The sequence below is a fragment of the Rhinatrema bivittatum genome, chromosome 7, assembly GCF_901001135.1.
Source record: "Rhinatrema bivittatum chromosome 7, aRhiBiv1.1, whole genome shotgun sequence".
NCBI classification, from domain to species: domain Eukaryota; kingdom Metazoa; phylum Chordata; class Amphibia; order Gymnophiona; family Rhinatrematidae; genus Rhinatrema; species Rhinatrema bivittatum.
Window position 1 is genome coordinate 177,217,286 of NC_042621.1, and position 110,609 is coordinate 177,327,894.

At 43.8% G+C, this 110,609-nt stretch overlaps 1 protein-coding gene across 4 annotated transcripts; it reads right to left on the reverse strand.

The window, feature by feature from the left end:
• Positions 1-21,893: 21,893 nt before the first annotated feature.
• VDAC2 (voltage dependent anion channel 2) lies at positions 21,894-110,163 on the reverse strand. 4 transcript variants are annotated; one of them, XM_029609521.1, is made up of 11 exons: positions 110,014-110,163; positions 82,699-82,815; positions 81,473-81,544; positions 74,843-74,892; positions 65,827-65,979; positions 65,365-65,417; positions 58,965-59,192; positions 57,232-57,300; positions 56,225-56,375; positions 36,515-36,572; positions 21,894-22,465 (listed from the first exon to the last, which is right to left on the reverse strand). In XM_029609521.1, exons 2-11 carry the CDS (start codon positions 82,766-82,768, stop codon positions 22,374-22,376), a joined length of 996 nt encoding a protein of 331 aa, XP_029465381.1. In that variant the 5' UTR covers positions 82,769-82,815; positions 110,014-110,163; the 3' UTR covers positions 21,894-22,373. The 4 variants fall into 4 exon arrangements, with proteins under 4 accessions (XP_029465381.1, XP_029465382.1, XP_029465383.1 ...); XM_029609522.1 differs by having other exon boundaries at positions 82,699-82,850; positions 110,014-110,135; XM_029609523.1 differs by lacking the exon at positions 57,232-57,300 and having other exon boundaries at positions 110,014-110,162.
• Between the last annotated feature and the right edge of the window lie 446 nt (positions 110,164-110,609).

Sequence of the window (110,609 nt, forward strand, 5' to 3'; positions counted from 1 at the left end):
AGTGGGGAGGGCTGCTTTGGGCTGTTAGTGGGGGTTCTCAATATGGCTAGGGTTGAGAATCATTGTATTGTAGGATAAAGTTGTGAAACCTGGAGAGATGTACAGTAACCATATGTTCTCTTAATTGCTGATTTTTCTTCTGAATATTCTCTCTATACTTTTAATGTTCCATTCCGCATTCTTCTCCATCCCTATGCAGTGTACTGGCATAAGCAATTGCTGATTTCTCTCCACAGTGACTGCACTTGTGATCTGAGTTTTGTTAATACACTTTGAGTTGTATTTTGTACAAAAGACACTTAGGGGTAGATTTTCAAAGGGTTATGCATGTAGGTTACGCGTGCAACCCCCTAAAACCTACCCCAAACCCCCCCTGCGCGCGCCGAGCCTATCTTGCATAGGCTGCCGGTGCGTAAGTCCCGGGGCTTTCCTGGGGGGGGGGGCGTGTTGCGGCCAGCGCATCATCAGGGGCGTGTCGGGGGCATGCCGCAGCATCATTGGGGGCATTCTGGGGGCGTGGCTGCGGCCTCCGGACTGGACCGCGGCCGGCCCAGCAGGCGTAACTTGTGCAACAAAGGTGGGGGGGGGGAGGTGTTTATATAGGGCTGGAGGGGTGGGTTATGTAGGGGAAGTTGCGGGGGCGGGGGGGGGTGGTGGAAGGGAACGGAGGCAGGCTGCGCAGCTCGGCACACGCAGGCTGGTGATTTTGGGCAGCCTTGCGCGCGCCGACCCCGGATTTTAATGGCTACGCACGTATCTATTGAAATCCGGCGTACTTTTGTTTGCGCCTGGTGCGCGAACAAAAGTACGTGCGCGTGTAGTTTTATAAAATCTGCCCCTTAGAGAAACCAAGTGCTTTCGCTTTCTATAGCAAATTTAATGAAAATGTTCATAAGCCCAAGCATTCAGAGACATGAACACTTCAGATCTGCTATATTTTCTACCTTTATTAGAAATACTTAGCTATGTGAGTTTGGAAAGGCTTACAACATGCAAAGAACTGTAGAAATATACAGTATTTGCTAGCTTAGCTGATGAAACAATTTAAAAAAACTGTATCCAGAATGTTGCTAAAAGACTAAAAAAAAATCTTTATGATAAAATGCATTTAATGTATTACTCAAAACTGAGTCTTGATCAGGAATAAGAGTTTTATAAATCTGAAATATTACCTATAGCAGTATTCTATCCTTTGAAGTAGAATAAGGCCCTATCAAGCTCCTCTCCAGGAGAGCACCTTACTCTGTTTTGAAGGAAAGGGTAGCATTGTAGGTAATAAAATTATTTTTAAAATTCCTAATTTTCCATATGGAGACGAGTGGCTGTCTTTTTTATGTGGATATTGTCTGATGTACTCTTGTTAATAATTTTCCTTGATATTAAAGAATTTTAGTCATTTTATGAACACTTTTAGCAGAGATACTTGTTTTCTGAAACTCTCAGGGGAAAATCAAGAATAGCAAATAATGTAACACATGCAGGTAAGAAGCAATTTCCACATTTACAGCAATTTTCACGTTCCTGGTATTCATTCACGTGACCAGCTACAGGTATCTCCCATTATGTACTCTTTACCTCTTTTTCTAGATGTACAAGGGTATCCTAAAACAATATTACAAAAATGTCCATTTTAGATTTAATGAAAAATATTCAAGCACTGTAGAATTATTAGGTTTTTTTTCTGTTTTTCAACACAGATTACATTCCAGTACAGTAAGTATTTCCCTATCCCCAGAGGGCTTACAACATAAGTTTGTACCGGATACAACAGAAGGTAAAGTGACCTACCCAAGAACACAAGGAGCAGCAGTGGGATTTAAATGCTTCATAGCCCACTGTTCTAACTACTAGGCTACTCCTCCATGCCTGTACACATTCAGCTAAGGGTTGGGTAAATAGGATGTTTTAGGATGCACAGACATATTTGGTGGAATAATGATTATCACTATGGCATATCAAAAATAATTTGCAAGGTATGAAAATGTTCATTAAATTTATTGATTTGGCCCTAAGACTCTACCTATTTTTGGTTTTGAATTAGATCCTTTTCTCTCCTTTCTTCTGAAAAATCTAGATCCACTACTGGCAGAAGCTGTTTGAAACAGGCAGTGATTTCATAAGCAGAGTATACGGTAATACTCAGAAGTACTCAGGCTGCTATGAAAATACCGTATCTGCTACATCGAGGCTGCTGCTGCACCTTCAGTGATTAACATTTAGAGTAATTTTTCACATGCCTTCAAGATTATGCTTTTCTGACAATAAAATGTTAAATCATGCTGTGACCTCAGCAGATACAATATATGCATAAATATGTTCACCTGGAGGTTAGTTACCTCTGTAATATGACTCTCCTCCGGGTCACTCAATTATTTTTCAAGGTCTTCTCATGTTATCAAGAAAATTGCTCACCCTGTAAAAATGTTCTAGCAGTCATTTTGTTATGGGTTTGACAGTTGCTTGGTTTTAATTGTAAATATTACTACTCTTAATATAAAGCTTGGAAATAACCAGCATAGAGCAACATTACTGTTTTTAACATAAGGCTTGGAGGTAAGGGTAGTATCTGCCACTCTGTGCAGTTTAACAGAAACACAGGGGTAACCTGCCTGGAATAGCAGTTATAAGAAACTTGCTGGGCCGACTGGATGGATCCTTTGTTCTTTTTCTGCCATCATTACAAGATTATTAAGTCCCTTTGGCTCTTTCCAGCTCCATATTCTTGAACCAAAGTCATTTATGCACTTATTGATTTCTTGCGTAGTGGTATGAAGAATTCTAGGACTGATTTAATCAGTTTCAGCAAACATCTCTGCCCTAGGTTTGAAATATTTCTCAGTCTGATTTTGCAGCTGTGTTCTGATCTCTTCTCTCCTTTTCCACAATGATCCAAGCATTCTTTAAATAAAATAAATATTTTAAAAATCTGACAAAGTCTTTTCTATACCGTCGCTAAGTTATATACCATCGCAATGGTTTACATGTAGGCACATAAGTAAGTTTGGAGTAAGCATACTATAGTACATTCTAACAGGTGCCATTAAGTTTCGGTTACATTAAATCATAAAACTACGTACAAATGTTTAGTGATGTAGGTTCTGGCCAGGTGTACCTAGAAGGTACTTTTACAGGTTAAAAAAAAAAAAAAAAAAATCACATTTACTGTGTTATATTATTACATTCATTGTGTACTCAATTTGTTAAAATATTGTAATGCACATTTATGAGAATAGTGCTGTGTGCCGGTGCTCTTCTGTTTATTCCAGTGTATTTTCTATTCTCCGGTCTCTTTATAAAAGGCTTGTTTAAAAAGCCATGTCTTTAGACTTCTCTTGAATGTTTTGGGGTCTCTCTGTAATCTGGTCGCCAAAGGCATTATGTTCCAGAGTGTGGGTCCTGCTAAAGACAATGCCCTTTCTCTTACCTGGGTTAGTCTCGCTGTCTTGACTAAGGGAATGGTTGAGAGCTTTGTTTGCTGAACGAAGGTTCCTGTGTGGTACGTGTACCCATAGTGCAGTGTTTAGCCAGTCCGCTTTTTCATCATGTATTAGTTTATGTATGGTGCATAGTGCTTTGTATTTTATTCTTTGTTCTATGGGTAGCCAGTGAAGTTCGGCCAGATTTGTTATATAGTCTCTTTTTCCAGTTAGTATTCTTGCTGCTATGTTTTGTAGAATTTGAAGCGGTCTTATTGTTGTATTTGGGAGTCCTAGAAAAAGTGTATTACAATAATCGGTACTGGCAAAAACTAGTGCCTGAAGCACTGTTCTGAAATCTGCAGGAGTTAGTAATGGTTTAAGTTTTCTGAGGATCAAGAGTTTAGCATAGCCTTCTTTTACTTTTAGCGATATGTGTTTTAGATTAATTTCAGGGTCCATTATTATTCTAAGGTTCCTTACTTTTTCCGCTAGTTCTATTTTCTGGTTGTTTTTGAGTATAATTGGGGTTTGAATGATTTCAATATTTTTTCTAAGTGTAGAAATTCCATTTTTTCAATATTGATCACTAGTTCCATTCAGTTTAATAGTTGTTTTATGATGTCTAGGTACATGTTAGCTAGGTTTAATGTTGTTTCTATTGTGTTGTCGATTGGTAGAATTAATTGAATATCATCTGCATAGATGTAATGTATGATTCCTAATCCTGCTAGTAGATGGCATAATGGAAGCATGTATATGTTAAAGAGGGTTGCGGACAAAGCTGATCCCTGCGGTACACCTGTTTCAAGATTGAATTTGTCTGATAGTGTGTTGTTGATCTGAACTTGAAAGAACCTATTTTTTAAGATATGAGCTGAACCAGTTTATTGTTTCATTGTGTAGTCTAATCTCTTCTAGTCTTTTTAGTAGAATTTTATGGTTTATTGTGTCAAAGGCTGCTGATAAGTCTAACAATATTAGAATGTATTGTTTTCCACTATCAAAACCTCTTATGTTGTCTGTGAGAGGAGTGTCTTGGTACTGTAGTGTTTGCGAAATCCATGTTATGACAGATATAGTAAGTTATTGTTATCAAGGTGTTCCGCTAGTTATTTCTGTATCATTTTTACTATTAATTTGGCTAATAAGGGTAGATTTGAGACTGGACGGTAGTTGTTTAGGATCAGGGGGTTACTGTTTTTTTTCTTTGATTGGTTTTATAATTGCTCCTTTTAGTATATCTGGAATTGTTCCTTCTTTTAGGGATGTTTATAAGCTTAGCTAAGGTTGGGGAGACTGTGTTGGCTGCTTTTTTTTTAATGTCAAATGTTGGTATTGTGTCGATTTTGTGTGGAGCCGGGTTTAGATTTTTTAGTATGGATTCTACTTCTAGCTCTGATATTTCAGTGAATGAGGACCATTGAGTAATGTCTCTTTTTTGCAATTTAATTTCTTGTTTGGAAGTTTGGATCTTATGTTTGTAATTTTGTTGCTGAAGAATTTAGCTATTTCGTTGCATTTTGATTCTGGTAGACTTAGGGGTGATTCTTGTTTGTCATTGGTGAGATTTGCTACTATGGAGAATAAGGTTCTTGGGTTGTTAGCGAACTTCTCAATTTTGTTAGTATAGTATTCTTTTTTTAATGGTCAGGATTAAATTTTTGTAAAAGGCAAGCTGTTTTCTGAATTTGGTTAGGGTTTCGGTTGTTTTGAGCTTTCTCCATTTTTTCTCTATTTTCCTGAGAGTTCTTTTTGTATCTTTTACTTTTTCGTTGTGCCAGGGATTAACTTGCTTTGCTTCTTTTTTACACATTACTTTGATGGGGTTTATTTCATCTGCTATCCTTTTGGTTGAGTTCCGTTGTGGAGCTGCAGTTATTCTAGTCAATATTTGTGAGTTTTTCCTCTAGTTTGACTTTTAGTTTTTCATTATTATAGGGTGGACGGTACTTGAATTCTATCGGTTTATGATTTAGTTTCGTTTGTGGTTTAAGGAATTTAACATTGGCATGAATCCGGAAATGGTCTGATCAAGGTATTTGAGTGTAGTCAGTTTTAACATGTTCTAAACATTTGTGGTTGATGAAGGTGAGATCGAGAGAGTGTCCCACTTTGTGTGTTGAGTTTCTGTTATTAATGAGAAACCTAATGCTGTCATAGTGTCTACAGTGTCCAGCATGTATCAGTTAACGGGTGGACATCCATGTGAAGATTAAAGTCGCCTAGCACTATGGAGGGTTTAGATATGTTTAAGTGTGTTGTAAGAAACTCGATTAGTGGTGAGATATTTAAGTCAAGGAGGGTGGGTGGACAGTAAATGAGGCATATTTGTATGTTGCTAGTATCAAAGATGGCGATTTCTTGATTTGTAGGGGGAGTTATTGGGATTTACATTTAAAGGTTTTTTCACTAATTAATAAGAGCCCACCTCCTCGCTTATTTATTCTGGGTACTGAGAAAACTTCATAATTTCTATGTGCTATTTGATTTTTTAGAACTACATCTGATTTTTTTTTAGCCATGATTCTTTATGGGTCGTCTTCATTTCTATTTCATCTAAAAATGACCCTTTTTGAAGATCTACTAATGTTAGCATGATTGATTTCTTTCTCTAAATCTCTTATAGTCAGCTTGGTGTCCTATCTCATTTGTGTTTTGCTCATATTGGGGTCAAGGCGAAACAGGCATTTTATCAGAGAAACGCCAAACTGTGATTCTGAAGGCTGGAGAAGTCCTTCTGTCTTAGGAGCAACCTCTCCAAATGGGTTTATTTTGTGCCTTCTTTGGCAGGCATGAACCTTATTTGCAAGCCAGAGTATGTTGGGAATGATCTCAATTTACTGCTACTGCCATTAACATGTGCATTGTGCCATGAGAGTTTCTATCTTCTGGCTGAAGCCTATAATAATTGCCTAAACTCTTACAGAAACATCATCAATATAACCAAGAAAGAATTCTTCTCAAAAAAGATCCACCACTTTATCTTCGACTCTAGAGCTCTGTTTTCCTATGTGTCAGCCCTCACTAAACCAACTACCCCTCTTATACCAGACACACAAGCATCCAACAAAGCCAACGAACTGGCGGTCTACTTTGAGAAAAAAATAGACACCCTCCTCGCTCCTCTCAAGGTGCCCTCTCCTCAACCGAACTACCCTCCCACTACCAGCACACAACACTCTCACCCAACCCACATGCAATATAAAGCAACTACAGCTTCGATGGCTTCCCTTGAGCAGACGTCTGCCTTAGAAATTGAAAACATCCTTAGGAAGATTAAGCCCTCATCCCACCCACTTGACCACATCCCATCCAATCTACTGTTCTCCATTCCTAACATCATCGCTAAACCGATAGCAGACATCATTAACTGCTCGCTCTCCCAAGGTCAAGTCCCTGACCAACTCAAGCTTGCTATTCTCAAGCCTCTCCTTAAAAAACCTAACCTTCCACCCACTGACCCAGCTAACTTCAGACCAATTGCCAACCTCCCAATGATTGCAAACATCATGGAGAAGGTAGTAAACAGACAACTATCCGAATTCCTAGAAGAGAATGTCATTCTAACCTCCAATCAATTCTGATTTCGAAAGTCACTGAACACTGAATCTCTACTAGCCTCGCTTTCTGATAACATCCTCATCAACCTGGAAAATGGTCAACCTTTCCTTCTCGTCTTACTGGACCTCTCCTCAGCGTTCGACACTGTGAACCATACCTGCCTCATTCAGCGTCTAGCAGATATTGGTATAACAGGTTCAGCGCTCAACTGGTTCAAATCTTTCCTTGAAAACAGACAATACAAGGTCAGGATTAACAACAAAGAATCACTCCCTATCAGATCAAAGCTGGGGGTACCTCAAGGATCATCCCTTTCACCAACACTATTCAATATTTATCTCCTTCCACTCTGCCATCTACTATCTAACCTCAAGCTAACACACTTCCTATACGCGGATGACATTCAGATCCTCATCCCGATAATGGAATCCCTCCACAAAACGTGGTCTTACTGGAACAGCTGCCTTTCGGAAATCAAAAACATGCTAACAAGCCTCAACCTCATGCTAAATACTAGCAAAACTGAAATCCTCATAATAGCTCCACACAAGTGCTCTCTATTCAACCCAACTAGTTCCACCCAACTCTCCTTCACATCAATCGACCACACACCACAAGTAAGAGATCTTGGTGTACTTCTGGACAACCAACTCAACTTCACCAAGTTCATAAACAATACTACCAAAGACTGCTTCTTCAAATTGCAAGTCTTAAAAAAATTAAAACCTCTTCTACACTTCCAAGACTTCCGCTTGGTACTACAATCTATCATCCTCCCTAAACTGGACTATTGCAACTCACTCCTCCTGGGCCTGCCAGCCAACACCATCAAACCACTTCAGATGGTCCAGAACACGACAGCCAGAATTCTCACTAACACCAAAAAATGGGATCACATCACCCCTATCCTCCAAAATCTTCACTGGCTGCCCATAAAATTTAGGATACAATTTAAATCCCTCATGATGATTCACAAGGCTCTTCACAACATCTCCCCCCTCAACCTATCCTTCCAACTACAGCAACACGTCTCCAATAGACCGATCAGAAGTGCATACCAGAACATGCTTCACACCCAGCCAACAAAAACCTCATTGAGGAAACGAGCTCTGTCCACTGCAGGTCCCCATCTTTGGAACCTGCTCCCACCGGACCTCCGCCAAGAACCATGCCTTCCGACATTCAAAAAGAAGCTAAAGACTTGGCTATTCACTCAAGCTTTCCCTGAGAGCTAAAATCTGGTGAAGCGACAGACGATATACCTACCTCTGTACATATGTTCCTGATTTATGGTTCCTGATTTATGGTTCACAGTTACATTTAATTGAGTTTATGAAAGTTCTCTTTTAATAGTTTTCCTGTATACTTGTGTTAATGTATTCTGCCTTGAGGCGACTGTTTTAATGTATTTCCGCCCTGGAGGCGACTGTTCAGTTCCTTGTAAACCGGTGCGATATGTATTCTTTACAGGAATATCGGTATATAAAAATTAAAAAATAAATAAATAAATAATTAAGTTTGGTTTCAGAGCCATCACGAGTCTCCAAGATGCTCTGAAGCTAGGTTTGATAGCTATTTTATGCCACATTATATTTAATTTATTTATTTTTGTTTTTTATATACCGATCTTCTTGCATTAGATACAAATCAAACCGGTTTACAAAGAACGTAAACTTGCCTATAGGCTATACATAGAACCATGAACAATAACCTAGAAGAACTAGGAAAAGCAATTTGAATTATATAACAAAAAGTGATTGAATCCATTAAATTGGGCTTAGATTTAAATTAGGTAGAAGTAAATGAGATGAAGTGTAGAGTGATAGGAAAAAAGAGAAGAAAAAGGTAGAGTGAGACCAAAGGTAACTGTAGGTCTCTTCAAGAGAAATGAGTTAGAGAAAATGAAAAGTGAAATATGAAAGCAGAAATAAAACAATCAAATTTGAGGTGAGGAATTAGCAGAGGTATGATGCGAAAAGAGGAGAAAATGTGTTAACTAAGATGCTGTTTCCCTTGTTGAAATCCCTTGTTGAAAATGCTGAATTTAGAATTCAGTAATTATTTTGCTAATGGGTCAAACACAAGCTGCTGCTGCCATGCCACTCAATTATATCTAGAGCTGAGCTATTTTCTTTAAAATCACTTTTTCTGTGTACTTTTATTTTTCTTAGACTGACCACACAGCCATGTCAACCACAGTAATATCTGCATAATGAAGTGGTTTAAAAGCTGAGCTTTTTGAATATGCCTATACATGACTGCTGTAGCCTTTGGCTCACATTCATTCATTTATTTAAATTCATAATACTTCATTTCCTTTAATATGCTCAGAGTAGAACATAATTAAACTTCAAATTACAAATCAGTAATATCACAATTAAATTGACATCACAGATCACTGTTGATGCCTTTTATTTTCATACATTCACTCACAACATGTTCTATATCGAGACTATTATTACTCTATCAATCTTATCTCCATATATTTCTAAAAAGATAATGCATCCTTTAATGCTTCTATGATTTTGTACATAATCTATAATTAACCTACTGTGATCTGGAGTGAGATTTAAGATGAGTAGCAGAGTGGTAGTCTGTTATCAGTTAGGAGATGTAGGGAGTAGTAGCTGTGTAGGCCAGTCACTCTGTGAGAGATGATTGGTGGATATATTTTATATAATTAGATGTATTGTATTTTTTTTTAGCAATATTACTTTAGATGTTATGTTGATTTATAGTGGTTATAGTCATTGCTTTATTATGTATTATAGCCTTGGGAAAATACACATGCCTAGCTTTCTTCGTTGGTACAGAAAATTTGAAGATTATGATTACTAACCACTGCCAGGCCAGCTTTCACAACACTCAATCCCATCACATTATGCTCTAAACTGACATTTTAACTGAACTAAAAGGACCATTTTCGCTATAGAAACTAAGAAGATATTCCAAGAGGCAGGGGGCATTACAGATACATGAAATGCATAGGGCCAGACACAGAAGTTGCTCTTTTAGGAGATAGAAAGTTGAAAGAACAGTTCAAAATTTGAGATGGGAGAGGTTAGTGAGAAGCAGGACAGTTAAGTTCAACATGATTTCCTAAGGCCATTTTCATTATAGGAAACAAACGGGCAGATTCAGTAAAGTCCGCGGGAGAGCGGGCGAACACCCATTCTCCTGTGCGCGCGATTCTGTACTTAAATGAGGCCCAGCGGTAAAAACGGGCAAAAGGAGGCGCTAGGAACACTAGCACATCCCTAGCGCCTCCTTTTGGACTAGAGCGGCGGCTGTCAGCAGGTCTGACAGCCGACGCTCAATTTTGCCGGCGTCTGTTCACAAGCCCGCTGACAGCCATGGGCTCGGAAACCGGACGCCGTCAAAATTGAGGGTCTGGTTTTCAACCCTACAGCCGCCGGCCGACTTCAAATTTTTTTATTTTATTTTTTCTACTTTTGGAAAGTTTTGGGACCTCCAACTTAATATCGCCATGATATTAAGTCGGAGGGTGCACAGAAAAGCAGTTTTTACTGCTTTTCTGTGCACTTTCCCGGTGCCCGAAGAAATTAGCGCCTACCTTTAGGTAGGCGCTAATTTCTGAAAGTAAAATGTGCGGCTTGGCTGCACATTTTACTTTCTGTATCACGCGGGAATACCTAATAGGGCCATCAACATGCATTTGCATGTTGCGGTTGCTATTAGGTTCGGCAGATTGGACGCCCGTTTTCGGCCCCTTACTGAATAAGGGGTAAGGGAAAACTCGCGTCCAGTGGCGGATTAACAGTGCGCTCCGGAGCACACTGTACTATAAGTGAATATGGTTGCCAAAGTAATACATGAATGCCATCATATTTCTCAGCGGTGCATTTAATAGAATATAGCAAAAGGAAAGGTATGAAGAATGTGCTTTAGGAACAGCTCTGACTATTTTGCAGCAGCCACTGAGTAGGTTCCGGAGAAAATACAGGATGACTGTGGTCTTCATATGACATTTAAAACAGATCTATCCACTTTAACCAAAGTTATTATAGCTCCAGCCAGAAGACCACTCCAGCAGTACTTTACAAACATTAAAAAAAAAAATAATCCACAGGACAGGGAGCCCTACAAAAAGTAAGGTCTGAGAAAAGAAATAAAAAACTGACAAGATCTAAAACAAACACCACATATGAAGGAGCAGGAGAGAAAAGAACAAGAAAGCAGGAGCCAAAAGGTATTAGAGGGCATAGAAATAGAAGATAAAAGACCAAGATGACTGTTTCAAAATGGATTTTACTAAAAGTTGCTATTGATTTGCTATCCTATCAACCAGTGGAAACTATTCATATTGGGGTAGGATTTTAAAACCCCTGCGCGCGTAAATCCTCCCAGATTTGCGTGTGCAAAGCCCCGGGACGCGCGCAAGTCCCGGGGCAGGCTGGGAGGGCGGTCCCGAGTCCCCTGGCACTGCGGCCTGTGCCGGGGGGCGCCGGGGCAGCAGGCGTAACTTGCCCAACAAAGGTAGGGGGGAGGATTTAGGTAGGGCTGGGGGGACGCGGAGGGAACGGAGGCCGGCTGCGCGGCTCAGCGCACCCAGGCTGCCGATTTTGCGCAGCCGTGCGCCGACCCCGGATTTTATAAGATACATGCGGCTACGCGCATCTCTTATAAAATCTGGTGTACTTTTGTTCGCGCCGGTGGCGTGAATAAAAGTGCACGTGCGCGTATATTTTGAAGATCTACCTCATTGAGTGGGGGGTCACAAAACCTAGTGTAAATATAAAGACTTAATAAATAGTATCTGATAGAAAGGGGGGCAATTTGGGTGTATCACTTTCCTCTTTACTGCAACCCCATTTCTAGATCTTTATCATTTTAATGTTCCCATTGCAGGCTGCTTGATTTCTTCTCCATCATCCTTTCCAATAGCAGAGTAGCAAGTTCACCATCAGAACATTTCCACTCATGACCAACAAACCTCATTTCCCTTTAAACAAAACTCATGTCACCTTTTGGCTCATGCACCTTTTATTTGAACTTACATCCTTTCAGATAAGGCTTCAGAATTCTCCTATCGCAAATTTCAAATGCATATATTCTCTCTTTCCTCTAAGTTCCCATTGCCCTTTTGTATTCTACCATAGAGAGGTGCATGCTTAAAACATTCTAATAATTTTTCCCTGGTTATGAGACATTTTCAAAATAATTTTTAACCATGTTGTGAAGTTAAGAAACATTCGCGTAATGTATCCCATTAGACAGCACAGAGCTCTAAATAATCGCCAGGTGCAGAGTTTGAAAAGGAAGAAACACTATGTACTTATTCACCTGTCACCCCTGATGAAGACTCAAAATGCAAGCTTTGCTGGGTGGCTTTTCAGGTTCCTAAATAAACATTTCTTCATGCTCCCACCTATTACAGAAATCGTAAACCTCAGTTAAAGCTCTTTAAAAATAAGTGCACACTTAAATTTCAATGAATGTTTAAACTTCACAACAGTTTAAAAAGAAACATTTTCAAAAAATATTTCCCTGGTTATGAGACCAATGATTAAAACAAGAGAGACATTCTAATAAACGCTAAGCATGCCACAAAACAAACTGGAACAGTTTTTTAGCTAACACTTAAGTCTCTGGAACTGTTACTTATTCAGTGCAACACTGGTTATATTCCTACATAGAAATGATGGCAGAAGACCAACAGGCCCATCCAGTCTGCTCAGTAAGCTCTCACACCTTTTTTTCCCATACCTTTCTGTTACCTCGACCACTCAGTTCAGGGCCCTTGTTTGTAACTTTTTGATTCTAATTTCCTTCCACCCCCCACCATTGATGCAGAGCAGTGTTGGAGCTGCAAAGTGAAGTATAAGGCTTAATGTTTGAGGGTAGTAACCTTCGTAACGAGAAGTTACCCCGATGTTTGTATACTCATACTGCTCAGATCAATGCCTTGTTAGATGTTGTCTGGATGTAAAACCTCTTTTCCTCATTCCCCTCCTGGCGCTAAAGCAGAGAGCCACACTGGATATGCATTCAAGGTGGAGTATCAGGCTTGATTGGTTTAGGGTAGTAACTGCCTCAACAAGCAAGCTACGCCCACATTTGTTTGCCCAGACTGTGCAGCCTTGTTGGTTGTTGCCTGAATGCAAATCCTCTTTTCCACATTTCCTCTTGCCATTGAAGCATAGAGCAATGTTGGAGTCTCATTAACCGTGTGAACGTTTATTGAATAAGGGTATCAATCACCAGGTTGTAGCCGTCATTCCTGCAAGCCACCCCCATGCCTCTTCTCTTCATTCCCAACCTCTAGACGTTACGGATCCACAGTATTTATCCCACACCCCTTTGGAATCCTTCAGTTTTGGTCTTCACCGCTTCTTCCGGAAGGGCATTCCAGGCATTCACCACCCTCTCCTTGAAGAAATACTTCCTGACATTGGTTCTTCCTCGCTGGAGTTTTAAATTGTGACCCCCTGGTTCTGCTGATTTTTTTCTTGTCGTTGACTTTGGATCATTAAAACCTTTCAAGTATCTGAACATCCATATCATATCACTTTTGCTCCTCCTTTCCTCCAGGGTATACATATTTAGATTCTTCAATCTCTACTTTTGCCTTATCATCCATTAAAATACAAACAAACATTCATATAAAGTAGGGAAGCTAATGCCATAACCAATAAGCTATGCAGCATGGACATAATTGTTAAAATATTTCTGAATGCTATGAAGAAATGGGCTGAAAATCAAATGATGTATTTACAGATCTATTAATAAACACCAAGTTCTGAAGCAAGAGGACTAAAGGAATTCCTAATAAATCTTGTTTGAGATGCATTGTAATACAGAAAACTACTCAATGAGAAATGGCAGAAAAGGAACAATCTTAAATTTTGTAACTAAGCACAAGATACAGCCATCATGATTCTTCAATCAACTGGACTGCTCTGTGTCCTGAAGCCATCTTATGAAACCGGACACCATATGCAGTAATAGTTTACAGTGTTCTAAATCTGTAATGGCCCACAGACAAATATGCCACAAGTAAACAAACCTTTATAAAATGTTTCATAAAGGCTTTTGCTGCAAAGCAGTATAAAAAGACTTTACTCATAATCTGGCAAAATTTCACTAAGTTAATATCCAAAACACCTATGTTTAAAAACTTAGCTATGGTCTTCCTGCCTCTGGCTTACCACAAAGACAGCAGGGCAATTAGTTTGTACACTGGACACACCTTCTTTCAGCTTTTGTTTAAGCAATTTCAATCCTTCTTGAAAGACCATTTTATCAGAATTCTAGTATGGACACTAATTAGAAAAACCTCAGCAATAAATCTATGTGAAAACTGTTACACAAAATGTTATCCATTTTAATTCAGAAAATTACTGCTCAAATATCCATAGGCAAGACATTCAGAAAATCACTAACCCAATGTAGTCATATACATTGTGGAAGGCAATTTAAAAAGCATGTAGCGTAGCTTTTTCCACACTTCCTGTCTGAAGAATGACAAAATTCTCTTTAGTCCAAGCCCAAATCCTGCACAAAATATAGAAACCAGGAGCAGGTGCTGAACCTCCAACAGCATTTCCATATAAGATGGTACATTCCCAACAGGATTGCCAACATGAAAATGTATTTTTTATTTATTTATTTTTTTAAACAGACATTTTCTGCCAAGCTGGATTTATTCAGCTAAGATTCCCTTTATGCACCCAGAAGAACAATCTTAATTTTGGCAAACAGCTAGACAAGGCAACTGTAAAAGTAAGGAAAATGCTTGTGTACAGTAAGAAGAATACCCAGCAGGAAAGAGGCAGTAATATCTCTAAACAAGAACTCATTTGGAAAAATGTGTACAATTCTGGAGACCAACCTTTAAAAGGATACAAACATAATAGTCTGTTCATTTGGCAGCTACTAAAATGGTCAATGGTCATCATAAAGCATATGGGGGCAGACTTAAGTATCTAAACATGTATACCATGGAGGAAAGGAGACACACTATCAAGACATTTTAATACCGCCAAGGAATAAATGCACATGAGGTGGGCCTCTTTCAAAGGAAAGGAGGCTCTGGGTAAAGCAGAGTTGCTTACCTGTAACGGGTGTTATCCCAGGACAGCAGGATGTAGTCCTTGCATATGGGTGACATCATCAATGGAGCCCTATCACGGAAAACTTGTCAAAGTTTCTAGAAACTTTTGACTGGCACACTGAGCCCACTGAGCATGCCCAGTATTCAATGATCCCTGTAGCCATAGGGGTCTCCCTTCAGTCTTGTTTGTAGCAATAAGTGCGAGTGAAAAAATAAAAACAGCAACAGACCCAACTCCACGGGGTGGCGGGTGGGTTTCGTGAGGACTATATCCTGCTGTCCTGGGATAACACCTGTTACAGGTAAGCAACTCTGCTTTATCCCAGGACAAGCAGGATGATAGCCCTCACATATGGGTGATTAGCAAGCTACAGGCTGACTCATCTTGTAATAGGTCAATGGCACGTAACTAGTGCAACAGGTACAACTGAGGTGCCATTGACTAAGATGAGGCAGCCTGAATCACAGCAGGCGGTTGTGGAAGGAGTTGGGGATTACACTGGAAATAGGTTTTTCAAGACAGATTGTCCAAAGGCAGAGTCTTGTCTTTCTTCTTTATCCAAGCAGTAAGGAGCTGCAAATGTATGCAGAGAACTCCAAGTCGCAGATTTGCAGATGTCTGCGATAGATACTGAACGGTAGTGTGCTATGGATGTTGACATAGCCCTGAGTACACCTTTACTCACCCCTGGAGAGGAAGGCCTGCTTTTTCATAGCAGAATGCGATACAGTCTGCCAGGCAGTTGGAGAGAGGGTTTGCCCACTGCAACTCCTGGTTTGTTCTTGTTAAAAGAAACAGAGTTGAGCGGATTTCCAATGCACTGGGGTCTAGGTAAAAAGCGAGTGCACGTTTACAGTCCAAGGTGTGCAAAGTTCTCTCGCTGTGGTGAGAATGAGGCCTTGGAAAGAAAGTGGGCAAGACTATGGCTTGGTTAAGGTGAAAATCCATTACCAGCTTAGGCAGAGGTTTGGGGTGAGTGTGGAGAACCACTCTGTCATGCAGGAACCTTGTGTAGGGTGAGCATGTGACAAGGGCTTGTAACTCACTGATTCTCCTAGCAAATGTAATGGCTACAAGAAAAAGGACTATCCATGTAAGAAATTTTACATCACAGGAATGCAAAGGCTCAAACGGAGATTGCATGAACCTTGCAAGAACTACATTAAGGTCCCATTCTGTAACAGGTGGTCTAATGGGAGGCTTAAGTTGAAGTAAGCCCCTCATAAATAGACTCACTAGGGGTTGCGCTGTTATTAGGGCATCCCCTATACCTTGGTGGTAAGCCGCAATGGCATTCAGATGTACACGCACAGAAGAAGTCTGGAGACCAGAATCTGAGAGGTGACACATAGTCTAATAGAGATGGAGTGGGACAGGAGAAAGGGTTGATACCTTTTTGCGTGCACTACTTGGTAAATCTAGTCCACCTGGAACGGTAAGATTTACATGTGGAGGGCTTTCATGAAGCTACGAAAACCTGAGAGACTTGAGTTGAAAGATTGAGTGGTCGTAGGATCAAGCTTTCAAAATCCAAGCTGTCAAGGCAAGGGTTTATAGGTTCAGATGGCATAACCTGGCTTGGTTCTGAGTTATGAGGGTGGGCGCTGTGCCCACGCGATTTGGTTCTCTGATCGAGAGATCTAGAAGTATGGGGAATCATACTTGTTGAGGCCAATACGGGGCTATGAGTATCATGAACCCACTGCCCTGTTGCATCTTCACGAGAGTCTTTGCTATGAGCGGAATCGGGGGATATGCGTATAGAAGCCCTGTGTTCGAGGGGCGAGCAAAAGCACCCCTGGCAAACATTTGTCGACGGCTGTGGAGGGAGCAGAACCTTTCCACTTTGTGGTTCACTTTGGACGCAAAGAGGTCGATGGTTGGGCAACCCCAGCGTTGAAAGATTTTGCTTACTACACAGGGATCCAGAGACCATTCGTGGGGATGGAAAAGTCGACAGATTGTCTGCTAGGACATTTTGTATGCCTGCTAGATAAGTGGCCCTGAGCTGCATGGAGTGTGCTAGGGCCCAGGCCCAAATCTACACTGCTTCTTGACACAGCAGATAGGAGCCTGTGCCTCCCTGTTTATGTACCACATTGCTACTGTATTGTCCATCTATCAGCACAGTCTTGTGTGAAAGGCAGTTTGAAGACAAAGGGCATATCTTATCGCTCAAAGTTCTAGAAAGTTGATTTGACATTTTCTTTCAAGCGGAGTCCACGTACCTTGAGTCTGAAGGTTGTTGACGTGAGGTCCCTATCCCAAGTTGGATGCATCTGTGGTTAAAGTTATTTGAGGAGTCGGGTGTTGGAACGGTTGGCTTGTCCACCATTGAAGTGAGACGTAACTGGTTGGTGACCCATATCAGGGACGACAGTGGCTGAAGAGCTTGAAGCCACTGAGAGTTTAAGGTCCATTGAGTCCTTCACATGGCTAACTTTGCCATAGGGGTAACATGGACTGTAGACGCCATGTGACCCAGAAGGAATTGATGGGCAGAGGCAAAGTTGCAATTGCTCGGGGAGTTTGCAAGATTTGCTAGGATGTTCGCACAGTCGCTTGGAAGAAAAGCTTTTGCAACTGTGGTGTCTAGGTCTGCTCTGATGAAGGTGAGGAGTTGAGATGGGTTCAAATGTGATTTCTGATATTTGATTAGAAATCCCAGGCAATGCAACAGGGATATGGTGCTTCTCAAGGCAGCGAGAACTCCTTGTTTGGATGGATTCCTGATGAGCCAGTCGTCGAGGTAGGGAAAAACATGAATGCTGTTTTTTCTGAGATGTGCAGCCACAACTGCCACGCATTTGTGAACACTTGGGGTGCTGAGGCCAGTCCAAATGGAAGGACTCTGTACTGAAAATGTCTTTTTCCCATTACGAATCATAGATACTTTCGATGCTGTGGGGAAATGGGAATGTGAGTTTAGACTTCTTGAAGGTCCAGAGAACAGAGTCAATCTCCTTGTTGCAATAAGGGAAGAATGGTCCCTAGGGAAACCATCTGGAATTTTTCTTTTTGAAGAAATATGTTGAGATTGCAGAGGTCTAGGATGGGCAGAGACCGCCTGTTTTCTTTGGAATTAGGAAATAGCGGGAGTAGAACCCTCTGCTATGTTGAGACTGGTAGTCAGCAGGGTGGAGAGTTCTGACTGCAGCTGAGACCACAGAGAAATGGGTGGGGAATCCAGAGGTAACATTTGGAATTTTAGACAGTATCCCCTCTTCAAGATGGCTAACACCGACTGATCTGTGGTGATGAGACTCCATTGGTGTTTGAAGTAATGGATCCGACCTCCTACAGGCAAGTTGGGTTCGGAGTTGTTGAAGAGGCTGCTGCTCTCTGGTAGTCCTTTCAAAACCTAGATGCTGGTCCTGTTTGTGGGGGTAGCTGAGTTTTTGCCTGTTTTGGTTGGCGTGGACGTCCTCTCCGCGGTTGATGGAAAGGGCATGTTGAAGAAGCAGGTGGATAGTACCTACGAGGCCGACAGAAGGGCTTTATGGTATCATGTCTTGTGGGTTTCCGTGCTGAGGATGGCTGGTCTGATGGCAACCTGGACAGCTGGCCGAGTGTCTCATGGTGATCTTTAAGTAGAGAGACAGTGGCTTGGATCTTCTCAGAAGAGATTGTCTCCGGTGCATGGGAGATCCACCAGCCTTTCTTGGACTTCTAATCTGAGATCAGAGGCCTTCAGCCAAACCCATCTCCGTGCACTAATTCCAGCAGCTGATAGACAGACAGATGTTTCAAAAAGAGAGTCATATGTGGCCCGTACTTCATGTTTGCCTGACTCCAGCCCTTTGTCAATAAAAGCATTGAGTGACACTTGCTGTTGCTGAGGGAGAGTATTCGCTATGTCCTGAACTTGTTTCCACAAGTTCCTTTGATATTGCCTCATATATAACATATGCCGCAATACGGGACACAAGCATGGATCCTTGGAACACTTTCCTCCCTAAACCATCCAGAAATTTTTGTTCTATTCCTGGAGGAGCAGATGAATGTGGTTTCTGCTTCCTTGCTTTTTTTCTGAGCTGATTCAACAAATGAATGATGTGGCAATTGTGGTTTTTGAAAACCTGGTGTATATTGGACCAGGTATGCTGCGTCTGTTCTCCTGTTAACAGCTGGCACAGAACAGGGATGCTCCCATAGGCAATGCTGGAGTTCTAGGAATATGTCATGGATGGGTATCGCCATGACCTCTTTTGGTGCATCTACAAACTGGAGGACTTCAAGGGTTTTGTGTCTGGTATCCTCTTCAGCAAGTAATTCAAAAAGAATGGTATCTGCCATTTCCTTTATGAAGTGTTGAAAGGAAAGGTCCTCTGGTGGTGACTTCCTTCTTTCTTCTGGTGGAAAAGGTTCAGATGCAAGGTCATCAGTATCAACATCCTCCCAAGGACTGTGTTGAGGCTGGAAATGGGATTCAGAAGGATCTAAAGGGTCCTTTGGAAGAGGATGCTTTTTCATTGATGCAGATTTTGATGGTTGTTTTGGAATCTGCTTTGCTATCGATGGAGGCAGAAAAGGCATCGACGGGGAACTGAAAGGCATCAATGGGAACAGATGATTGGCATCACCCGATGGACCAGGCTGTAAAGGCATCAATGGACCAGGGAATGGCATTGATGGAATACAGGACTTTTGTAAGCCCGATGGCCCTTGTAACTGATTAGAGTCTCCGTCATCGCCCTCAGATGAGCCTGGAATGGGTATTGCTGGAGTCATCGGTAGATGTTGTGGTATGGACGATGTCGATGGAGGCATCGGAAGACCCGATGGTATCGGTGCAGGTGTTGGGAAGGAACCGATTAAGGTGTCGAGTCTTGTGAGAAGAGGGGAAAACATCGTTGGCTCCGGTGTCTGTGCCGATGGTTTTTGTAAGGCTTCAATGACTGCCTATTGAATCATGGAAGTCACTTCTTCCCTGGAGACTGGGACTGGGTCCACTGTCGCAGGAGAAGGTAAGACTGGCACTACTGGCACTTCCACAGCAGAATGTGGTGGCACAGTCTCTGACACCGATGCTGGTGGAGAGCGCCTCGGTGTCTCAGGTACAGAGGGGCATGGCGGCTCTTGTATCCGGACCCGTTTTTTCATCGGTTCGATGTCCTTCAATGCCGATGCGGACTCCGATTCTCCTGATGGAACAGAGTCGGAACGGTGTTGATGGCCTTTGCTGGATATCTAAGAGGACACTATGGAAGATCCGGATGGGGTCGGTGACAGAGTCATCGGACGTTTTCTTTCCTCAATGTTTTTCAACAGAGGAAGGAATTTTCTTTGGTGATGACGTAGAAGATGGATTAATCTTTTTTAAAAGTTCCTCCATTTTATCCAGTCGGGCACGCCTGCCCTTCGGTGTTATCTGGGTGCAGGTGGAACGTGCGCGGATATCACTTCCTGATCCCAGGCAGAGAACACAGATGTCATGTGGGTCTGTAATCGACATTGTCTGGGGACAATTAGGGCATCTTTTGAACCCCGTGGCCATTATAAAACCTTTTAGGCTGGGTAATGGTGGCCTGCGGATACTGAAGTACAGTATCCGGAATCGATGGAAAAAAAACCCAAAAAACTCTAAAGAGTACTCACCGAACGGGAGGTCGAAGGGAATTTTCTGACAGAAAATATTATTTTGTGAGGAAAAAATTGTGAGAAAAGCTCCGAGCTCCTTCAACATGAGGCTAAAAGCAGTGCAGAAAAAGAGAGACTGAAGGGAGACCCCTGTGGCTGCAGGGATCAAGGCATGCTCAGTGTGCCAGTCAAAAGTTTCTAGAAACTGTGACAGAAGTTTTCAGTGATAGGGCTCCATCGATGATGTCACCCATATGTGAGGACTATCATCCTGCTTGTCCTGGGATAAAGGGGTATTCAAGATTTAAGGAAATATTTCTTTATTGAAAGGATGATGAACGCATGGAACAGCCTCTCTATGGGGGTAGTGAAAACAAGGACTGGATAAGAAATCAAGAAAAATGGGACAAAACAAATGATCTTTGAGGGATAAGAAGAAAATATAAAAACTAAGCAGAAACTTTGGATAGGTAGACTGGATGAGCCATATGGTCTTCATTTGTCACATTGTTTCCATGAAAACTGTCCAATTCCCAAATAGTGCAGCCTCACAGAATTTGAGCCCTCGGCATGAGAGAGGGGGGGGGGGGGGGGGCCTGGCACTCATGATTGACAACTTTGTAGACATGTCTTTTCTACCTTCAGTAAATTTTGTGATAGCTGACCACCATAACTCTTATGGAAGAATGTGGGTGTTCCTTACTTTCATCAGCCTGAAAAAGTTGTGCTGTTTTCAGACACCAATAAGCTACAAAATTCATTTGACAGGTGATTTTTTTGCAATTGAATTAAATCTTGAAGAACACACCGATTTATCTTGGAGAGTTGCATTGTTTAAATGTCACTGAACATTAATTTTTCCAGTATTTCAAGTTCTTCCCTTTAAAATTATTTTACAGTTTCACCTGCAACTATTATGTTTTTCTATTACCTCAGTTGTTTTAGTCTACTAGTACTCAGGAAATCTATGCACCTGTTCAGATCACCAGTTAGTACAACAAGAAAAAGCCCCGGTGAAACTGAAATCAGACCACCACTTCAGATTATGAAACTTGTGACAGTTTACCAAATGAAACTTAAGTTACCATGTACATTTTGAGACTTCCATATATATGGAATATTTTGCTGTACTTTAATCTAAAAATTGAATCAGTACATCTTCACAAGGACATCATGAAAACCTGTACAAAATTAAAAACTGATCAAGCACTAAGACATTCTTAGCATCTTAGAACACTAAATATTATGAGGCAAAGCATCAGTATGTGTATTTGTTTTATTCATAATTTTGTATTTTCGGGATACCAAAAATTATTTGACTAAGGTGGATTCAACAAAATGGTTGCACCTCATTTCAAAACATTCAGTGATCCATTTCATTCCATGGCAATATCAAATGTTAAAATGAACATAAAAATAAAAACAAAAACATGCACACAGTTTGTACATTTGATAAAGGTCTATTTCATTATTGGTGATGTGTTTAAACAGTTAAATACATTTAAATAATGTATAAATGACTGCTGTAATGCAGTGGTCTGGTAACAAGATGGGTAACCAATTTAAACTAGAAACCAGCTAACAAGTAACTGTCTAAATACTTAAAAATACAGCTCTGATTCTAGGATCATCCCTCATGGGGGGGAAAAGCTTGCTGGTCACATTGGGAAAAACATTTGTTAAGGCCAAATTCTTCTGATATCCCTTTTCTACTGAGGTCTATAGACAAGCACTGGACTTAAGCCTCCAATTCCAATCCAAGGCCAGCTTTGTGGCCTCCAGCATTGATGCACTTTCCATCTATCAGAGCAGACAATGTCAGCTTGACACCTATACATTGAAATAAAGAGCAATTAATATTTACTTACAACCCTATATGCATCATTCAAAAGAAAGCAAAATTAAAAAAAAAAAAAAAAAAAAAAGAGGATTTTACTTCATTCAATTCAGATAGACTCAATCCCAAAGGCACTATATTTTCCATATCCATTTGTTTTATTTTGGAAATTTAACTCACACCTTTCCACTGGTAGCTCAAAGTGTTATTCGGTCCTCAGAGTGATTACAATCTAAGGGGGTCATTTACTATAGTGCTATATTTTACTATTGGGGGAATACTGTGGAAGGGGGCATTCCCACAACATTGGGCTCCTCCCCGGTAAAGTATCGCAGCCATTTCCCTGCAATTTTTTTTTATCGCAGGAAAAGTCCACAAAAAATATATTATGGAGCAATGGGGAAAAAAAAATGTGTAATAGCAGCCCATTTCACCTGGGGCTGCCATTGTATTAAAGGGCTAGGCAGCCCCAAAATAACCCCCTTCCCACTGTGTCCAAACACCTCCCCTCTGAGAGTCTGATGAGACTGCGCAGCTTTAAAAAGTAACAAAAATAGAAAAGAATGTTGCAGGATAACACACTGCCCCTTGCCAAACACCTCACCCAAACAGCCCCTGAATCCAATATCTCCCACTCCCAATATCAGCCCTTCCCACCATAACAACATATCTGGTAGTTTAGTGGGCCCCACCTCTACCCCCTTTCACATAGAAGGAATCCCTGGTGATCTAGGCACCTATCCACCACATATTAAAAAAGGTATCCTGATGATCTAGTGCAGGGGTCGGGAACCCATGGCTCGCGAGCCAGATATGGCTCTTTTGAGGGCTGCATCTGGCTCGCAGACAAGTGTCGCCATACTTCGCGGTTCCCCGCTGACCCAGCTGCTCCCCGGTCCTCCGCCGCCCGGGCTTAAAATGCTCCATTGGAGACCTTTGACTTTTACCTTATAATCATAGGTTGCTATTTTGCTATCTGTCTGTCTAAGTATATTGTTTTTTGCCATACTGACTACTGAATGTGTAAATGATAATTGGAGTGAGTGAAGCTTTACTGACTGAACAGAGTTGTATTGACAACGTATAGCATGCGGGGGGGGACGACAGGGGGAGGGTAACGTTATGGATTTTCATTATACCATGATGTATTACTTCTTTTTGCTAATTGAATAGCTTGCTGTTCTGTTAATACCTGACTTATATGTTATTGCTTATCTTTTACAGCAATAAAAATTGTTAATTAAAAAAAAAAAATGCTGTCAGCCCGGGCGGAACGCGGCAGGACAGCTGGAGTCAGCGGCACCGGCGTGCTCTCTTCCCCCCCCCCCCCCCCGCGGCCCGGAAAAGGAAGTGGAGAGCATCGGGTGCCTGCGCGGGAAGAAGAGACCACACTAGCGTGGTCTCTTCTTCCGCGAGGGCACCCGATGCTCACCACTTCCTCTTCCGGGCCGCGGGGGGGAGGAGAAGAGAGCACGCCGACTGGAGTCATCCGGGTGCCTGCGCGGGAGTCATCGGGTGCCTGCGCGGGTCTTCCCGCGCAGGCACCCGATGCTCTCCACTTCCTCTTCCGGGCCGCGGGAAGAAGAGAGCACGCCGGTGCTCTCTTCTTCCCGCGGCCCGGAAGAGGAAGTGGAGAGCATCGGGTGCCTGCGTGGGTCGCGCTAGTGTCCGACGGGAAGAAGACTGCAGCGCGGCTCGGAGGAAAATGAAAATCTTCAACCGCGGCCGATGGGACTCCGCCTTCGCCTCCGCGAGGGCTGAAAATGAAGGAGGTTAGCGTTGGGAGGTGGCTGCTGCTGCCGCGAGTTCCCGGGGGGGGGGAGAGAGAGTGAATGAATGAGCGAGCAAGCATGTGTGTTTGAGATCCTGTGTGTGTGAGTGAGAGATTGCATGTATGTGAATGATTGAGAGCCTGTATATGTGAAAGAGAGTATGTCTGTGATTGAGATCCTGCCTGTGAGAGAGAGAGCATGAATGTAAGTTTACCATTGGGAACCTGTATGTGTAAGTTTGTAATTGAAAACCTGTTTGTTTGAAAGAGTATGTGTGTATGATTGAGATCCTTTGTGTGTGAGAGAGATCATGTGTATGTATGATTAAGAGCCTGTGTGTATAAGTAAGAGAGAGCATGTGGGTCTGTGTCTGATTGACAGCTGGTTTAGGTGATGGAGCATGTGAGTATGTGATTGAGAGCCTGTGTTTAAATGAGAGAGAGAGACCATGTGTGTCTGTGTGTGATTGAGAGCTGATTTAGGTGAGGGAGCATGTGAGTATGTGATTGAGAGCCTGTGTGTAAATGAGAGAAAGAGAGGACATGTTTGTAAGCATGTGAATGAGTCTGTGTGTGAGAGAAAAAGACAGCATGTATTTATGTGATTGAAAGCCTGTGTGTGTGTAAGCGTGAAAAGATAGACAGCATGTGTGTAAATGTGTAATTAAGAGCCTATATAAGTGAGAGAGAAAAAACATTTGTATATGTGAGTGACTGAGAGCATGTGTGTATAGGTGTGTCATTGAGAGCCAGTGTGAGAGAGAGCGCTGGTATGTGACTGAGAGAGGAGAAAGTTCCAAGCAAACCACCCCACCTCCTGCTAATTCAGAACAATCTCAGGACACCTGGATATCAAACGTTCCCAGGTATGCAGAGCAAAAAAATTTTTGTATCCTTATTATTTTTCATTACTGGATCTTTGTGTCTGCTATTTTGAAATATTTTGTTGGTATCTGGAAATGTTTTATATGAGTTTTTAATTATTGGATATTCCACTCATCAGCTGTTTCGAAATATGTTCTTTTTGTTAGTACAGTTTTACTGCTGATGATTTTATATTTCTTGATTTGTTTTATAAGGATGTGTGATGTTTCTTTTTTCCTTTGTTACACTGCATACAGAGACTCTGGCTTGTTGCAGTTTCCAATTCAGTTTTTGTCTGCATGCTTCTTGTTATGCGTTTTGGTCTCTTTATTCTATGTTAGGTGAGGGACAGCACGTGATTCAGGTGAGGTTTTCTGCTGGCGTGTAGTTTCTGTGTAGGACTCTATAGCAGCCTGACTTGGTCCGTTTTCCTAATAGGAGATGTATTGGTGTCTTAAGGCCTGGTGTAATATTTTCAGAGACTTATTGTACTTTAAAAGTGTGATCTTACATAAAATGCACACATTTACTTGTATTTAGTTTTAAACATATTGTATGGCTCTCATGGAATTACATTTTAAAATATGTGGCGTTTATGGCTCTCTCAGCCAAAAAGGTTCCTGACCCCTGATCTAGTGGCTGCCCGGAGTGCCGCCTAGTCACTTGAACATTTGACTCATTTTATAAAATGCCCCTATCATAGGGACTAAGGCTGGTAAGTGCCTTTTTCCAAAATGGTGCTAACTGGCCAGGGGCCTAGGGGGCAATCTGGGCCACCAGTGGACCACCAGGGTGTCTTTTTAAGGTAAGAGGGTCAAGGGGGCATCCCTAGACCACCAGTCATTTTATGTGAAAGGGGGTGGAGCCACTAAGCTATCAGGAATTATGCTGTATGATGGGGAGTGTGGCTGATACTGGGGGAGCAAAAGTGAAAAAAGTGAAAAAAGTGAAAAAAGGGGAGGGGGTTTGGCAAGCAGGACAGAGCATTGCCATTCAACATTCATTTCCATTTTTGTTACTTTAAGGCTGAGCCACTTCGACAGGGGAGGAGGAAGTTGTATTTTTAGACTGCCTTGAAGGGAGGGGATTTTGGTACGTGGATAAACTGTGAATAGACTAGCAAAGAACATGATTAAAAAAAAACAGATAACTATTTCAATACTCAACCAACATGAAACAAGGCATTCAGACAAGAAACACATTGACACTAGTCTAGGGTCTACAGTAACACTTACCAGTAATCCCTGGAACAGTCACCCAGGAGGATTATAACAGAAACATAAGGCAGCCAAGGGTGATAAGCTGAAACCATCTGTCTATATTAAGGAAAAGGAAATTCAGATTAGTAATCTCATTTCCTAGCACATAGACAGATGGGTTCAGGACCAGTGGGATGCACCAAAGCTATTCCCGGTGGGAGGCTGCCCACTGTTCAGTCAAAACCACCCATGCAAAGACTGTATCCTCCCGGGCCTGCACATCCAGACGATAATACCTGGAAAAGGTGTATAAGGAGGACCACGTTGCAGCTTGGCAAATGTCAGGGGGACAACAATCTAACCTCTACCCATGACACTGCCTGAGCCCTTACCTGAGCAGGCAACAGCTTTTCAGCGGCCAAATTTGCGGTCGTGATTACCTCCTTAATCCAGTGAGTTAGTGTAGCCCGCAATGCTGGCTCGCCCTGTTTACCTCCACCATGAAAGACCAACAGGCAATTTGTCTTTCGGAAAAGCTTAGAAACCTCCAGATTCTTCAGGACATCTCTACATCCAAAGGACACCACAGGCAATATTCTTTCGCATCTTTTTCCTTATCCAGAGAAGGCAAGGAAATGGACGGATTCAAGGGAAAATCTGAGACCACTTTAGAGAAAAAGAGGAACAGTATGCAGTTGAATCGCTTCTGGAGTCACACAAAGGAATGGTTCCGACAAGACAAGGCCTGCAGTTCAGAAGTTAGACGCACAGATTATATTGCTACCAGAAACAGTTTTCAAGGTCAGTAAGCACAAGGAACATTGGCACATTGGTCGAAACGTAGGACCCGCCAAAACGTCTAAAACCAGATTAAGACTCCACAAGGGAGGATGAAGATGTTTCACTCTCTCAAGAAACGGGCCACATCAGGATGAGACAATAAGGATTCACCATTCACTTGACCCCAGAAACAGGCAAGAGCCGCTACTCGTACCTTCAAGAAATTAAGGGCCAATCCTTTATTCAACCCATCTGCAAAAATTCCAAAATGAGCAGGATCCTAACCGAACGAGGAAACACTTCACACCAAGCCTCAAATGTTCTCCAAACTTGTACATAGGCTAAGGAAGTGGAGAATTTGTGTGCGCATAGCAAGGTGGCAATCACCGCCGTAGAATAACCATGCTTCAACAAGTGAGCCCTCTCAAGACCCATATCTTCGTGAAGGACTAGTCCCTGCAGCAACATATTCATGTGTGCTGGAGGACGAAGGGGGGGGGGGGGGGAAGTCTACCAGGAGTCTTTGCAGATCTGCATACTATGGTCTCCTGGGGCCAATCCAGTGCCACCAAGAGCACCATCCCCCATGGCCTTCAACCCTCCAAACCATTCTGCCCAACATGGGCCACAGGGAAAAAGCATACAACAACTTGTCCTCTGGCCAGACCTGCACAGAGCATCAATACCCAAGGCCTTTGGATTTCTCCTGTGATTGAAGAATCGAGGAACCTTCGCACTGAGACGTCGCCAGCAGGTCTAGAAACAGAAGGCCCCAGAGATCCACTATCAGCTGAAACACCTCATCTGACAATAGCCATTCTCCTGGGTCCAGACTCTCCCTGCTGAGAGAGTCTGCTCTTACATTGTCTTTTCCTGCAGTGTGTGAAGTCAAAACCTCCTCAAAATGCTCCTGTGACACTTGCTGGCTCTTGATTCTTCCCTGCTGATTTAAGCCACTGTTGCGTCGTCCGACATTATTCAGAACACAAGACGCCTCGCCTCAGCCTGCCATTGAACTGAAAGCATGCCAACTGGACCACCCAGGCTTCCAGTCGACTGATGTTCCAGACAAACTCCTCTAACAGCCCTTGCACCATTAGTTCCTGACAGTGAGCTCCCCAACCCTGAGACTCACATCTGTAGTGAGTACCAACCAGTCCACTGAAGTCAATGAAACTCTCTCTCTCAGATGAAACACTTGCATCCATCGACAGGTGGAGCTGAATCAAATAGTCTTGAGACTGCGGGTTCCAACAAGACTGTAGGAAGCACCGAAGAGGACGCATATGCGCCCTTGTCCACGGCACCGCTTCCAGGGTTGCCACCATTAAACAGAGTACTTGTAGATACTAATGAGGATGTTGGGGACATACAAGTTCCGGAGATGATTTTCAGGGGTGATGAGTCAGACGAACTGAACAAAATCACTGTGAACCTGGAAGATGTAGTAGGCCAGATTGACAAACTAAAGAGTAGCAAATCACCTGGACCAGATGGTATGCAACCTAGGGTACTGAAGGAACTCAAAAATGAAATTTCTGATCTATTAAAATTTGTAACCTATCATTAAAATCATCCATTGTACCTGAAGACTGGAGGGTGGCCAATGTAAACTCCAATATTTAAAAAAGGCTCCAGGGGCGATCCGGGTAACTATAGAACAGTGAGCCTAACTTCAGTGCTGGGAAAAATAGTAGAAACTATTCTGAAAATCAAAATCGTAGAGCATATAGGAAGATATGATTTAATGGAACACAGTCAACACGGATTTACCCAAGGGAAGTCTTGCCTAACAAATCTGCTTCATTTTTTTTTGAAGGGGGTTAATAAACATGTGGATAAAGGTGAACCGGTAGATGTAGTGTATTTGGATTTTCAGAAGGCGTTTGACAAAGTCCCTCATGAGAGGAGGCTACGAAAACTAAAAAGTCATGGGATAGGAGGCGATGTCCTTTCGTGGATTACAAACTGGTTAAAAGACAGGAAACAGAAAGTAGGTTTAAAATGGTCAATTTTCTCAGTGGAAAAGGGTGAACAGTGGAGTGCCTCAGGGATCTGTACTTGGACCGGTGCTAGCTATATATATATATATATATATATATATATATATATATATATATATATATATATATATATATATAAAAACACTTGATAGAGCATATAATTTCTTATCACAGGTTAGTTTATTTTCTGGATCATGGTCACAACGATTAGCATGTGGAGCGCATTATCAGAAGGGACGTTTGTTGGGTAAGGGCAATAGCTCTAGGTGCTACGGAAGCTGCAGCATGGCTTGTTGGTTACCGGACGACTTCATTCCAGTTTGGAGGAATGTCGTCGCTTAAAATTTTGTCTTAATGTTAAGGGACTTAATAGTCCACAGAAAAGGCACCTATTGCGGACTGAGGCCCAAAATTCAAAGGCAGATATTTTGTTTCTTCAGGAAACTCATGTGTGGCGTAGGTATGAACGGCTACTTAATTGGCCTCTGTTTCCGCGTCAATATCATGCTGCGGCCTCTAACAAGTCACATTACTCTGGAGTATGCATTTTATTACCAAAGACTTCCAATATCAGGTGTTAAAATCTATGGAAGATGTCAACGGCAGATATTTGTTACTGCAAATTGCAATAAATCAGGTTAAATATACTTTAGTGAATGTATATGCACCCAATGCTGACCAGCAGGTTTTCTTTGACAGTGTGTGAAACCTATTGGGTGGTGTAGAAGTGGGACATTGACTGGTGGCAGGAGATTTTAATATTACAAATCAACCTCGAATTGATAACTCAACTGGAGGGGGGGTGGGCACCAGGGCGAGATGACTCAGCCTCAAACAATTTCTCAGGGAATAGGGGTTACAGGACATATGGCAGCGTAGAAACCCGGAAGGTAGACACTACACCTTCTTTTCACACCCACACCACTCGTACTCTAGAATTGATTTTTTTCTAACAGATGGCATTCTTAGCTTAAAAACCTGCGAGATAGAGATTGGCAGCATTACATGTCTGACCATGCACCGATCTGGATAAAACTCAAATTACAGGATACACCAGCAGGGATTAGATATTGGAGGCTAAACGATACCTTAAGAACATAAGAAAATGCCATACTGGGTCAGACCAAGGGTCCATCAAGCCCAGCATCCTGTTTCCAACAGTGGCCAATCCAGGCCATAAGAACCAGGCAAGTACCCAAAAACTAAGTCTATTCCATGTAACCATCGCTAATGGCAGTGGCTATTCTCTAAGTGAACTTAATAGCAGGTAATGGACTTCTCCTCCAAGAACTTATCCCTTACTGGGAGACGAACCTGTCAGTCCATACGCTCCGCCATTGTGGAATACCAGAAGTTCAATGTGGAATCAACTAAGTCCAAAAATTTATATTGGGAAAGCCTAAAGGTTGTTCATAGGGGCAATTTTATCTCATAGGCATCCTATCAGAAAAAGTGAAAATGGCAATGATTGCTGAGATAGCCATGTTAGAAAAACAGCACAAAGCATCCCTATCCCAGACTATCTATGCCCAATTGCAAATGGCTCGCACCTCCTTAAAGGAGCTACAGGCTAAAGACCTCGCTTACCAGTTACAGCGTGTCAAATAGATGCATTTTGCAGGGTGGGGGGGGGGGGGGGGAAACAAAGCGGGAAGATTACTTGCCCGCAATCTAAAAAGGCAAGTAGAGCAGCATCTCATTACCAATATTAAGGGGGAGGATGGTGCCGTTCGGACTACTCCACTGGACATTCAGTAGCGGTTCCAACAGTTTTATGGAACGTTATACACTGCGGACACTAACATTGAAGGGGAGGACATAGCATCCTACCTGGCCTCTATCCAGCTACCCCAACTTACTGAGGATGAAAAACAATACTTTGAAGTGGAAATTTCATCCCTAGAAATACAACATGCCATTAGTGAACTTAAACCTAAGAAAGCCCCAGGACTCGATGGCTACATGGGTGCTTTTTATAAAATATTTGGGGCTCAAGTTGCCCCTCATCTTCGAGAGGCCTACAACGCATTGTGAGAGGGCGAGTCGCTTGCAGTTGGGGCAAATGTGGCGGGGATAACAATATTAGCAAAGCCGGGCCGCAATCCTATAGAGTGTGGGTCCTATCGGCCTATTTCCCTCATTAACATCGATCTCAAAATCTTAGCAAAAATCCTGGCAACACATCTCAATAGGGTAATGGAAAAATTGACACATCTCGATCAGGCGGGCTTTATTCCTGGCAGGAAAGCTGCGGATAACGTTCTGAAGATCATAGATCTACTGTGGTGGGCTAGGCAACACCAAACTCCGGCGGTATTGTTGGCGACAGATGTGGAAAAGGCCTTCGACATGGTCCACTGGCCTTTTCTTTTTCAGACCTTAGAAAAGATGAGCTTTGGACCAAAATTTTGCAGCTGGTTGGCTAAATTATATGATAGTCCAGAGGCTCACGTTAAAGTAAATGGGGCATATTCAGAACCATTTCCCATCTGTCGTGGTACGAGACAGGGATGTCTATTATCCCCTTTGTTATTCGCACTCTTTAGAGCCGTTTACAATGTGTGTTAGGAATGATTCATCCATCAAGGGCATACAGGTAGGGGACAGATTATAAAATGTCTCTGTTTGCCGATGACGTGTTATTAACGTTAGCGGAGCCGCAATTGTCCTTAGTAGTTGACCAGCTGACTGCTTTTAGCGCAGTGTCTGCTTCAGGCTGAATATTGATAAGTCAGAGGTATTGAATGTCTCACTAACCCCTGAACAGGTCGAATCTTTGAAAACTAAATTCCAATTTAAATGGGCTACGTGAAGTATTAAATATTTGGGCATTTATCTCAGTAGTCAATTAGACGAATTATTCAAATTGAATTATTCCCTGTCATCGGCCAAGATTTTCAAGGACCTAGATAACTGGATGAACTATTTTACTGCATGGACAGAGCGCATTGCCACGATTAAAATGAATGTTCTCCCCAGGTTTAATTATTTCTCAGACTTTACCAATCCATATCCCTACCAAGATTTTGAAAGTGTGGGCAGAAGAGATTGTTCATCCTCATTTGGAAAAGACGGCCACCAAGGGTAGCCCGAAGGGTGCTGTATCAACATAAATTGAAGGGTGGTTTGGGGGTCAAGTTTGCTAGGATACTATGCCGTGGTGCAGCTTAGTGTAATTATCGCATGGCATAAAAAGGGTGAGGTGCCATGCTGGGTAGATATAGAACAAATGGTGTGGGGACATATTTCCCTTAGTGCCCTCATTTGGCAGCCCCGAGAGACATGGCGGGTTTCGGGGACGCCCACTTTGCGGGCCTGGTTACAATGGAAACATGTCATGATTGGAGCTAGAACTTATTTCCACAATACCCATCTGTTTTACAATAAGAAATTCTCTCCGGGGTGTGAGTCCCCTTTCTTCAGGGTGTGGCAACGTAAAGGTATTGATACATTGGGGCAGATATGGGGGAGTGATGGACTACACCCTTACGCACAGATTGAGGAAGCACATCAACTTCGGGCATCGCATCTTTACCCTTACTATCAACTATGTCACTTCATTTGACATAACATATTACGGGAGAATTGTCTCGGGGCAAGTTGCAATTTGAGGGTTGGAGCACATAAATTAAAAAAAAAACATGTTATCCACCTCATCTGCCCTAACACAAAAGGCCTCAAGAGTCTTATTACGTCTAAGGTCCTCTAACTTTTTCTTGCTTCTAACAAACAATAACAGATGTAGGTACATGTATCTTTCCTTCTCCAAAGGATACAATTGTCTCAGCCGTTGAAATGTATAGATAGATCTTCCATCCCACACTTGCTCTTACAATAGCCAGTTCCATCCAATATATAGCCGTCACACTAGACTCCCCAGGTGGGAAACGTTTATTAAATAGGAAAGAAGTACTGTGCCACAGTTTATCTCCAATCAACCTTTGTTTATATTTATGCCACACTTCTAATGTAACTCGAGGGAAGGGAGATGCTGCATAAGACCTTACTCATTCTCCTTTGTCCACCCGAACTAGGAACTCCAGGGTAGGGTTCCCAAAAAGTGCACTCCAAATCTACCCAAACCTTCCATTTAACTATATAGTGCCATTCCAAAATGGCTCAAAATTGGGATGCTGCATAATAGAGTTCTAATTTCAGGACTCCCAACCCCCCCACCCAAGGTGGCCTCCTCTTCCAGATAAAAACAAAGCAGCTTTCTCTGCCAGTCCTATAAAACTCTTATGAGGATCAACATTGGCAACGTTTGGAAAAAAAATCTCCAATATATTCACCTTAACCACTGATAGGCTACCAAAACAGGATAGTGACAGTCGCTCCCACTGTTCTATATCCGAAAATATATTCTTTACTAATGGTCCATAATTAAATCCATATAAAACTTTTTCAGGTCTGGAGCCAAACAAATCCCTATATATTTCAGGCTCTTAGTGGCCAATTTAAAAAGGAAGCTCCTTTCGCAGTGTTCCCTACCGTCTCCTCATTCAAGGTCAGATTGAGCACCTCAGGCTTATCCTCATTAACCTTGAAACCGGAGACACTCTCATATAAATCGCATTTCTCCTAAAAGAGTGCAAAGGGAACTCCCTGGATCCATTAATGTAAACAGCAAATCATCTGCAAATAGAGTCATTTTATATGACTTCCCCTTGACCTCCACTCCCCTGATGGCTCTATTGCTCCTGATTCTCCCTGCAAACAGTTCCAAAGATAATGCCAAACCTGGGCACACAACCGATGTATGAGAACATGTGCACAGGCCGTGCGCCCAAGATAAAAAAGCTGCACAATTCGATCACATAGCAGGACACACTTTCATGCACCACCGATCCTGTAGAGGGCAGCCGAATGTGCAGAAAAGCACATGAAAATGCAGCCACTGCCTACCATGTGGCGCACAGGAAAAAACCTAATAGCGAGACCTACCCAACTCACCACGCTGCCCAGTTCCCTTAACCCCCACAGGAATAGGAACAAATATCAGAACAGAGCGCCGAGCATGGTGGGAGGAAGTCTTACATAACCCCTCTATCTCAGAAATTAAAAAACAAACAAACAAAAAAACCCCCCACCTTACCTGAGTTTGGCCTTTCCTGGCTGAGCACAGAGAATCTCCGGCTGCAGGGGGAGAGGGCATATGCAGCGACTGCATACGCCCTCTCCCCCTGCAGCCAGCTACTGGCCCAAAGTACTCATCTCAGAGACCCTGGAAATCACCTCAGGAATTCTCAACTGGGGGAGGGACCATTTGGTATCACTGCAGGACGATTACATTTTTCTTTTATTTCTCCTATCAAAATCTAAAAGAATCTCCATTAGGAAGATGCACGTCCACCATCTGCTGGAGACTGAGAATACTAGCAGGCTGATGTCACTGCAGGAGTATATATACTATGACATCAGTTCGCTCCGTCTCCATCTGTTGGTAGAGATGCAAAACCCACTGTTCCTGAACCCATCTGTCTATGCGCAAGGAAACCTTATTTTATTTATACTTCAGTTTTTGGCACTTGAAAGTAATCTGCTTTGGTGGGATTGGATTCCCTGGTTCATAGTCCACTACTCTAACCATTAGATCATTCCTCTACTCAAAGTATTTATCTGATTCATAATTCTAGCAGCCATAATAGTCCTGCAGAACGCTATTTAGTTTGATACACTCGTTATTAGACCAATGAAAGAGTAATTCAAGGAAGCACATGAGTTTGAGACCACACAGGTCCCTTCTGAAGTTTCCACACTCAACTCCAACTTACTCATCTTCTCAAAATTAGTATCTAACAAGATTCAGTTTTTTGGTTATCCCCTCTACATTCATTCTTATTTCAGCCAGCTTTCCACTCGGATTTCCTTCCTTCCATTCTTTCATCTCACTTTAAAAACAGCTTTAAGACTGAACTCCTCTACATCTTCCTCTCTTCAGTCAGTTTTATTCCTTTAACCTCAACTGCATTAGATATTGTTCCTCTTTGTGCACAAAACTAGAGCCATTTTCAGGCATTCTTTCTTTCTAGTCTCACATCTTTCATACCACTAAGTCTGATCACGACTGCCTTGACATCCATATTATGCCATTCTGAAGGGTAAAAAGGCAAAATCAAGCCCACCATTCTCTGTTTTGGAGTTATTTGGACTCATTTTATCTGTTTTTTACCTGGCCATTCTCAAACTTTCCTGTAAAGGAAGGAAATATGTTCTATTTTCTCTGTTCTTAGCTTTGGTTTTGCTTCATACCTCATTTTATCTTTGCACATACTTGTTATTAATTGTATATAATATGAGCTCATACTAAGTACTTGCTGTTTACTTCCAAATAATCTCTTTCTACCCTCTCAGTTCTGTCTCATGCCCAACTTCTATCATTTCCCTCTGTCTTCTTTATTACTGTTCATGCTGCATCTGTTTACAGTTAAATTATCTTTCATATCTGACTAGCAGGCCACTTGTAGCATTTTTTCAGAAATTTTAATATTGGCTTTAATTTAAGTTTTTGTAAAATAGATGGGGCTGTAATTATGCTTTTAGAAACAATATAGAAGAATAAACTAACTCATTTTAAAAATTGTTTTGATAATGTGTACTATATTACACATAGGTTTATAAGCTAAAAGGTATATTGTACAAGAATTGTGCTTTAACTTTCAGGGCCTCACATCAAGAGTGGTTTTGGCCCAGCAGTTTTCTCCTGCTCTTCTGAGCTTCCAGCTCAGTTGCTTCTACTTTCTATTGGGCTATGGCACCATGTGCCTTTAGTTGTATCTACTAGAAATTTTCTCCCATTTGTAAATCCCCTTCCCAACTCAGCCCACTCACTTTGGCAACAGCCCTTGACAAAGGGTCACAAATTGCAGCTCTCAATGGAACTGGCTAACATGAATCCTAAACCTGGCCACAATTTTGCTTCTGAATGATGAAGAGACTCCCTTCCTGTAAGGGGTTGATAATGCTGTCTCCACAGCATCCATAGCAGAAGCTGAATATCAATCCAAGGTCTTCTGCATAGTGCTTGCCATTAAGCTGGCCCTCTGCTTATTTAAAAAAAAAAAAAAAAAACTCAAGTATGAGCTGTACATCAGTATCTAGCTCCTAGAAGCAAGTGCCCCGTGAATAAAGAACAATAGTAACACATATCAGTGCTATTTTTTTCATGATAGTTTTATGTATGTCTAATGCAGGTTCATGTTATAAAAAGTACATATATAAATCCTGAAGTGCAAATCCTTAGTATGTATAAAATCTAATTTTATACTCAAACTACAACTTACACATAAAATAAGCATTTACAAGCATAAAATACTGAAAGAACACACCAAAAGGAGAAGAGAAAATGGATTGGAAAATTGTGCGCATACATCCCTACATGTAGTGCCATCTGACCAAGGCTACAATGAATTATAAACTACTCACCTGGCCTCAGCGTTTGAGTATAGCCTATTCCAACTAGGCTAGAATTGTTCACTTTAGCCTAAAAGGAAATGCCAGCATTAGAAATGGAAATGAAAAAAAATATTCTGATAACATTTTGATACATACAGTACATGTGAATAGTAACAAAACATGGGCTATTTTGACATGCAAGATTGTAGTAGCAGTAGCAGTTTTCAGTCAGAGAATGCCACAGTTTAGGCCAGATCAAAATATATGAAAGCATCAATTCTGTTTTAAAAGACAGGATAATTAGTTATCTGTATATTAATGTAGGCCCAAAGCTAGTAATAGATTCCTAAAAAGGTCTTGGTGACCTTCAAGCTATTTGACCCGCTTTCCAAGCTTAGAGTTCTCATTCAGATTTCTGCCTAGCAACAGTCTTTTCTTTTTAATCAGAGGGAAAATGGGTAGGTTGTGTGTCCCCCATGAAAACATTTTCAGAGAAAACGGAATGTAAAGCAATCATACTTTCATAGACCGAATGACACAAATTGTGGCATAGCAACCTTATAGGATGCTTGAAGTTTTTGCTCTTTTTCCTCCCCCCAATAAAAATAGTCTGAAAGCTATTTGGGAGTGCCACATTATGAAAAAAATAAATATATATATATAGCAAATGTTGCTTACCTGTAACAGGTGTTCTCACAGGACAGTAGGATGTTAGTCCTCACATATGGGTGACATCACAGGATGGAGCCCAATCACGGAAAACTTCTGTCAAAGTTTCCAGAACTTTGACTGGCCCCTACTGGGCATGCCCAGCATGGCACTAATCCTGCAGCCAGCAGGGGTCCCCCTTCAGTCTTATTTGAAAGCTACAGGCAGTGCCGAAAAATAAAACAAAACGTTACGAACCCAATACCACGGGGCAGCGGGCGGGTTTCGTGAGGACTAATATCCTGCTGTCCTGTGAGAACACCTGTTACAGGTAAGCAACATTTGCTTTCTCACAGGACAAGCAGGATGGTAGTCCTTACATATGGGTGAGTACCGAGCTGAGGATGTCCGGACATGCACCAAATGTACCCAACGGCATGCAACAGGCACAACAACTGGGGTAGAATTTGGTAGAGGGCATCCTGAACCCCACCGGGCAGGTGGAAGGGTGTTTGTACGTTACGTTGGAAACAGGTTACGCAGGACAGACTGGCCGAAGATGGAATCTTGTCTTCCGGCTTTATCCAAGCAATAGTGGGCTGCGAAGGTATGGAGAGAACTCCAGGTGGCAGCCCTGCAAATGTCAGGAAGCGGCACCGATCGTAGGTGTGCTACTGAAGTCGCCATGGCCCTCACAGTGTGCGCTTTAACACGGTCTTGAAAAGGAATGCCTGCTTGCTGATAGCAAAAAGATATGCAGTCTGCTAACCAGGAGGAGAGAGTCTGCTTACCCACAAGTTGCCCTAATTTGTTGGGGTGGAATGAGACGAATAACTGAGTGCTTGTCCTGTAGGCAACTGTACGGTCTAGATAAAAAGCTAGAGCCCGTTTGCAGGCAAGGGTATGCAGAGTCTGTTCCCCTGGATTGGAATGGGGCCTGGGAAAGAAGGTAGGTAGTATGATGGATTGATTAATGTGGAACTCCAAAACTACCTTAGGTAAAAATCTAGGGTGAGTGCGGAGTACCGCCCGGTCCTGCAGGCGTTTAGTGTAAGGCGGATAGGTAACTAGGGCCTGTAACTCACTAACCCTGCGAGCTGAAGTGAGAGCCAAAAGGAAAATCACTTTCCATGTGAGATATTTTAAGTCACAGGAGTGAAGAGGCTCGAATGGTGGTTTCATGAGCCAACAGAGAACCAGATTAAGGTCCCAAGAAGGGGCCGGAGGATGTAAAGGTGGCTTGATGTGGAGCAAGCCCTACAGAAAGCGTGTTACAAGGGGTTGTACTGATATAGGGGTATCCCCGACACCTTTATGGAAGGCAGCTACCGCACTGACATGCATTCTGATGGACGATGTCTTGAGACCCGACTGACAGATGCCAGAGATAGTCCAAAAACTTTGGGATTGGACAGGAAAAGGGATCAAGGGACTGAGAAGAGCACCATGATGTGAACCTTTTCCCATTTATAGGCGTAAGATTTTCTCATGGAAGGCTTCCGTGAAGCAATCAAGACACAGGAAGCTGAATCTGAAAGGTTAAGTGATTGAAGAATTAACCTTTCAACATCCATGCCGTCAGGGACAAGGCCTGAAGACTGGGATGGCGTAGGCTCCTGTTTTGAGTGATTAGCAGCGGATCCTTTCCCAAGGGAATGTGCCTGCGGATGGAAAGATCCTATAGTATTGGAAACCACACTTGGCGTGGCCAGTGAGGTGCTATTAGGATCATGGTTCCCTTGTCCTGACGCAACTTCACGAGAGTCTTCGAGAGAAGAGAAAGTGGAGGGAATGCATAAAGCAGACCGGTTGCCCATGAGAGGGAGAATGCATCTCTGGGCTGAGAGTGTTTGCTGCGAATGAGGGAGCAGTAGTTGTCCACTTTGTGGCTCTGAGGGGACGCAAAGAGGTCTGTCTGAGGATATCCTCATTGTCAGAAGATGGAGTTCGCCACCGAGGTGTTGAGAGACCACTCGTGCGGTTGGAAGACGCGGTTCAGCTTGTCTGCTAGAACATTGTCCACGCCCGGCAAGTAGGTGGCCCTGAGGTACATCGAGTGGGAGAGAGCTTCCGCCCAAATCTGCGCAGCTTCCTGACAGAAGGAAGGAGCCTGTGCCTCCCTGCTTGTTGATGTACCACATGGCCATCTGGTTGTCAGTCTGAATCAGGATGACTTGGTTGGAAAGGCAATCCTGAAAAGCCCTGAGAGCATATCGCATTGCTCGAAGCTCCAGGAAATTTATCTGGTGTTTGGCTTCCTCTGGAGACCAAGATCCTTGTGTCTGCAGATCAGCCATGTGGGCTCCCCACCAGAGGTTGGAAGCATCGGTGGTGAGAATGACTTGAGGATCTGGCATTTGAAAAGGCAATCCCTGGAGGAGATTGGTCTGATTTTTCCACCAGGTGACAGACAGACGGAGTGAGTCAGAGATGTGGACAATTGTCGAGAGAAGCTGAATAGCTTGAATCCATTGTGACCTCAGAGTCCAATGCATGAGTCTCATGGCCAAGCGGGCCATTGGTGTGACATGGACTGAGGATGCCATGTTTCTGAGAAGGACAAGGAATTGGCGAGCTGTTGCAAGGTGTCCAAGTCTGCCCCAATGAAGGACAAGGTTTGAGATCGGACTAAATAGGATTTTTCGTAATTGACGAGAAATCCTAGTGAAATTAGAGTGTGTAGAGTCAAATCGAGGGACGACTGAGCAGTTTGCTGGGTTGGAGCCCTGATTAACCAGTCATCCAGATAGGGGTAGATGTGAACACCTTCTTTTCCTGAGGAAAGCTGCAACAACTACGAGACATTTGGTAAAGACTCGTGGTGCAGACGTTAGGCCAAACGGAAGCACTCTATATTGATAGTGCTTGGGGCCTACTAAAAACCTCAGGCACTTGCGAAGAGTTGGAGTTATCGCAATGTGGGTGTATGTGTCCTGGAGGTCCAGAAAGCACAGCCAGTCTCCTCTTTGTAGAAGAGGTAGAAGCGATTCCAAGATTTCCATCTTGAACTTTTCCCGCTGGAGGTACTTGGAGCACGTAGGTCCAGAATTGGACGAACACCCCCCGATTTTTTGGGGATCAGAAAGTACCGGGAATAGAACCCTAGGCCTTGCTGCGAGTGCGGAATGGGTTCTATTGCTTTTGACTGGAGAAGGAGGAAGACCTCTTGATCCAGAAGAATGGAGTGGTCGGACTTCCCCCACATATGTAGAGGTGGGGAGTCCGGTGGCAGGGCGAGAAAGTTCAGATGGTAACACTGAGCAATGATTGCCAATACCCATTGGTCTGTCGTGATTGACTGCCACATGTTGTGAAAGTGGCACAATCGACAGAGGAATCTGGCTGCTGCTCTCTAAGCGGAAGTCAAAAACCTGAAGCAGGTCCTGGCTGGGGAGCTGCTTGTGGTTTTTGTTTTTGGGCTTGGCGAGGCTGAGGCTTTTGATAAAGTCTGGTAGCACGGGACCTTGCTGGTGGCGGATAGGCCTTTCTTGGACGATAGAACGACTTCTAGAGTCCTTCCTGAAGGGCTGTCTTGAGGAGAAGTCTGAAGGCATTGAAGAGAGCTGTTTGAGAGTCTTATGATGGTCTTATTTTTTTTCTTTTATTTATTGCATTTGAAATATTACAAAAAGTAATTTTTATATATAATGGAACAAAAAGTAATTGTAAATAAAACAATTGAATAATTAGCTATTTGAATAATTCTGTATATTTTTGACTAACTAAGGAAATCCACAAGGAGAATAGTGAGGAACATTAAGTTGATGGTCTTTTAATTCGGCCACCATTCGTTGGATCTGTTCCCCAAACAGATTATCTCCGATACATGGTAGGTTGGATAACCGGTCTTGCACTTCTGGGCGGAGGTCAGAAGACTTGAGCCAGGTCCACCGTCTTGCTGAAATGGCTGCTGCAGACACTCTTGTAGAGGTATCAAAAATGTCATAAGATGTTCAAATCTCATGCTTGCCTGCCTCAAATCCTTTGTTTACAAGGGTTTGTAGCTGGACTTGGAATTGTTCTGGAAGGGACACAGAAGTCCTGTATTTGCTTAAAGATGACCCTATTATATTGGGTCATATAAAGCTGATAGGCAGCAATTTGGGAGATGAGCATGGCCCCTTGGAATACTTGTCGACCAATGTTGTCTAGGAATTTTGTTCCTTAGCAAGTGGGGTAGACGAGTGGGGTTTTGACCTTTTTGCCTTCTTTTGTGCAGACTCTACCACAACTGAGTGGTGGTCAAGCTGAGATTTTTGAAAGCCTGGGGCTGACAACTAAATAGTGTCAGCCTTCCTATGTACTGGAGCAATTGATCCAGGGTTTTCCCAGTTTTTTTGAGGAGATCAAGAAGGACCTGATGAACAGGAATAGAAGTGATCACTTTGGGGGCATCCAGGAACTGGAGTAACTCCATCTGGTGCCTATCGTCCTGTTCCGTCTGTAGTTGAAAGGGAACCAACTCGGACATTTCCTTCACAAAATTTATGAATGAGAGGTCCTCTGGAGGAGAACGCTTTCTACTCTCAGTGGGAGAAGGTGGTGAAGGTAAGTCATCTGTGTCTGTTGAAGTATCATCACTCCAAGTGTCATAAGGATCAGCAGACTGTCCTTTAGGAAGTGAAGGGGGTTGGATACCTAAGGGTCCCGGTCTAGGCTCCGAAAAAAATCGGAGGAATCACCGGAGGCACCAATGATGGCATAGAAGGCACCGGTTGCCGGCATCGAGGGCATCGGTGGAGCCGAACGTATCGGCATCGATGGCTGAGGCAACACACCCGATGGAGGGATGAGGAACGGTGTTTCTCCTCCCGATGAAGCTGTCATCGGGGAGGGCAGAGACCCGGGATCCATCGGAGGAAGGGCGGTCATCAGCGCTTCCATTCTGGATAGCAGTGGTGCCAGCGCTGCTGAAATCGGGTCGATGACAGGTTCCACAATCTGTGCCGGAGGGACCTGGAGACGTTGCATCGCCTTGTCGATGGCCTCCTGAACCATCCGGTCCAGTTCTTCTCAGAGACCTGGAGCAAGCAGCCCCAGCTCCGGAACAGAAGAGGGAAGGCAGAGGCATAGCCGGAGGGACCACCTTTACAGGCGGAATCGCAGCTCCCAAACCCCGATCGGGTGAGGGTTGCCTCGGTGACCCGGTTGCAGGAATGGTCGGTGCCTTTCCTGGGTGGGGCTTCTTCGACGGCGGCTCGGACAGTGGCGAGGTCGATGATTTCATTCCCTCGATGGTCCGAGTCTTACGATGTCGATGGCCATGTTTTTCCCTGCAATCCCCTCGGATCCTGAGGGGGAGTAGAGGGTGTCGATGGCCGTCCATCACCGGTCGGTGGTCGATGCTGGCGCGAAGTCGACGGTGCCGGTTCAGACGACGTCGATGCAATGGACGGAGTTGGGGTTTGAGCACGGAAGAGGAGTTCCATCTTCTCCATTCTGGCTTTGCAACCCTTCGTGTCATTAGGGCACATTTGGTGCAGGTCAAGACATCGTGCGGATACAGTCTGGGCACAGACGAAACAGACGCCATGGAAAAAAATTTAGCTGCGGTACGGTCGACTGCCAGTAGGCCGCGAAGGCCAAACTCGACGGTAATTGACAGGAATCGGGTCAAAACTTACCGGAGTACCGCAGAGTTATAAAAGGTAGAAGAGGGACCCCTGTGGGGCAACTTAACTTTTAGTAATTCCGTGAGGAAAATTCCTGTCAGGAATCTCTTCAGAGCTCTTTTACCGCGAGGCTACTGCTGCGCAGAAAAAAAGACTGAAGGGGGATCCCTGCTGGCTGCAGGGTTAATGGCATGCCCAGTAGGGGCCAGTCAAAAGTTCTGGAAACTTTGACAGAAGTTTTCCGTGATTGGGCTCCATCCTGATGTTGTCACCCATATGTGAGGACTACCATCCTGCTTGTCCTGTGAGAAAATGTCAATGCCTCTTGGTGAGAGTGCATCTTGAATACGGTGTACAATTCTGGTCACTGCATCTCAAAAAAGATATAGTTGCAATGGAGAAGGTACAGAGAAGGGTGACCAAAATGATAAAGGGGATGGAACAGCTCCCCTATGAGGAAAGACTAAAGAGGTTAGGACAGTTCAGCTTGGCGAAGAGACTGCTGAGGGGGGATGTGATAGAGGTGTTTAAAATCATGTGAGGTCTAGAACGGGTAAATGTGAATCAGTTATTTACTCTTTCAGATAATAGGACTAGGGGGCACTCCATGAAGTTAGCATGTAGCACATTTAAAACTAATCGGAGAAAGTTCTTTTTCAATCAAAGCACAATTAAACTCTGGAATTTGTTGCCAGGGAATGTGGTTAGTTCAGTTAGTGTAACTGGGTTTAAAAAAAAGGATTGGATACGTTTTTGGAGGAGAAATCCATTACCTACTATTATGTAAGTTGACTTAGAAAACAGCCACCGCTATTACTAGCATCAGTAGCATGGGATAGACATAGTTTTTGGGTACTTGCCAGGTTATTATGGCCTGGATTGGCCACTGCTGGAAACAGGATGCTGGGCTTGATGGACCCTTGGTCTGACCCAGTATGGCACATTCTTATATGCTGCCAAAAAAACTAGGCGTCCAAAATTTCTGCGTCCAAATCTTAAACTCCTACAAGGTCGCTCAGATCGTATGTGCAGATAAGTATATGGGTGCCCCTAACCAACCAGGTACCCAGCTGGATGCACTCACATGAATTGATTGAACTGAAGAGGGCAGCCTAATGCGCAGGAAAGACGTGCGAAAAGTCAGCGGCCTACCACATGGCGAAAAAGAAAAGCCTGAAACGGGCCTAGCCAAAAGGCTGCTCGTGTCCCCTAAGCTCCCTCGGAGACTGGAACAAACATTGGATCGGCACACCAAGCATGGAGACCAGAGAAGGAATCCCTACAAAAAATAAAAACTCCCCTCTCTCCCTCCCGTGTTTTTTTTTGTTTTGGGGGGGGGGGGGGGGGGGGGGGTGTTTAATTCGTTACCTGAGGTCAGCTCATCCCAGCTGAGTACAGAGTTGGTTTCTGGCTGCAGGGGGGGGGGAAGGGCATATGCCTTCACCGCCACACTCTGCTTCCTGCACCCGCAGCATTTTAGCTGTATTTTTTTTTTTAAACAGCTAAGTCCTCGCCACCTGAAAAGTTTTTTTTACTTACCGTAAACAGTGTTTTCTGTAGATAGCAGAATGGATTTAGCTATGCTGTCTGGAACGTCCACTAGAGGGCAGCCTCGACGGAGCCTCACAAAGGTAACAGAGCTTTGCTCTGTGCAGCCGCATGGCTGTTCTGTCTTTCCCATGCAACACCATCTTTCTCTCAGTCTAATAAAGCCAATACTGTAAAAGAATGGTTTACCAAAGCTGTCCAGGGAAGCAGGAGGGTCAGCATGGCTAATTCATCCTATCTATGGAAAACACCATTTATGGTAAGCAAACTTGCTAATTTGCCCCCGTTGATAAGCAGGCTGAATTAGGCATGCTGTCTGGGAGTCCCCAGCTAATAATGTAGAGCAGAGGCTGCAGTCCCAGCATGGCATTGACTATGTGCCCACAAGTTCGGCTGCCCGAGTTCCATAGTGTAGACAGCCTTAAAAGTGTGGAAAAGGAGTGAAGTACTGCCTTGCCCAGGGCTGCATCCAAAGAAGCCTGTTTATCTAGGCAGAAATGCGATGTGAAGGTATGCAACGAAGACCATGTGGCAGCTCTGCAAATGTCCAGACGTGGAACATCCTAAAGGTGGGCCACTGAAGCAGCTAACACCCTCACTTGATTGGCCTTTGGATTTCCCGCGAGGGCCTCTGACCACAGGGAGTAGCAGAAAACTATGCACTGCGATATCCAGTTAAATAGAGTCCATTTGGCTACAGGATGGCCTGTAGCATTTGGGCTGAAATATATGAATAATTGGGAAACAATTATCTGATTGTGTTAGACACTCGTAATAAGCTAATGCACATTTACAGTCTAACGTGTGGAGCAATCTCTCCCTCTTGTTGGCATGTGGTCTCAGGAAAAGCGTCGGCAGGATTATAGCCTGGTTGAGGTGGAAAGCAGAAACCACTTTTGGCAAGAAAGCAGGATGAATCCTTAGCGTCACTTTATCAGTGGCTGCGGGGGGGGGGGGGGGGGGGGGGGAAGGGGAGAGAACAGTGAACTAAAGCCTGTAGCTCACTAACCCGCCTGGCCGCGGTTACAGTCACCAGGAAAAGCACTTTACATGTAAGGTGCTTTGTGTGGCAACTTTATAGAGGTTCAAACAGGGGCTGCATAAGCTGTTCCAAGACTAGATTGAGGTCCCACGGCACTGGAGGCCGCAACTTGCGGAGTCCTCTCATGAAGCATGACACCAAGGGATGGTGCGAGACTGGTAGGCCATTGTGCGAATGATAGGCCACAATTGCATTTATGTAGGGACGTCGTTGCTAGTCTGGATTGAAAAAGCGAGTGTAGATACTGCATTAGTAACTGTGGTGAGCAGGAAAAGGGGTCAATCTCCTGCCTTCTGCACCAGGCCTAGTACATAGTCCATTTGCTCTGATAGTTTTTCCTGGTACACTGCTTTCTAGATGGAATTTACCAGTGGTTGTACCACCCTTTCAACTACCAGTGAGGTGTAAGGAGCCATGTATAGGGTGGAGAAGGGATCCATCATCCTGGGTCAGAAGGTCCTCCCTGTCTAGTAGGAAGTGTTACGAACAGTCATACTAGGTATGCATATCAGGGTTGAGAATGAGGTCCGCGATATCCTCCATGCACTTCTGAACTGTCCGTGACAGTAGAGTAATCGGGGAATAAGCATAAAAAACAGACCCCTTTTTCCATGGAATGAGAAACATCTGGAGCGAATATTTCACTGCTTGGGTAGACAAAGCAAAGGTTGTTCAACTTTCTATTCATCACTGTCATGAAGAGATCCATGCAGGCATCCCCCACACTTGGAATAGATAGTTTGCTACCTCCTGGTGGAGAGCCCATTTGTGGGGGGTGAAAAATTTTGCTTGGTTTGTCTGCCCTGATGTTGGCCACATCGGGGAGGTACATGGCTGCAGGGAAACACAGACTGCTTCTCTGCCCATTCCAGGACTATCACAGCTTCTTGGCATAGGTTCAAGGAACCTGACCCTCCTTTGTTGATATAGAACATGGCTACTTGGATGTCAGTGTGGATCAAGACCATCTTGCCACGAATTAGGTGACAAAAGGTGCGAAGTGTATTCTTTATAGCCTGCAGTTCCAGGAAGCTGACCTGCTGAGATTGCTCTCATGGTGATCAGAAGCCTTGTGTTTGCAGGGGCCCCAGGTATTGCTCTCCAACCTTTGGTTGAGGCATCTGTGGTAAGAATGAGTTGATGAGACGGAGGAAGGAATGGCACCCCTGTCACTAGGGAGGCTGGGGCCAGCCACCAGCTTAGCTCCTTCTGCATGGAAGGTATGCACCGCAGTGTGCGGGAGACCAGATAGACAAACTGTACCCACTGCAAATATCACCATGTGGAGGCGAGCATGAGGAACCACGTATTTGGCCACTGCCATGTAGCCTAGCAGTATCAGGATCAGATGGGCAGAGGGGTGCTCCCAACACATGAGCTGTTCTGCTCGGTCAGACAGTAAATATGACCGTGAGAAAATAGTTTCCATCACCTGAAAGGGCCAGAGGTTGGATTTCTTGTAGTTGATTAGGAACCCCAGGATCTCCAGGCATCAGATGGTCAAGACCAGGTATCTTAATTGGGAGGCACTTGATGTGACTATTAGCCAATCGTCCAGGTATGAAAACAGCTGAATGCCCTGTTTCCTCTCAAGTGGGCCATCACTATCGCCAGACATTTTGTAAACACTCTGGGTGCAGACGAAAGTCTAAAGGGGAGGACTTTGTACTGGTAATGACTGGCATTCACCTGAAAACATATGCAATGCCAGGACCCAGGGTGCACTGGAATGTGGGAGTAAGCATCCTTGAGGTCCAGCAAGCACATCCAATTGTTGGGCTAAAGGAAAGATAGAATAGACTTGAGAGAGATCTTGAATTTTTCCCTCAATAAATATTTGAGGGCGGCCCATAAGTCCAGGATAGAGTGGAGCCCTCATCTCTTCTTGGGGATGAGGAAGTACTGGGAGTAAAACCCTTTCTTCTGCTTGTTAATGGGCACCCACTGAATCGAACAGTGTTGGAGGAGGTTCGGAACTTCATTCTGAAGCAGGGATGTCTGGTGTCTGAACCCTGGGCATTGGACCAGATGCGGAAGGGAGGGTTTGCCTTTGAAGTTGAGGGAGTAGCCTTCTTTGACAATACGCAGTACCCAACAGTCTGAGGTGATCACCATCCAAGAGTTGTAGAAAAAGGATATTCTTCCCCCCCACTGGCGGGTGTGGTTGCCCTGCTATACTCAAAAACCCTTCTGACTCTTGGGTTCGGTGGGCTGAGGCAGGCACTGTTGCTGCGGTGCCCGTGGCCTGCCTTCGCTAGGAGGCTGTTGGGACTGTCTACTTGGCTGGTAGATTGGTGGGCGGTAGGTGGGGTACTCCTCGAATTGGCACCTGTGTTGGTACGGAAGACGGTAGCTTGAAGGGTACAGTCTACTTGCGCCTTGCTGCTCCCCCAGAGATATGAGAGAGGACAGCCACGTTCTGTATCTTTAACTGAGAGACAGTCTCCTGTAACTTACCCCCAAACAAGTTGTCTCCCTTGCATGGAAGATCTGCGAGCTTCTTGTGGACATCCTCTTGAATGGTGCTAGCTCTCAGCCAAGCTAGCTGTTGGGCCGCGATTGCTCCTGCTGATGTTTGGGCCCATGTATCAAATGCCTTGTAAACCGTTCGCAGTAGATACCTCTGGCCTCCCTCCAGGTCAGTAAATGGCTGCAGGGGAGCCCTATCAGAGGCAGTGTGGACGAGTTGAAGCTTCAGGGACTGCAGGCACTCATACATTGGTGCTGCTGAATCTTCGCATTCAGCATGCTCGCCTGGTATATCCTCTTCCCAAAGTCATCCAGATATTTACAATCCCTGCCTGGTGGGTGTTGGAGTGGAGGAGAGTCTTCCTGGACTGCTTTGGTGCAGACTCTACAACCACAGAGGCATGGGGAAGCTTCACCGTGCTGTAATAAGGTGACTATTGCATCCTGAACATCAGGTCAGTCTTCCTAGAGGTGGGTTGAGCCGAGAACGGGGAATCTTAAGTCTCTGCCATTACTACGCCCAGAACAGCATGGGACAGCAAGGCGGTGGACTCCGCTTGAACACCAAATTTTTTGAGAATGCCATAACCTCTGCGCGGGGTCCAGGATCTTCTTTGTCTTGATACCTAGTCGAGTCCCCACCTTCTCCATGAATTTTGAATAAGGGTCTTCAGGGGGAGAGGAGGGTTCCGGCTGCCCCTCAGGAGTCCAAGAGATTCCTCGTGGAGGACTCCAGAGATAAGGGGGGAATCTTCCGATGCTCGCCAAGGGACTCTGCTGGGGAGCGCTCCCCGGGAGATTGTGATGGTGATTTATTTGGTCGTGGTGGGTGGTCCCGGGGGGGGGGGGGGTGTGTGACTAAAAGGATCCTCATTTGCATTCTCCCAGGTATGAAAGAACTGCGACAGGATCTGGGAGATCCGAGTCATGGCCTGCGATGCTAGTGTAGCCTTATCAGACTGTCACCCCCTGCCCTTGGAGGAGACTGGCTCCCAGAGGTGTCTGAAGGTGGCCCCTGGACTCAGTGTCCCGCGAGCTACTCCCTTCGAGAAGACTTGTGCCATTTTTGCAGGGGCTCTGCAACTTAAAAGCTTTCTTACATTTGGAGATGAGGTAAGGTCTGAAAATACACATTCCAATGATCTAGAAGATTGATGTTGAGCCCCTCTCGGAGCACCTGACATCTCCAACTCAAGAAGCTTTCTTGGTGGGGAAAGCAAATGTTGCTTACCTGATGTAACAGGTGTTCTCACAGGACAGCAGGATGTTAGTCCTCACAAATGGGTGACATCGAGGATGGAGCCCACCACGGAAAACTTCTGTCAAAGTTTAGCAGAACTTTGACTGGCCCCTACTGGGCATGCCCAGCAAGGCACTGTCCCTGCAGCCAGCAGGGGTCTCCCTTCAGTCTGATTTTCAAAGCTACAGGCAGTGCCTAAAAAGTAAAAAATAAAACGAACCCAACACCGCGGGGTGGCGGGCGGGTTTCGTGAGGACTAACATCCTGCTGTCCTGTGAGAACACCTGTTACATCAGGTAAGCAACATTTGCTTTCCCCACAGGACAAGCAGGATGGTTGTCCTCACAAATGGGTGAGTACCGAGCTGAGGATGTCCGAGAAATGCACCAAATGTACCCAACGGCGTGCAAAAGGCACAACAACTGGGGTGGAATTTGGGAAAGGGCATCCGCACCCCACCAGGAGGTGGAAGGGTGTTGGTACATCATGTTGGAAAAAGGTTACGCAAGACAGATTGGCCGAAGATGGAGTCCTGTCTTCCAGCTTTGTCCAAACAATAGTGGGCTGCAAAGGTATGGAGAGAACTCCAGGTTGCAGCTTTGCAGATGTCAGGAAGCGGCACCGATCGAAGGTGTGCTACTGAAGTTGCCATGGCCCTCACAGAGTGTGCTTTAACACGGTCTTGGAAAGGAATGCCAGCTTGCTGATAGCAGAAGGAGATGCAATCCGTCAACCAGGAGGAAAGAGCCTGCTTACCCACAGGTTGCCCTAACTTATTAGGATGGAAGGAGACGAATAATTGAGTGCTCTTCCTGTGGGTGACTGTACGGTCTAGATAGAAAGATAGAGCCCGTTTACAGTCCAGGGTATGCAGAGTCTGTTCCCCGGAGTTGGAGTGGGGCCTGGGAAAAAAGATAGGTAGTATGATGGATTGATTGATGTGAAACTCCGATACTACCTTAGGTAAAAATTTAGGGTGAGTGCGTAGTACCGCCCGGTCCTGCAGGAGCTTAGTGTAAGGCGGATAGGTAACTAGGGCCTGCAATTCACTAACCCTGCGAGCTGAAGTGATAGCTAAAAGGAATAACACTTTCCATGTGAGATACTTCAAGTCACAAGAGTGTAGAGGTTCGAAAGGAGGTTTCATGAGACGACCAAGAACCAGATTAAGGTCCCAAGATGGGGCCGGAGGACGTAAAGGTGGCTTCAAATGGAGCAAGCCTTTAAGAAAACGTGTTACCAGGGGTTGGACTGAGATAGAGACACCCCCGAAACCCTTATGGAAGGCGGCTACCGCACTGACATGCATTCTAATGGAGGAGGTCTTTAGACCTGATTCAGATAGATGCCATAAATAGTCCAAAAAGTTAGAGATTGGACAGGAAAGGGGATCAAGGGACTGAGAAGTGCACCATGATGTGTACCTTTTCCATTTGTATGAGTAAGAACGTCTTGTTGAAGGCTTTCGTGAAGCTATCAAGACACGAGAAACTGATTCGGAAAGGTTAAATGGCTGAAGGACTAACCTTTCAACATCCATGCCGTCAGGGACAAGGCTTGGAGGTTGGGATGGAGGAGGCATCCGTCGTTTTGAGTGAGCAGATGCGGGTCCTTTCCCAGAGGAATGTGTCTGCGGATGGAGAGATCCTGGAGAATTGGAAACCATACTTGGCGTGGCCAGTAAGGTGCTATCAGGATCATGGTTCCTCCGTCTTGGCGTAGCTTCACGAGAGTCCTCGAGAGAAGAGGAAGTGGAGGGAATGCATAAAGCAGGCCGGTTGTCCACCGGAGAGAGAATGCATCCCTCGGCCGAGAGTGCTGGCTCCGAATGAGAGAGCAGTAGTTGTCCACTTTGTGGTTCTGAGGGGACGCAAAGAGGTCTATGTGGGGATAACCCCAATTGCGAAATAGAGAGGTCGCTACCAAAGGATTGAGAGACCACTCGTGTGGTTGGAAGACACGGCTCAGCTGGTCTGCCAATACATTGTCTACTCCCGGCAGGTAGGTGGCCCTGAGGTACATGGAGTGGGAGAGGGCTTCTGACCAAATTTGCACTGACTCCTGACACAGAAGGAAAGAGCCTGTGCCTCCCTGCTTGTTTATGTACCACATGGCCACCTGGTTGTCCGTCTGGATCAAGATTGAATGGTGAGAGAGGCAATCTTGGAAAGTCCGGAGAGCATAGCGGATTGCTCGGAGTTCCAGGAAATTTATCTGGTGTTTGGATTCCTCTCGTGACCAGAATCCTTGAGTTTGCAACTCGTGCACATGGGCTCCCCAACCGATGTTGGAAGCATCGGTAGTAAGGATGACCTGAGGATCTGGAGGGAGGAAGGGTAAACCCTGTAGGAGGTTGAGAGGATTCATCCACCAGGCAAGAGAGACGAAGTGCGTTGGAGACGCGTATTATTGAGGACAGAGGCTGAAGAGCTTGGATCCACTGAAGCCTTAGGGTCCACTGTGTGATTCTCATGGCTAAACGGGCCGTGGGGATCACATAAACTGAGGAGGCCATGTGACCCAGAAGAACAAGGAAGTTGCGAGCTGTAGCTGTTTGTTGGGACTGCAGCTGGCGAGCTAGGGACACTAGGGCTTGGACTCGCTGATGAGGAAGGAAGGCTTTTGTCTGTAAGGTGTCCAAGTCTGCCCCAATGAAGGATAAGGTTTGAGATGGGACTAAGTAGGATTTCTCGTAATTTACCAGAAATCCTAGAGAAAGCAATGTACGAATTGTGAGGGTCAGGGAGGATCGAGCTAGTTGCTGGGTTGGGGCCCTGATCAACCAATCGTCTAAGTAGGGGTAGACGTGGACTCCTTCTTTCCTTAGAAATGCTGCAACCACTACGAGGCACTTGGTGAACACTCGTGGTGCGGATGCTAGGCCGAAAGGTAACACCCGATATTGGTAGTGATTGCGGCCTACTAGAAAACGCAGGTATTTGCGATGAGATGGTGCTATCGCAATGTGGGTATATGCGTCTTTTAGGTCTAGAGAGCATAACCAGTCCCCCCTTTGTAGCAGAGGGAGAAGCGAGCCCAGGGTTACCATCTTGAACTTCTCTTTGTGAAGGTATTTGTTGAGGACCCTGAGGTCTAGGATGGGACGAAGTCCCCCTGACTTCTTCGGGATCAGGAAGTACCTGGAATAGAACCCTAGGCCTCGTTGCAAGGGAGGAACGGGTTCTATAGCATTGGATTGTAGGAGAAGTGATGCTTCCTGCTCTAAAAGAAGAGAATGATCGGTAAGACTGCACGCCTGCAGGGGCGGGGAGTCTGGAGGGAAAGTTCGAAAGTTGAGATGATAACCCTGTTCGATGATTGCCGTCACCCACTGATCTGTGGTGACCGTATGCCACTGTGCTAGAAAGTGGCATAGCCGACCTCCCACAGGGATGTCTGGAAGAGGGGTCTGGTACATGCTCTCTAAGGGAAAGTCAAAAACCTGCAGCAGGGCTAGGAGGTGGAGCTGCTGCAGGCTTTTGTTTACGAGCCTGGCGAGGCTGAGTCTTATGATATGACTTGGTAGGCCGAGGCTTGGTAGATGGGGGATAATATCTCCTTGGCCTAAAGAAAGACTTTTTAGAGTCCTTCCTAGACGGTTGTTTGGAAGGCAAATCAGGAGGGATAGATGAGAGTTGCTTTAAAGTCTCATGATGATCCTTCAATTCAGCAACAAGTTGCTGTATTTGCTCACCAAATAGATTATCCCCTAAGCAAGGTAAATCTGAAAGCCGATCTTGAACTTCTGGGCGAAGGTCAGAAGATTTCAGCCAGGCCCAACGTCTAGCAGAAATAGCTGTAGCAGAAATTCGAGTAGAAGCATCGAAGATGTCATATGCGGTTCGAACTTCATGTTTTCCAGCTTCAAAACCTTTATTTAAAAGGGATTGAATCTGGGGTTGGAACTGTTCTGGCAAGGCATCAGCAAATTCCTGCATTTGCTTTAAAATGACTCTATTATATTGAGTCATATAAAGTTGATAAGAAGCTATCCTGGAAATCAGCATAGCTCTATGGTAAACCTTCCTACCTACGCTATCAAGGAATTTATTGTCCTTAGTAGGAGGTATGGAGGAATGAGGCTTTAGTCGTTTAGCTTTTTTCTGAGCTGACTCGACGACCACCGAATGATGATCTAATTGAGGTTTTTGAAAACCTGGGGCTGATTGTACCAGGTAAGTAGAATCAGCTTTTTTATTTACTGGGGACACCGAGCCAGGAGATTCCCAATTCTTTTTAAGAAGGTCTTGAAAAACCTGATGAATGGGAATAGAGGTGATGACTTTTGGGGCATCCAAAAATTGGAGTAATTCCATCATTTGGTGCCTATCATCTTGTTCAGATTGAAGTTGAAAAGGAACCAATTCTGACATTTCCTTCAGGAGGAGAACGCTTTCTGCTCCCTGTAGGAGAGGGAGGTGAAGGTAAATCATCGGTGTCAGTAGAGGTATCATCACCCCAAGTATCATAGGGATCTGGATGATGACCTGAAGGCGCTCTAGGGTGTGGAACTCCGGAGGGCCCAGGTAGGGGATCCAAAATATCGGGAGAAGCCACCGGAGGCATCGAGAATATCCTCGATGGAATCGGTGCCGATGGGGGCACCGATGGAACCGGTGCCGGTCTCAAGGAAATCGATGTCGGCATCGGAAATCTCGGTGGAGCTGAAGTGCGTATCGCCCCTGATGAGTAGATCGGTGGCGAGGGACGACTGGTCACCGATGGAACTTTTCCCGAAGGGGGAATAGGATACGGTGTTTCTCCACCAGATGAAAAACCTGTCGGTGACAGCGGTCTAACCGGTGTCAGTGGCACAGGTATAGGTATTGCCGGTGGAAGAGCTGTCATGAGTGCTTCCATCCGGTGTAACAACGGAGCCAATGCAGCAGCAATTGGCTCGGTGGTCGGTTCCGCCCTCGGTGCCGGTGCAGGTTGGAACCGTAGCATCGCCTTATCGATGGCCTCCTGGACCAACCGGTCCAGTTCTGCCCGGAGACCAGGGGTAACAAGACCCGGCTCGACGGGAGATGGAGGCGGAGGCTGAGCCGGAGGGACCACCGTCACCGGTGGGATCACGGCTCCCACACCCCGAAGGGGTGAGGGTTTCCTCGATGCCTGCGAAACAGGAGTGGACGGTGCCGCTTCTGATCGAGGCTTTTTAGGCGGTGGCTCGGCCGGTACGGAGGTCGATGACGTCGATTCCTCGACGGGCCGAGACTTATGACGTCGATGGCGATGTTTCTCCTTCCTATCTCCTCGATGATCAGGGGAAGGGACAGGAGTCGATGGCCGAGAAGACGTCGGAGGCGGACGGTCACCGGAAGGCTGCCGATGGTGTGAAGATTTCGACGGTGCCGGTTCCGATGACGTCGATGCAATCGATGGCGTTGGGGTGTGAACATGGAAGAGGAGCCCCATCTTCTCCATTCTGGCTTTACGACCTTTTGGTGTCATAAGGGCACATTTGGTGCAAGTCAGAACATCATGCTCACTCCCTAGGCACAAAACACAGACTCTATGGGGGTCTGTGATTGACATTGTACGAGTACAGTCGGGACATCGACGAAACCCAGACGCCATGGCGGACAGCCAAAAAATTTAGTCGCGGGACTGTCGACTGCAAGTAGGCCTCAAGGGCCAAAGTCGACGAAAGTCTATAAAACTGCGGCAAAAACTTACCGGAGTTCCGCGGACGAAAAAATTTGTCGAAGGGAGACCCCTGAGGGGCAAATTTTCTTTAGAATAAAGAATTCCAAATTCCTGTCAGGAACGTGGTAAGAGCTCTTTCACCGCGTGGCTACTGCTGCGCGGAAAAAAGAAGACTGAAGGGAGACCCCTGCTGGCTGCAGGGACAGTGCCTTGCTGGGCATGCCCAGTAGGGGCCAGTCAAAGTTCTGCTAAACTTTGACAGAAGTTTTCCGTGGTGGGCTCCATCCTCGATGTCACCCATTTGTGAGGACAACCATCCTGCTTGTCCTGTGAGAAACCCTGTTCCTCTGCTGGTCGCCTATTGTGTTGGTGAGGCTCTGCAGGCTGGGGCACCGGGTGCCGCCAACTGCGTCAATCTTTTCTCCTGCCTCGGGGTTTCTTGCGTCAGGCGAGAAGAATGTTGCAGACGCATCTCTGCGTCAATCATACATGGGGTTTGCTGCTGATGGGGCTGATCTGGATTCCTCGCTTGGAGAGTGTATCCACTTCGAGGCCTCAGATGACGCACTCTGTCTGTGCGGAGCATTTCCCAACGCCTGCCGCTTTGCCACAGCATAGGGTCTGTCCTGTGCCTCCGATGCATGGCCTGCTGTGCCTGATGGTTCCGGAGGCTGTAAGGAGGAAGCCCTTTTGGCCTTTGCCAGCTTGTTGGAGCTAGGACCCGGAAAGGAGTGGAGGAGTATTGGTCTGAGCCTTCCTCTCGCAGCTTGGCAATCTTCATGGCCCTCTGCCTCTGGGCCTGGGGGGACATGCGGCCACAGTAACGGTAGTTAGCCTGGTCGTGACCCAGGCATAAGTAATAACTGTGGCCATCCGTTGCCAACATAATTATGCTACATTGGCAAAATTTGCATCCCAGTGCACGCAAAGGCATGGTAGCACTGAAAAGTGCTGAGTGAAAAGGAGAAGAAACAGTCGAAAAAATTCCAAAAAAGAACTGACGTCCCAGACGGCATGGCTAATTCAGCCTGCTTATTGACAGGGGGGGGGGGGGGGGGGGGGGGGGGGGGGAACAGCTACAAGACCAAGGTACTCATCTGAGGGAGTGTGCAATATCTCACCTTGGGAATTCAACTGAGGGAGGGACCATAATGTACCACCATGCAAATTACATTTTTTTCTCCATCTAAAAATGTATGCAATCCCCAATAGGGAGATGCATGTCCACCATCTACTAGAGACTGAGAATACTGGCGGGCTGATGTCACTGCAGGTGTATATATACAGTGATGTCAGCTTTGCTCCGTCTCCATCTGCTGGTAGGAGGTACATAACCCACTTGTTCTGGAGTCACGTGTCTAAATGCCAAGAAAATATTTACTTACCAGTTCTGCCTGTGAATAGTAAAATCTTCGAAATGTCTCCAACCATACTGTAGTTAGGAGATTATGATCCACTAACCACTTTTCTATTTAACATTCTTTGCTAATTAAAAAGCACAAGCTCCTCAAACACTAAACAGAAGTACTTACACAGATTGACGCAGTAGAGTCCAGTTGGTATTTAGTTGCAATGCCAAAGCGAGTGCTGTTGTTGCCAGCTGACCAAGCTAGATTTACAGCCGTTTCCAGCCTATCGCTCACCTTCTGGTAAATGGAGCCACCAAATTCTGCCCCATCATTCCTGTAAAATATTTGAAAGTTTTCAAATTCTGCTCTACAGTAACCGAAGTCAAGAATAACTAAAAGGGAAAGACACACTTTCAAAGGATGGGCATTAAAACTAATAAGGAAGAAAAACGGTAAACTTCCCACCCTGCCTCCCCAAACAAGATTTTTGAAAGATTTCCTCTCACCCCACCCAAGTTCTGTAGCTAGATTTGTTTATATGGCACCAGTGGGGAGGCAACACAGAACAGTCCAATTTAAAATTAGGGTCAATACTCCAACACTGCTATGGCATACTGCTTTAAAATGCCTGGATTCAAATTTGTGCCACACCCAATCTTCCTGCCAGTCATATCAACAAATCTCATTCTGTGATAAATTTTTGTGGAATCTAACTGGATTCTTTGTAATTTGCTTAAATTTTAATTCTAACATTCTTGAAGTACCAAGGTTCTTATGTCTCCAGTATTTTGGCCTCTAAGCATGTGAATGTTATATCATGAAGTTAATCATGATTGAAATTTACCTAGTAATATTTCTTCATGCCCTACTGGTTTCCCTATAAATTGGCATTCTGCCTTTACAGTCAAAAAATGAAAGGCAGAATCAATACTGTCTGACAGTATCTATGGTATAGTATTTTTCCCATGCTAATGTGGATCACAAAGCACAATATTCAGCAGAAGCTGAAGATCAGCCCTGTCATCAGATTTAAAAACTGAACGTCAAACAGGGAGAGAGAGTACTATGAGAAGAGGAGAATATTAGGTGCTAGAAAAGGCAGAAATATCAGGCAATCTTTTCCTTTAACTTGGCTTATCTGGTTATGTTAGTTTAAAAACTTAATTAAACTATTCTCATCTGTAACATACATTCTTCTCCAAGGTAGTAAAGAACTAGCCTGGTTCCAATACAGGCCACCGGGGGCCTTTCCACTATCGCTATTGGAAAGAAAGAGAAGATCATGATCAGAATCCTAGTACTGCATATTAGTATTACAGCAAGGTTAGTATTTTGCCCCATTTCCCTCCCCCTTAATTAAAAAAAAAAAAAAGCACAAAAAGTTAATTGTAAATTTTTTCTATAATTGCTAGACTTCATTACCTCTAATATATTCTAGTATGCATTATGAGCATAGGTATTAGTATATTTAAAAGGTACAGCAGCAGTACTAAAGGTGTCTCTTTAAATAATGATTAAGTTCATTTTTTAAATGAGGGATTCAATTTTATTCTGATATAAAAATTAAAAATTTATGGAGAAAATGTGTTTAAACTTTTTGAAAGCTCACTTCTCATGCTAAACCATCATGAACTTAAATCTGGGTGCTGATTCATATCAGCTCTATGCAGGAACTACACCACTGAATGAGAAATAATGAACACAGAACAATTGAAGTGTGCAAAGAAAAAGGTTTTCAACATAAAGCAAATATTTTATTTCCCCATGTAGGTATTAGGGCAGAATAGAAAGAAAAAGAGCCAAGAAACAGAAATATAGAAACAAGACAGCAGGGAAAAAACAAAACACATCAAGCCCATCTATTCTGCCATCCATGCCAATTATTCCTTCAGAGAGCCTCTGTTTATCCCATGCTTTCTTAAAATCAGATATGGTCCTCGTCACTACAGGGAGGCTGTTCCATGCATCCACTACCCTTTCTGAAAAGAAGTGTTTTTGTACATTACTTGACTCTAGCCCTTTCACCCACATCCCATGATCCCTCATTCTAGAGCCTCCTGTCCTTTGAAAGAAGTCTGCCGCCTGTGCATGAAAACCTTAGGAGGTATTTAAAATGTGTATATCTCCCCATCCTGCCTTTTCTCTAGGATATTTGAAGAAACAAGTTAGCACTGCTGCTTTAATAAAATTTAATACAAGCTGTATAAGCAAACATGCAACGCACTTAAAGGGCATGACTCCCTCTACTTAAAAATATCTTAAGTATCCATTAGACAGTGGTTTTGGTAAAATATTTTTATGAAAACACTCCAAGTGATGTGGACTGCTCCTTTGGATTGCAGTGGTCTGAACTATGGATCTTACAACTGCTAGTTTTAACATGGGCACACTCTCTTCCAACAGCCATGCATTTACAACCAAGCATAGGAGCTATGGTAGCCACAACTGAGTCAAATGCTCCGACACTGTCGTCCAAATTTTTTAGTATACTAAATTTACACAAATGATTAACACAGGTAGTGTGGTAATGTTTAACCAAAAGTAAAAGGATCTTTAAAGAAACAATCTGTGCTTGTTTCAAACTGGTTTACATCTTGAAATTTCAGTATAGATCCACTTTAAAAAGCAAAAACATGAAGGAGAGGGACAAACTAAAGAAGTTACTAATGTTCTTAAATTATGCAAAACTGAACTGTAATCCTAGCATATTAGAATGAAAGTTTTGAATCCTAGAAGTTATATTTTTCAGCAACTGAAGTAAGATCAAAAAAGTATATCATGAATTGCCTGAAAGACAGAATTTAAATCGCAAATAAAAATTGCCTATTGGTCCAATAAGTGACAAGAACTCTTGACAATCACTACAGTTTTATAGTCTCCCACCAACAAATTTTAATTTATAATATAAATCTGTAGCACTTACACATTAGTATGCAGTTGGAAATCTCCTGTTTGGTAGCCCACAGAGAAATTATTCCTTGTCAGCTTGGATTTGGCACTGTCAAATGTCATCTGATAACCAGCCAGCCAGCCTTCATAAGTAGCAACAGCAGAACCATGGATGGCTGGGCCAGCAAAGTCAAAGTCAACGTCACAACCAAGGTTCACATATTCACGTTTATAAGCCGTCTTGATTTTGCCACTCTTCTTGCTGAGGGATTGGGGAGAAAGTAGTATATTTAGGAATACAATTAGAAATTGTAGTACATAGACAAACACTAATCAAAGTAAACAAAGCTAGAACTAGAAAGCAAAAAAGTTGTTTACCTATAGGAGGTATTCTCTGAAGACAGTTCAGTCACACTGGATCACGTGACTGTACAAGTCACCAAACTTATGGATTCTTCCAGAGTTTTCTGGAAAAGTCTAAAGAGTCTCTCTGCCAACGTGCGGTGGTTCCTACAGCCATTGTCCATTCCATAACAACCGATTGAAGGGAAAACCTCTCTAAAAGGAGAGGTGGAAGTGTTTGTGTGTCTGATTAACTGCCGTTTTACAGAAACGTGTTACAAGTAAACAACTTTGCTTCTTCTGAAAACAAGCAGTTCACCATAGTCAAAACACATTGGATCTAGCAAGGATGGTGTACCCCCCACCCCCCAAAAAAAAAAAAAAAAGACACGACAAAAAAGAATTGCCAATGGGCAGAAATATTTTTTCATTAAGACAACCACTGAAAAGGGATTTTTCCCCAAACAGGGAAGACAATACAATTATAAAATGGACCCCAGGAGAGATGAAATTGTGCTCTAGTCCATTGGGAAGCCATGTCTAGACAATAACAATATGAATGTTTGACTCGAATGCAACACTGCAGTCTTGCAAGTCTCAATGGAGGTAGACCATAGGTTGGTGACCAATGCAGCTATGCCCCTCTAAAGTCAAAATGGTCTACGTATTAACAGGAGGAGATGCATTCTGCAATTTAATTGGAAATGGGGTCATTCTGGTGGCTCAGTGGTACGTACTGTGTACTTTCATGCAGAAGATCCCTGATCAGGACTTCCACACTCTAGGGTGACGAGAGGGAGGAGCTGTCATCATTAAAGTGCAACATCTGGTGGCCTGACAGAGTTCATGAGGCAAGGTTTCAGAAGGAACCCTGGTACATGGCTCCTAGGACTTTTGCTGGGAGCTATGCACTGGCGGAGGGTTTATAAAAAATAGGAGAAAAATCCCAGGTGGCTGCAAATAGAAGACCCTGGCCCCCAAAATCCCAACACTGATTCTCACCGAGCTGAAAGGAGAAAAGAGGAACTAAAATCAGTTACACACAAAGTGTGTGAGAACAGCTTGGTGGCTCAGTGGCACTACTGTGCATTACCATGCAGAAGGAGCCAAGTATGATTCCCAGCACAGGTTTTCCATTTTCTGAGTAAGCCAGGACTGGGGATACTGTGGAGGAAGTGTTCAAAAGCCTTGGAAGAAGGGGGTAGGGAAACTGGTCATCACACAATATCGATACCTAAATGGTGGGATTCAGTGTTTGTTGAACAAGGCTCCTGGGCTGAGGACTGTTGCAGCAATGATTGGAATAAAGTAAGTTGGGAGGCAAAAAAATTCTCAGGTAGTTATAAATGAAGGATAATGGCACCAGATCCCTCCTTGAAGCTGGACGTGCAAAGTAAGCAGGAACAAACTGAGGTTAAAATATCAAACTTTCTAGGGGCTTTACACTCCTCTCCAGCTAGAAGGCTATAGCTCTTGAAATCCAGCTAATGAAGAGCCTTTCACCTTTATAGAGATGCTGGCTTAGGAAAATGTTGGGAGAGATGACCGATTAAGGTGAAATATTAAATACTTGGGATATCAATGAACACTTTATGAAATCTAATATAAGCTGGGTAAGTCATGAGGCCCTGAACCTCACTGACAGCAACAGCCATCAAAAAAATGCAACCTTCTCTTGTCTAGGGGCATGAACTGGGCTTTTATCAGATGGGTGATAACCACATTTACATTTTATGTAGGAGGCATCAGTTGAAGCAAGCCCTATATGAATCCAACTAGAAGCTGTACAGAAATGGGGTTTCCTTCTACATGTCTGTGATGAGCACCAACTGGACTTGCTGAACCCTAATAAAAAGGTGGTTTTTAAATTAGATTCTGAAATCAAAACGGATCTATGACACCTTGCCCTCACACCAAATGGCAAAACTCCATTTAAAAACATAAGACCTTCTGATAGATTCCGTTTTAGAAGGCAGAATAATTTTGGACACCTTTTTGGAAAAATAGAGCTTGTATTACATCCTCCACAACATCTAGGGTATGCAGGACCATAGGGGGACAGAATCCTTTGGTCTTTTTAGGAGCCAGAAACTACCTGACACAAGATAGGAAAATTTGGTTCATATCTGATAATTTTCATTCCTGTAGTACCACGGATCAGTCCAGACTCCTGGGATTATTCATCCAAGCTAGCATGTGGAGACAGAGAAAGTAAAACTGACACTGCTTTATATACACTGATGCCACCTGCAGTTCCTCAGTATTAATCTGTACCAAAGCTGAATGCAAAAAAAACACCATAAAAAACCATTTGAATATAAAATTGATAAAAAAAAACAAACAAAAAACCCCCCACACTTCTGATGTCTGTAATTTACAATAGTTGAGCGGACGACTCTCCACCCTCAATACTTGGACAGGACTCTGGACTGATTCATGGTACTACAGGAATGAAAACTATCAGGTAAGAACCAAAATTTTCCTTTCCCTGTGTGTACCCGGATCAGTCCAGACTCCTGGGGTGTACCAAAGCTTCCTAAACAGGGTGGGACCTGGAGAGTCACGCTCGCAACACGCTTTCACCAAAAGACCGAGACTCCCGATCTGCGACATCCAGTCTATACTGTCTGGCAAAAGTATGTAGAGACTTCCAGGTCGCCGCCGCTCTTCAAATCTCTTGTGGCGATACCAAGTGAGCCTCTGCCCAATAGGTCGTCTGAGATCAGGTGGAATGAGCCCTCAAGCCTTCCGGCACTGACTTACCCTTGAGAATGTAAGCGGATCCAATAGCTTCCTTAAGCCACCTGGCAATGGTAGTTTTGGAAGCTTGAAACCGTTTCTTCGGACCGCTCCACAAAACAAAAAGATGGTTAGACCGCCTAAAACCATTCATGACTGTAAGATAGCGAAGTAACACTCTACGAACATCCAATAGCCGAAGCTCACGAGTATTAGACTCAGAGGCTGTCAAATCCGAAAAAGCCAGCAGCTCAATAGGCTGATTAACATGGAAAGAAGATACCACTTTCGGGAGAAAAGATGGTACTTTTCTTAAGATATCGGACGGGGTGTATCTTTACGGAAAGGATCTAGACATGACAAAGTTTGCAACTCCGAAATTCTCCTTGCCGAGCAAATGGCCACCAAGAAAACAAACCTTCAAAGTCACATCCTTAAGAGTAGCCCTGCGGAGAGGTTCAAATTGAGCCTCACACAAACCTCGAAGTATCAGGTTGAAGTTCCAAGGAGGACAAACTCTCGGCCGTAAGTTGACTCCTCTAATAAATTGGATCACATCAGGATGAGAGGACAAGCGGTACCCATCCAGCTTTCCTCTCAAACAAGCCAAAGCTGCCACGTGAACTCTAAGGGGCGGATTTTAAGAGCCCTGCTCGCCTAAATCCGCCCAAATCCGGGCGGATTTAGGCGAGCAGGGCCCTGCGCGCCGGTAAGCCTATTTTACATAGGCCTACCAACGCGCGCAGAGCCCCGGGACTCGCGTAAGTCCCAGGGTTTTCGGAGGGGGCGTGTCGGGAGCGTTCCGGGGGGCGGGCCCGGGGCGTGGCCACGCCCTCCGGACCCGCCCCCAGATCGCGTCCCAGCGTGCTAGCGGCCCGCTGGCGCGCGGGGATTTACTTCTCCCTCCGGGAGGCGTAAATCCCCCAACAAAGGTAAGGGGGGGGGTTTAGACAGGGCCGGGCGGGTGGGTTAGGTAGAGGAAGGGAGGGTAAGGTGAGGGGAGGGCGTTAGAGGATTCCCTCCGAGGCCGCTCCGATTTCGGAGCTGCCTCAGAGGGAACGGGGGTAGGCTGCGCGGCTCGGCGTGCGCCGGCTATATGAAATAGATAGCCTTGCGCGCGCCGATCCCGGATTTCAGCGGCTACGCGCGTATCTACTGAAATCCAGCGTACTTTTGTTTGCGCCTGGAGCGCCAACAAAAGTACGCCTATTCGCGGTTTTTGAAAATCTACCCCTAAGAGAGTTGAAAGCAAGGCCCTTGACCAAACCGTCCTGAAGGAAAGATAAAATGTGTGATACAGAAGCTTGCAAGGCCTGAACCCCTTCGCCACACACCAGGACTCAATACTTTCCAGACTCGGACGTAAAACACAGAGGTGGACTTCCGCCTAGATTGGAGGAGGGTAGTAATCACCGGTTCCGGGTATCCTCTCGTTTTGCATACAAGCATTGCACCATGTAGATCTGGTAAACAGCCATGTGGGACTAAAGCATGGAATTCTATTAAAATGCTTCTTCATAAAAAAATCCAGAGGAATACTGAGGGGGAGGATTGTTCGACACCAAGTGTTTTAGATGTGCATTTAGCATGCTGAGTCAATATTTCAGCATTTCTGTTATCCAATTCTAAATTGAAGAGAACCTATGACAACTCAAGGTCAACCATATAGGGGTCCAGAAGTCCTCCATGGCTCTCTAGAGGTCAATGAGGAAGGATAGAATGGACCTTTGTAGACCAGTGCAGCATTGTTTATGCCTAGGAGGCAGAAGTCACCTTCAGATAAGCCAGCTTTGGACAATGTGAAACTTCTGTTTCTCCTTTATTTTTCAGTCATGCATTGAAAATGTGATGCTGCTTCAAACATTTTGCTTCAACTCTCCAGTTCTGTGCTTAAGAGTTCAGATTCATTGCTTTGGCTCAACTGGTCCTATCCTCCAACCCAGCAACTAAAGAGTTTAAGAGTCTCTTCAGCAAGGTCTGGTCCCCAAAACACATGCAACACACATGTTTTTAATGTGTTTCAAATTAAACTATTATGCATCACAGAACAGTGCAATCATTAAACAAGCCATAGCAATAAGGGAAATAAAATGTTTTGTCTGATCACTCAGGTTTTCTTAAAGTGCTACAAATTCTGCTGGGGTATGTAAAAAACTTATGATCACAACTGTATAATATCGTTATGCAGATGCCACAGTCCACGTGGTCATGACCTTATGCCACATCCTTGCAGCAAACTTCATGACTGTCAGCGATGGACAGCCTTCAGTTTCCACTTGAAGGGGCTTTCTTGGACATTGAAAGTAAAGATGACAAACCACACGGAAAAAAATGTTCACTCTAAAATAAGATAGTATGGAAGGAAAAAATATTGCCAGGTTGTCCACTGACAATGGTCACAATCACTAAAGTGGGGGACAGCTCAGACAGATGAAAGAACTACTGTAATTTACAAAAATGCCATAAACTTAACTAGTTCTAAGGGAAAAAAATGAAGTCTTAGCAGAACTCTGCAGGGCAGCAAAGAAAAACATGTCATGACAAACAGAGGAACTGAAGGGAACCACAGCAGGAAGAGCAGTGAAAGGCTTTTAGGCCTTTCTAGAAAGCTCTGGAAGAATCAATCTGTTCGATGCCAGAGTCACACGAAGCATTTGTGCAACTCTGGTAAATTGCTGGTCTTAAGAATGTCACTGTGCATATAATATGGCTCTCCTGACTAAAAGGCTTTACAATAGAACACTACAAAACCAAATACCCCTCTAAGTAGAGCTGTCCTTTTTGCAACATTGATGAGTAACCATTACACAGACACTACCACTTTTGCCTGCAGCCATACTTATCTCCCAACAGGGTCTCCCCCACCCCAACTGTATTACTGGATTTTCTCACTTTGAAAAGCTGCTAAAGTTGCTATCTAAAATTCGCTTCAGACCACAGCTTTTACTCTAATTATAATGTCTGTTTCAGAGCAAGTACCCCAGGGAGCTCCTCTATGGGTTTCTACCATTGCAACCTATTTACCCCAACTACAAAGAAATCTTCTCAGAACTATTATCTCATGTCTGCTACAGATAGTACTAGTGGTTTTCTCACCCACCAGGAACTTGAGGCAGCCTAGTGATTAAAGAAATAGGCTCAAACAGTGCCTTACCAATTCACTGATTCAGGCACCCACTTAGAATAAGCTTTACTGATAAGACACCTTTTGTAGCATCCTGATTTAGGAAGCTCAAACTTCCAAAATACTGATTTACTGCAGGGAAATCCTGCCTCACCGCCATGCTACCTTCAGGAATAGAGTGAATAACTGCTATCCAGGGAGAAATAGAAAATTAATCTAATACACTTACCCTGTGTTGGGTGAAAATGTAGTGTCAAATGTGAGCTTCAAACCTTTGGCAACCTGGTTAGGTTGGAGAAAAAAAAAATCCCCACTAAATTCAGCTAAACTAGTTACATAAACAGTGAGTGATGAAAGCACTTTAGAACTAGTTACCTAGGCCAGTCCTGCAACTCAGCAGCTAAGCCATGCAAGAGTAGTTTGATTCCAGGTCTAGTACCTATTTTTCTGGACAGAAGGGGATGGGATGCTGCAGAGGTAGTGTTCATGATTCCCAAGAAGAAATCCCTGCCATCATATGACTTCTGGATTGAGCACCAGTCAGACATGTTACTATGATGACAGTTATAAAATAGGGAAAAAGGTTCAGAGGAGCTACAAATGAACGCTCACGGGGCTGAATCGCAACTGGCACAAGTGTCCAAAAAAGCAAGAATCTAATGCACGAGCCAAAAAAAAAAAGAAGGTTTACCTGGTCTTCAATTGTGATTTCTGTCCCTAGAGTGTTATCAGTATTCCATTTCTCTGTGAAGGTCAGACCATATTCTGCCCATTTGTATTTTGTCTCCAAACTGCCATTAACTTTGCCAGAATCTGTGTTTGATGAACCAGATGTCTTAAATTCCTTTAAAAGAAAAGACAAAGCATTATACTTAGGCAGCATTCATTCAAATATGTGCTCTAACTCACAGAAGTGGAAAATTTCTGCCTGCTCAGAAGAGGCTAGAGAGGAAAAAAAAAATAGAGGACATGAAGTACAAAAAAAAAAAAAGGAGCAAAAGAAAAAAATCCATTACAAGGACAAAGTTTGCCAAACATTTTGGCAAACTTTTCTAAATATTTTTCCACCCCTGAATACTATAATGGTTCTACCTATTTTTCTTTCACAAATTTAAAATACTTGGGACAAAGAGCAAAGAGTAAGAGCATCTGGGGGATAACAAAGAGAAGAATAAGTGAGAGGGCTCCAGTGTTCTGTCATATAGGAGGGGGAATACAAAAAAAAAAAAACAACAACCCCTTCAGAGGGCCTACAAGAGGAGAACAACCAATGGGTGGAGAGTGGTAGCACAGCTGCATTAGGCTTCCAAGAAGGCTGGAGTAACCTGCTGGTCATGGTTACAGCCCTAGCTTCAATGAGCAAAGGGAGGCTGCATGTTTGAGTACCAACCTTACTAGTTTCAGTAGCAGTTCTGAATTACTGCACACGTTGAGCTAAGACATGAAAAGGTGGCTGGGTGATGGATCAAGTATGGGATTTGTAAGAACAAGAGCAAGACTACACTGCCTGGAATAACCTATCAGCCAAAATGGTGGCAGCCAGTACAAAACAGAATTTAAACATACTTGCCATGTGCAGTGGTAAAACAGGAATGAAGAGTTCATAAAAGACATTTGGGGGATGGGGAAGCCAGGGAGGTAGTGATTGGTTTAAGTAATGGAAAATTATATCCTTAAAGACAAATACATCTGAGCAGACCCATTGATCCTTTACTGTTATTTACTATGTATGTTACTAAATAGCATCCCCAGCAAAACCCAATTCATAGAAACATACCGTTGATTAATTTACCATACTTTCCAGATTAACTTGGTTATACTGCAAATCTCCTGGACAGTATCCCAGCTAGAAATACTTTTAAACAGAATGAATCAGACAGCAAAAATTATGGAGAATGTAAAACAGCTTTTAGCACCACAAACTTGGCTCGGACATGGTGCACTGAAATCTTTAATGAAAGACAGACCCTAAAAGTAAAAAAAAAAAAAAAAGTCACCATGGTCAATTCTGCTATCCTTGGAATTAAGATTAAGGACTGGATGAGCATTTAAAAAAAAAACTCAAATCACTTGTCTTATTCTGGGGGTTCAAGCTTGAAGAAGCAGAGCCTAAAGGACACAGATCAATTATGCAGGATTTTCAGAACAAGAATGTTTATTTTACCATTTATATGAAGCCCTAAAACAAGTTTCACACAGCTGCAATGAATCCCTGCCTAAGGGCTCACCACTATGATATTAGCAAGAAACAGCTGACTAGAATTCTGAAGTGCCTACAGTACTCTGGAATCATGAAGCCAAATGGAATGTAAACCAAGAAGTTTTACAAGAATTTAAGTTTTTTTTCCTAGAAATTTAGGCTTTCTGAACAAATATAGCTATATCACATTCAATGCAATATTATATAAGCCTCTCCTTCAACATGACTCTAGAAAGTAAGTTTGCTTACCATAAATACTGTTTCTGTACATAGCAGGAAAGAATTAGCCATAACTTTGTGGGAAACATTATCCAGCAGCAAACCTCTCTCAGAGCTAGTAGAGCTTCTACTCTGAGCATAGGAGGTAATTGCCACTCAGGTGTTGCCTCATGAGCCCTCTCAGTCAATTTTAGAGTTAACCTAACTAGCCTACTCTCCAGGGAGGTGGGTGGGCATTTAGCATGGCTAATTCATCCTATCTATGGAAATACCATTTACGGTAAGCAAACTTGCTGTGTGTGTCATGCAGGGCTGAATTAGTCCTGACATTGGGGAGGGGGAAGGGGGGAAGTCCCAAGCTAAGAGGTGCAGTGGAGTATTTACTGAGTAAGCAACCTGGACCCAACCATGGAGAGCAGACTACTGGTGACAAGCTATTAAAAAAAACTGCTTGTCTGAATTTATCACTCCTTGTCCAGGCAGTAATGGGACACAAAAGGTGTATACCAATGACTATGGTGCAACTTTGCAGATAGCTTCAAGTGGTACTGTTTGTGAATGAGCCACTGAAGCAGCCATGGCTCTGACTTGGTAAGCTTTGACAGTATTTAATCTGTAAGCCTGCTTGAGAAGCGGCATACAATGCAGTTTGCTAGCCAGTTGGACAATGTACATTTGGCCACCACTATGCCTAGTCTTAGGCTTGAAGGAGACAAAAGAGCCACAAAGCCTGATGGTGAAGCCAAGTTCTTCTCCTGTAGTGAGCCAGGGCCCTTTTATAATGTAAGGAAAGAAGAAGGGCCTTTTCACCTTCATTAGCATATGGCCTTAATGGATTAATATGGTAGAAACTTAGGGCGAGTATAGCACACTATCCTATTGTAGAACAATTGCATATATGCCGAATAAAGAACCAAAGCCCAACGTTAACTGACTCTTTTAGCTGACATAACTGCTACAAGGAATATTACATTCTAAATCAGAAACTAATGCAAAGCAGACTCCAATAGTTCAAATATTTCATGAGTTGTGCTAGAACCATATTTAGATCCCATAGAATAGATAGTTTAGCATGCATTAGCCTTTCATGAATCTGGATACTAAGGGATAAGTGGAAATTGGCTTACTCTCAATTTGGATATAATAAGCTGCTATGGCATGGAGATGCACTCTCACAGATGAGGTGGCAAGGCCTGAAGCAGAAAGAGTGATTAAGTAGTTCATTAACTGTGTTCGCATGTGAATGGATCCAAGGTATTGTCATGACACCATGATGAAAATCTTTTCCATTTAAAACCACAAGATTTTCTAGGTAATGGTTTGCTTGTGAATACTACAATGTCCTCAACCTCTTTAGGTAGAGAGAATTTAGTAATGCAGCATTCAACATTCAAGTTGTCAAGTTGAGGGAGGGGAGGTTTGGATGAAACAGATATCCCTCTTTTTGATTTAATGATGGATCTGATCCTAGAGAGAAGATGACTGCTGGATAACTGTACCAATTACATGAACCAAAACTTATCTGGGCCATGCTGGAGCCATAAAGATCAGTCGGGCCCAGTTTGATAACTGTTTGCATTATTCTGGCTATCAGCAGTATCTGTGGAAAAGTGTACATGCCAATCCTGATCAGAACATCCTGAGCAGAGCCGAGTTTACTGGGAAGAATGGAGCAAAACTTTCAGTTTTCTGTTTTGCTCAGATGTAAATTGTTCGATGGCTGGAAGACCTCATAGACAATATTCAATGAGGTCTTCTAGCTGTTGATTGCTGTAGAAACCATCCATATGGTCAAAATACTTCTAAGGCGGTCTACCAATGTTTTGGAGACCCCTGGGAGGTAGGTCATTTGCAAGACAGCTTGATGTCAGCACACCTATGCCCATATCTTTGTTTCTTGGCAAAGAGTCCATGACCCTATGCTTCCTTGTTTGTTGAGCATGGCTACCTGATTGTTGGTTTGAATAAGAATGCTCTTCCCCTGACGAAAGAGTGAAAGTTGTTGGAGAGTACCTGATTACTTTCAATTCTAGGAGGTTGTTTGGAATTGGTTTTCCTTGAATGACCAAGTCTCTTGAGTTCGAAAAGGGCCTGTGAACTTTTGTGGAGAGGTCAGTTGCCAACGTTACTTGATGAAGAGAGACAGCCAAAGGGGGTCTTTTGAAATCCTCACTTTGGTTGTCCAATGTTGAGCGAGTTGGTCCCACTGGGAATGAAATCGGATGAATGGAACCACATATTGCTGCTGCCATATAGCCAGGAACAACCATTGTGTGTCTGGATAATGTCTGTTCTGCGTTCAGATTGTACACTAGGAATCTGCTGGAAGGAAACTCTCTGGGAAAGAATCTATCCAGGCTCCAATGAATTTTAATTTTCTGGCAGGAAATTGGAGAAGATTTCTTGAAATTCATTAGGAGTCCTAACTGAAGCAGTTGTATTGATGTTTTTAGGGAGGTTAACTAGCCTTCTGAGAATTTGCCATCACAAGCTAGTCGTCCAGATATAGGAAGACTTGATTCCTTGTCTTCACAGATGCTGCGCCACTACTGATAGGCATTTGTTGAATATCCTCTGTGCTGTTGACAGGCTGAAGAGGAGCATTGTATATAGATAGTGGGAGAAGTCCAACATGAATCTTAAGCAATGCCAGCGAGTGTGATGGATGGGAAAATGAGCATAAGCTTCCTTCAGATCTAGAAGTGTACCATCCACTTTTTCTGGATGAAGGGAAGAACTGTATGGAGAGTTTGTTTGAATTACTCCCAAAGTATACGCTTGCCCAGACTTCTTAACTCCAGGATGGGTCTCACTCCTCTGGATTTTTGGGGATAAGCAAGTAACAGGAGTAGAAAACCCTAGCCACGGTGATTCAATGGACAGATTCTTTTACCTGTGGTTTGAGGAGTGGTTCCACTCCCAGACAGAGGTGCATAAAGTGAGATATCTGGATTGAAGGCTACACAATGATGTGCAAGCAATATCCAGACTCCAAATATCTTGAAAGCTTGGTTATCCAAGTAGTGCTGGATCCTCAACCTTACTGCAGAGGACTGTTGGGTTTGGAGTGCCATCAAGAACTTGGCCCCAGCATGGGCTGGACTTGCTGAGCTGGTTTAGGCTGAATGCATTAGTGTTGTCTATTGCATGCCAGAACATGCTGCTGCAGAAGTAGCGGTTGCATTTGGTATCTTTGAAATTGCCTGAAAGGGGTATGTCTTTTAAAAGAGTAGCAAGAGTGTCTTGCAGAAAGTTGTTCTAGTCCTGTTCCTTCATTTGAGCAATCTTTTTGCCAAATAGGTGATCACCTTGGCATGGGACATCTGCTTGCGAAGTCATGAACATTGTCGCAGAGACTACTGCCTCTCAACCAAGCCATGTGCTATGTTTCAACAAATACTGTTGAGGTATGTGCTGTGCTGTCAAAAGTCTCAAACAGCATGAATAAGATGGCATATATGTTCTTCAGCACCTAGAAGCGACATCTAGGAGTATGCAACTCTGCCTTGTGGGAGGAAAGACTTCAGTTTCTGAATATAGTTATGTAAGTATTGAACCATATAGAATTGGTGGGTAGAAATCTATACTTTTAACATGAAGCTTTGGAATATTTTCTTTCCAAAACGGTCCAATAATTTGGGATCCTTATCTGACAGAGTATTAAAGTACATTTTGTTTTCTTTGCTCTTTTAAAAGAAGCTTCTACAACAAGAGATAGATGAGGAAATTGCATTATTGGTCTAATTTTCTTGCAACTGGAGCACAGGAAATAGGATTTTCCCAGATCCCTGTTTGTAATTCTTGTAGGATGTCTGAAAGGTATAGCTGCTGGTTTCAATACAGTGCCCAAAATTTGGAGGAGAGCAAAGACCTTTACATGGGGATCTTTATTCTTGTGCACATTGACTCCAAGCGCTTTTTCCTACTTGTCCAGAAATGATAAAAGTACATGACTGAGGACTTCCATCATATCAGATGGGTATATAAGTGGTGTACATCCTCTGATTGGCTCGACTCCACTGCAAGTAACTGCTGTGGGCTAGAACCATCTGGCAAGGATTCCAATGATGTATCTATCCAAATTGGAGATATTGGGACTCCTCCTCGTGGAAATAGATAAAATATCTTGGAAAGAATAAGAGGTTGAAAACATACTTTCCTTTTCTTTAGCTACCATAAAGGTAAAGAAATCCTTCACCAACTGTACTACTCTACTAATGTGCCCTTTGGCTTGGGGTATGTGGTGGAACATCCTCTTCCAATTCAAGTATGAAATCCTGCACATCTTCTAGACTCTGCAAAATTTGAATTGGAGGCAGATTAGATGTGAAAGGTACTAGGATCTTGATTTCTGAGTTTGAAGGGAAATCCATCCATAGTTGTAACAACTGGCCTGGTAATGGCTGAGGCAATGGAAACAAAGAGTTCGTGCCCATCAGTTATAGAATTTTTCTGCCACAGTCTTTGAATCCGTTGATTGTGGATTTCTTCTTCCTAGACACTGAGGAAAAATAAGTTCTAAATTTTTCTCTCTTTTTTTTTTCCAGTAGCACTGAAAAGTGCTGTTTGAGGGCCACAAAGGTAGAGGCAACTTTTAAAAACAAAAAGGTCTAGATTTAATACAGTCTATAAATTTAGAGGTTAATTGTGTTTTAACAAGATTACTAACATATGGCCTGATTTATTGCCATATTGAAACAACTTATGTCTAAACGACCCAATCGCTCGTTGATTTAGTAAATTATTCAGTATTTTCTGAGTTGCTTTAAACTTTGTTTGCCACTCTGTGTGCAATAAAAAAAAAAAAAAATTAATAGAACACAAGTTGCTTCTCCAGATCTAACATTGCCTGGTTTAATTTATTTTTCTTTGATGCTGTACAACTGTTTTCTCCTCTAACCATTGCATAGGAAGTTTCCCAAAATATTGGGCTCTCTTTATGATGAGTATTGCTTCCATATATTCAAGAAATATTTGGAATTCTGTATCTTTGCTCAGCCAGCTAGTACTCTACTTTGTCCCAGTTACTTTGAAAATGAATATAAAACTGGACAATGGTCAAATATAACAAATGCTCCAGAGGAAGAGTCCTCCTGGTTGACCAAACCTTCAGACAGTAATATATATATATATATATATATATATATATATATATATATATATATATATATATATATATATATATATATATATATATATATATATATATATATATATATATATATATATATATATATATATATAATCTGTTCTGGATGTCAAAGAATATCCTCTTGCATAATGCATGTAATCTCTTTGTTGAATGGAGTGCCCTCCATATATCCACTAGAAAAATTACACAAACACTGTACTCCTTTATCCATTCCCAATGGGCAAAGTTTAGAGACTGCTTTTATCTAGGCATAGATCTGCAATACAATTGAGAATTCCCCCTAAAATGACAGGAGCTGGGCCTATCTAATATGTTGCCACTTTCCCACAGAAGCTAGAACGACTACTTTGCCAAACAATTGGTTTTTCACTAAAATAAATCTTCCTTCTGTGTCCTGACTTTGCCCTTTGTAAACGCTTCATTTTTGTATAATACGATGGCTATGCCATTTCTCTTGGAGAAGCCTGATGCAAAGAACATTTGATACCACCATCTTTTTCTTAATTTATGTTCATCTTTCATGTGAGTTTCTTGTTAAAAAATAAAAATAAAATAAAAAAATCACTTTTCTGCCTATTCAGGGGTGATCAATTTAAAAAATACTTATTGGATATACTGCACTTTCCATCTGATGCAATTCTACCTATTTCTAAAATATATTTTTCCTCTACTGAGAAGAGAGAAAACCATGATATTTCAGCTACTCAGCTGCAAAACCCTGGAGATGTTGATCTCTCAGCTTTATTGGAAACATTGGGGGAAGATCTAGTGGATTTCCGTGGAATTTTGCTTGTTACCTTTATTTTCTCTACTGATCAGGACTCTATATTAAGGTTTTTTTCTCCATAGTAGGGATAAATTGTACCTCGGTCAGAAGATATGGATATATCCCGATATTACCAGAACCACTTAAATACATAGGAAGAAGATTATAGGAATGTGCCAGGAGGCTAGACAGTTAGGTGCACAGATTACCATCAGATACCCCTGTAAATGTGTATTGAAGTTGAATAATGTTAGATATGTTTTCTTTGAGCCATCCCAACATATCCTTTGTCTCCCTTTAATTTCTTTTTTTCTTTTTCCTAAAGGTTAAAGTGTGCTTTTTGTAACCCTTGGATCTCTCAAATTTCCTTGTACTGGGTTAAATGATTACCTAGTATTAGGTGGATATTGTGTTTATCCTAGCCTTTATTGTCTTTGTTTATAAATCTGTTACTGGTTGATTCCTGTCTAAAGCTATCTATAATTAATTTAAAAAAAAAAAAAAAAAAAAAAAAAAAAGAGAAAACAGCCATGGCTATTACTAGCATCAGTAGCAGGGGATATCCTTAGTTTTTGGGTACTGGATTAGCCACTGTTGGAAGTATACTGGGCTCGATAGACCCTTGGTCTGACCCAGTATGGCAATTTCTTATGTTCTTATGTGACACATTCAATGCAGTAGCACTTGTTTGTCTGCGCTTCGCAGCGTCTGAGCCCTTATGGGAATACCCGTATTTTATCTCACGGTATGGTCTTCGGGAATTTTGTGGACTTACTGGAAGCCAGCTCCAAGGAGGCAGCCCACTTTTGTTTCTCTGATTTGCTGGGTTCTTGCCCCCATGACCAAGACATAAATAACAGCAGGTATGTCCATCTGTCATGGACATGATTGAGATATCAGCGCACCGAAAAGTGCCATTTGGGGTTCACCAAAGTGAGACACAAGAGAGACAGCCAGCCAAGCAAGAGAGACAGAGAGAAGAACATGTGATTGTTGCTGCACAGGAAAGTGAAAAACTGAGGGGAGACAGTCTGTCGCGTGGGAAGGCACCACACAGGCATACAGGAGCTAAGTTTGAATGTTCTAGAAGTTCCCGAATCAGGCTGCCAGGGGGCATACCCAGAAAGCATGGCTAATTCAGCCTGCTTATTTGCGGGAAAATTAAGTTTTCAAAAGAAACAAAGAGGAAAGGAGAGGGAGCACAAAGTTTTACATGACGGGAAGAAAAGAAAAACCCGCTAGTGCTGGCCCTGGTACCCTAAATACTTTGTTTACCATAGCACTGTTTATATTGCTATGGAAGAGGAGTTTCCAGGTTGTGCAGTGTGCTGAAAATATTTTAAAAATTCAAAATCTATCCACACACTTACCACTCCACTCGCAGACTTGGTTTTCACATCCAGCTTCACCAACCCAAAACCTTTAAATAAAAGATAATAAAAAGTTACTAATGTATACTGGATCCTGAGGTTAGACACAGGAAAATTGGTTCTTACCTGCTAGTTTTCATTCCCATAATACCACAGATCAGTCCAGACAAGTGGGTTTTGCCTCCCTACCAGCAGATGGAGTCAAGAGAAACAAAACTGAGGCACTGCTACATAACAGAGCGTACCACCTGCAGTCCCCTCAGTATTGACCTGTACCCAAGCCAAGTAGTAACCCAAAAACCCCTCACTCAGGCTAACAGGGAAAACTATAAGGTTGGAAACCCCCAAAAACTGGAATCCAAAACGCTTCAAAAAACTAAATCTGAAAAACCCAAACCATGTTCAACTGCCCAAATACCCTGAAAGGCAAACCACCAATTAGTGCAAAAAAAAAAACAAAACACACCACACAACCCCCCCCCCCCCAAAAAAAAAACAGTCTTTCGGCACTGATAGGATGGGTCTCTGGACTGATCTATGGTATTACAGGAACAAAAATTAGTAGGTAAGAACCAATTTTCTTTTCCTGAACATACCCAGATCTAGAAAAGTGGGATGTACCAAAGCACCCCAAGACTGGGTGGGAACCCGAAAGACCGGCATGCAGAACACTCAAAGAACACTTCTTCCTGCGCCCTCACGTCCATGAGGTAATGTCTGGTGAAAGTATGTTACGAGAACCACACTGCAGCCCTACAAATCTCCTCAGGCAACAGCAACTGAAATTCTGCCCAGGAAGTGGCTAGCAATTTTGTAGAGTGTGCCTTCAGCCCCGCTGGAACTTGTCAGTGCTTACAAATATAGGCTGTGCAAATAGCTGCTTTCAACCAATGGGAGATGGTAGCCTTAGAGGCCTTCTCTCCCATCTTCCTGCTCCCATACAGGACAAAAAGGTGATCAGAGCACCAAAACTATTTGACAGCTCCAGATAACGCAACAGAGTTCTCTTCACATCCAAAAGATACAGCTCCCTGCCCCTAGGGGAATCCTTAGACCACTCTGGAAAAGTTGGAAGTCTACTGATTAACATCAAAGGACACCACCTTGGATCAAAAAGAGGGGACCGTCCGCAAGGAAACGCAGTCATGGGAAATACACAGAAAAGGATTTTTGCAAGACAGAACCTGTAACTCCGAAACCTGTCTGGCCGAACAGAAGGCCACCAGAACTATGCCTTCAGAGTCAAAGCCTTCAGCATAGTTCTCCTCAAAGGCTCAAACGTAGCCCACACACAAAAAACTCGCAAGACCAAATTAAGGCTCCAAACTGTATAGAAAAAGTATTAAATAAATGCCTGACCTCTTTTAAGAAATGAACCACATCCAGATGTGAGGCCAAGAACCTCCCTCGCCATTTTCCCCTAAGAAAGCCCAAAGCTGACACCTGAACGCGAATGGAACTATAGGTGAGACCCTTAGACAAGCCCTGCTGCACAAATTCCAAGATGAGAGGAACCTCCACTGACAGGGGATGCACCTGTCTCTGAAGTCACCAAGACTCAAACACCCTCCAGACCTGAATATATGTCAAAGTGGCAGGTCGACGAGCCTGGAGAAACGTGGAGATAACCTGCTCCAAATAACCTTCCAGGCGCAGCCGCAACCTCTTAAAAGCCAAGCTGTGAGATAAAAGTGATCCTCTCGATCCAAAAAAGTGGGCCCCTGACACAGCAACTTTGGTAGATGAGCCAGCCGAAGGGATCTGACCACCGCTAGATGCACCAGATCTACAAGCCACTGACACCATGGCCACCCGGACGCTACCAACACCACAGAACCGGGATGCACCTCTGTATTGCTCAGAATTCGACCGACCAGAGGCCAAGGAGGAAACACGTACAAGTAGGACCCCAGATGGCCACAGGCACAGTACAGCATCCAGGCCCAAACTGATCTGTCTTTGCGTTGAACTGTGATGCCATGAGGCCCAGCTGGGGAAACACCCCACCAGGCACAAATGCGGTTCCAAGCCTCATGGGACAACTCCCATTCCCCCGGGTCCAGTTGCTGCCTGCTGAGGAAGTCTGCCTGTACGTTTTCCGCCCTTGAGATGGTTCTCTGCTCACATAAACACCATGCCTCCAGAGCTACTGCCCGACTATTCATCCCGCCTCGACGGTTGATGTACGCCACAGTTGTTGCATTGTTCGAAAACACGCGAACCTGCATCCGCGGTGACTACCACGCAGGCCAGGGGTTTCAGGTCCATTCCCTTCATCAGATTGTGCTGAGACAGCTACCAATAGAAAGTAGACCTGGATGCTCGCAACAGGGCAACGGCAGATGATATTGTCCTGACAACGGGTCCCTACTGCACAACAGAATGCGCTGCAAAGGTCTCATGCACAAACACCCATGGAAACAAATCTAACGTGGATGCCTTGGAACCGAGCACTAAAGTAATCCCACGCAGTCAGCAACATAAGGCAAACCCGCTGACAGCCGCTGCTCCTGTCCGAAAAGAGGTACTAGGGACGCGCTAGCGTCCCTAGCGCCTCTTTTTACCGCCGGCCCTAATTTAAATAAATTTACTGTATAGCGCGCACAGGAGAGCAGGCGCTCGCCCACTCTCCCACGATTTGTACTGTATTGGCCCGCTAGTGATTGCAAGGTGTTCATCACTGCTGAAGCTACCTCTCGCGCTCCTTCTCAGACTTTGCTCGAATGAGCCAATCGTTCAGGTATGAACCAGAACTCCTTCCTTGCTGTAGAGCCGCAGTCACCACCCCCATCATCTTTGTAAAGGTTTGTGGCACCGTCGCCAAAAGGAAGGGCCCGAAACTGAAAGTGCTGACCCAACACTATGAAATGAAGAAACTTCTGCTGGTCCATCCAAATTGGAATATGAAGATATGCCTCCGTCAAGTCCAGGGACACTAGGAACTCTTTGTGGACTGCCACTACAACCGTGCGCAGTGTCCCCATATGAAACACACAGCACCTGAAGGGCCATGTTCACCTTCTGCAGGTTGAAAATAGGATGGAAGGTACCCTCCCTTCTTGGGAGCTACGAAGTAAATAGAGTACCTGCCCTGCCCTTGAACCTCCTGTGGCACAGGCACTATGGCACGTAGATCCAGTAACCTTTGCAGCATCTACCACACAGCCTCCCATTTGCTGCGAGACACCACATGAGACTCGAGAAAGGCCTCCCTAACCAGGCACAAAAATTTGAGAGTGTAGCAGTCTCTTATGACCCCCTAGCACCCAACAGTCTGAAGTAATCCTGGTCCACGCCACGAAAATGTGGGACAAAAGTGCCCCCTACTGCTTCTATGCAGGAGTGGAACACCCTGGCTTCCTTATGTTGACTTTCCACCACTGGCCCCTTGACCAGCACCATCCCTGGAGCCTCTACGGCAGGGGTGAGCAATTCCGGTCCTAGAGGGCTGCAAACCAGTCGGGTCTTCAGGATATCCTTAATGAATATGCATGAGAGAGACCTGCATACACACCTCCTCAGTTGTATGCAAATCTATTTCATGCATATTCATTAGGGGTATCCTGAAAACCCGACTGGTTTGCAGCCCTCGAGGACCGGACTTGCCCACCCCTGCTCTACGGCCTCCACGAAAGGACTACTGGCAGTTGCCTGTCTGCTTTGCAGATGCGTTGGAGATGGTCCTACCAGACTGAAGTCTCCCCAAATCCTTTAACTGGGTTCAAGGCGGGAACACCTTCTTACTAGCACACAATCTCAGGCAGCCTGTTCCCCTTAGATTCCACCAATATCTTTATCAGCTGATCCAAATCCTCCCTGAAGAGAAGTTTCCCTTTGAAAGGGAGATTACACAGCTGAACCTTTGACCACTGACCAATTGCGCAGCCACAAAAGCCTGTGGGCTGCCACCACCGAAACCATACTCCTGGCTGATGTGCGAACTAAATCATATAACGCATCGGCTACATAAGCCACCCCAGCCTCTAAATGAGCTGACTGCAGGGCACCATTCTCCTGGGCTTTGTGCACCCCACACAGACAGGCCTTCTGCATCAAGCTGGCACAAATGGCAGCCCAAGGGACCTCAACCATCTGCTTTAGATGAACCTCCAGCTTGCGATCCTGCACATCCATCAAAACAGCAGCCTCCGCCATCGAGACGGTCGTCTTTTAAGTGACCGCCGACACACAGCATCCACCTTCGGTAACCGCAGTATCTCCAGAGTCTCCTCCAACAGAGGATATAGCTTCCCAACTTCCTGATCTTCTTAGTAAGGAGGGAAAGGCAGTCAGGGGCCCCTCAGCCCATCCAATAAAGGACTCACCCCCTCGCTAAATGACTCCTCCTGAGTCACTTTGACCCCAATTCCTCCCAGACCTGAGGAATAAGAGGGCCAAGTTCTACCTTCTTAAATAAAACTGACAACTCAAGGATCAACCCCTCTGATATTTCATCCAGATCCGGGTCCACACCCGGTGCCACAGTCATGTCAGCATCTGGAACCACCTTCTGGTGTTCCAAAGTGACATCCTGCGGATCATCCATGGAATCCCCCCCATCCCTGGGGTTTACCTCTGACTCTGCCTGACGCAGTGCCAGACAATGCAGTAGGTCCCCAGACCCACTTGGGGCCCTCTTAGGTTTCTTTGGCGCGGATAGGGGAGGCCAGACTCTCGCCCGCTTCCTTGCCAGGAAGGTTTTATGCATCAAGATAAATTTCAGTGAAAATCCCTCAGGGCCATCCATCCCCTGCTCCAGGCTGTCATCGGAGACCCCCCACCCTCAGAGTCGCCCTGAACCACAGGAGAAAATGGGGGAGGGGAATCTCTCGTTCTCCCTGAAGGGCAGGATATCCTCTTCCCCCAGCAAGCCCCGTTGAGGAACCCTCCTCTTCTGAAGCGCAACCAGGACACATGCGGACCAGAACAATAATTACCTTCTGACTGCAGAGGCCTGCAGCCCTCTCTGCCTCATGGCTGTACTTTCCACCCCCACCCACCAGTTGCTTGCCTTTCTGCTCTTTTTTTTTTTTTTTAAACTTCAAAAATCAGATACAAAGGCAAAAAAAAAAAAAACCACACACAGGGGTACTTCCCTGATTCCGGGGCCTTGCAGACAAGAGGTCTTGGAGGCCCAGAGGAAACTGGTCCCCTGGCTTTCGGGGCCCCCAGCACGATGCGTGTGAGCACAAGGCAGAGGTTCCCAACCCGCCCCCCCCCCGGACGCTCGGCTCAACCTGAGGGATGGTTGAAAGAGCTTAAAACCTCAGGGAGCTTCCTCCGAAATTCTCCTACTTCAATTTCTCTCTCTCAACCTCAAACTGCAGGGTTGCACCTCTGCCATCTGCTGGAGTCAGAGAAATACTGGAGGGACTGCAGGTGGCACTCTTATGTAGTAGTGCCTCAAAGTTTTGTTTCTCTGACTCCATCTGCTGGTAGGGAGGCAAAACCCACTTGTCTGGACTAATCTGGGTATGTTCAGGAATAGAAAATTAAGACTATTTTAAAAGCAGGTTATACCATCCTGGCATTAATTATAAACTTAGTCACTCAACAGTTTATGCATCCTTAGTTATCCTGTGGCAGGTAAAAGCTGGAGGCCTTAACACACTGTCTATGCTGCATGAGCCAATAAATTTGTAAAACTGCATTAAAAGAAAAAAAAAAAAAAAAGCTGAAATTTATTCATTTAAAATTTGTTCTATTGACTGGTTTTCCTGACCATCTTCTTACTTCTGAGTTCACATAAGTTGCTGTATGGAGTTAAACCTGATCCAAGAATTTCAGAGCAGCTAGACATGAATAGCAAAAACAAATGGAAATTTTGTCTCAATATATAAACACTTGTGCAAAGTCAAAATTTGTATCCTATTTATCGTGTAAAAGAATTCTGTACTTCCGTTGCTTTCCATTTGGCAAACTAAGAAGTGACACAAAATAAGCCAGATCAAAAAAGGTATTAGAAGATATTTATTGAAGACACTTGAAAACATTAAGTCCAACACAATCTCCATGAAGATTGATTCTAGCCTTTTAGTGAATGTTTTTTGGGGTACAACATTTTTGAGGCAGGCAGTGCTGTGCCAAAACATTAATGTCTGATTTATGCATCTTGTGGTGTTTTTCAAACATTCTTTACTATTAAGATTTTTGATTGCATGAATAAAACACGTAGTTTTGTTGCCAAAATAACCAGTGCATTAGCACTGCTGACTAGTAGCACAGTTGCATAGATGTAAGATACCATTTTAAAGAGGTGGTTTAAGGCGGCACCTACTACCAAACAGAAGTCATTTGGGGGGGGGGGGGGGGGGGCGCGGAGAGAGAAGGGTTAACCTGCATGGAGTGGCAGTTACTAGCCTAAAAAAACCCAAAAACCCGCTTGCAGGACAAACTGGATGGACGATTACGTCTTTTTCTGCTATCATTTACTATCTTACAACCCCTTGTTTTAAATTTCACAAAATGTTAAATGTATTTGACAAAGGTAACTTTTTTCCTGCATCTCCTGTTTTAATGTAAACCGGTATGATTTGTATATTATACAAGAATGTCTGTATATAAAAATTAAAAATAAATTAAAAATAAATAAAACAAAGGTATATATAATACTGAAAAGTCAATTCTTACCATATCCCTTGTTAAAAACATCTCTGGCAGATTTGCCAAGGTCAGCATATGATGGGGGAATAGACATTGCACCTGAAAGAAAAACTCCATGTGATGACCTGGGCAAAAGGTTTAAACACATTTGCTTCATGTAGTTTTATGAACATTTCAAATGAGCTATTCATACACAATGAGCTATAACTATTGCTTAACAGTTTAGGTGCCCATTTAGATTATAATGTAGGAATAAAACAAAATTTAGAATACTTAGGAACGAAAGGGTAAGTAGCAGGAAATAAAGCCTTTACAGATTTTTCTGGGATTTTTTAATCTAATTATTTCTGTCCCCCTTCCAACATTTCTATTCCCCTTGATCCTGGTTTCCCTGACTTCCTCTCTTCTGTCTGGCAGACACTCCCACCCCATGGTACCAATGCTTTTTTTCCCCCCTCACTTGCTCCAAATTTTAAGTGGAAGGGCTGAAAAAAAGCATTTTGGATGAATGACCCTAAGTTTTTGTTTAGTTTTGTTTCTCTTTACTAAATCTTAGCAAGGTGTAAGATTTCTAGTAGCTAGCTCACAACAAGTAATCAAATTCAAAGTCAAGGAGTGGCTCACCAGTACAAGCAGACTTAGGCAGGCAAACAGGTAGGAAGTGCTTCTGTCTTGTGTACGTGTTGGCTAGCACATATGTTGGCCCTGATCATCAAAGACTAATGGTTCTTCAACATTCCAAAAGATTAACAGTACCTTCCTCCTTTATATTTAAGAATATCTCCATTCCTGCTGCAGCCCAAGTTAAGAGTCCGGGGGTCATTTCAGACTAACCTACATATATCTGCACAGATTGGGGTGGCTCTCTATTCCGGATACTTTTAAGCTTTGATTAGTGAGCCTTTTGAAACCACTGCTGAATAGCCATGACTTTCATTCTACTGTGCAAGCCTTACTTCTGCCCACTCTAGACTAATGTAATGTTCTGCTGGGAGGTGTACCCTAGACCCATCTATGAGCTATGCAAACATTACAGAACACTACTGCCCATCTGATAAGTGAGCAAGGGAAGTGTGAGCATATTTCCCCCCCATGCTGAAAGATCTACATTGACTCTTGATTAAAGAGAAGATCCTATATAAGATCACCTTTTTAGTTCATAAACTATTGAAAATAGACTCTCTCCCATGGATCACTCTGAAGCTACATGTTCATAATCACCCACAAATTCTGCATTCATAACAGAGGCTTACTCGATCTTCCCTCAGGTGGGCATGTACATTTTGCTTGAGAGCGGACATTCTCGGTTCCTGGATCAGTCATCTCGAATTCCTTGCCTGTGGAGCTTCGTGTGCTTGAATGTACTCAATCTTTTAAGAAGGTTTTGAAGACGTATATATTTAATCTGGCGTTCAGACATTAAGATATAGACAATGGCTTAGCTAACTACTATTTATGTACGTTTAATTGTGAGCCACCGAGAGCTATGGATTGGCGGCATATAAATCTCAAATATAAAATAAATAAATATGCGTGCTCCAGGCCTTCTTCCTAAAAATAGCCACTTTTGCACAGATATGCCTTACATTAGGTAGGTGCCAAGAAGGTGAATCTATTTTTTTCCATCTCACTTTCATGGCAATGAGCTGTGCAGAAAAACATACTAGAGCCTACATGGCAATTTGTAGCACTTTCATAAGTAGCATAAAATGCTAATTAAATTTCTTCTCCCTCTTCCCCATCAGATAATCTGCTAATCTCAGGGTAAGCAAGTCTGAAAAGCTCAGCCAAAGCTGTAATGTCATGCCTTGATCTTGGTATATGTTATTTTCATTCCAAATATAATTCTGATAGATTTTCTAGTTTAAAAAAAGGTGACCAGAGTAAAAACCTTTACAGTGGCCCAAGAAGTCTTGGTACTATATCTGGGTTGAAAAAAAGCAGGAAAGTTAAGAGCTAGCTAAGTTTTAGGGGCAATGGAACATGTTTTCTCTTCATAATTTTACTCTGGCAGGAGCAAGATGTTAAAGCTATATATATTTAAAAAAAAACAAAAAAAAACACAAACAGCTTTATTTCTTCCTCCCAGCCTCTCCTTTTTCTCTTTCCTTCGTCAGCATCTCCTCTATCATGTGCGGTATAGTGTGGCCTGGCAGATTTATTTATTTAAAACTATTTCTTTACCGCACAATCCATTAGTTCATGGCAAGTCACAAAAATAAATACTTTCATAAAATCCAGTAATGCACACCTATATAAACTTATTTTACAATGTAGACTTACAAATCACAGGAATATTTTCATATAATAAAATATTTTTGTGTGTATTTTTAAACACAAGACTAAACAAAAAACATCCAAAGGATCTGTCACCTGAGTGGTTCCAGGCATACTAATAGTTAACGTACCTCGGCTCACTACATCATACTGAAGACCCCGATTCCTCCAGGTTTTTACTGATACCCAACACCCATTTTCCCCCAAAGGCTTACATTCAAGTTTAGAACTCTCATATACTTTGGAGTCAGCTAAAGTCCGCATCTGCTTAGGTATAGTATTCCACAGGATAGAGCTGGCAAGTGATATTGCACTATTTCTGACTGTACCTAAATGAGCCAGATTAATCTAAGGAACTACTAAATAAACGTTCATTTGATGATCTAAGGTTCTTTTGTGGGATGAAAAAGTATGCTGCTGAACTCAGTCTCAGTGAACATGATTCCTGGCTATATAAAATATCCTGAATTAGGGATAGAAATTTGTATTGGACTGGGAATCAGTGGAGTTTCACAAGAACAGGAGTTATATGGTCAAATTTAGAACCACCGGTTAACACTCTAGCTGCAGAATTATGTAGTAACTGCAGTGGCCTAGTTGTATTATATGGAAAACCTAGCATTAGAGAATTATAGTCAATGCCAGGAAATATAAGTTTTTGTAGGCTAGTAGAGTTGCTTACCTGTAACAAGTGTTCTCCGAGGACAGCAGGATGTTTGTCTGCACACACAGGTGACATCAGAATGAGCCTTGACATGGAAAACTTATGTCAAGGTTCTAGAACTTACGTGTCCCTCCAGTCTTATAACACAGAATTAGATATAAATTAAAAAAAAAACAAAACCCACAGGAGAAACCCAACTCCACGGGGTGGCAGGCAGGTTTCATCAGGACTAACATCCTGCTGTCCTCCGAGAACATCTGTTACAGGTAAGAAACTCTGCTTTCTCTGAGAACAAGCAGGATGGTACTCACACATGAGTGAAACCCTCGCTACAGGCTGCTCTCCAGCATAAAAAAGGGACCAAAAGAAACCCAAACCATGTGCCAAGGGCACAACAGCAATGGTGCAGTTGGTAATAGAGGGGGGAGGTAGCCTGAACCCAAACGATGAGCCCTAGGCAGGAGAGAGTTGGGTTCTACACCTCAGATTCTGAAGGAAAGCTTGGCTAAACCTCTCATTGTGTCTGCCATCCCTATCCAAGTAATAGTGAGATGTGAACGTGTGGAAAGAACTCCACAGGAAATGCTTGCAAGTGGACCACCAATGCTCCCATGGCTCAGACAGAATGAGCCTCGACATGACCTCCCAAGATGCAGTCCCACCTGGACAAAAACAGAAGATGCAATCTGCTAGCCAATTCGATAGTGTGGGGTTCGTTTTTTCTAGACTGTACTGATTGTTTTCCAGATGGTCACCTCATCGGCTATTTGACTCACATGGTTCCATTCAGTTGTCGAAGTAATATCTTCGGCTTCAATTTTGCTAAATTTCTAGGTAGCTTTTCCTTAAGTTTAGCAATGCCCATCTGCCTACATCTGAGCAAGGATTGTATTCATTCTCTGTTAAAGGATTCATGTAGGAGTATGAACAGACTTCAAAACAATTTATGGTCTGACCAAGGGATATTGAGCTACCTGAAAAGAAGATAAATTCAGAAGCATCAGATCTAATGTGTGCCCAGCTTTATAGGTGAGGCCTTGGATGACTTGCTTCCAACCAATATGGAGATACAAATCTCCCAATACTACAGTGGATTTGGCAGTTAAGCCACAATTTGTTAATAGCTCAATTAAAGGTGACATTCTGGGCGAATAGCTGTAGAGGGAAATAGCCCAGGTAAATGTTAATTTGCATAGATTTTAAAATTAAAACTTCAAAAAGGGGAAGCAATAGTGCCCTTGATTAGTACCTGCAGAAGATTTATTTATTTGTTTGGTTTTTTTTTTTAAAGATTACCATTAAACTCCCACTCTTCCTCCCAACCCCTAGGTTGTGATATTATTAAGTTATCTAGTTGGAAAATTTGGTTCAGTATTATGTGGTCGGTTCCAGTGAGCCAAATTTTGGTTAGGCAGAAGCATGAAGGTTTTCTTTCACTTGAAAGATCATTAAGCACAGGGATTTTCTTTGATATAGATTGGGCATTCACAAGTAGAAGAGAAAATGATGCAGGATTAAGTTGCTAAATTTTTTGTAACAATTTCTCTTATAACCGACATCCTTCGATCATGAGCACTTAGATGGACTGACAATAGTTCTCCATATATCCCTTAACCGCATACCATAGGTACCGCCATATCGTTTTGACATTTTAATAATTTATAAAAAAGAGTGGCAGTCTAATATTTAATGATGTATCTGTCAGCGCATGAGAGGTTGCACACGAAGGTACTTTTGCTTGCACCGTTGGACAGTGTGTGGCATCTTTGGTGCAGTCAGCCTTTTAGCCCCGCACTCAGATGACCTCATGGGGTAGCCAATAAGTCCCATCAGGCTAAAGGAGGAAAGTTTGAGCCAGGCACAGGTAACAGCAAGGATAATTCCCAATAGGGCTCCCAGGTTGGAGAAGATAGCTTAAGCCAAGTCCTTTCCACTTTGGGTAAGGCAAGATGCAGCAGCAGCTTTTCCTCTGTGGGCAGGTGTCAGGAAGGGAATTTTTAAGCAACGAGACACCCAAAATTTTTCTGTCCCTGCCCTTGAGTTCACAAATTGTCTTTTATACAAAACTGTCAAATCCTCACTTCAGTGTGTAGGGATCACCAATGGAGAATAAAACTTAGATCATAATGCTTCTGCATAGATCAGAGGTGCTACCACATCTTGAGTACTGCGTGCAATTCTGGTCACCCCATCTCAAAAATGATATAGCAGAGATAGAGAAGAGCAAACAAACATGGTTAAGGGTTGGAACATCTCCCTTATGAAGAAAGGCTGAACAGATTAGGGTTTTTCAACTTGGAGAAGGGACAATTGAGGGGGGATACGATAGAGATCTACAAAATCATCAGTAGAGTGAGCAGGTAAATAAGGAATGGCTATCTATCCTTTCAAATATCACCAGGACTAGGGGATACTCCTGGAATCTAACATATTTAAAATGAGTTGGAGAAAATATTTTTTCACTCAACTCGCAATCAAGTTATAGAATTTGCCACCAGAAGATGAGGTCAAGACAGCTAGTCCAGCTGGGTTTAAAAAATTTTGGACAAGCTCCTAGAAGAAAAGTCCATAAAGGCGACGACTCACAGAGACCCACTACTTGCCATAGGGAGTGAGCAGCAAGAAATTGGATCTAGTTTTTAAGATTGGCTGCTGGAGATGGGATCCTGAGCTCGATGGACTTTAGGTCTGAACCAAATTGGCACTTATGTCAGTGAAAAAAAACCACCTTAATAAAAGCAAGTTTGCTTATTGTAAATTGTGTTTCCCTAAATAGCAGGATGAGTTAGCCATGCTGTCTGGGAGCACCACCTGGCAACATGAGGCAGGAATTTCTTAGAACATACAGAGCTTTGCTCCAGTACGCCTGCGTGGTGCCTTCCCGCGCGACTGCCTGCACCTCCTCAGTTGATTAAAAAGCACAGAAGCAGCATGAGCAAATAAGAAAGAAGGCAGGCATAAGAAGATGTAGACTGGCCAGGGAGAAGGGTTGGGATGCATGGCTAATTCATCCTGCTATCTACAGAAAACTCTGTAGATAGGTAGAAGGAAGGCAAAACTATTACCGGCAAGGTTAAAAGGTGAGGTGAAAGGCTATTTTAACCTAAAGGTCTTCATTCAAAAATCGGAAGAAGGATTCAACAGAAGAAAATAGGATATAAAGCATAAGCTCTGGCAAGTTAAATGTAAGACATTGATAAGACAGGCTAAGAGAATTTGAAAACTTGGCCGTAGAAACAAAAACTCACAGTAAACATTTTTTAAAATAAATCTGAAGCAGAAAACCTGCGAGGGAGTCAGTTGGACCGTTAGATGAGCAAGGGGTTAAAGGGGCACTTAGAGAAGATAAGGCCATCATGGAAAGATTAAACGATTTCTTTGCTTTGGGGTTTACTGAAGAGAATGTTTTCATGGGTAATGATTCAGATGGACTAAACCAAAATCACTGAACCTAGAAAATGTGGTAGGCCTGATTGACAAACTGAAGAGTAGTAAATCACATGGGCCAGATGGTATACACCTCCATGGTTCTGAAAGATATGAAATTATTTTTTAGTTCTATTAGTTAAAATTTGTAACCTATCATTAAAATCATTCATGGTACCTGAAGACTAGAGGGTGGCTAATGTAACCCCAATATTTAAAAAAGGCTCCAGGGGCAATCTTGGAAACAACAGACCAGTTAAGTCTGACTTCAGTGCCAGGATAAATAGTGGAAAGTGTTCTAAAGATCAAAATCACAGAACATAAAAAGACATGGTTTAATGGAACAAAGTCAGCATGCTTTACCCAAGGCAAGTCTCGCCTCACAAATCTGCTTCACTTTTTTTTTGAAGGTGTTAATAAACATGTGGATAAAGGTGAACTGGTAGATATAGTGTATTTGGGTTTTCAGAAGGCGTTTGACAAAGTTCCTCATGAGAGGCTTCTAAGAAAACTAAAAAGCATTGGGATAGGAGGCGATGTCCTTTGTGGATTACAAACTGGTTAAAAGACAGGAAACAGAGTAGAATTAAATGGTCAATTTTCTCAGTGGAAAAGGGTAAACAGTGGAGTGCCTCAGGGATCTGTACTTGGACTGGTACTTTTCAATATATTTATAAATGATCTGGAAAGGAATACGAAAAATGAGGTAGTCAAATTTGCAGATGATACAAAATTATTCAGAGTAGTTAAATCACAAGCGGATTATGATAAATTGCAAGAGCATCTTGTGAGACTGGAAAATTGGGCATCTAAATGGCAGATGAAATTTAATGTGGATAAGTGCAAGGTGATGCATATAGGGAAAAATAACCCATGCTGTAGTTACACAATGTTAGGTTCCATATTAGGAGCTACCACCCAGGAAAGAGATCTAGGCGCCATAGTGGATAATACTTTGAAATCGTCGGCTCAGTGTGCTGTGGCAGTCAAAAAAGCAAAACAATGTTAGGAATTATTAGGAAGGGAATGGTGAATAAAACAGAGGATGTCATAATACCTCTGTATTGCTCAATGGTGAGGCCGCACCTTGAATACTGTGTACAATTATGGTCACCTCATCTCAAGAAAGGTATAGTTGCGATGGAGAAGGGCGACCAAAATGATAAAGGGGATGGAACTGCTCCCCTATGAGAAAAGACTAAAGAGGTTAGGGCTGTTCAGCTTGGAGAAGAGACTGCTGATGGGGATATGATAGAGGTCTAGAACGGGTAAATATGAATTTGCTATTTACTCTTTCGGATAATAGAAGGACTAGGGAGCACTCCATGACGTTAAATGTGCTACATGCTAAAACTAAAATTGGAGAAAATTTCTTTTTCACTCAACGCACAATTAAACTGTGGAATTTGTTGCCAGGGGATGCTATTAGTGCACTTAGTGTAGCTGGATTTAAAAAAAGGTTTGGTTAAGTTATTGGAGCCACTGCTATTACAAGCATCAGTAGCATGGGATATACTTAGTTTGAGTACTTGCCAGATACTTGAACCATGGAGTGGCCACTGCTAGAAACAGGATGCTGGGCTTGTTGAAGCCTTAAATTGCCAAACTGGGTCAGACTATTATGTTAAGCTTACTTCCCCTGCCCCCCCCATAGATAAGCAGGCTGAATTAAGCCATGCTGTCTGGGAATCCTCAGCTAGGGAGACTAAGCACAGTATGACTTCTGAGCAGGAATGCTTTGCATGGTTGGATGTTTGTAGGATAATCTATGCAGCATATCCCTCTTAATGGTGGACAGTCTTAAGAATTAGTGGCATGCCGCAGTATATCCTGCCCCACGGACGCATCAGCATATTTGCTCCTATGCCCCCACCCAGCACTCTGCACAGTCTTCCCTGGGACGAGAGCCCAGGAGATTGGAAAAACAGAAGTGAGCGCCCTCCCTAGAACAAACTTCCACTAAGTCCATCGTTGCCAAATCCCTGAAGGCCAAGAGCAGGGATGGAAAGCCTGGGCAGTCCCATAAGGGCTTCGGTGCTTCAAAGGACTGTAAACTTATCCCTGCGACAAGTGCATTGACCGAGACACTGAGTCAGGACTGGTGTCTTACCGAAGCTTTGAAGCCAACGCAGGATTCCCGATTGCAAGTTGACAGAGGTGTGTCGGCTGACGCATGATCAAAGGAAGGACAGGTTTGACGCAATCTGCGTCTAAGCACTCTTTGGTGCTGTCAACGCAGTACATTCCGCATGCGTTGAAGCCAGTGAAGACTTAAGGAGAAACCCCTCCCGGGATCACTGACACATCCAACGCAAAATAACCACGTGGCAGAGGATACTACTGCGAGACAGTTACATGTGCCAGGCATCTACCTACAGTGTTCACCATATCTGATCTGGAGGGATTTGGTGCTTCTGAAAGTGACACCCCAAAAGTTTCAAGATGCTCCTCTTCATCAAATTCGGGCAAGCGTCTGACTGACCTGAACCAAGAGAGGTCACGCGAGTGAGTCATAAAGTCTAATTCCCTCTACTTGGGGGTCAGGAGAGCTCTGCCAGCAAAATAGAGGACATCAGCATAGGAGCTACAAGCTGCAACCTCTGTCAATGTCCCAAATTACAGGGATTCTTCAAACCTTCGACAAGGTAGTGTCTACACAGAATCCACAGTCCCCCTCTAGCCCATCAGCAGAGGAATAGGAGCCCTCTGCTGTGATTTCCCTGCCTTGGGTGGCATCGGAGGAGAAACTGGGGGTGGAACAGTCCGCCAGGATTAGTACCAAGCTGAAAACCAGTATATTCCTCTCCAATCTCCCCAGGATCTTCAACAGGTTATTCCATCAGACACTACCCATGGAGGATCTCTCATACTCCAGATTCATAGAAAAGGTTGGCACAGTCTAATCTAGAAACAAAAAACTCTCAAATCCTATGGGCGAGATGCATGGGCTCCTGAATATATTGGCATACCCGCGGAACCATCGGCTCTGCCATCACACGCGGTCTTAAACAGAGCGATGGATAAGACATGTGAGTTGCTGTTCTCAATTTTATTTATTTATTTTTATTTATTTAAGGTCTCTTTTATACCGACATCCGTTGACACATCGCATCGGTTTACAAAAAACAAAAACATTTGGGCGGAGCCCTTACATATAACAGCGGAACAAGATTAACTTTTGGGCGGGGCCCTTACATATAACCAATAGAGTACATTAAACAGGGGGGTGAAAACTAGATATAAAACTGACTTAAAGTTCAGAATGTGGAAACTGGCATATTATTGTCTTAGTGGAATTTGCAGTGAAGTGAGCCAGAAAAAACAGGCTCTTTTCAAATAGCCCTCTGGGAAAAGATGGCTGCTACTTGAATGACTTTTGGGGGGAAACGTTATTCTAGGGTGCCATGCTCAATGCTAAAATCTAGCAGCACCAATTCCTATACAAATGCCTTCAAAATCACAAATCTGATGGGGGATCAGGCTGCAGGTGATACACTGCACACACTGGGTAGAGCCGACATGGAAGAAGGGTTGCGACATCCTACACGCACAGACTGGGGAGGTTTGATATGTTGGCTCGCGCTTCGGCAATAGCCGTTCCGGCTAGCCTAGCTTTGAGCGAGTGCAACTTGAGGACATCTATGAAAAACTGGCAGACCTTCCATGCAAAGAAGATAGTCTGTTCTGAGAGAACATTTTGAGAAACAGTATCCGAACTCAAAGAGCAGAGTGTGGTTGTTTCATCCTTCACATCAGCAAAACAGTGTTGCTCAGCCTATCGGAAGCCATTTTATCCAAGGTGCACTTGTAGGCCTGTTTTCATCGTACAGGCTTCCCTCATACCAACAGAGGTCACAGTTGCAGCAGACCCAGTCTCGAGCTCGAGGTCGCTCTCAGTAGATGCCAAAGCAATGCAGACTACTGGTCAAAACCCCAACAATGTATTTGAATCTAACCCGGCCACAGTTACAAGGACCCATGGGCGGATGCCTGGTTTCCTTTGTTCAGGAGTGGGGTCGGATCACATCTGACAGTCCTCAACATCATAAATGCTTACTGCATAAACTTTCATTCAATTCCTGCATTGCCACACCTCGGCTCCTCTGTCATGAGTGAGAGGGGATGTTCCCCACCTCCTTCAGGAAGCCCAAGTGCTACTTCATCAATGGGCAGTTCAAGTGCTGCTTAGTTATCGCCAGGGATTTTATTCCCAATACATCCTCATTCCCAAGAAAAATGGAGGATTGCGACCTATTCTAGATCTCTGAGCCCTGAATAGATTCATTTGGCAGGTGAAGTTCAAAATGATTTCTCTGAAAACCATTTAACCTTTTCTGCAACCAGACGACTGGATGTGCTAGTTAGACCTCAAGGATGCCTATGCTCACATACCAATACACCCTTTTTCTCCTGGTGCTACCTTTGATTTTAGGTCAGCACCCAACACTCATTACAATATTCTGCTGTTTGGCATATCCTCAGCACAAAGGGTTTTCATGAAATGTCTAGCAGTAGTTGTGGCCCATCTTCAGAAAGAATGAATAAAACTTTTTCCCTACCTAGATGATTGGCTACTGGTGGCTCCAAGTCCAGAGTTGATCCGTGCTCACCAACTTCACAGTATGAAGTGCTTGGAGAATCTACATTTCATCATAAAATATGAAAAATCTAATTTCGAACCTTCTCAGACATTGCAATTTATAGGTGCAATCATAAACACTAGTCTGCACAAAGCATTTCTCCCAGAGGACAGGATTTGCACCTTCCGGACACTGGCTTCTATGTTGAAGCACCTTTCATATCCCACAGCTCATCAAATTCTTAGTGTGTTGGGACACATGGCAGCAGCAATGTTATGTGATCCCCCCCCCCCCCACACACATGACTTCACATGTGCCATTTGCAGTGGGGTCTCAAATCGCAGTGGTCACAGCACTTCATCCCATGTCGAGAGAGGTAAATCTAACTCAATCAATAATTATGGACGTGGACTATTGGCTAATACCCGGCGTTTTGTAATCAGGTGCACCTTTCTGGATTCCACCATAACAAAAATGTACTAACTACGGATGCCTCCACAAAGGGATGGGGTGCATGTCTTAAATTTTAAAACACAAGGGCTTTGGTCCCCTGAAGAAAGTTCTAGTAGGTTGATCTGAAATGTTCTGAGGGCCATACAATATGTCATCTGTGCCTTCTCACGCCCGCTTCAACACAAAACAGTCATGGTATACATGGGCAATCAGCTATGTTTTACATAAACAAGGAAGGCGGGTCCGGTTCCAAGATACTATGCAAGGAATCGGTACGGACATTGGAATGGGCGCTAGCTCGCTCAATACAGCTGCAGGCGACCTACCTGCAGGGAATAAAAGACTCTGAGGCCAACCGACCCAGCAGATTCTTCCATCCTCATGAGAGGGAGCTACATCCAGACGTAGTGTCCTCCCTATTCTGGAGATGGGGGGGGGGGGGGGGGGGGGGGGGGGGAGGGGGGAACGCCCCATATAGATCTTTGCCACCAAATGCAGCATTAACTACTGAACTTCTGCTTGCTGTACCCCAGTGACCGAAAGGTGGCTCAGGACGCTTTTCTGCTCTGGAGGGGGAACTTGTTATATGTGTTCCCGCCAATCCCGCTTATCGCTCAAGTGATCCAGAAATGCATCGCGGAACAGTCTGATCTCATCCTCATAGCACCAGCGAGGCCTAGATAACCATGGTATGCCTACCTCACTCACCTCTCCATACAACAGCCGGTCTTCCTTTGACACAGGGTGGGCCTATTATCGCAGGAGCAGGGAATGCTGCTTCATTCCATGCAAGACTCCTTCATCTGAGAGCATGGAGATTGAAAGAGAAGTACTGAACCATCTTCCTATCCCAACGGAGATTAGACATTTTCATTTCTTCAAGACGACCATCCACAAAAGAATTATGCAGCTAAATGGCACAGATACCGCCATTGGTGTCAGTCTGTCTCGCTTGACCCCTTTCAGTCCTCATTGGAGCAGTTATTCAAATACCTACACTTATTGTATGTCGGGCTGGTGATTTCATCTGTCAGGGTACATTTCAGCACCATAGTGGCATACTGTCCTTTTTGTTCAAGGAGCCTCCTTATCCACACACCCCCTCCCATCTCGTTTCATGAGGGGTGCCTTGAAGCTCCGACCTCACGTCCTTTTGAGTCGATGCAAACATCTTCATTAAAATTTCTCACATGGAAAATGTTTCTTGTAGCAATAACTTCAGCATGGCAAGTAAGTGAGCTTACTCTCATTACCTCCAGTTTTATCATAAGTTCATTCTACAGACCCATCCTTCCATTTGAATCAAGCCATAACATTGCCGACTTTCTTCCCCAAGCCACATGCATCCAAAAGAGAAGCCCTACTGCACACATTGGATTGCAAAAGAGCATTAGCTTATTATAAGCAAAGGACTAAAGCACCAAAAAGACATTCCCAGCTCTTTCTTTCCTTCAACCTGAATGATCCTGGACTGCCAGTGACTAAAAGGACGCTAGCGAACTTATTGACTCAATGCATCCACTTCTGCTAATCTACCAAGTCAGAGTGTTTAACTTCTAAGAGTCAAAGTGCATCAACTGAGAGCTATGGCTGCTTCAATTGCCCACCTTCAACAGGTGCTAATTCAGGACATTTGCAAAGCGGCTACGTGGTCATCACCACACACAATCCTGGCAGGAGGCCTGATCGTGATCCGGCCCAAGACATAAATAGTAATTATGTCCGTCTGTCACTGACATGATTTTGCCACACTGGCGAAATTTAAAATCCGGAATTTTTGGAAGCATGAGGGCACTGAAAAGTGCTGTTTGGGGTTCACCGAAGTGAAGACAGAAAAGTAAGAGGAAAAAAAAATACTAGAGAGGCAAGAGAGAATAAGTTCAGATTATTACTTCACAATTATCTTTTTGTTAGGCTTACAAATTAGTTTTTCAAAGGCTTTGATTGCCTTAGTGTTTTCATTTGGTTTAAAGAAAAAAATTTAATATGCTACTTATTTTAATCTTATAAAAAACTATCTAAAAATGTGATTTTGTGCTAATAAAGATGTACTCTGCAAGTGAGTGAGTGACATATGTTCATTTTGTTCTCTCTCAGTGAAAGAAAGTGGACTGCTTAACCTCATGTCAGTGGTATGGAAAAAAACAAAAGTAGACTTAGAAAATGTGCATGCGTGCTAGTTTAGATAACTGTTTTATATTCTTTCACAATGACATATATCCAAATTCATTATTTAGAGGGTTCAGGACTTTCAGCTAGTCATTCTGTGCGCAAATTCTACTTACAATACCTAAGGAGTAGATTTCTTAAAAATACACACATGCATGGATGTGCGATTTTATAACAAGCACACACGTTATAAAATCCGGGGTGGCACATGCAAGGGGGTAGAAATTTGCACGTTTCGTGTGGCAATAAGATTGGGCCTCCCCCAGTTCCCTCCCCGCCCCCTTAGAAGGCCCTACTGTATTTTTGTTTCCTTGTTGTAGAACTTACACCAGCTCCTGAGCTGGCGTAAGTTGTGCATGCCTGGAGGCTGCTAGTGCGCAATCCTCTGGCACAGTGGCAAATGGCTGCTCTACCAGCCACTCCATTATTGCTTTTCTTTTTGTCCTGCTGAAAGGTAAATCTTCTCCCCAGTTCCAGCTCTATGGTAGATGAACAGGTTTTTCCTCTAAGATCTGCCTGGACTTTCCATCATAGTAAATAGAAAAAATTTCTAGTTTTAATACCCAAAAGCACTAAATGTATGAGCTGAATTAAGAAAGTAAAAAAAAAAAAAAAAGGAATGCGGTCAAGAGTAACCACAGAATTAGAAAAAAATAAAGCTAGACATCTTGGAGAATAAATTATTTATTATTGATCCAATACTAAAATGGAACTTGCCCAACTCTGGACGAGTTTCGCCTTATCAGCTGCATCAGGGGTTCATTAATCCAAAGTTTTGTGTATGGAATTTAAATTCAATTTTGTATGAAGTAGCAGTATCTCTTCCTTCTAGTTACGTGCTTGAAAAACTCATGCTACTTTCAATCAAAATGGAGAAACTACCGGTACTTACCTGATAATTTCGTTTTCCTTAGTGTAGACAGATGGACTCAGGACCAATGGGTATAGTGTACTCCTGATAGCAGATGGGAGACTGAGTCAGATTTCAAAGCTGATGTAAGACTACATATACCCGTGCAGGAAGCTTAGCTCTTCAGTATTCTCCTCGAAAAGCAATTGTGGATATATGTGTGCTCTAATAACTTGGATTAACTAGGACTGGTTCAACTGATTTCCAAATTGGAGACCGCCAGCGTACTAAACCGAATAATGCCGACACCCGGCAACTAGGGTGTCTTGAACTAGGGGTAATACCTGGCTTACCTATGCTTGTCTTGTTCTCTGTGTTTGTCACCCAAGTTCTCTGGATTCCAGGACAGCCGTGGGCGGAATGCTGAGTCCATCTGTCTACCCTAAGGAAAACGAAATCAAGTAAGTAATTTCTCCCATTTCCTAATGAGTAGCCCGGTGGACTCAGGACCAATGGGATGTACACAGCTACTCCCGAACAGGGCGGGAGGCTGCCCTTGGCCCACTTAGTACAGCCCTTGCAAAGGTGGTGTCCTCCTGGGCCTGGACATCCAGGCGGTAGAACCTGGAGAAGGTGTGTATGGAGGACCACATCAATGCCCGACAGATCTCGGCAGGTGACAGCATCTTGGTTTCTGCCCAGAACACTGCCTGGGCCCTTGTAGAATGGGCCTTGACTTGTTGAGGTGAAGGCTTCCCTGCCACTACATAGGCCGCCTTGATTACTTCTTTGATCCAGCGGGCTATAGTTGCCCACGAGGCCGCTTTCCCCTGTTTCTTTCCGCTGTGAAGAATGAATAGGTGGTCCGTCTTTCGCACAGATTTCGATCTTTCCAGGTATCGGACTAGGAGTCTGCAGATGTTTAGATGGCGAAGATGGTGTGAGTCTTCCGAATCCTTGTGTTCGTCTGGAGACGGCAAAGAGATGGTTTGGTTTAGATGAAACTAAGAAACCACTTTCGGTAGAAAGGTGGGGACAGTGCGTAGCTGTATGGATCCCGGTGTGAACCTGAGGAACGGTTCCCGACAGGATAGCGCTTGAAGCTCGGAGATGTGACGGGCTGAACATATTGCCACCAGGAATGCAGTCTTCAGGGTAGGAGCCGTAGTAACAGACCGCGTGTTGGTCTGAAGGAAGTTCCCGCTAGGAAGTCTGGTACTAGCTTGAGATTCCATAGGGGCACCGGCCACTTTAAGGGTGGTTGGATTTATTTGACCCCTCTCAGGAAGCGGGAAACATCTGGATGGGTTGATAGGCTGATGCCGTCCACCTTGGCTCTGAAGTAGGCCAGCGCAGCCACCTGAACCTTGACGGAGTTGAGGGACAACCCCTTGTTCAAGCCATCCTGCAGAAATTCCAGGATCTTGGGAATTTTGACTGTCCGCAGATGGATCTCGCGGGCCTCACACCAGGAGTCAAATACTCTCCATATTCGTAAGCTAGTGATGTGGGGAACTTGCGTGCTTGGAGTAAGTTGTCAATCACTGCCTTAGAGTAACCGCTTTTCTTCAGGCGAGTCCTCTCAAGGGCCAGACCGTAAGAGAGAATCTAGTCTGGTCTTTGTGGAGGATCGGTCCTTGCCAGAGAAGGTCCCTGTGTGGAGGAAGGCACAGAGGGTTCCCTGCAAAAAGTCTTCGCATGTCTGCGTACCATGGCCTTCTTGGCCAGTCCGGGGCCACTAGAAGTACTAGTCCCCTGTGGTGTTCTGTCTTGTGGATGATCCTGCCCAGTAGTGGCCATGGGGGAAAGGCATACAGCAGGTCTTCCTGTGGCCAGTTCTGGACGAGAGCGTCAATTCCCCAGGATTGCGGTTCTCATCTGTGGCTGAAGAACATGGGCGTTGGACCAGGTTGCCAATAGGTTTCATGGCTGGGGTTCCCCAGCGCTTTACTATCAGCTGGAAGGTTGTGGACGACATCGTCCATTCCCCTGGGTCTAGGCTCTCTGCTGAGGTAGTCCGCAGAGACGTTGTCTTTTCCTGCAATGTGGGCGGCTGAGATCCCTTGCAGGTTTGTTTCTGCCCACACCATGAGGGGGTCTATTTCCAGAGACACCTGCTGGCTTCTGGTTCCTCCCTGGTGGTTGATGTAGGCAACTGTTGTGGCGTTGTCAGACATGACTGACAGATTCACCCCAGAGTCTGTAGCCGAATCATAGACAGGCTAGTCTGACTGCTCGAGCTTCAGATCGGTTTATGTTGCATCCCGCCTCTTCCTGGTCTCATTTTCCCTGGGTCGTCAGTACCTGGCAGTGGGTTCCCCACCCTCGCATCTGTGGTGAGCAAGATCCAGTTCAGTGGGGATAGTTTTACTCCCTTGCTCAGATGGTCTTCCTGTAGCCACCATTGGAGCTGGGTCCAAACCTCAGCTGGTAGCTGGAGGTGAAGAGTAGCTCTGGGACATCAGGTTCCATCGTCACAATAGGGAACACTGTAGGGGGCGCATGTGGGCCCTTACCCATGGAACGACTTCTAGGGTTGATGTCTTGAGACAGAGGACTTGGAGGTAGTCCCATACCTTGGGGCGAGCATAGTTCAGCAGTTTTCGCAGCTGACTCAGTTTCCTTCTCCTTGGAGGGGAAAGGACAACCTTGTCATGCCTGGTGTCGAACTGGACTCCCAGCTACTCTAGCGACTGGGAGGGCTGCAGGCAGCTCTTGGCTGTGTTGATGACCCACCTGAGATTCTGCAGCAAGTTCTTGACTCTGGTGGTTGCCTGGTGACTTTCCTCTGGAGATTTTGCCCTGATAAGCCAATTCAAGATAAGGCTGTACGAGGATTCCTTCTTTCCTCAGTGTTGCCGCTACTACCACCATAATAAGAACATAAGAAATTGCCATGCTGGGTCAGACCAAGGGTCCATCAAGCCCAGCATCCTGTTTCCAACAGAGGCCAAACCAGGCCACAAGAACCTGGCAATTATCCAAACACTAAGAAGATCCCATGCTACTGATGCAATTAATAGCAATGGCTATTCCCTAAGTAAAAACTTTATTAATAGCCGTTAATGGACTTCTCCTTCAAGAACTTATCCAAACTTTTTTTGAACCCAGCTACACTAACTGCACTAACCACATCCCCTGGCAACAAATTCCAGAGCTTTATTGTGCGTTGAGTGAAAAAGAATTTTCTCTGATTAGTCTTAAAGATCAGACGGGCAGTAGCTAGACTGAAGGGTAGCGCCTGGAACTGGTAATGATGATCCAGTATCACAAAGTGTAGGAAGAGTTGATGGTCGTGATGGACCAGGATGTGGAGAAAGGCTTCAGATAGATCCAAAGAAGTCAGAAATTCTCCCGGCTGTACTGCCCTTATGACTGAGCATAGGGTTTCCATGCGGAAGTGTGGTACCCTCAGGAAACGATTGACTGATTTGAGGTCCAGGATGGGCCGGAACGTTCCTTCCTTCTTGGGAACAATAAAATAGATTGAATAGTGACCAGTATTTTGTTGGTGCATGAGCACCAGGGTTATTGTCTTTAGGCTGAGTAGCTTTGTCAGTGTGGTTTCCACTGCTGTCTTCTTGGAGAGGGTGTGGCACGGTGATCTCACAAATTTGTCTGGAGGGATGCTATGGAAGTCCAGATAGTATCCCTCTCGAATGATGGTTAGGACCCACTTGTCCAACGTTATCTCGACCCATCTTTGGTAGAAGAGGGTTAGTCTGCCCCCTATGGCTTCTTCCTGTGGATGGGTCTGTTGATTCTCATTGTGGGGTGCAGGCGGAGCCTGTACCTGAGCCTGCTCCCCTCTTGTGTCTGTTCCGAAAGGACTGTGCCTTGCCTGCGGGGCGAGGTGCTTGGAAGTATGTATTCTAGTATGATCTAAAGCGCTGGGCTCCTCTGCCCTTTGTTCTTCGGGGGAGGAGCGCTGGTTTCTTTTGTTCCTGTCCTCCTGTAGACAAGGTACTGGGGATTCACCCCATTTGTTGGCTAACCTCTCCAATTCGCTTCCAAACAAGAGGGATCCTTTAGAAGGCATTCTCGTGAGGTTGACTTTGGAGGTCACATCGGCTAACCAATTTCAGAGCCATAGTTGTCTTCTGGCTGCCACTATGGAGGAGACGCCCCTGGCTGAGGTGCGCACTAGGTCTGAAGTCACATCTGTGAGGCAGGATATCGCCGGTTCCAACTTTTCAGCAGACATGGTTGTGTCTCTGGAGAGAAGCAAGCAGGCATGTGTCACTATATCACAGCAGGAAGCGATCTGCAGGGTCATAGCTGCTACATCAAAGAACTGTTTAAGGATGGATTCCTGACGTCTGTCCTGGGCATCCTTGCGTGCCACTCCTCTTTCGACTGGGATGGTCGTGCGCTTTGAGATTGCGCAGACCATGGCATCCACTTTTGCGAACCGTAGGAGTTCCTTAGCTATGGGTTCCAGGGGATATAGGGCTTCTGAGGCCTGTCCTCCTTTGAAGCTGGCCTCCGTGGCATTCCATCCCAGGTCAATCAGTTGTTGCATGGCCTGCAACATTGGGAAATAGCATGAGGCCTGATGGAGGGACACCAAAACAGGGTTCATCTTTGGCTCCATTCAGGTACCCGTGCCTGAAATGGCCAGTGTCTTCAGGGTCAGAGACACGAGAGCTGGTAACTCGTCTTTGGAGAAGAATCCCAGCATGGTTCGGTATTGTTCCATCCCTGAGGGATTTCCCCTTCCTCCAGGGAGTCAGTCTTGTCCCCAGAGGTGTCTGTATCCCCTGTAGGGAGGCTCTTGCCTAGGTGGAACACGTCTCGAGGGGTCCAAGAGGTGCTTGGAAGGTCTTGTGCTTCTGGTGGAGACTGGGGCTGTGTCGCAGGTGGTACCGATTGTGCTTGGACGAAGGTTTGCAGCCCTTTGAAGAATTCCACCCAGGAAAAAGTCCCTGGGTCCATATTGAATCCAGGTGGGGTTATGGTGGAGGCCCCCCCGAGGTGCCTTCCTGTGTAGACACCGAATCGGAGATACAGAGGTCCAGGGTACTATGATTAGTGGAACCGGATCCCTCTATTGGTTGTGGGGGGGCCTTGCTTAGGTTCCCCCTGAGCCTCTTCGCACTCCTGGCATAGGGCAGAGGCCACTTCAGGTTGCGCAGCTCTCAGGCGGCAGGCTGGGCAGAGGGATTGTCCCTTGGCCTTCTTGGGCGGTAGTGCCATGATTTGTGCGCGTGGAAAGATTTTAAAAACTCGTTTGTGCGCGATAGTATGCGCACCAGGAGGCTTAGTTGTGCACTCCGGGTGCACAGATGATATGCGCGCAGGCAACTACTTTGTGCGCCTGGCAGAGATGCGTGTGCCCGGCACCGTTATGTGCGCCACTGTGCACACGGCTCAGTTAAGCGGGCAATACGGCGATCAAGGAGGGGAATGGCACAGACGACCACACGGACAAGATGGTGACCCCCCCCGGAGGGTCTCCACGTGTGTGGACCCTCATACCGGATTGGGATCTAGCGAGAAGGTACAGAGAAGGGCAACCAAAATGATAAAGGGAATGGAACAGCTCCCCTATGGAGGAAAGACTAAAGAGGTTAGGACTTTTCAGCTTGGAGAAGAGACGGCTAAGGGGGGATATGATAGAGGTGTTTAAAATCATGAGAGGTCTAGAACGGGTAGATGTGAATCAGTTTTTTACTCTTTCGGATAATAGAAAGACTAGGGGGCACGCCCTGAAGTTAGCATGTGGCACATTTAAAACTAATCGGAGAAAGTTCTTTTTCACTCAACGCACAATTAAACTCTGGAATTTGTTGCCAGAGGATGTGGTTAGTGCAGTTAGTGTAACTGTGTTTAAAAAAGGATTGGATAAGTTCTTGGAGGAGAAGTCCATTACCTGCTATTAAGTTCACTTAGATAATAACCACCGCTATTATCTAGCAACGGTAACATGGAATAGACTTAGTTTTTGGTACTTGCCAGGTTCTTATGGCCTGGATTGGCCACTGTTGGAAACAGGATGCTGGGCTTGATGGACCCTTGGTCTGACCCAGTATGGCATGTTCTTATGTTCTAGACGGAGCTGCTCAACCCGATTTTACAGACACCAGAAGGGACGATCTGTGCGGCTAATTGAGCCTCGGAGACCAGAGACTTAGAAGAGGTTTCATACCTTACCTGGTCTCAGCGTTTCCCAGTCTCATGCCGGGCGGTCTCCGGCTGCGGGGAGAGGGAATTACCTTCACCGCCGTGCTCGATTCAACACCCGCTGCCTCTCAGCCACCCTGGTGGCTAAGTCCTTGCCAGGAGCTGGCTACTAGACTGAGGCTTGCCTCTGAGGGATCTCTGAAATCACCTCAGGAATTCAACTGGGGGAGGGACCCTTAGGTATCACCGCAGGAGAGCGGGGCTCGTCTTGAGGTAAATTTTCTCTCTTTGTTTTAAAATTGCTATTCTAGGGTGTGGAAGTGTCCCTATCTGCTTTAGGAGACTGAGAAATACTGAAGAGCTAAGCTTCTTGCACGGGTATATGTAGGCCCACGTTAGTAGATGGGAGACGGATTTCAAAGCTATCAGGAGTACACTATACCCACTGTTCCTGAGTCCATCTGGCTACACGCTAGGAAATTAAATTTCAATTCCATTCACACAGTTTTGGATTAATGAGCCCCTGATGCAGCTGTTAAGGCGAAACTTAGCCACAGTCTGGCAGAATTAGGGACATTGTTAAATACTGAATCCCTCTTAATTTCGCTCACAGACACCATTCTCCTGGGCCTAGAAAAAAGTCAACCATATCTTCTCGCACTTCTAGATATTTCTGCGGCTTTCGACACTGTGAACCACTCAATGCTCATAGATAGACTCAAGACATTGGCATCACAGGAACTGCACTCAGCTGGTTCAAGACATTCCTTAGCAACAGGAACTACAAGGTCAGAATCAAAGAATCCCACCCGGTCAGCTCCACAAGGATCATCTCTCTCCCCCCAACGCTTTTCAACATTTACCTTCTCCCGCTCTGCCAGCTACTTGCAAGTTTAAAGATAACTCATTTTATCTACGCTGACGATGTGCAAATCCTCATCCCAATCACGGATTCCCTCTCCAAAACCCTCAGTTTCTGGAACAGTTGTCTACAGTCTATCAACCACCTCCTCACCAGCCTCAACTTAGTCCTCAACACTAACAAAACTGAGATCCTTATTATCACTCAGGATGACAAAAACGGGGCAATCAACAAACCCCTCACATCCCAAATAACTGACATCTCCCATGTGAGAGACCTCGGCGTAATTCTGGGCAACCGTCTAAACCTAAAAAAAAATTGTGTCAACACCACCACAAAAGAATGTTTCTACAAATTACAAATTCTAAAAATGCTGAGACCCCTCCTCCACCTTCAGGACTTCCGCACGGTGCTTCAATCTATCATAGTCTCAAAAATAGACTATTGCAACTCTCCCCTTCTCGGACTCCCAGCTAACACCACCAGACCCCTTCAGATGTTACAGAACTCCGCCACCAGGATTCTGACCAACACCAACAAAGGAGAGCATATTACTCCCATCCTTCAGAATCTTCATTGGCTCCCCATCAAATTCAGAATTCTCCAAAAAGTCCTCACGATGATGCACAAATCCCTGCACAATCTAACTCATCTTGATTTAAACATCCCTCTTCGACTCCACACGTCCTCTAGACTAATAAGAACAGCTTACAAAGGCACTCTATGTCTGTCCGTCCCCCCCTGCCAACACCTCCCTAAGGAAACGTGCCCAATCAACAGCAGGTTCTCCACAATGGAATGCTCTCCCCCCTGATCTCCGTCAGAACCCCTGCCAAATGACCTTCAAAAAAAGCTTAAAACGTGGCTCTTCAGACAAGCATTTCCCTAAAGGATAAACGTTCTCACACACAGGACAGGGAAGGATGCTCGTACTGACCATCGATAGGGCTTCTCTTCTGCTGGCAGGCCCGGCAACTCACTAGCTCACATTTATCTGATATTTTAATCAACGACCGGTGTAATCTGCAACCTACACTTCCTCTTCTCATGGCCCCGACCTCCCACCCCCAGCGAAAGCTTTTCAACTTATTAGAGAACCAGCAGTCTCTTACGCTCCTGTTGTAACCCTCTTGTTATCCTACTATTAGCTTCCTCTACTGATGTAATCCTCTTGTTAATCTACCATTAGCAATCTCTACCCCCCTGCATACTAGATCCTCATCCTCCTCCTGCCACAGGAGCAACTGAGTACCCTCAGAGAAGGTGGTGGTCATATCTGTTCTGTTTCACCCTTGTACGTTATTTAAATTATACGTTAGCTGTTGGTATTTAACAACCTTGGTCCCAGTTCGATGTAACCCCTGTTCTATGTAATGTTTTTCCAATTAAGTTGTTTCGCTGTAAACAGATGTAATATGTATTTTACATGAGTCTGTATAAAAAAAAATAAATCCATAACAGAACCAAAATTACACCATTGAATATTGGCATGTACTGATGCTATTTTACTCATTTGTCCCATAAGCTTAATTGAATGCTTATATTTTTTTGAATGAAAGAAATCCTGACAAAAAGTATTTATCTTATATGTTGTTCGTGCACAACACTCAAAAGCGGCCAATTATTTAATCACAGTTTTACTTCCACACCAAACACTGATCCACATTTTGAAAGACTATCTTCATCAGAAATTTTAATGGAAGATATTGCTTATGGCTGATGAAGATAATTTTTTGAAACAAGGATCCATGTAATACTGTGAATAACACTCAACTCTTAAAGCAGTCACTTAATGTGCATGAAACATCATAAATACTTGTGTTGACAATTTAACTTGCATTCAAAAAAAAGTATTGAAGGCATCATTGGATTAAGCATGTGGGACAAATGAGTAAAATAGTGAGTGAGCATCAGTACACATCAATATTAAATGGTGTAGGTTGGTTACTCATACATTAGAGCTTTCAGGTGTTATGATTTGAAATTTTTTCTAGTTAGTATTGGACTAATTTTCCATTTGAAGTGGATTTGTTTGATAACATGTACTTTGCACCATTCATCTTTTCTTCGAGCCTCTGTCCCTGCTGCTACCAAGCATCCATACAACAATGCTGACACCAACAGTGCTTTGCTGTAGGATGATGTGCTATATTATATATTACTTAGCAGTTAGACTAAAGTTCCATTTTGGTCTTAGACCAAAAAACCTTCTCCCACATAGATGCAGTGTCCCTTGTGTTTTTCTCATGAACGCTACGAGGCACATATGGATTTTCTTTGGCAGTGCCTTCCTTCTTGCCATCCTACCATACAAGCCACATTTGTGGAAAAATATTGAAATTGAACAGTCAATATTCTTCTCAGTCTCAGCCAGAAACTGATGCAGCTCTTAATAATTTTAGGCCTCAGTTACCTTCCATATCAGTTTCCTTAACCCACAGCTATTGACCCTGATTACGGCAACATCTTGGTAGTGCCAAACTGTTTCCACTTTACAATGATGGACCTGACAGTGCCCCAAAAGAACAGAAATTCACATACCCTTCCGTCAATTGGTACCTTTGAATAAAAATTATCCTGGCCTTCTTTCAGTAGAAACTACTTTGTGTTATTTTAACCTTTGCTTCAAATTCATTTCAGCCAATAGAAACTGCTTGATTCTTCCTCCAGGAGTATTAGAATCAAATCAACCACTTTGACTGGACAGAGCTGGATTCAATTTGAGTTTGCTATGACTTATTCTTACAAAATATTCCAAAAGTAATTGTCCTTTCACAATGAAAAAGCAGAGTATATTGTGTAGATCAGTGAAAAAAAATCTACTTTAATGAAATTATTTTTTGTTAGACAGCAGTATATTAAAAATGTACAAGGACGTGAAAACTTAGTTACTAAGGATGCATAATTTCATACAGTAGTGGAATTGTTATATCTTAGAAAACTTGGGTACCAGTAAATATAAAAAAAATTGTATTTATTTTTTTAACAAGATGCACACACAGTTTGGCTCATAAGTTTATATACCCCTGGCAGAATTTATAAGATGTTTTCTTAAAATGCTTCACGAGTGATCAAAGCTTCTCTTATTTTTTTTTATGTGTTTCAAATTAAAATTATACATCACAGTTTAGCACAATTATTAAACCATAACAATAAAGAAAATAAAATGATACACTTCAAAAGTTTGCATCCCTTGAATATTTGGGCTGATAATATACACTCAAGTTGAAACATAGGTTGAGAGAAGGCAATGAAGGGTAAGTATCCACACCTGTACCTTGTTTGATTGTAATTAGTGCATGTATAAATAGTCAATGGGTTTCTCAGCTCTTGAGAAACCCTTGGCATTTTCATTCAGAGCTGCATGGCTGTGGTGGTTACTAAAGCATGGGAAAAGCAAAACCTGTCAAAGGATCTGTGAGCAAAAGTAGTTCAACTTTATAAGTCAGGAAGAGGATTATAAAAAGATATCCAACAATTTGAAAATGCCAATGAGTACTGTTCAAACTCTGATCAATAAGTGTAAAATTATAGGTTCTGTAAATACCAAGCCACGGTCAAGTAGACCAAAAAGGATTTCAGACATAACTGCCAGGAAAATTTGTTGGATGCAAAGAAAAACACACAAGCAACGTCTACTGAAATACAGGTTTCACTGAAAAAGTGGTGTGGGTGTTTCAGCATGTACAATAAGAAGATACTTGAACAAAAATGGGCTGAATGGTAGAGTTGCCAAAAAAAAAAAGCCACTGGTACCCCAATGCCACAAAAACAGCCCACTTACAATACACCAAACAGCATAAGAGAAACCTCAAAACTTCTGGTACAAAATAATTTGGAGTGACGAGACCAAAACTGAACTTATGGTCACAACCATAAATGCTATATTTGGAGAGGAGTCGACAAAGCCTTTGAAGAGAAGCACACCATCCCTATTGTGAAGCAAGGAAGTGGATCTCTGGTTTGTTTTTGGAGGGTGGGGGGGGGGAGCTTCAGCACCACAGAGAATTTAATCAAAATAGATGAGAAAATATTAGAGGAGAATTTGCATCCATCAACCAGGAAGCTGTGTATAGGGTGCACTTGGACTTTCCAACATGAAAATGACCAGAAACATATGGCCAAGTCGACCCTTCAGTGGTTGCAGCAGAAGAAAGTGAACATTCTGGAGTGGTCATCAGTCTCCTGACCTCAACATCATTGAGCCACTTTGGGGAAAACTCAGACATGCAAGACAACCAAAGAATTTACAGGATCTGGAGGCTTTTTGCCATGAGGAATGGATAGCTTTACCAAATGAGAAAATAGGATTCATTCACAATTAATCACAAAAGACTGCAAACCATCATTGATGCAAAAAAAAAAAAAAAAAAAAGGAGGTAATACACAATAAGAAATAAGGGTATGCAAACTTTGGAACGGGATCATTATTTCCTTTATTGCTAAGGTTTAATGATTGTGCTATTCTATGTTGCACAATAGAATAATCTGAAACATTAAAACAGACATGCATCATTTTTTGCTCTCTTCCCAATATTTTTCCCTCCCCAATCTTCTCCCTTCTTCTGCAGCTGTTGCTTTCTGGTTCAATCGAGGGCAGCCTCTCCTAGTGGCCACAGCTATTCCTGATATATCTGGTTCTCTCACCTAGCAGCAGGCACCAAACTTTAGGCACCCAAGTGACCTGCCACCAGCATTTTTTCCATTCCTCATGTTTAAGTTAACTAAAAGAAAAAAAATAAAACTCTTCAATGTATTTGAATGCAGGAGTCAGAGAACCAACAGAAGCCTGGTGTTTGAACTATAGGAAGTCTGGAATCACTTACAATTACTTTTGTTACAATTAAAGCAATCTCGTAAAATTCAACTTTCCACCTGATTTCTTTCCTCAGAATTCTCTAAGAGCCTCCTAAAGCAGCTAGTAGAACAGACTCCAGATCAGAGACTACCTGGTGAACTTATTCATAACAGATATCAACCATTAACTAGTAACACATCAGTTTACCACTAGAACGGTAGCTGAATGACCAAGAATTCTGGAAATTATATACAGACAACATTCACTTCAAAACAAAACCAGTGACAAACTGAATATGTTGGCTGCTGGCAAGTGAATGTATCCACTATTCACAGAATGCACACTTTAAATATGACACTAGAAGAAGCTACTATAGAAGTTAACAAACCAATAAAGGTTCATGTAAAAAGTTTCACTAGTGTCAGTAGTTGCAGGCCTCTGTACAATAATCAAGTTAGTCATATTGCCCATGGAGAGCAAAATAACCATCAATGGATTACCAGAATACTATGACAATATGTTTGTTTTCTGTCAGTGTCTAACAGAAAAAAGAAAAAAAGATATATTGTACAAAGTATAGTAAACCAAAGAATGAGCGCACATGGAACTGGTAGCCAAGAAAAATCAATCCAGTTAATTATTTTTTTTAATCTGGGGGTCACTTGCAGAATGCTGTGACATCAGCAAAAATGGAAATTTAAAAATTACCGGTACTCAATCTAAAAAAAAAGTTTATACTTTTAGTCAACTGAATGAAACCTGCAAATTATGAACATAACCATCTCATTCAATACTCACTGAAAACTGAACTGTATGTTTAAAGTGAAGTTCCATATGTTAATCAATTATTAAGTTTAATGAATATAACCTTGCATAAAATAGGTTGTCACGTGATCCAATACTCAGTTTTATTTAAAAGGCAAACAAAGGTAACTTTCATTTTAAAAAATACTTTTTGAATACATTCATAATATTTCCAATTTACTTTTATAACCACCTAAGAACTATACACCATGGGCTCATAATATATAGAGGTGGTGAGACAATGAACATATCTAACCACTGAAAGATTAAGTAACTGAACAAAGTAATTTCAATAATATGAATTATCTTGTACCACACCATATACATCTATGACAGTACTAGAAAAATGTTTTATGATTATGCTTGGTTCTTTAGTGCCCTGTTCAAGACACTGCATATCAAAATCATATCCTTTTCATAGTTAAAATTCTAGACATACAAAAGCCAAACAGAGGCCCACTGCAGTCTAGTTATTCACTTGCCCTGGATGTCCTTGTTCTGTTCTAAGGCCATGGAGGATGGAGGGGATGGGTCATATCTATTACTATTAAGAATAGAATTAAAAACTCATTGGAACAGTGAAAACGTATAGAAACTGCGGGAAAATTTATTCAATTTGAGCAAAAGGCCACAATGCTATGAAATTCAGAGAAATTCAAAATATCACAGCAGTAAGTTTATACACACAGCCGAAAAGTCCTGGAGTCAGCCAAAGTTTATTTGCAGCATAAGAAATGTCATAAGCCGAGAAACTCTAGCTACTTGAACACAGACTGTTCGGTAATTCTGGAAATTTTAAATAGTTTCCTTTAAAACTGTATACTGCAGCATCATGAATAGCCCAAACAAGTGTTACGGGGGAAGGAAATATATACAAAATGGGTTTTTCAAAGATAAAGATACAGTGAGTTATCGTTCCAGCAATGCCAAGTATACGGCCATCTTGAGACTACATGATCTGACCCAAACAAAACACATGGAGCGACTTCCATGTTATGCTCAATATTTTATAAATATATTACTGCCACTATTGAAAACTATAGCCGGACTTGGGCCTGGCCCCTTCCTAAGCGGGCGGGCCCAACAGGCGAAGAGAAAGACGCCTGCCTGGAAGAGGACTAGCTACTTCAGCGGGTGGGGCCAAGGCTCAAAGACAACAGTAACACCAGATAGGGTCGCTCTGCATCGAAGGAGGAAGATGGCCAGGTCACCTCCCACTCCGCCCGACCTGGACAGAGCGAAAAGAGCCCGACGTTATGCGGCGGGGCACAACAAGAAAGAAACTGCCTACCGTACCCCTCCAGTTTAGCTACAAAAAAAAAAAAAAAACTACCAACAAAAAACCGCAACTAGGGATGCGCCACTAGCCCCGGGGTTCAGAAACTAGGACCGCGCCGCCACCTCCCCGCAGCTATTCAGGCCTTGTGTGCCAAGCCGGGCACTAGGCCCACCCCGACCCCACATCTTTTAAATACTAGGAAAATATTTCTCCGCCCTCGTCATGGGCCTTAATTTGAGGCCCCCCACCCTCCTCATCTCAGTTACAACAAAGCTCCAGCTACCTAGAAGTGAACTCGGGAAGTAGTAGAAACAGCAAGAGCGTAACCGGCTTCTTCGGTGCGTGCAGGCTGCTGGAGGGCGAAGTGAAGGAGACACTGTCTTCCTTCCGAGACAATCATAACCTGGGACAGCTAGGACCCCTGTCAGTGAGGGGCGGGAGCGATAGGGAGTGGGGCTGCCAGAGAGCGCCTGCTCTACTTTCACCTAAAATAGATACAAGCTCACGAGCACCGTAAGGCTCAACAATAATCCCGTTCCCAACCATGACTATTAAGAATATACACTACTAGAGTACCCGCAAAAAAAAGGGAACTCTAGGCTTACGGCGCCGAGATCAGGCTTTTTAGTAATGCCTCGAGCTCCTAGGGGTGTGGCGTAATGTCGTTCAGTGGCATGGCCGACGTCAGAAGAGGTCAGGTTTCAGTTGCTCGCCGGGATTGAGGAGTTTACTGACGGTAGCGGCAGACCAGCTCTGTTGCAGTTGTGACGTCAGAGACCGCGAGGCACGGGAGTCGGCGGCAAATAATTCAAATAAACAAAGCGAGTGAAGCACATTCCCCGCGATTACTGAAAACCTAATGTAACCGTGAAGCGCTTT

Excerpts from the sequence above, each read along its gene's own strand:
- VDAC2 (XM_029609521.1), bottom strand. The coding sequence starts at position 82,768 with ATGACTGATCCAGGAACCGAGAATGTCCGCTCTCAAGCAAAATGTACA. Across the intron at positions 81,545-82,698 it reads CCCACCTGAGGGAAGATCGA|GTGCAATGTCTATTCCCCCA; the intron begins GTAAGCCTCTGT and ends TTTTTCTTTCAG. Across the intron at positions 59,193-65,364 it reads ACATTTTCACCCAACACAGG|CAAGAAGAGTGGCAAAATCA; the intron begins GTAAGTGTATTA and ends CCAATCCCTCAG.